The following is a 121786-nucleotide window of genomic DNA, read 5'->3' on the forward strand; positions in this document are numbered from 1 at the left end:
ACTGATCTTTTCATTTATGCCTCAGCCTGCAAAATACAGCACACAGTCCTCCACTGTCACATTATATGAAAGCCCACCTGACATATATATAAGCCTCATTTCAACCCCCTAACAGACAGTTTTGTTTATAAAATTCCTAACAAAACTGTCTTCTAGTGCCAACTAAAATTTGTATCGGATGTGCCATGCCAGTTGCAAACTGGACTCAAGAGTGCCACAAAATGCATGACAAGCTGACATCGTCAGGAGCCAGAACTAGCAGCCGGTTTATGACAAGCCTGACTCATCCAAGTCGGCAAGGGGATTAACCAAGCCGAACAAACATGCCTGCATGACCTTTTGGCAGCATATCTAACTCGAGATCGGAGGCTCTGCGAAAGTAGATTCTGATCTCGCCTTGAATGCTGTTAATCATACCGTGCTGTTAGTGATACCAAAAACAGCAACAAGCTGTGTAAATGTGTTTCTGCTACAGTGTAAATAACACAGATTGTACAGGGCCATCCATCCCCGATGCAAACGCTTGAGCAGGTGGTCGCCCTCCTCAAAGTTTCATTGCATCTGACATGGCCGCACATCAAAGCAATGTGGCGCAAGTACAGAGGGACAGAGTCGGTACATAGCATGGCATGCCACTTCACTTCATTCTGTGGCCAAGTTGGATACAATGGTGCTTTGGAGAGGTCAACTACCTGCTCATGCAGTCTCTCTAGGAGTGGATAACCTGTACACTGAGGACAGTATTCATCATCATCATCATCAGCCTGACTATACCCACTGCAGGGTAAAGGCCTCCCTATATTTCTCCAATTAACCCGGTTCTGTGCAAGCTGCATCCACTTGACCCCTGCAAACTTCTTAACCTCATCTGACCACCTCAATTTCTGCCGCCCCCTGCTACGCTTTCTGGAATCCAGTTTGTTACCCTAAGCGACCATCGGTTATCCTCTCTTCGCACTACATGTCCTGCCCATGCCCATTTCTTCTTCTTGATTTCCATTAGAATGTCAGTAACTTGAGTTATTTCTCTGATCCAATCTGCACGCTTCCTATCTCTTAATGTTACCGCTACCATTTTTCGTTCCATAGCCCTCTGCGTTGTCCTCAACTTTAGTAGAACCCTCTTGGTTAGCTTCCACATTTCAGCCCCATAGGTGATTACAGGCAAGATGCAACTGTTGTATACTTTCCTCTTGAGTGATACCGGTAAGCTGCTAGTCATAATCTGCGAGTGCTTGCCAAATGCGCTCCATCTCAATCTTATTCTTTTTGTTATTTCTTTTTCATGGTCCGGATCTGCGGTTACTACCTGTCCTAAGTAGACATAATCGCCTACTACTTCCAGTGCTTCGCTACCTAACATAAACTGCTGTTCCTTCCCGAGGCTGTTGAACATTACCTTAGTCTTCTGTATATTGATTTTCAAGCCCACCTTTCTACTTTTCCTGTCTAGGTCATCAGTCATTATTTGCAGTTCATCCCCCGAGTTACTTAGCAAGGCAATGTCATCAGTAAATCGCAGATTACTGAGGTATTCTCCATCTACCCTTATCCCTAACTGCTCCCATTCCAAGTCTCTGAATACTTCCTCTAAGTAAGCTGTGAATAGTACTGGGGAGATCATGTCTCCTGCCAAACACCTTTCTTTATGGGAATTTTGTCACTTTCTTTATGCAGAACTATGGTTGCTGTGCAGCCACTATATATATCTTCCAGCATTTTCATGTACGGCTCGTCAACCCCCTGATTTCGCAATGCCTGCATCACCACCGAGGTTTCTACTGAGTCAAATGCTTTTTCGTAATCAATAAATGCTATGTAGAAGGGCTGGTTATATTCAGAGCATTTTTCTATCACCTGGTTGATGGTATGGATATGATGATAGTAGAGTACCATTTCCGAAACCCTGATTGATCCTTTGCTTGATTGTAGTCTAAGGTTGTCCTGATTCTATTAGCGATTACCTTAGTAAATACCTTATACGTAACAGACAGTAAGCTGATTGGTCTGTAGTTATCTGATCCTCTCCAGCTGATTTCCCCCTTTTCATAGTTTCTAATGCTTTCTTGATTCCGTCCTTCGTCACTGGTGGAACGTCTGACTGTTTCTCCCTACCGCCAATCTCATCGCGGTCCTTACTACTTTGGCTACTATAGAGATCTGTATAGAACTCCTCGGCTACTTTGACTATCTTGTTCATATTCGTGATGATGTTGCCCGCCTTGTCCCTTAGCGCATACATCTGGTTTTTGCCTATGCCCAATTCTTTACCGCTTGAAGGCTTCCCCGGTTCTTTACAGCATGCTAAATTTTCTCCATGTTATACTTCCTTATATCGGCCACCTTGCGCTTATTATCTTTGATATCTCGGGCAATTCTATCTGGTCTATTGGATTGAAAGCTTTCATACACTGGTGTTTCTTAATCAAATCTTTCGTCTCCTTAGGCAGCTTACCGGTATCCTCTTTCCTACCACCTACTTCTACAGCGCACTCAGTAATGATATCTCTGAAATTATTGTTCATTGCTTTTAGGGTAATGTCACCATCCTCGGTTAGAGCTGAATATCTATTCTGTAGCGAGATTCTAACTCCGAGGACAGTATTGCTTGCTGCAAATTTTTGGTAGACGTCTTTCGCAGCATTGTATTTAAAGTGAATCAGGAAACAACACTATCTTGAACAACATCCTTGAGAAGGTGTTCTGTTTACTACAATGAGATAGCATCACTTATAAGTTAGCAAACAAAATGTGCAAATCTGCAGAAAAATATAAAACTGCAAAACCATCTTTGCATACAAGAACTCTGTTGAATAGAGGTAAAACTCACAACAGGTGCCCACTAGAAGTTTGGTCTTGAATGGGAGTGTGCCAGTATGAAATTTTTAGTTGTGAAGCGAATACAAATTTGAGCTGGAATAACTTGCATAGCTTAAATGCTGGTACTACAAAGGACTCTTTGCGAGTTGCAAGTTTGCATGCAAAAATTTTACTCACCATTGTTGGAGCTAAGCAATCTCAAGTACACATTATCAGAAGAGCCCAAGAGGTCCCCACCAAAATACGACTGCCATCTAGCCAGCTAAGGACCCCCTAACACGTTAAGCCGAAAATAAAAGTTTTCCAGTCAAATCCAAAAATCATTGCATCATGCAGGTGCGGTTTGATGATATAATTGTTCTTGGTAAAAGGTATATATATATGTATATATAACAGTGTGAATGTGCTTGCAGAGTAGGGAAGCTTGTCAACAGTCATCTGAAATTCTGTGCCTAAGCCTTGCAGGATGTGGCAGCCATGTTTGAAGGTGTTGGAAGTGTGTTTTAAAAAAAATGGGGCAACTTCTTTTGGCAGCTGCCCTCTACACCTCGCGCCTAGCCGAGTGTCCTTTAGGACCCCTACTGTGGGAAATAAAGTTTTACCAAACCAATTTGGCATAATTCCCCAGAATTTTCCAAATGGCACTGTGTATACTTCAGGGCAAAGTGAATTTAGTTGTGGCGATTGAAGCAGTGGTGGAAAACTTGCATAACCAAAAATATGAAAGTGTGCGTTAGATGGTGCATCGTTCAACTCGGTGGCATGAAGTACTGTGCTGACCTGTATTTGCTTACCTGTAAGCATGCGGTCACAGGGCTGTAGCAGCTTACTGTCTGCATTTGCCTCAGCCTCTAAGACAAGGAGTGGGATGTGGGCCAATCCCGGTGAAGACAGCCAAATGTACCATAAGTGTTTAATTTTAGTTACACCTAAAACGAGCAATAGCAACACGATATATATTTGGATTCTAGTCGTGTAAACCTTTTCAACAGTAGACTTGATGTAGCATAAAAGTTGACTAATTAACGAATTAGTTAAAACACATAATTAGCAAAGCAGTCAGTCGTGTGATCGTGCACCAGTTCACCATAGCACACTACACTAAGTGAGACTTGCTGCTAAACAGGACAAGTCAGTTTGACCTTGACTGAGGTTGAGGTCATCTGGAGATACTGAAGCGTCCCAGAGTTTGCATCTGGAATAGAGAGCTAGCACTCTAGAAATGCATCCTTCTGCCGGAACAGGATTTGGCCACCCTCGCGTAGTAATACTTGAGCACTGCCTCCTATATGAACCCAGTAATGAACCCTCAAGCAGACCTAACTAGGTCAATAGGTGATGTCTATGCCCTATGTTTGATGGCCGATGTGTTAAATGCATGCTGCTGTATGGAGGTGCTGGGCCTGTCACTACCATGCATGCACATTTTGACACCTTTTGAAGCATCCTGCTAATAGACTTGATAAGGGACGAGCAGGGTTGAACAATGTGCAGAAACAATAGTTCACAGTGGATTGAAGTAAAATTGGACAGTTTTCAAATATTTGCAAGACTCAAAGTGCGCTGTAGATCAAAGTAGAGAATGCTCTTTGCAGGCTACCGAGAATCACAAATGTGTTGGCGCACTCCTAGATTTGGCAGATGCATTAACTTTTAACAGCAAGGGGTCTTATTGTATGGCTTCTATGTCTTCTCAAAATGGTGCTAAGATTTTGCTTTGAGCACCCTGTTGCACTGTGTTTAGAATGTTTGAATGCGAGATTAGTTGCTAGCAGAAACATACTATACTGGAATGTGTGCATAATCTTCCTAGTGAAACAGACGCACAATTCCGCTCTCCAAACCCTTCAAACGGTACAGCTTGTAGCACCAACTGGTTGCAAATACAAGAAAATTTACAGAAATGGGCACAATTAAGATTGGGTTCTGTGGTGAAATCGATCTGCATGTAGAGCAAAGATAGTTGGTGAAAGGTCTCGCTATCCGCCTTTTTCACAAGATGTGGTACTCTCCGGCGAGTGGTTGAAAATTCATCTGCTACTGGTTAAAAACGCCCTTGGGAGACTCGGCCGCCTGCGAAATAAGAGTGTCACAAATATTAAGCCCCAAGATCAACTCCAGCTGCCCCTGATGGCCCTGTATATACGCTGCTGGGGCTGGTGGTTCATTTTCAACCAGGGGAGGGGTGCACATGCGCAAAGTGGCCTTGTGAAAAAGGCGGAGGGCCATTTTCCTACCGCAATGTCCACACTCTAAATGTGCCTCAATGCAACTGCAACAGCAACAGCTACTATGCTAGCTGTGACTGATAGTAGTGTAGTTAAGATAGGTGAGGTAGCCTACATAAATTCTGCACTTTCTCTCAAACCTGTGCAGAGCAGCATTTGAGATGTACTGTGGCGGAACACTTCACTCACAACTGTTTGTTTTACATAGCATGTTAAAGACTGGCCCAACAGAACAGCCTGGGAAACAGCACCCAGGAATGGAACAATGGGGGTTATTGAAAAAAGTTCGGCAAGTTTGTATATTCCGTGAACCACAGTGCAGTGGAATGCTGACAGAAGGGAAGAAACAGAGGACCAGCACCAATTTCAGCTGAGCGTTATTACAGGAAAGGCAAAATTTAGGAATGCCTATCTCAGTTTACAGAGAAAGAGAAGCGTTCAAGGGCACATTCTTCCACACACACACCGCCTTGTTGGTGAGACGCCTTCAGTGACCAGTAATGTATGTGCCTTTCCCATAATAAAGCTCGGCTGAAGTTTGCACTTGTCCTATCTCAGGTGTGAATTTCCAAATTCAATTTATTTAATTCAGTATTCATACACTGGAATATAATTGACAACAAGGACAAGAACTCGTCAGAAATAAATTTTAATTTCCAGACAAGAAGGCTATGTACACATGCACATCTGCATGTTTTTTTAGTGAGAGCTATGCACGAGCTCCCTTTGAGGCCAGGCCTACTCTTCTGCGGCCATTGTCTCCAGTATGGTGTCAAATGCAAATGGCACAAACATGTGCCCCTCTCCCTTGTAGAACTTGCTCTGGAACTCCACCCTGCACGGAAGAGTCAGCAAGGCGAGAAAGCAAGTTGGCTACTTCATAGGGAAATTGGTCTACAGGAAGTACACGTGGAATTCTGCGCATACTCTAAAGATTTGCTTGTAGTTAGTTACTATACTATGTTCATGCATAAGCACATAGCAAGGAACTTGTTACTGTATTTTGGGAGTTTTTGTGAGAGTGCATTATGTTATAGCAATGTTCTCTCAAAAGGAACAGAACAAGGCCAAGAAGGGCTACCACAAACAGAAATAAAGTGCGACACTGTGAGTGTTTGTATCTCACTTTCTGTTACTCAAAATCAGTGCATAATTTTTTTGAATGTCACAATGAGAGGTAAACTGCAAACACCCTGTGATTACACGAACAGTAGTGTTATACTACATGTCCCACATTTATGGGTTCTTGAACATCACAATATAACTAATAACATTGAACAGTTTTCTAGGTGTCTTTTCTATAATGCAAAGCAGTAAAGTGAAAGGTGCCACTTCACCAAATTAGGGAAAGGATGCGTATTTAGATTTATTACCTTAGAACACTCAAAAATTTCTGCAGCTTTGGAACGATGGTAAAAAATTAGGTGGACACTTGACTTTCGGGATTGTTCCATAGGCTCTTGTTCAAACTATAGTTCTTGACACATTGCTGACCTCAACTTTCCATGTTGAAATATCTAGTCTCAGCTAGGCATATAGTATAACTGTAGTTTGTTCTGCGTGGTTCACTTTTTTTTCAGCAAGCAGCGATGAAGAAATATCTATACGGATTGGGGTGATCTCAATTTTCAACAAAAATGTCATCAAGCTCATGACGCACTAAGAATTCGGCATCATTTACACAATTCTGCTGCCTCTACTGTGAATTTTTTTGTTTGTTTTTTTTAAGCAGTGGCAAAGAGTCCAAAAGCGAATTCACAAGCTCCGACCTCATCATGAATGACGGATTGGCCATATACAGCCTGGAACTTCATCTAGTGGTCCGAGAAAAGCATACCTTTAATTTCAGTTCGCTCTTGAGCAGTTACATGTCGTTATTCTAAGTCCCTGCTGTTCTATTTCCACTCGCTACCATGTCAACAACACGGAAAGCTCTGGCACGCGAGGTGGCTGTTTCAACAAATGCAAAGCTCTTTTAGGAACAGCTCCTAGAGCAGATTTTCAATTTGTGATGGCAAACTAGATCAAATTCCGCCATCCTCTGCAAAACGTGCAATCCATATAGTATTAAAAAAGTTCAAAAGCGACCTGAAGAGCTACAGTTTAGTATATTTTAGTAGTATTAGAAATAGTAGTATAGTAGTATTATAAATTGGCCTCTATAGGTGACATTAACCATCTCTTTCTCTTTGCACTCTGCTGTGCCATATGTTCAGTGTACTGAGATAAGCATGGAGGCTAACTCTAAAGCTATAAGATTAAAGCTGCCTTGCGAGCTTTAGTGTTTCGTCAAGATTCAAATACAGCAGTATTGTGCATACCAGTGGAGTCTCATGGCATGCAGGAAGGCGGACAGCCCCTCCATGACGAGCAGGACAGCCACGGTGAGGACAGCCCAGGCGGCGAATGTCAAATACATGACGAAGCCGCCAATTGCACTCAGGGGCATCAGGCCAGTCTTCAGCACCATGTTCCACAGCACCTCCGAGAGCTCTGCACAATAAGCACACACATCGCCCACAGCGTGTAGCAACAAGTTACACAACTGAGATACTATATGAAACACTGTGGGACAGCTGTGCAAATTGTGCCATTTTGATATATGCCAAGCTGCGCAAAAGAGGGCAGGCGAGCTTTACTTCTTTCTCAGTTTATTACGGCTTTCTCCTCTCTGAACCGCTTTGGGATTTTTCAAAATTTTGAATAGTTCACAACAGAGCTTGCTAATTCGATTCGCTCTGCATTTCAACTATTCTCAGTACACTAGTCTTTCCATTTCAATCTTTGGAAATCTTTGGAAGTTGCTCCCAGTACGCACATTTTTCTGGTTCAAGAGCTGGTACCAAAATCTGCCTTAACTTTCTCACAGTTGCTATAGGTGTTGCTGTAGGAAGAAAATAAGCAAGACTTCCCCATTGTGCATGTTCACTGCTCGTCACTGCTTCTTAAGATGCAGTATGCCCAAAAGCGACCATCAGCGCTGGCCAAATTTTGGAAAATGGTTTGCTACGATTCCTGACAAGTGAAAAGTCGCTTGATGGGCGCCCTTATATAAGGGTGATGTCACTGTAAGGCTCTCCTGGAGAGTTTCAGCATACCGGAGACATATTAGTGTAGATGCACACCAGACTAGCATATGCCCGCTGCACATATATATAGCTGCAGGATGCGGCGCTATACTCGGTTTCATACATCAAGTGCAACGCAGCGAAAGCTACGCAAGTAGCCCACAAGAAAGAAAAAAAAGACATATCACTATGCACTCATTCTGTGGCCGAGTGGTTTCAGCGGGAACGGCTCTATTCCGAGCATACACGTTTGCAATAACTTGCTTCGCGTGTCTAAACATATTCGCAGTGCGGATCTTATAGCACAGATCTGCTCCGAAGAGGCAGCAGAGGTCACTGTGGGGCAGCGAAAACGTGACACGAAACAAAACGACAAACAAAACATACAAATTCACCGAACCCAATCCTTTCTCCCTAAAAGCTTATGCTTTTCATGAAGTTGATGGTAAATGTAAGATGTATTAAGTTTCCAGACACAGCAACTATTATTTCCTCTCATCAAGAGCAGGCACTATTTTTTATCACGGATGCAGGGAGCGCGAACAAGAGCTCTAGCTTTGACAGTGTTGCACTTGATGTATGAAACGAAGTACAGGTGAAGCGTTCACTTGGCTCGGAGAGTGTACACGAGCAGCCTGCGATTGCGTGTGTCTACAGTAATACATCTGTGTCCTAAGCCTATGATATCCATCTATAAGCTAGATAACCAAAAGTTTAGATGCTGAGGGGTTGAAGTCCTGTGGCAGCTCGTGGAATCCACAAAAGCCCTGGGTTCTGCAGAACCTAGTTTAAGAACCCTTGGTTTATGGAATAACTATCTGAGTGCAGAGGCTTGTGGAGCACTTGATCAATACAATACAGGCTGGTTTGGTTTGGATTATGGGGGTCTGGCATCACAAAGCGACTCAGGCTATGAGTGGAGAACTCTGAAATTTCGACCACCTGGGGTTCCTTACACTCTACGCACAATGAGAAATGTACATCATAAGATATAATTCCACTGAAGTTTAGCACATGATTGAGGAAATCTGCTGAAAATTTTAGCTGCTAACAATAAGCAACACAATTTCTGGCAACCATTTAAGATGTACAAGGTGCCTGTGGGCAATGACTTAGAACACAGTTTCTATGCAAAATTGCTGAAGACCCGATTCAGCACAAAATTCGGTATTAGTGTTGCCATTGTGAGCATGCCTCTGGCAGCTGGTGGTTGGCAGGTAACATGGCTTGGCACTGATTGATTGGCAGGTTGTACAACGTCTCGAGACCACATGACATGCCCGAGTTCACAGCTAGAAACTGCCAACTCGGGCAACTCCTTTGCGATGGGAGGGCAAGGTGAAAATTAGGCTTGGCACCCTTGGATCCCAAGTCGCACAGTGACGCATGCTACCCCTATGCCCTTCACTAAGCTTATCAGTGCCTTATGACCACGACAGTTATTTTTGCACTGTGGTGTGGTGCATTGCACACCTCCTGAATTTTCAGATTTCCTTTATATACAGGGTATTCTAAAATGATCCTTATAACTTTGAGTATGGATACTCCAGAAATGGGGAGAGGTAGACTGGTGCAGCTTGCTGTATAACGTTCACACACTCCTAAAATTTTGGTAGTAGTTTAACAAAGTTCAATATGTGCTCAGTCCCTGCCATGTCCGGCGTAGTATGTCCTCTTTAATTTGTGCAATTGCTGCTCTCATATGCAAATGCAGGTCTCACGACAGGGTCTAATAGACTGTATCCTTCACAAATTATCAAAGAAAAAAAACAATCACATGATCAGTTGACGACATCACTAATTATCACTGCCTATCTAATTAACTATCTTATTGCCGCAAACCATTCAAGCCTTTTTTTTTCAACAGCTGCCAGCATGCGGCCTTATCATTGTGATTGTAGCGCATGGATCAATTCTATACTCTTTGTTTGTTCATGCTCGTTGTCACAAGATGCGGCTTTATCATTTTCTTTGCCGCGCTAGATGCGCCGAGATGTATCTGGGATTCCAGCCACTCGCGTGTGTTTCGACAATGTTCCAGATCATGCTAGTCAACGTTTGCGGCTATATCTAGATGTTTCTTAGCCACCTTTAAATTGAGCATTGACAGGTGCGACGGGCATTCATAGTTCGACGTCCACCAAGCACTCTTGTTATCACCGCTGCCAAATTGCTTAGTTCTTTAGCGGGCGCAAGTCAGCCCAATAAAGAGCTTATTCTAGTAAAACTTGTCTCGACTGTGCCTTGTCATGACATTATCAATCATTATATCAGTAATTATCACTATCTTATCTGATGACATCGTAGGATTACCATTTATTTTGACCTAACTTCCCACTGAATTACATTATCTTCTCATTATCGTCTCTCATTATCACCACATCATTATGATTACTATCACTAGCTATCATCAGTAAATATATCTAATATGATGATGTCATATGATTACCATTAATGTTGACCTAATTCCCACTAAGTTATGTTATCGGTCTTATCTACCTCATCTGATCACTATCCTGGCTAACTAGTACTGTACACACTGCTATGACTTATCTCAATCATTATTTTTTTTTGTTAATTGCCTAGTTATTGTAAGTTATTGTACACATCTCGTGGTCAGACATTTTGTTCATGTCACCCATGAGCCAAGAAATGATGTCGCATTAATATGGCACAGATATAAATCTGCACTTGAACCTAATGGCACAAATGTTTCTGCATTTTGTATAAAGGGCTAAAAGTGAATTTGAGTTAGAAATTGCAAACTTATAATGGGGACATTCACCGCCACTAGTTTTAACAATCAAATCTTCACCACACACTTCCACCACATAGTATTTCAAGCAACCTCTAGCAGACCAAGTTGCACTCACGTGCGTGTGCCAGGCTAAGCGCCCAGAGTCGGAGGTAGGAGGCTGTGTGGGACACGGAGCCGAGGCAATACTCGATGGTGTGGATGGTCTGGTTGATGAAGGTGTCGCCAAAGTTGAACTCGCCAGAATCATCACCATGGCCTCCACCGCCACTGGCAGCCTTCGATGACTTGGCCAGCGCACTGTCTTCGGCTTCCCTCTCAGGCCGAGCCGAGGCACGAGAAGCAGCCTGTGCATGGATGTGTGGAACTTTCAAACATCCGTCTGGGGTGATCTCGATGTTTGGCAGCACACCTGACAAAAGCTAAGGCATCATCTAAATGAAACTAACAGTGACTGAATGCAAGAAAGCGAGCGATAAGAAGCATAGTTTAGACTTACTTTTAAGAATTAATTTTTTCACTGCAGAGTTCTTAACGTACAACCAGCGTACTCTTTCATGACGAGAAACATTTTTTTCTATATTAGGACATAAGCAACAAGCGGGTGTTGACCAAGTTGAGAACCGTGGTATTATTGTCGAAACTTCTGCAAGTATTCAGAGTGTTGCATTACCTTGGCTGCCCTCTTGTGTTTGAAGTAAAGGTAGAAGGGCTTGGAGAGCAGAATCCATGGAATGCATACCATTGCCAAGATGACAAGGAAGCTTTGCAGCCCTTTCTGCACAGAATAAAGAGAGAAGGATGCTGCAGAATTTTTTTTGGACCTAACAGAGATTGTTCAAATAGCACACAAAAAATTAAATACAACTTTAAAAAATTGGGCTCTCGCCTGCGGCTTTCCTTGCAGGCCCTCATTCATGTACAGTCTAGTGCAACTTGAATGTTATCACTTTCATTCGAGTGAGATGGCCAAAAATTTTTTTCCTGGAGTCGTGGCCATGTCGCAGCTATGGCGAGGATAGGACCAGCTCCGGCAGCATTAAGGTTCATACTAACAATTTTATTTGCGCCGTTCGCATTGCCGTGCCCAGTGCCAACTTCTTCCTTGTCCGGCACCGTGCCGTGGCTTGCGACAGAGCACGGCACGAAGGGCATTACAGGGCTGCCCTCCATAGAATGAGCCACACATAGCAGTGGTAAGCATGCATCGTCACAAAAGTGTCCAAGACAACGCCATGGTCAGTGATCCTGTGGTGTGGCTGCCAGTGGGAGGGTCAGTATTCTGGCGGCCTGCCAATGTTGAAGTTAGGTTAAGATTAGGTTAGGTTAGATTGAGGCACCTGGCAGTACGAAGAAGAAGCCAGAAGACAGGTGCCCAAGCAGTCGTAAAAGGAATGACTGTAACGATGAGCGAATGCTCCTCTTTGGGCGCTAGACTGAAGAGTGCAGGGTGATGTCGAAAGGAAGTGCAGTGCATGGTTCATGGCACGTGGCAACGTGTGATCATGTGTCGATCTTGACACGTGTGCTGTGAATGGTGGTGTAATCATCATCATCAGCCAGACTATACCCATTGCAGGGCAGAGACCTCTTCCATACTCCTCCAATTAACCAGTTCTGTGCTAGCTGCATCCACTTTACCCCTGCGAACTTCTTAACCTCATCCACCCACCTAACTTCTGCCACCCCCTGCTCCGCTTTTCTTCCCTTGGAATCCATTTGTTACCCTAAGCGACCATCGGCTGTCCTATCTACGCTCTAAATGCCCTGCCCATGCCCATTTCTTACTCCTGATTTCCCCTAGATTGTCATTAACTCGAGTTATTTCTCTGACCCCCTTTGCATGCTTCCTATCTTTTATGTTACACCTACCATTTTTCGTTCCATAGCCCTCTGTGTTGTACTCAACTTAAGTAGAACCCTTTTCATTAGCCTAGACGTTTGAGCACCATAGGTGAGTACAGGTAAGATGCAACTGTTGTATATTTTCTTCTTGAGCGATACCGATAAGCTGCTAGTCAATCTGTGAATACTTGCCAAATTATTCACAGATTGACTAGCAGCTTATCGGTATCGCTCAAGAAGAAAGTATACAGCAGTTGCATCTTACCTGTACTGGCAAGTATTTTTTGGCTCTACATTGCCCACACCACCGAGAGCTGTTGGCATCCATTGCTGCCACAGGCCTGTATCAATATATTTAAACCCTTATGCCGAAGGGCGAACTTGCGCAATAAAAAAAAAAAATAAAAAAAAAAAAAAAACAACTTGCCAAATGCACTCCATTCAATCTTATTCTCCTAGTTGTTTCCCTTTCATGGTCTGGATCTGCGGTTACTACCTGTCCAAAGTAGACATATTCGTCTACCCCTTCCAGTGCTTCGCTACCTATTGCGAACTGCTGTTCCTTCCAGAGGCTGCTGAACATCACCTTAGTCTTCTGCATATTGATTTTAAAGCCTACCTTTCTGCTATTCCTGTCTAGGTCATCAATAATTTTTTTGCAGTTCATCCCCTGAGTTAATTAGCAAGGCAATGTCATCAAAGAATGGCAGATTACTGAGGTATTCTCCATTGACCCCCACCCCTAACTGCTCCCATTCCAAGTCTCTGAATGCTTCCTCTAAGCAAGCTGTGAATAGCACTGGGGAGATTGTGTCTCCTTGCCTAACATCTTTCTTTATGGGAATTTTTTTACTTTCTTTATGCAGAATTATGGTTGCTGTGCAGCTACTATAGATATCTTCCAGTACTTTCACATACAGCTCATCTGCTCTCCGATTTCGCAATGTCTGTATGACTGCCGAGGTTTCTACTGAGCCAAACGCTTTTTCATAATCAATGAATGCTATGTATAAAGGCTGGTTATACTTCAAGCATTTTTCTATCACCTGGTTGATGGTATGGATATGATCAATAGTAGAGTACCCTTTCCGAAAATCTGCTTGATCTCTTGCTTGGTTGAAGTCTAAGATTGCCCTGATTCTGTTAGCGATTGCCCTAGTAAACACCATTGGATGTACATAGTAATAGGTGCTGATGAAAACATGCCATCTTAATGAAGCTGATGTAAAGCTGATGTCGCACGCCGTTGGGCGCCTGAAGTGGAACCGCTGTTCTGTTGAGAAGGTTGCGAGAATCAAGGCTGACGTGTCTACAATTGGAAGGAGCAGTACAGGCTTCTCAGCTTTTTGTGTCCGGTGTCGGGAAAGCTTGCTGCGCATGCTGAACAGCATGCGCAGTGGGCTCGAAATGCCAGGAGCCTTAGGTGATGTGGGGTGAAGACATGCAGAGGCAGCAAGGCAGGTGGCCCTGTGTGAACCTACAGCATAGGCACAGCCTTACAACTGAATGACGGCAGCAGTACCGCAGCAGCTTGCTGTTGTGATGACATGGCTAGATGCGGCGAAGCAGAGCACCGTGGGTCTACTTGGGAAGGTTCAAGAAGCAGTGAGAAGCGAGGTGCTTGCAATGGCCAGTCTTGCTGCAGGGGCTGCAAGGACGGAAGTTGGCCAGCCTGTTAAAAGACATCTCTAATAGGAGTCTTGTTTGAAGTATGAAGGACCGTATGTTGAGGAAGTGGCAGGGGAAGCAAACAAGGAAGGGTGGTGTTGTGTGGTCAATGCAGAGTCACCAAATCTGTCGCAGCTACTGCTTCGAACTGACTTGCTTTATTTGCGCCACTCGCGCTGCTGTGCCTTGGGCCAACTTCTTTCTTGTCCAGCACCATGCCATGGCTTGCGACCGAGCGTGGCGCTACAGTCACTTAGCAACGAACAAGATGTTGCAAGATAGAGCAACTGCATCTGAAGATTGTAATGCTAGTAGGTTCATTCTAAAGTGATCACCTTCGAATTATGTTAGGCTGTACATGCACCTTGATACTGGCTTAATCACAATCATCCCTTAATTTGTGCCTCTAATATTTTGGACATACCTATTAGCACACAGTCATAAGTTATGTAAAAGATCACCCGACAGACAAAGCTCTGCTTTAACAAAGCAGTAGAACGTGGCTGCATGGCCTAGGGCTAGAGTGTCAGCTGGGATCCAAGGTTCCTGGAGGGTTCGATACTCATCTCAAAGGAACTAGCCAAGTCATCAGCTTCTCTTAACTTGGCTATGTCATGCAATCTCGCGACGCCACACAAAACAAACATCCAATCAGTGCCTGGCCGCCGCGGCACTGATTGGAGCACACCGCGGTCACAACGTTCGAACAAACCTTCTGTCCTAGCAACTCGTTGTTTTTGGCTTCTACCAACTACCCAGTTATTTGTCTTCTTTTACTCTTTTTCTTTTTTTTCCTTCTTCGGGCAGGCACGTGCTCTTCGGACAGGCACGGCGAAATTGCGAGACTGTGGCCAATGCACAAAAATACTTAGGTACTTTAGTTTATTGTAGTGTAGGGCTTTGGAAATTTCGCCCACCTGTATTTTTTAACACCACAGGCATGCCTGTGTGTTTTTGCTCGCAATGCCAACACCGAATTTTGTGAAGAAAGGAGCCTTTATGCATAGCGCTAAACGTAACCGTCCAAGACAGGCATTTGTCCAGCACTCTGCTCACCTTACGGCTAATGAAACATTAAACCTACCCGCCGTGGTGGCTCATTGGTTACGAGCCACTCTGCTTCCGAGCCGGAGGACCACAGCTTAAGCCTGGCCATAGCAGCCGTGTTTCAAGGAAGGCTAAACGTAAAAGATTCTGGTGTACTGTGCAATATCAGTGCATGTAAAGAGCCCCTCTACGATGATGTAGCTTAGAGCCCATGCGTCGCTATGAGATGTCATACCGCATGTTTTTTAACAACAAATCTGACATTGTTTCACTTTGCAGCCCTCTGTATGCATGCCTACATGCACCTTCCAAACTTAAAAAAGCAGAGTTTCTCCTCACCTGCCCATTGTAAAACTGCGCCTGGTAACAGGGCTCAGACGGGTACGAGAAGAGGAACATATTGATGAGCATGATGAGCAAGCTGGGGGCGCAGTAGGTATCCTTGCCAAAGTTGATGGTCCACTTGGCAAGGATGGTGATCGCCAGGTAGCCAAAGATGGAACACAGAAACAGCAGCTGGGGCACAAACTCACACCACACGTTGGCCATGTGGCCAAAGAACCTGAGAAACGAGATCAGAGATCAACATTGCTGCCAAACAACCATTTCGCACTTTGTCAATGCACATCAGTGGAGCAGTACAACGACATTTACCGAATAGGATCAAGAACCTGTGCACACAGCCTCTTATTCGTTATCCGTATTGCAGCCCTTCAATGATGGCAATTGCAGTCGATTTTAGTGTAAAGAATTAGGTTCAAGGCCCATCAGAGCTGAAGGCAATCACTGGAAGCAACAAGCTTTATTTCCTCTGAACAAATACCAAGGTAACTAATCTGCCAAGAGCTTTTAAAGATGGCGCAACAGTTTAGGTTTAGACACCAGTACGATTCCAGCAGTGACACATTTTAAGCGGGCAAGAAAAAGAATAGTACAACTGCCCCCTGCGACAGGTGGCATGTGCAATTTGTTAGGTCTGCATGAAATCTGGGGGAAAGTCTATAAGGGCAACTGATGCAAATGCTTTGAAAGCACCGTTTAATCTTCTTCAGGCTATGCTAGGTTACTCAAGTCAAGAGACGAAAGCCTGGCCTGATGGCCACACCTTAAGGAAATGAATTCATGGCTCTGACCATGGACGGGGACATCAGTTTGCACCATGAGAAGTTGGATTCAGAGGTCTTTTTTCTTTGGTATGAATCTTGTAGTGCATTGGCAGTTCAAGCTATCATGAACCATCTCACTGTATAGACCAAGCTACGCATGCTTCTGACTCGTGGTGGTGCAGTGGTTACGGCACTCTACTACAACCAAGGATGGGGGATCTAATCCCGGCCGTGGCAGCAGCTTTTCGATAGAAGCAATAAGTAAGTCGCCAGTGTGCTGTGCGATTTCAGTGCATGTTAAAGAACCCCAGGTGGTCGAAATTTCCCAAGCCCTCTACTACGGCGTCTCTCATAGCCTGAGTCACTTTGGATGGTTAAACCCCATAAACCAAATCAATTAAACCATGCTTCTGAGGCTATGTTTGAAATTCTGAATAGCATGGTTATATATTCTCCAAATTCATTTTCAGTTCAAAATCTGGTGAGAACTGGCTCATAACAAAATATGAAGCAATCAGACAGGAAGGAAAAACGAACGTGCACTACTCACCTGTGGTTCCAGAGGCCAAGGAACACCCCAAAGAGCATCTGAGAGACGCCGAGTATGATTGACATCTTCATCTTGTACGAATTTGTGAAGGGAATCTTGTTGGCCGCCAGCTGCCATGCCTGCGTGGTGTCCGGCAAATCATGTGCTTTGACAGCAACATGCCGTTTAAGCCAGCACGTAGAAATTACACAGCAGTGGCACTTACAGGATCTACACCAAAGGGGTACGGCGATCCCATGAAGTTGTCCACCGGGTCTAGCTGCTCGTGCTCGTGGTAATTGGCCCTGAAGGTGGAGTACAAAAATCTTGTGCTCAGTCCACCATGCTTTGTTCTGCCATGAAAGAAAACTTCACTTCCAGATTGCAATGAAGCAAACATGAGACTAACAGCCATAAAATAATGAAGGCTGTATATGCATCTTTCAAATTCATTCGTCACTGTGAAAATCACCATTTCCTGCACTGTCAACTTGACAGTGATCTCTCCTTGCTGATCTAGTAAGCACATTTCCAAGTTACATTGCGTTAAACAACTGTGCTGTTATTTGCTATGCCTTGTTTAGAATTCACCCTACTACCTCGTCCAAGTGAAAGTAAGTTATTTCTCTGCATTTACATACCCTGCTACTGCCTCTATCCTCCTTCCAATTTAAAATAGGATGTCATTAACCTTTATCTGTTCCCAAATCCACCCAGTTCTCTTCCTGCCTCTTGACGTTATAATTTACATTTTACACACCTCACTGTGCTATCCGGAACTTTTTTCAAGCCTTTTCATTGCTTTCCAGGTTTCAGCCCTATGTGAGCACTAGCAAGATACAGCTACAATTGATGCTCATTGCATTGAATCCAGATAATATGAACAGCCAGATATAACCTACAATATGACCAATTTTGTTGGTTTATCATGCATTTTAAATCCAAGAAGTTTCAGTCTACTGCAGCCAGTTAAAACAGACCACTGCTTACAGTGGACTGAATTTGTGGTGAAATTTGGTCCACAATGTCTTTTGCATCGGGAATTGTGTTTCAAGGCATGACCAAGCAAAGCTTAGCAGTAATGGCCCCCTCTCTGTTCAGCGTGGAGCCTCAATAATCAACACCATCAGTATTGTGGATGCCACTGTCAAAGCACATCAGGCTACGACCTTGAATAGTAGCAAGATGGCGAGTATTCTATCCCTCCCACACACTGCTTTGACACCTGCACATTAACCAAGCATGGCTGGCAGACAGAGGCCAGCCAAAATGAACATTTGCCATCTCCTACAACATTAAAAATAAATGTTGATTCCCGGCAGTCATTTTTGCAAGGTTGTCTGGAGCAATTACGGCCTGCATCATCAACTTCCAACAAAACTAATAAAAAGCAGATCAGTTCAAAGCTAGCATTCACATTTCAGCAAAGAAAATATAGAATCAAAGGAGAGAACTAAAAAGGAGATTAAAGAAAACAAGCGTGACGTGACAAGCGTCTGTGACTCGAGATCCATGGTTCCTAGTGGGTGGGTTTAATTCCCATCTGAAATGTGCGGCTCATGACATCACACAAACTGCTGGCCTGCCCCACCATGTCATTTGCCAACCACCACCTATCAAAAGGATGCTTGAAATTTTCACGTCATGAATGCCGCCATAGACTTCTGTGCTAATAGGACATAAATTTCATTTCATTTGTTTTTCCCTTAAAGGTCCGAGGGAATTACATAACTGGGGAGCAAACTCAGTATACAATGCGAACAAGAAGAGGAATATTTTTGCATTAATGCATGTGTCGTCATTATTAGATAATTTCTCATGTAAAGTGTGGTGTGTCAGTATAGTTCTTTAAGTGCAGATCCCAAGCAGATCCTGTGTGGACCTCAGGTGGCTCTCATGCAGACTTCAGGCAGATCCTGTGCAGGCCCATTTACCTCCAAATGATGAACATGGGGTCCTTTGCAGTGTAGAAGTCATCAATTGAATATTTAGCTGCAGTTTTCTCAGCAAAAAATGGCGTCGTTTACTGCCAGACAACCATCAACTACATAGCTGCAAATAACCGCACAATTTTTACCAAAAACAGCGAATGGCTGAAGCTCTCCTCTGTGTCCATTTAAAGACACATTTGCTAGCTTTGCAGTGTTTGTGTAACACTGTGCCATACTGACTGATCAATGCACAATGATGTGTATGACATCACCAGAGAATGTCATGCAGGGTGGTCTGAATACGATTTCACGAGCCACAGCATACTGATACTATATCATACGCGCCGCACTGGAGAAGAAAAATGTTGAATTAACTACTGCAGCACACAAAACAGCGGTTACTGAATCTCATGCTATACACTGGCGATGACAATGCATGGTTTTTAGTCCTACCATTCTGCTTTGCATGTTTGATTCCCGTAGAGTGTGCTAGAGCTCCTCCCCCAATTACCCGGAAAGGCAATGTTTTATCTCATGCCTTCCAGGGAGCGAACAAGCACTTCAAGGTGGTGCCGTAAACAGGACAGAAGCGTGTACTCATGTTACTTGAAATATTTTAACAACTGCACCAAACGTATGCTGTTTCCCTGCTCCAAGTAGATTGAGTAAATTATGCTAAGAAATATAGAGCGCAGTACTTCAAACGCTTTAAAAATGTAGAGCGCACAAAAAGAGAAGAGCAGCCTTAAAATGAGCTGCCTATTAGGAACACTTTGCAATGCAACATTGTCTATCTACAAAGTACCACATATACTCTCAACTAGGCAAACAGGAAAACAGTTAAATGAACTGCTTCCAGCCACATCTAGTCAGCAAATTCTCCACAGAGTGGGTCAGTGACAAGAAATTGGGACACACTTTTTTGTGACGAACCAAGAAGACCCAAAGATGTTGAAGGACTTCGAGAAGGTGTCGTTGTAAATGAGGCCTGTGTAGATGCTGAAGATGCCCATCAGCAGGATGATGTAGCGGCCGCCAAAAAATGTGTTCCAAATCTGTTTCATGCATCGCAGAAAAAAAACTGGTTATTACTGCTACTACTGTCAATGCGGTGCTACCAAAAGACTTGTACGCTGCTTGTATGCCAAGTTTTTATTTGCTAATTTATAAATCACATCAAAGAGCCCTGCATTAAGAGTTGTACATGAAAAAAACAAAACAAGAAACAGGCTAAAATTTAAAGACAGCAATTCTGTTCAATAAAAGCTAACGTGGTCTAATTGCAAGCATCTCTGCTAATGTAACCATTAAAAAGTTGTTCACTTATTAAAGGCCCAATGTCCACCCTCCGGTCGAAAATATTTTCTTCTTCGGTGACTGTGAGACTTCGCCCCTAGAACGCAAGTCCGCAAAATGTTTTTGAAAAGAGTAACTAATAACACAGTTACAGCCACCGCAATCACCCGATTCTGCCATGCCTCTCTCCTTCCGTTCCCTCGCAAAGGTTTTTCACTCTCGGGCCCGAGGTCGTCTAGCCTCCGCAATACAAATTCCCCTTCCTCCTCCGCGTTTGGCGGGAGGTGGGGCGTGGCTCTCCGCGAGCGCGAAAAAAAAAAAAAAAAAACGGTCGAGGGAGCGCGCGCCACTGGGTTCAGTCTGGCCGTGGCGAGGGAAAAGCGCGCTGCGAGCGGTAGACACCCATCCTTCTCCCGTCAGTCAGCGAGACGGATCAATGGACATCGTTCGCGGTACATACGTCATTGCTGTGGCCCGTCTGGCCAGCGCAGGAAACGGGGAAGCTGGCTTCCCAGAGGAAAGCATGAGAGAGCTTTGAATTGTATTTTCGATGCTTTGCGGCGCGCGTGTCACTGTAGCATTTTGCACAGACTATCTCTGATACCTGATCGAAACACTGGGCTCCTTTGCTTAAAAGGGCCTTCAGTGGACAGTGGCCCTTTAAGGGGGGACATGGGTCTTGAGCAAAATTTTCTTAATATTTGTCCTGTCAGTATGAAATTTGCAGGGTTTATGTAAATTCTTGTGCTGGTTTCAAATATGTTGTTAGTTTTCTTCTACATAAATTTGCTGAGTAGTTACAGCAACTTTGCTGTTCCAGACTTGCGGGAAGCTTGTAAAAATATCTACTGAAGGGAAATTGCTAAAATGCACATGGATCTGTTCCTGAATGTCTAAGGAACACAATAAAACAAGTTTTGTGCTCCTGCCTTACTACAAGCCAAAGTTGTGGAAGTTTTAAGTTTCAGCTTCACAAGTGCAACCACCCCCTTTCTACATCTTCGTATGTTTAAAAATTTTTCATGCAGTTGAGACCTTGTATAATAGCTTTATTGTGTTCCTTTAACACTCACGAGCCAGTAAAAATAAAAATCATTACAATCGAACGAGTAGGAGAGTCACAATGCCACCCGCAAAATAGAAGGGTAGGCAAAATTTTCATTTTGAGAAAAATGGAAAAAACGAATTGCAATGTCAAACACTAATTTAATCAAACAAAAACTGTAGAAATGCAGGCCACTGTGGCCTAGAAGGCTCCTGGACAGTAATCTGCATTGGGTTTGCCCTTCTGCTTTTGTTTTGCTGCAGTCTGAAAAGCTGCAGAGGAAGCACGCTTCCTGTCTGCTCTCAGACATTCAGTGGTGCAATGCACAAGTTTACAATTTAAAATGGCTATAAACCTCCAGGAATGTAGTCTCTTTGCTTTCCAACGTCCAAGTGTTGCCTCTTTCATTTTGATTTGCAGTTGCAGCACATTCAGTTGTCACTTTTTCGGGTTTTTTTTTTTTCTTTTTTTTTTTTTTTTTTTACGTACGTCGTTTTGCTACGTCCTCGCATCAAGACCGCGGTGAGGAACGTTTATTGCGGAAAAGAAATGTAATTTGGAGCTGTTTGCTGCTTCCCAGTGCTCTGCATTGCACTGGAAGCAAGTGAATTCCCTAAGGACTATGAACGAGGTCCGATCGGCGCAAACGCGCGGCGAGCTCTACGAAGACGACGTGTCCCGCAGTTTACGCATTGGAGAATAAGTTTGACGGCGATTCCTTATCCCCGTTCACTTTTTTAAATGCCAATATCGCCGCCGTATGTTTTACGCTTCGCCAATCTCGGCAAACTGTTTAGATCTGACGATCGTGAACTCCGCATCGCCAAGCGGACTGTCCGCCGCGCTGCCGTCATCGTTACGAACACAATCCGTCTACCGCTTCGTTGCTGGAGTTGGCGCGAGTTCAAGCTTTTCCTGTTTTGACCTTATCTTTCTGCTCATCTGCGGCCAGCGTTATCACTGTCGCGGCGGGTGCGACCGCTGGCAGTAGCAGTCCCCCGTGCTGGGGAACACGCTAGGCCTACTTCAGGCTCGTACACACGATCGTTCGGCGCACGATTTCCGTCGGCCTGAGCGCGCACAGCCGGGGCAGGGCATCACTTGAGATGATTATTCAACTATTTTTTTTCACTTTTTTCACAAATTCTTGCCATGAACGCACCTCGCGGTTCGGAACCAAGCGCGGCCGGCGTCACGTCTCCGCCGTCTCCCCGCGGCTCGGGCGCGCCGAGCAGACGCCGTCAGCCAGCTCCACCAATGCGGGGACGCCTTATCGTCACGTGCACCCCGAAAGCCAATGGGATTGCAAATGCCACGTTTTCTTTTTTAGCTATTTTTTATGCGACCAATGGGCGAATGTAAACAGCAGAGGCGGCGATTTGAAGACGAAAGGCGGCTCTTTCGAATGAGACCAAGATGGCTACGGTGCCGCGCACAAAATGGGAGCTACGCCTCGCGGAAAATGGTTGTTTCGGGGGTCGTTTTCGGCCCAAATTTGGGCGACATCGATTATATAAATTGGCATTGTGACTAAAATACCGACCCTAGAGATGAAAAACTTAGCAGATAGGTAGATAAAGAGCTACTGATTTCGCAAATCACATTTTCTAAAAAGTGATTTTTTCGCGATTTTTTGGTCCGCAAGACCCGTGTCCCCCCTTAAATCCAGCAAACACCCTACTCAGAAAGCTTTATGGAAAAAAGAAAAATTTCATCTAAGTTGTTCCGCTTGGAAGCTAGCACAGTTGGCCTAATACAGAGAGACCCTGTTTACCCTCTCTCTTTCAAGAAAGAACATAAACCAAACGTTCTCAGGAATAAAATACCCAATTGAAGTACAGTTTGTGTCACTGAAGTAAAAAATAGAGGTTAAAACAGCATTAAACACAATGTAAAATACAATATACAGCAGTAAATGCAGAAATCTCCCCTTACTTATCGTGTAGCAAAGGAAAATATCCCAAGATTCATATATTAGCATACATGAACCACACTATAGTATTTATCTAGGATCGCTAAACAACTCACTGAATTACTTCATGGGGTTTTGGTTTTGTTGACCAAACTATCACTGTGAGATGTAGTTTGTTTCGGCCATGCAAGGCATGAAAAAAAGCTGCATTGTATTTGCTAATATGCAGGTTCAATGCATGTCATCACTTGAGCTGGCCTGCTTCAGGAGCTGAAATGGCAACAAACGGCATATTAGCAGTTAACATTACGGTCGTTTTCCTACCTCATGCAACCAAAACAGTAACTACATAAGATTATAAATTACTTAGAAGAGCAGCCATAACCAAATAGCCTTGAATGATCCATGCATACTAACGTCTAACACATATCATTTGAATGAAGAAAACACGCAAGCAAAAATTTGATGCCTATAGCTGGTTTGGTTTGGCTTATAAGGTTATACCTTAACCCTTAACCCTAATAATAATAATAATAGGGTATAACCCTAGTTGGGTTATATTCTAACCACTGATTCACCGTGCCAAATTGGTCTCAAATTCTTTAAGACATTGGCTTCAGAAAAAAAGTGTCAATTCTGAAGATCCACTTCTGCGCACCAGGGTATGTTCTTTGTAAATGTAATTGGCTCATCTCCAGAGTACTGTTCCAGAGGCAACTTTGCGTATGTAGTGGCCACAAGATATGCGCTAGAAGCTGCTACCCTGCAGGTAGGCTTTATTTTTAAGTTAATAAATATATCTAGACAAAAGTTACCTTGTTGTAGTGTCTTTCAACTGTTCAAGACGACCTACAAGTTCCAACTACATACTACGAAGAAAATGCTGGAAAAGGGATCACACAACTCTCAACAGCACTCAGTGGGTGTCAGTCTGAAATGCTCCAGTCTTTAACTGACGTGGTTACATTTAGCTGGAGCGTCTGGTATAATCAGACATGAGAATACGAAGCGAGGCGTGCCCAATACTTACCTCATTGTTCGACCTGTTGGCCAGCAGAGCTTTTTCCTTGACCACCATCCACAAGGCAAAGAGGAACATGAGGGCACCATGGCCAGCATCCCCAAACATCACCGCAAATAGAAACGGAAAGGTGATGATGGTGAACGGAGCTGCGGTAAAAAAAAAAAAGATAAGGAAGCTTGATGTCACTGTCCCATGGCTAACAAGGGACACAGCACACACGTAGACCTAGTTGGTGCCATTTCATAGTTGGGCTAGTACTGCACCATTTTTGTGACACGTTTTCCCGCCACAAGAAAGAAGCATATCAATGTGTCATTCACACTTTATCATTTAAATATTTACATATACTGCAGTACCCTCCTGGGCCCATGCAGAAGTAGCCGAAATGACGATAAGAGGCACAGAGGAAGATGTTTAACCCACTCTCCTGATTGCTCAAGCAAGATTCTAGCTTCCACATAGCTGCAAGTAACTTATAAAATGGTGCATAAAAGAAACTGAGATCAGCTGGAACTGTTGCAACTATGCCGTATTAAAGTCAATGCAGCACAAAAGCTTGATTTTGGTATAAAAATCTCAATACATTCCAACTAATTCTAATTAAAATAAATTTTAATTAAGGCCTTCCACTGCCCTGCATTAAGCAGCTGACTCACCTGGGTTCACCTCCCGATAGCTTGGCACGGCATATGCATCCACGATGCTCTGGAACCCCACCGTGAAGCGATTGGTGCGGTTGTAGGTAGGCGGCGTCTCCTTGGTCTCCATGCGGTTCAGGATAGATGGCACTGTGCTGCCACTACGGTCCTGGAGGGGGGAAAAAGGCCTAGGAACGTGCTCTGCACTTGCAACAGTTGTGTTTTCTTCTTCTATAGTGAGAAAATTAATCGGAAAAACTCAAGTACAAAAAGTTAGTTGTGGTTTAGCTTGTGGTTAAACCTGGAGTTACACGACAGCAATCTGCATGGCTACGCTTAGGTTTGGCTTGAAAGTAAAGACATGGCTTTCAAGCATAGTAGTTTACTCTATGGTTTCAGCTTTATTGATGCCATAGGGAAATCACTTCACGTATGAGCGCCCCTACCTCTCGTCATTGACCATTCTTATATGCAGGTGTAGAACAGTTCTAGTGGTATGACATAGTCTCCAACTCCGAGGCACAATGCCGTCACAACGTTCGAACAAGCCTTCTGTCCTAGCAACTCGCTGTTGTCATTTGTCTTTGCCAACTACAGTTTTCTTCTTCTTCTTCTCACGGACAGGCATGGCGAAATGGCGAGACTGTGGTCAATGTAGTTCTCGCTACAAAAATATTGTCAGGGAAACCGGCAATGATAGCAACAGCATTGTTGCTGTTACAGTATGTTTCAGTGTTGCTGCCCAAACATGTTCCACTGAAACCACAAAAATATACATAAATCTTTAGCAATTAATTTCATTCATTTGAAATTCATATGTTAAAAACAATTTATTTGCTCACTTTATAGCTGTGCACAAAAGTTCAACAGTTTTCTGGCTAAAATAAAGTGCCAGGTATCAACACTGGTAACAAGAAAGGAAAAATAAATAAGGGTAGCTGGTTTTCAGATAGCCAAGTACTAATATAGGAACTCTGACAAAACAAACATTTTCTCAATTTTTACTACTCCTTAGTTATGCTCTGACAAGTGAAAATGTAAAAAAGTGTTTCCTTCTCAACAGAATCCATGAATAACTGATTACCTATTGAGGCTTTGGGTATGAGCAAAAATCTATATTAAAAGCTGAAAAGTAACCCTTTAACACTAAACTATGTAATTGCTATTGAATATTCAGCAACTCTGTCTAATACACAACTGAAAAGGACAAAATTATACTGTTACAAAATAAATATATATTCAGATGTAGTAACAACATGAAGAAAAGGTAAGAAACGGTCAACACTTTTTTTAACTGGAATCCTAATTATAACAGCATTACTGGCATTTGAAAGAGTGCTAAGCGAGAGTGCTTTGTTGAGAAAGTCAGTCTGGCATTTTAATGGGTGCTGCACACAGAGACAAGGACGAGAAGGTAACAGCAAGTGCTGCACAGCACCTATTATATGTATTGTGCTTCATGAGAGCCCCCAGAGGTAGCCAATGCTTTCAGTCTTCTCTATCGATAATGGCACCGCGTGTCAGTAATTTTTAATCTTCGCTTGTCAACTAGACTCGCTCTTATTTGCCACCATAAAGAGTGCCTGACGTCATATGTACCTTAAAGATAACGAGCACAGGACTAGACAATATTGAAGCGAAAGCTTCACTAGGCTAACTGCAGCGTGTTTTGCGTACACCGGAGTTTGACCTTCAGCCGACCTACAGCTGTGTGCCCAGCGGCGCATGTCCTGCTCGCCGCCCTCTTCTTCGTACGTGTGGTGCACACAGTGGGCAGTGCTCCATTCTTGCTCTGCTTCGCTTCTTCTACATCGCACACCTGCTTCTTCTTCACTCGCCTGGCAAACTTCATTCATACCAATACATATTGCCGGTCATTGCGGAGCATCGTGCATGGCGTGATCACTTAGCTATGTGCCTCATTACGCATGCGCGATGCTCTTCAGCTGCTGCGCCACAGTGGGGCATAAAACCGTGAAGCAGCCACTCGTTTGCGAAGGCATATATATGCGCTTAGAATTGCGGCCAGTATGTAGTGCTATGCCATGGATGAGGCAACAACGCTTAGTGCAAGCGCCCGCTACACTCGCCTACGAGCCTAATCTTCTCGTCCTGTAGACATGCCTCATTGTGAAGCGGCATGTAGGAAAAATGAAGCTGAGGGAGCTAAACAAGCAACGTAAACTCCCAAAGAGCGAGAAGAAACTTGCAAAGCAACAACGCAAGGCGGCAGAGAAGAAGATGCGGCAAGGACAACAGGGAAATGATTCTGTCGCATCCACAACTGCTGCTTTCGCTTTGTATATCCTGGATTAGCAGAGTTAAACCACTGCCAACTTTTTATCCCTGATGTTTTCTATGCTACTGTTAAAGGGCAAGGGCACAAAAGATACATATTTACCAAGTCTAAGAAATGTGCATGAACAATCGTTATTTCATCCCTGGTCTCTGCAACACAATAATTTTCAAGCTACCTTTACTAACATCAAAGATGGCAATGACTGAATATAATGGTTCTCCTCCTGAACAGGGATGTCCACTCTAGAGGGAGAATTATGAGGAGGTTCCACAGCGCTTTATAGTGGGCCAATTTAAGTTTTTAATTTATATCAATGACCAGTCCTACTCACACAGCTCTTCGAGTTGTTTGTTATATGCTCATAACAAAACAATTGACAATTAAAAAAAATGTATTATTTCGATCGTGTTCAAGTTGAATATCAATATTGTTACCTTTGGTGTCAGCAAAATATGCTAAAGAGAAAGCCTTTCAAAGCAAAATCGGTTGTATTCTGCTCCCCCAGGTGAATACTGGTCCCTCCATACCTATCAACAATCATATACTGGAAGGTGACCACTCTGTTTTTGGACCCACAAAATCACCATCTTAAATTTCACCACCACATTTCACGTATTAAAAACTAGCTTACGGCATCAAAACCTCCGCGATAGCTTTCTTTCGTCATTCTATATTGATCATTTTTATCTCACTCCTTTATTAACTCTCACATCAACTATCGTACAATATTTTTGGGTCATACTAAAAAATTAAGTAATTAGATCTGAACATTCAGACCATGCAATGCTAGCATTAAATGCTTATTTAAAGCCAAAAATATACTAATGGATCAACAAACAGATATATCTTAGTGTGCTTATTAACCTACTAAAAACTGATTCCGATTCTGACAAAAACACACTGGAATCACCAGGATGAAGAACCAATTTTTCCGCCTGGCAAAGCTAACACTGAGTTGCTAATATTTGCTACCATAGCCAAATCTTAATAACAAGGAACAACACTGCAAATATGTTCTAACTACCATCTGCAATTAAAACCAAAGAAGTCCGATCCGAATAAATGGTTGATATACTGTGTTGAGCAATGCAAGAGCATTGGAGACGTGCAAGAGCGTGCCAGGCCTTTTGAAGTGATAGCTTTACTACACAAGGTAAAGCCAAGGTCATCATGTGCTTCTGATGACCTTCAAACAGCTTCGAGGTCAAGTTGGAACTTCGGCCACAACCACTTTGGGTAGCTATGTTCCCAAAAGGTTAAGGTCAACTGGTGTGGGAAATAGCTTAACGCGCGAGCAGCTGCGTGGCGAGATATGACCGCTGACGTCAATCTCGAGTATATGTAGAGGCACGCTGCGTGCCTCGGCCGGAGCCGCACCATGGACTCGAGGAAGAACAACTGAGCAGCCATGCTAGTTGCGATCATGGGTTGGCTGCATCGGACGATCTGGAGGACACTAGTGTTGCGAGCTGAAAGTTTGCAGAGAAGAGAAGGGGCTAAAGCCAAAAGAGTGGCAAAAACACCGAAACAACATCAGCAGTGTCTTGCGAAATGCCGCCACGATGCTGCAAGGCGTGAGCGACAGAACGGCACAGTAACAGAGAAGAAACTGCCACGAAGGACCCCCCAGCGTGCCATGGTCAGATTCAGACAACTACATGGGCAGCAAAAATACAGCTGGCAGTAAGCAGCATGCAGTGATAACAAGTGCTAGCAAACTTCATAGCAAGCCACTCGTGCATACGGCATCGATGAAACCACAGCAAACATTAATGCAATGGTTCTGCCAGCTAATCATGAGTTCTGCATTCGAGAGCAGGACCCTGTTTGACATAACTGTCAAATGCACTCATGCATTTGAGATGGAGGCCTTCACTGAAAATGCAGCCGGTTTTGACAAGGCCAAAGCATCAGTTTGGATAGACACAAAGTCCCGGTGCATAAAAACCCAATCTGAAGTCAAAACAGGAGTACAAGTTAACAGGATTTGAGAACATGAATACAAATTGCAAACTACCGGGTTTAACGTCCCAAAGTGGCAAACCGGCTATGAGGGACGGCACAGTGAAAGGTTCCAGATGAACTTGGACCACCTGTGGTTCTTTAAAGTGCACTGACATTGCACAGCACACAGGCTTTTTAAGGCGAAAGCCTTTCTAGGATCATGAAATGAAATTCCGTGTGCAAGAGTTGTGCGCGAGATCTGTGATACTGTGAGAGGTTCCGCAAGATGTGTTCTTGTCTAGCGTTCTTGCCTTCTGAAATGCCCCACTTGAACGCGCGCCAAGGAACGCCGCACGACAGGAGCGATGGTGTGCCGTCCAAACTCACACTTGCCGGAGAAAGTGTGACAGATACCGCTCCTTTCCTTTCCTGTAAACCAATCATAATTACACGTAGCACTGCAACGAACGCCGATAAGAGGCAAATGATGAGAGGCAAATGATAGGAGAGAAAGGGGAAGCTTTCACCATCCTCCTCTTTGAGAGGCATCTAAGAGACCATCTAATTTTTTTCTGCATTTCGTCTCCACTGAAATATGTTCACAGGGGCTGGGATTGAACCCATAACCTTGGTATCAACAGCTGCATGATAAAAACCACTGAGCAACTGTGGCGGGTAGGAATACTATAAGCTGAAGCCACTTCAGACTAAATGAAATATGGATGAGTGCACCTTACCTAACTACCTATCATACTTTCCAAAAATAATTAGTATTTTTTTGGCAATGAGAGCGAAAGCTTGAAGACGCAATTTCCACACGAGGTGATGTGGCATGCTTCTACCATCTCTCTGGTGCACTGTGCAATGTGAGACTGGTGTTGTTTACAAAATACCTTTCTCATGCGTACTTTCATACATAGGCTAAACTTGTTGGTGACAGAATGGTCAGCTTTAAAAGTATCTAGATGACAAGTCTTCTGATGTGATGGAACGCTGCCATGAATGCAGGAATTGCTGTCATATCTTCGATAAGCACTGGTCCTGTTTAGGAGAGGTTATGGAAGCATTCCGCATTGCCTTGTGTGGATATGGCGTCTGCAGTCGTTTGTTCTCATTGTCAAAGGGAGAAATAGGCTATCTTCGGAGAGTATGATAGCGTTTTCTATTTCATCCTGTTTGATAGCCGATAGTTTCTGTTGTCTTTTCTGACACATGATATTTATCACCTATTTTCATTTGCAATTAACCAGTTGTGAGAATAGCACGTGTCCTGGCTCTTTTTTCCCTGTTTTTGGTAAATTTGCACTCACTAAGTGATCATGAATGGCATCAGCTCCTGGCACACATGAGTGCAAACCCCCAACGCAAATTGCTGGTGGCAATCCAGACTGACCGTGCCTCGGTGCAGTGCCATCTGGATCTTCTCAAGGTCGGAGACAGCGCACCAGCACTCAGCAATGAGGCACTTCTGTGTCACGTCCAGGTTGAACAGGTTCAGGGCATGGTAGATGGCCTTGATCTTGCGCACCTTGATGAACCAGTTTCTGATGTTCTTAGCAGCAGCAACCAGCACCCGATGCCGGTGGTCTTTTGTCTGGCCCAGCACCTTCAGGGGTGCAAAGAAGCCAAAAGATGCCCGTTTCCCATGAACACTGCTCAGCTTCAGTACAGGAAATGGGCAAAGGACAGAATGCTTGCATACATAATGTTCGCACATATTAGTGCGCCATCAGACAATGACTAAAAAATGCAGCTATTACTATGGCTGCCCATGCGGGTAGGTTTCATATCAGCCCAACCATCGTACACAGACGCATGGTAGTACACGAAAAACAGAAGGCTCAGCTAACCTGACATCAGAGAACTGCATGGTAGTTTTCATGCACCTGAGACAAGAAAGTATGTATGCATTGCCTGCACATAGCAAGAGGCTAGTGGAAAACTGAAAATTCTGTAATGATGAAAAACGGCGAGCTGTTCTTAGCAGATAAAGTCCACTATTGTGAAAAGGATTAATCTTCATTCATAGAGATGCATGGACAAAGAATGCATGAACCATTCCTAGGGTGTTTGTTCAGGCCTGCGTGCACACTGCAACAGGGCTCACACACCGTGTTCAAGTCTTCAATGCGGGTCATCACACCAATGGACATCTCCCTGCGATCGGCTGGGGTCTCGGGGCAGGGGTAGAGGGTGGCACGAAACCTGTGCAGCAATTTCAAATTAAATGCACTGTGGCACAAAATTAAGAAAGGGGTAAAAAAAGAAAATGAGCAAAGGAATATGGAAGAATAAGAGAGCAAGAGAGCTTGCTTTACAACTGCGATACTCTACTACAGCTGCAATGCTCCACATCTAACAATTATATCGTGCGTTCTGTCTATCTGTTCAGAGTTTTGGTTTCCGTTCTGTGAACTGTGCGGGTACTTCTCTCTTGTCTTTACTTGGATATTAGCTTTCCCAGTCGTATGGACCAAGTATATTTATAGACTGCCTCGCACATTAAACTGGGTTTTCAGACAATATAGTTTGGTTTGTGGGGTTTAACATCCCAAAGTGACTCAGGCTATGAGAGACGCCGTAGTGGAAGGCTCCGGAAATTTTGACCACCTGGGATTCTTCCATGTGCACTGACATCGCACATCACAAGGGCGCCTCACTTTTCGCCTCCATTAAAAAGCGGTCGCCAAGGCCGGGATTCAATCCCGCATCCTTGGGCACAGTATGACAATATACAGTAGGCCCTTTCACCATCAAAAATGAGGCCCATCATTGCACGATTCCTCACACGTAAAGCTCCAAATGTTTTACACGCAGAGACCTGCATGCACTGCTGTTGTGTTGTGTAAGGTATTGTGATGCAAAAGTGGCTAATGTTGGCATGTATAAAGATCAGAGTAAATGCATCTGCTGTCACAAAGAAACTGAGTATAAAGCCAATCACAGTTTGTTTAAAGCACTGTTTTGAAGAAACATGAAGAGATTAGTTAATTACCTATGACTGCATTTTCTCTGAGATGAGATCTAGAGAAGAAATAAATGTGTTCTTCCTAAATCACATGAGGCACCTTTGTACTGCAAATAAAAATGTGGTTTACACTCATGAAGTTGTAGCGACCTACATGCGCTCGCTGCGCCGGTGGTTTCCCTTTCCCCGTGAGAGAAGAAAAGCGCACGAGGAAAGGATGCACCTAGCGGCCAACAGGAAATATAATAATCTAGGTTTGGGATTCACGGCATTTGGTCACTCATTCCTAACCTGCGCTAGCGTTTCAACAAAGTCTTTACCCAATGCCATGATCCACACAATTTGCTTTTGCTTTGCGGGCCTGAAGCTGTGCATGCATGACTTCATTTCTCCCAAAAAGATATTCACAAGGTGCAGCTTGCTTACTCTGTTGCCGATGTACCTGGCATTCGTATTTCAATTCACTATGCATTAACTTCACACAGCCTGAATGAGACACCTTTGCTTTCCAGAATTCAATGCTGCAAGCTTGCGCAGTGTGCACACATGAGCTCTCAGCTCATCTCTCCACTTATGGAATCCTGGTCATTGTATTTTGGAGCACACTACAGCAATGAAATTAGACGCCGCTTTACATACACCCTGGCTCATGTCTCTGGCATGCTCATGTGTGAACCCAAGATTCTATCACGTCTTTTGCACAAAATACATGAGAAAAATTTTGAATGCCCAGACGTGCTGAGTAATGTTTTGCCTACACCTGCATATGCACGGCACTTGGCATCTGAACCGCTTCCTTTAAAACAACCTCATTACTTCAGGTGTAGAAACCAGCCAGTCTCAAAGTGTAATATGGCCATCGCGGCTGGGATCAAACTTGTTTTAGTTGTGGTTGTTAACATTAAGGTGACATAATTCACAAGTATGAACTACAGATACGAGAAAAGCATGGTCACTCGTATGAGATGTAAGTAGAGTAAAGGATGCCAATGTTCTTAAAAATTAACAAGGAGCACTCATCACAGGTTAAAGATTTGATGTCAAACGGTGAGATTCAGGGATGAAGAAAATCTCAGAATTACATCTAGGCACTCAAAATGCTTTTCAAAATGACCCAAAAGCTGATAATATCACTTCATATTATAAGTATAGGACTGTTGCAACAGGGTCTACGCAATTTTGAAAAGTTTTCCATCACGTGCCCTTGCCAGAAAGTAAGGTGGACACCAGTACAACCAGTTTTGAAACCAGAACCAAGCATTTGTAGTGTTGCTTACAAAATTTGAACTTTAGACAGCTAGGAATGTGCTGTTACACACAAGACAAAAATAAGGCCCATCCTCACCCTTCGCATATCTTCTTGACTCTAACCTTCAACTGCTCTCCTTGGAAGAAGATGATGAATACAATCTTGTAGACTTGATCCCCCTGCGTCCAAAACAATATGATATGCTTAAGAATTCTGCAACATTAACACGTAGTTTTCACATTGCGACACAAAATAGTAAAATTACCTTTGCAGCATACACAAAATATTTGTGCAGCCAAATTTTCCTTTTACTCAAATTTCTATACATCATTCAAAGCTAAAATTACATATAAAAAAGTCAAGACGTTTCCTGCTATGAGGGGTATGGTATAAATGCATCAGCAAAGTCCTTTAGAAAAACAGCAGAGAGGTAACCAACCTATGAGCATACTGTGATAAGCAATGCACCAGCACTGTCAAACAGTGCTGGTCAAACAGTGCTGTCTCATATATATATATATATAGGAAGATAGGCGTGAGGTATGAGAAACAGCCCCTTGATTCCATCATGATATCGAATTGCAGAAGATGACTGCCTAAATCACAGTGCTTGAAAGTGTGTACAGCGCTACCTTTGTGTAGCAAAGTTAGCCAAGGAAGGGAAGCAAAATGCAGGTCAGTGAACCATTTTAACTCCCGAGAAAAACTATGGTAGTGGTATGTAGAATTTAACATCGTGCAACACATGGGCTATGAAAACATTGAACAGAGTTCCTGATTTCAAATACACAAGGTGCTTTAATGTGTGCCGACTCTGTACAGTACATCATCCTGCAACCAAAATTCTAATCTGAGAACTCTGCATCCATAGCCAAATGCAAAGCCTTGAATCACTGCGCTGGGCTACAGAAATGACAGCATGCTAGAACAGTGCTTGCTGCTTATTAGAGGGACTGGACAGCTGGGTGGATGGCACCGCCTCTTGGCACTTTGCTTGTCGCGCCAGCCGGCACACTGTCAGCGCATTGGAGCGCGTTGTTTTTCGGTGGTTTTGGTGGAAATTGGAAATCCTAATGTTTAGATGATGTTGTGCATGAATATGTCCTCAGAAGAGAAGAAAGTTGGGCTAGTTGTGTGAATATGTCCAGTCAAACGAAGCCTAGCCAAGCAAGTCTGGTGAAACGTAGTGTGTTGCTGGTTGCACTGGCAGCTACGCGAACTCATCAGACGCATCTAAGTCTATTCATTTCTATGGGTTTCCACACAAGCATGAGTTGTGGGTGACCTGAGCACGGTTGTTTGAAAGACAAGGGCACGCATTTACGTATTTGGTTACTATGCTGCCATGGAAAAATAAGTGCCAAATTTTTTAAAATTCCAGTTTCAACCGGACGCTTTGTGCCTTCTGTTCCCCAGGAGTGACGGCAAGAGAGTATTGGAGCCGAAGCCGCACTCCTTCATGTGCAGTCATTCTATTTGCAATTGGAAATCCGAAGAACCCAACAGCTTAAGTTACAATGATTGATTGATTTGATTCTAGCATTTTTCACCTGTGTACAAGAAAAGCCCAGCACGGAAAAGGAAGCCATCATTGTCATTCATGCTGCATTACGCTCTTCAGTGATGGGCAGAAACAATGTTTGCGTAGCTACTTTCGCTGACCTAGATAGAGAATTTACTTTTTTTCTCTAACAGAAAGAGCAGATAGGAGACATGAACAATTGGTATTCCCATGAACTTCTTGTCCTTTTCCTCTCTCCATTTTTCAACCTATGAAAATGTGCTGAGAACTCTATGTTGATACTCTGAAAATTTGTTAACATTTGTTTTGTGGCATGCACTTCTCAACTAATAAAATCACTCATTGCAGAGCTCATCAATACCACATGGTCACGAAAGCTACTATCAGCTTCACATAAATGCGAACAAGAAAAAAAAGATATTTTATTGATGGAAACGAGCATGAACGCAGTTTGTTTTTAATTTCAAAGACACGCAGATTGCCAAATTGCCAGATTGCCAGATTGCTGTTTGAAGTGTTAATAGGTACCGCACACGTTTTTTCTCGAGTAGCAAATACTACTGTTTATTTCACATTCACATTGCACTTGACACCGGTTTACATATTTACTCAGCAGCGCTCATTTCCTGACCTGCCTAGGTAAGTACAGTTTCTCATTGGAGTTTTAGTGAATGCGAGATTTCCTGATTACGACGAAGTAAGACAAGGCTGTTTTACCTCTGAGAAATTGCTTGTATGACTAATGCTATAAACAGATTGAACTGCATTCCAGCAAGTAGCAGTGACAAGATATGGCTTTCAGTTATCCGGAATTCTTGAAGTCCAAATGGAAAACTGCCTATATATTCGTATCCCCTCGCATTCATTGATATGCACCTACAGCGGTCAGGTATCGGCCCCTCAAGTTCATGGTATGCTGAGAAAGTAGAACACCTTAGCAAACGAGCCATCAGAGGGATTCCTTTAGCAATAAAATGCCCTATTAGTTGTCTGGTGGCTTGTCTTACAACATATCACACTATGTTTTTATTCAATTGTATTTGACAGTTTTGGCAGTATCGAACTAGTGCCTCCAAATGTTCAAGGCAGATACGATCAATTGCATTGAACTTCATGCACTGGGAGAACGCTCAGACGAGCAGAAGGCAAATATTCATAAGATCCCTCTGTCATAGGTGTCCGAAAAAATAGGGTCGGTCAGAGCAGCAAAATTAACTTTTCTTTTCACAGCTTCCGCAACATGTAGAGAGAAACTTATTCATATTATAGCATTTCCTAAGTCAATTATTTGTAGCAACTCCGATGTGTTCGACCAGAGTATTGTATATGTAAAATTGATGCTGAGGTGGTGTAACCGATTTCACTTGTATTATGACAAGTTTGATAGTCTCAAGGCCGGGTTCAGTGAGCCATTGTAGCATAATTGTGCAGAAAGTCCTGGAAATATGTTTGTTGGCTTTTCTTACTTAAAAGATAACCCTAATTTTGCCTTTTGTTTATTTTTCTCTTTTTTCAGCTCTTGTTGCAAGGTTGAAGCTGGAATGTCATTTGCTTTATTCTATTCTAAATTGTTTCAGTCTATTATCAAAAAACAGATGCGCCATCTTTTTCATTTTACATGAACGCTGACCATTACAACTACCACTACTACGGCACTATAGCTAGCTACACTGCTCGGCGGTATTTGATCTTCAGGCAGGTTTCGACAAGAACAAAAATAAGATGAATGTGCAGTGCAAGCACATTTTCCGTTGCCGAAGTTGTCTTCACAAGCACCTGAAGAAGGCATTCCTAGCGCATGGTGAAATAGCGCGCGGCAATTTTGAGTATACAACAGAAATAGCACGTGCCAGGCGGTTTAAAGAATGCACTCCCTGCAGATGATGGCTCTTTCCTTTTTCAAGATTTCCTGGTCGAAAAATACTCCTTACAATTACTTAGGCTCTCAAAGCCACACCGCAGAATGACAGGTAGGGACATCATCGAGTACGCCTCGCAGAACGGAACCGACTTCACCGCTCAGCTACCTCGGCGCTCCGCTGGCGAGCGCTTTGCCGCAAGTGGCGCTGCTCCACCGAGGCGACGGTGGCACCATACAACGGGCATCAGTCCCTATTACTTAGAGCAACGAGTGGAAAAAAGCCAGCAACTCACGGTGACTGGGTCCTCCAGTGGCGTTTCGATGGCTGTTTGACGAAGGAACACATTGCCACGACACACTCGCCACAACATGCGCTCGAATGATGGAAGTCGATCCCGCAGGACTACTCCGGCCACAAACCTGGTCGACGCAAGCACCCCAACAGCAGAAAAAGAACATCAGCATACAAGGAAAAACTGTCAGACTTTATTATAGAGGGCACTCTGGAAAAGTACTCATACAGGCACAAGTGTTACACCTTACAAAAGGAAAGAAGCCTGCCTGCTGCAATGTGAAACATTAGAAGACTGCCTTCAAACTAGAGGGAAGTAGTACTGGGCCCTTGGAATAAAGAACAGAGAAATTTTAAGTGAATAAATCAAGACACCTAACCCCAATGCAACTTCTGTTCATAAGGCTAAGAATATGAATAGAATATGAATGCAAAAACTGAAACATAAACAATAAAAGGGCAGTGCAAATGTAAGCAATTCACTATTTCGTGTCGGGTCCCTTATGACAGGAATCCCACATTTCCATCACGGCAATAGACTCAAGCTCAAAGTCATTTTGAGATTACCCGCTTTTGTTCATTCGCATCACAAGAATCTTGGTTCTATGTCAAGAGCATCCTGAAACGGCAGAAAAGCAGCGTTAACTCTGAAAGATACACATTTGTAGAAAATGCTCTTCTCAGATAGATTAGTGCTTGAAAAATGTTTTTCACCACGAATGCAAAAACTATAGAGCTGCCAAAGCATCAACTTGCACCCACCATTATACTAGCCACACATTTGGTATCACATTTGCATGGTATATCAGTGGAAATCATTAATACAGCATGATAAGTCGATGACAAAAAGAATTCAGCAGACACACTTAGGACCACCCATATGTAGGAAGACAAAAGCTTGCTCGTGTGAAGCCTGCTTCGGTCACTTCCTCCCATGGCACGCACTACCACATGACCGTCAGTGCAGGTCCGCCAGAGGCAACCACAAGGAGAGGAGCCCTCCCACATGATATCTATTGTGCATGTCATTGTCCCAATTGCTGCTTCATTGGCCGTTGCGATGCCATCTTTACCGGTGCTGTCGACTGTTGACGACAGATTTCCCACAATGAGGCTAGTAAGGTTTTCGTCTTAAAAACATTAGAGACGACCGATGGGATTCATGCAACGAGCATCACGTTTATGCTTTTTTCATGACCAGTTTATACTTGAAGTCGATGTTCCATGCTAAACTAATATTTCAGACACTTCTGTTAAACCTTTAATGTACAGTGTTAGTAGCTGAAATATTTTCTTGCTAACTGACGGGCCTCTGAATAAAATTTCCAAGACTATACTGTTTTCACTTTCCTTTGTTAAAAAACACTCTGAATTTAGGCCAATGATCAACCCACCGCACACTGAAACATATGTGAACATTGCACTACAGCTAGCTTGACTGCAGGTAATAAGTACACAGCTACAAATAGGTTTAGTTTACTTGGTCATTAGGGTTTAACGTCCCAAAGTGACCCTGACTATGACGGGTATCTCAGTGAGAGCTCCGGATAATTTCAGCCATATAGACTTTTTTAACTGACACTGCATGGTATACCTGAAGATTTACAAGGTTGCATTAGGTTCATTTGAAGCAGACCTACTGTACACAGCTAGGCAACATGGGCAACAAAAGTCCCAGAATAACATTTACACATGGACAACTGTTTTATGTCATACAGTGTGATGCCCAGAATGCTTCAATTCACATGTCAACATGTATAACCTAGGAGCCAGAAAAACACAGTGCTGCACCGCAGCCAAGAAGCTACACCATGGTGCAAAAGCCATCACAGTCCACTTACCCGAGCCTGAGGGCCTGTCCACCAGCCCTGAGGCCCTCGTCTCCCAGTAGCATGACGTGCTCTTCCTGGGCACTCGGGTCGTGCATCTGTGCATGGTGATGAAAGAGCGATCAGTGTGAACAATAAATCCACATCAAACATGCAAGTATGTTTTTTCACCTTTGTAAATAATTAACGGTACACTCTGGACAGCTCCTCTAAGTTACTGCTGCAGCAGAAACTGATCCGCTAACTATTTCTGGATATGTCAACATTTGCTCGACAACAGAACATACATATTACCGAGAAAACGGTAAAAGTTTTCCCACCCCTAGATTCAAACTTGTGATGTCGCTACCGAAACAGACATGTTGCCACTAATTTAAGTGATGGTTTAACGTAGCCTTTGGAACCAGTGCCCAAAAGCTCAATGTAAACGTACACATTTACTTGCAAAATCAATGGTGATAGCAAAATTTGTATCATATTTCATGGCTTCATGGTCTTTTTTAGTTTATGAATGACACTCTTTTTGGTCTCTCCTAGATTAGAATGCTGTGCCCTTTCAGAGCACAGGAACTTATTTATACATCAGTACTTATATTTGTTCTCAGTGTTACTCTAAAGAAAAGAAACAGAAGGGTGCGTAGAGCTTCTGACTGCTCAAAAAATCAACCTGTGTGGGAAAAAAGCTTAACGGAAAGTCAGGACTTTCGAATTAAAAAAAAAATGAAAGAGGTCAGGCCTCTCTGCATCTCGCTCTTCAGAGTAGCTGACAGTTGCCAAAACTACTTGACAAAGAAAATAGGTAATATAGTACTTCCTATCAGTATGCAGCCGAGCACATGCTACAGGCAAACTTGGAAGCTAGTCAATCTTATAAAACCTGCCAACACTTACTGTACTAATATGGCAGATTCCCTACAAAACACCTGAATGAAATACCTAAATGCCCATTAAATTTCAGGAGTTTCAGGCTACATTCACCATTACTAAGAACATGCAATCTGAAAAACCATATTGCGAAAATGGCAAGTGTAATCAATCCACTTCAGGAGAGCATCATATTGGCCTGTATGCAAGACCAGGTTGCATGTTCTACATTAATGCCAATCTGAGGCTTCTACACAGAAGGCACAAATTGCTGTTATCGAAGTCGTGCACTCCAAAAAAACAAATTTTAAGGCTACAGGAATTAGCACTGGGCAGTGTAAGTGCTAAAACCTTGACAACATACTCATTCTTTCGAAGCATTTCATTGGAATTAATAATGACAACATCTGAGATAATAAATTAGACCCCAGAAATATAAAATCAACTCCAAGGCTTCCTAGTCAGATATGCTCAGAAAGTATTTACAAGAATGACTGCAGATAAGGACTAAACAAGTAAACAAGAGGTAATAAGGCATTAGAGAATGGCCTACACACCAGTTTTAAAACACAGGCAAGCAAGACAAAAGGTGCAAGCATGCAGCACTCAATGGGCTTGAATGCATACTGGGTGGACCAATTAGCAAAATGAAGGCTAATCAGAAAATGAGGCCACTTAGACTCCTTAAAAGGAAATGCAATAGCAGTCAGATTCGCATCTGTAGTCCCTTTCTGTGTTTGTCAGTTTCATTTTTTCATTTGGCAGCACATCACCAGACACCCATTGATTGTTGCGGTAGGAGCCCAAATTTTTTAGGAGAGTTCTGAGTACTCCTGTAGATGGCATCCTGTAACTGGTCCTTCATGGTCATGTGACCTTTATGATGTCGCTGTCTGAACCAATCAAGATATTTCACCTCTCAGGGTAGCGGCATATTGGTGTAGAGAGAACGTTTAAGCTACGGCATTAAAAAAACATCTTAAAAAAAGCCTGTTTGTTTCTTCTTTTGAGAGTTATCGCAGACAAAAACCACAGGCTTCACCATCAGACCTGGGTGCACCATTTTTTTTTCTGCCCTGCAGCCATTTTAATTACCACTGCATCAGTACACATCGGTTGTCCATTGTATGTCAAGTGCAGCTAACTAAGGCACTTATAAGCCTGAGTTAGTTTTCCAGACATTCATACATATTGTACCTTCCACAATCAAAGAATGGAGCATAATATGGGACAGCATGCAGAATAGCAGAATAAGTTGGGACAGCACAAGCAAAGGTGGTATGGAAGCCTTAGTCTGAGCCCAGACCCGTTCTGTCAAAACTTAGGACAGTGGAAAGGGGCTTCCCTCATGCAGCTCGAAAGAAGTCAATCATATAAGTTAACAAAATTTTTTGCCTGTATTTGTTAAATGCACACCATATGGATGGCCCTATGATCTGTTTTCAACCCCAACATCCAATGATTGTAGTGCGATCAATGATCTCATTTATGGGGAAAAAAAAATAATAGGCCAGTGCCCCTACAACACGAACAGTATGCAAAAATCACACCCATCCATCCTCATTAAAGCACAGCACTCAACAATATAAGCAAGTGATACGAAAACAGTTATGGAGACATTACACACAATCTGAATTACACAACAGGCCTTCATGCATTATGCTGACATGCGACAGGTGCAGACACAAACACTGCAAGTCACTAGAGAATGAGAGGCAATACCGCTATCCTTGGCTACACTGCACTGCCCCATTACTGCACCTTCTGCGCACTCGATGAGTGCAGACTGCCTCACTGGTTCTACTGCAACTTGCAATATAGGAACATTCCCTCTCACAAAGGAGAGGAAAGAGCCCCAGTCACAAGACTGGTTTTGCACACAGGTGCATGTGGGCAAGGCAAGAGAGAAAATGAGGCATCATCAAAATGCAAAGGGAGACTCTCGAGACAAGAATCTGCTTGCCATAGTACCAGTCCAATTACAGCCTAGTGTGACAGTGATCCAAATGTCATTCTTAAAGCAGTATTTTTTTCCTCACCCTCCTGAGCACAGTACAAGACTCTGGGAAGAGGAGCACATGGACCCTTTCACTCATAGCAGAGAACTTAAAGAGGACAAGCAGGAAGTGCCTTCCTTTCATGACAAACAGCTATTGAAAGCTTAAAGCCTATGAAGCCTTGCAGACACAGTGCATTATATGTTAGCAGACAAAGCAAAGCACGCAATATTTTCCGCATGAATTTATCAAGTCAACACACTTCCTATGAATACACCACAAGTACCTTCCAATTTCTGGTTGAATGAGGATATAGGCACATTTGAAAAGTGACAGCTGTAAAAGCCAATGAAAACTGTGGGTGCACTTAATACAGTCAAATGCTGGCTTTGGAAGCATCTCCTTCCTGCTGCAACCTTTGTTTTTATTATAAGTCCAAGGACGATACAGTGCCTAAAGATATCAGACAACTGCTTCAACCGGACCAAGCACTCTCTTGCGTTGCAAGCATGCTCCTGCAGGCAGTAACATTTTTACAAAAAAAGGAAGCCCCACAGGTTAAGAATACATTTACTCTACCTCTTGTCTTGCTTTCTACTGACCTTGTTATGAACAGTTAAGTAGACAAACAGAACTTCCAAAGAGCTCTTTACCATACGCTGCTGCTTAAAGCTTGCTCATCACATTTAAGTGTGTTCAATCACTGCGCTCGGGCAAAAGGAAAGCATTTCAAGAGAAAGTTTTAAAGAAAAGAAGAAAAGGGGGAAATGGCATCCATCATATTGCGAACGGCCGGCCGAGGTGGGAAAAGCAAGGCCTGGGCTTATATCGGGGCATCTGCTGTTTCGCCCATGGAAGCATGCTTGCGGCAACAAGATGGCACCAGGACAGGACTGTATTCAAGAGTATTTCCAGCTACCTGTACTGAAGATATCTTCAAAAAAAAGAAGGAGAGAAAAAATAAAAACACAGTCAGCCTCGCTGAAATGCTTAGGGCCTACATTTATTCAAGTACAAGAAGCAAGCTTGACAGAAACATCAAAGGCACAAAAACGATGGTGCAACATATGTTGTAGACAACAGCCGAAAAGTATTAAAGAAAGTATGTATGCATGAGTGTTACCTGCAGTTACATAACATCTGCAAAGCCCAAATATGTTGCTGCAGAGTAGCTAGAAGTGAACTAAGTGCCAAAATAACGAAAATGTATTACTGGATTTGGCAATACGTATTAGAGCATGCAATCCATTTGTAGCAGACATCTGTTGCAGGATTCCTTCTCAAGCCACAAAGAGCAGTGACTTAAGTAGTGAGAGTGAGCATAGATAATCGATGCAGTGGTTAAAACATCCAAAACCAAACAAATGCAAGCCTTATCTGCACAATGTTGGAAGGTAATGTGGCAACATTCTATACCAGCCATTTGTAGTATTGAAGCCCTTGTTCTGCTAGAAACTCTCATCTAATTTGAAGAACAGCAATACATTACACTAGTATTTTGTTTAGCTCCATGGAAATAAATCGGAAATCAACATGCATAAATCACCTGTAGGCACATGGTATTTCATTCTTTGGCAATGGAGTTTTACGGGCAAAACAGAAGCTGCAATTTATGTTGTCTTCTAAAGGCCATAGGTGAAGTCTTCATTAAAATCCGATAAGATAGAACAGATAATAAAATTTACAGTATTATAGGACCAGGACAAGTTACACAACAAAAGCACAAGTAGTATTTATTTGGCAGTTAATAAATCTGCAAGTATAAAGCATATAGAATAAATAAGATTAGTGGCAGTTAGAAAGAAGTGTGCAACAGGGGCACCTCATACATTATTGTTAGGGCCAATTAAAGCCTTAGTGCCACAGCCATGTACTCTCTAAAAAGCAGGACCTATGTCCTAAAGCATGCCAGGAAAGCCACTTACCTCGTCAAAGAAGGCCTGTGTTTTGCGAAGGATGTGCTTCAACTCCGTAAGCTCGAGGAAGGTTTTCTTCAGACCTTCTGCATTGGTGTTCACCTCCTTCATTTCATTCTCAAGCTTCTCAAAAGTGGCCTGCACAGCAACCAGATTTTCAAACCATTGCGTGAAAACTGGTTGGTTTTCGCTTTGTGGGGTTTAACGTCCCAAAGCGACTCAGGCTATGAGAGACGCCGTAGTAGAGGGCTCCGTAAATTTCGACAACCTGGGGTTCTGTAACATGCACTGACATCGCACAGCACATGGACGCCTTACTTTTTGCCTCCATCGAAATGCAGCCGGCGGTGGTCAGGATCCATCAGCATGCCAATCAATGTATCATTACATGGGACCATCTGTGCAGCAGTCTATCAGAATTGCTTAGCTGATTCAGTAAAAGATAAATATTTTAAAAGCCAAGTCTACAGAGCAGCAGCTCATGAAAAATTCTGTAGCTGAAGGCTTGGGGTTGATTTCTAAATCAAATGGGGCTTCCTATATTGAACTATATTATTTCCACACAAACATTTTTGTACCCTGTACCTAGTTAAATGTGGTAATGACACCCAGCGTGTAATGAACTTGTGCTTAGCAGCCAACTGCTGTAGTCACAAGATGCCATAGTTTTGAGAACATAGGCTTGGGATTCAAATTTGCAACTCAAAGCAGTATTGCGCATTGCGAGCTTTAAAGAAATAGTGCAAGAGTGCAGTTTAAACTCATGTGCCCAAAAAACTGCCATAAGGAAAGTGCTTTTGCCACGACTTTATTGTTGAAAATATACAGTTGTGCTAGCAGTGTGCTGGTGTTCTGTCATGTCACTTATGTACCTTGATAATGAATGACAACCAAGAATGGATGCACTGACTCATGCTTCGAGATGTGCAAGTTTCTCAGAGTTTACAATGGCTACAATTCAAGAGGTGTAATGTATATGCTACTGCGTCATGATGGAACTGCTAAAATATGCAGATTAGATAAGGCACCTCTTGAGGTTTGCAGGTGTTAAGTCTTCAAAGGATTGTTCACGTGAGAAGCTAAGCTCATCAGTCCCACCTATACATCACACAAAAAAGAAATACCTATTTTCTAGCAGCTGGTCTAAAAAATATGGGGGAAAGAAAAGCCGAAAAGATGTGGGGAAAGTGGGGGGATTGCGCTCAAAACATTTCGGGGGGTGTTCTGACACTGAAGCACCCCCTGGCTATAACCCTGGCATACACCATGGTGGTGCCACTAAAATCTCTTTTGTGACCGGCACTGAAAACAGTGGTGGGGTACGTTTTTCATTTCATTTATTTTCCCCTTAAAGGCCAGAGGGCATTCCATAAAGTGGGAGCAAATTTTCAAGATTTTGTGCCAAGAACAAGAACATTATAGAACAGAGAAAAACTACTCGAACAAAAAAATACAGCAAGGAGGAACAACAATGTACAGCAAGTCTGCCTGCCCTTTGCAGTTTATAGCAGATTAGGAAGCGAGAGGGCAAAGTTCAAATCAAAGCCTATTCTCAAAACTGCAAATATTGAATAAGCATGCCGATGAAGCGCACAATCACACAGGCACAGGATAGAAAACGGTGCTGTCTACCAATTAATAATGAAGGCCAATCCTCACACGAAACTGTTGTATACTAATATTCAAAGAAGGCACCGGGTAGCTGGAAAGATGCCAGGTGGGAAGTATTCAGCCTGGACTCCACTAGGAAAAGCGCTGTCAAGGGTATGTCATGCCCCGCAACAGGACAGTATAGGTACTCTTGTGCCCACCCAGCACAATATCATTGAGATACTGAATGATGAAGGATTAAGACACTGATATTGAGACATTGGACCACAGCCACTGTTTATTTTTCTTCTTGATGCTAAGTGGGCAAGTTATATTGATGGGCATAAATTGTCATTGGCTCCAGCTTCACGACCTCCAGAGTTTCTTTTTGTACACAAACCAGCGGTTCTATCGGTTCTATCATGTGCACTAAAAGCAGCTGTAAGTTTCAATGTTTGAGCAACCAATATTTCTAACAAGATCTAGGTACTCACCTCCAAGTCAATCATTTCTCTAGGCTGTGGCGCCTCTGGGTTGTCTCCAGTGTCTGGCATGAGGATACCATCTCTCTTGATTTCTTTCTCCAGGAAGCCTGGAATTTCATGGAAATAACCAAAGAAGCAGCTGGAGAATAAACAACCAGTACATGCTGACAACGGCAAAAGCCGCTATATTCCTAAATGTTTGTGTGTATAAACCTGTTACCTGAATTTGTCATGAATTTCATTCCTATAAATACATAAATGGCTTTCCAATTTTCATCACAATGCAAATAACGGAATCTTAGAGAACTATAGACACCTCATTTTTGGGTTTGTGTTTTATCACTTGTAATGATGCATAAGACATTGCTGTACATGGACTACGTCACATTCGCCTGCGACTGCTGAATAATTTATAATCGAATTTCTTTTCTCACCTCTTTTAGTTTCGGTCTCAACAACTGAGCGATGGCTGTGACGTCACAGTCAAGTTTAGGTCATGCGAGGGATGACAATACAGCGATATAATCATTGCTGTGTCATTTGAATTCACAATAATAATAAAGCCAGCCTCACTCAAGAACAGGAATCACTAAATGTGAACAATGAGCAATTATATCGCTTTTTCTCATGCCGTGCATCAAGACATAATTGTGACGCTACAGCTATCTCTCAGATATCGAGACCGAAATTGGTGAGAAAAGAAAATTTAATTATAAATTATTTAGCGGTCGGAGGTGAAAACTGAGTACAGATCGATATACAGGAATGGCTTACGCATAATTAGCAAGAAGAAAAATGCCACCAAAGCTTTGTGTCTATAGTCCTTTAATGTGGTAGTGATTTATCAGATGAGATGAATATGTGTGCCTGCCATTAACAAAGGAAAATTACAAGCACAATGAAGTTTATCCTAAGGCAAAAGCAAAATTTTAGATTAAAGGCACAGGACTTTTAAAACCTGCAAGAGCGACATAAGGCTAGAAGAGAGCACTTAGGAGTTCTGTAACTGTTGAAAAAACAAAGGTTGTCTCAAAACGCCGACAAAACACCAGCAGCAAAAACTGAAGGGTAAAATAGGCAGTAAGCACATACCAGTAAGGCTATAACTGTGACCATACAGTAGATCGTGGTTATAATAGACATTCTTCGTTGTTCGGTTATGACTGGTCAATAATTTGATGCAAGCACACTGCTTACATTTCGTGCCAGCTCTTGCAACTCTGTATGAGGAATGGCACCTTGGCACGCAGTGTGCCCATAGGCTCATTTAATGCACTTGAACGTCAGGGTGCCAGTTACCGCCCTCATAAAAATGAAGCCAATAATTCCAATCAGATTTTCATTACTGCAGCCGCAATATAAATGGCACCTTAAAGTACAGCAGCCAGTGCTTGAAGCCTAGCTCCATATGTGGGGAGTCTTTAGTGATTCCAGTACAGGTGGAAAGGGAAATAAAGAAAGGAAGAGAAGGCAGCTGGCAGCCTGCTTCGCAGATCGTTTTTGTACAAAGGAAAGAAATTGTTTTTCTCAGTCTAGGGTTTTAGAAAACATATCAATGATTCTTATTAAAACTCAGTGCGAAATTGCGGAAGCAATTGAAAAATGTCCTGAAGATCACTGACAAAAATACCGCTTAAAACATTGCGCCGATGGGCCAGTGATTCGCTCCGCCATTGGACAACCATAAGTCCGCCTCATGCAGCTGAAGCCCATTATGTGGCCCTACAGTTATCACGAAAGTAACAGCGGGTGACAATATCACATACACATCAGTGTGCAGCTCGAGGCAATGTCTTCTAGATAATACGGTACAGAGCTTGGAAGCATGGTCTCCACTTCTTCGATTACCTTGGCAACCGAAACTTTTCAACAATGTTTTCTTTCTTTTCCCCTTGTCCTCCGTACGTCACTCGCAAGCAACCAAGACGCTTCCTCAGCATATCACTCAAGCTCAAGAGTAAAATAGAACACAGACAAGGACAACTCTTGCTTCTCGTGGTCGACCGATAGCTCACAGTGCCATCGACAACAGAAGAAGGAAGCTCGGAAATGCATTAGGAAGGTGACAACCCCTGAAAGAACAGGCCACCCACCAGAGACTCTACTGAATGCTTGAAATCTCGTGACAGCATGCCACCACAAACACTGCACATGTGCCTTGCTCGTGCACACACGAAACGGAGCCTGCTTCTTGTTCATGAAGTCCTTATATATACGTGAGAGCACAGGGGTCTCGGACCCTTCTTAATCACTGGAGGATTCTCGGTCACCTCGAGACTCCCCTGGCTAAGCCCTTGTGCCAGTTAATTCGAAGCGAAAATTTCGCAGCTGGCGCTATAGCTGTGTGTGGAAATTTGCCAGATGGGAATTCCTTTGCCAACTAGAAGAAGATGACATTCCATATAATGCAGATGACGTTTATGGAGACATTTTCATCTTGAGAATAGCCTAATTAAGGCATACATACACACGCTATCGTGGGCATGAACAGCGATAAGAAATGCGCAACACAGGGTGCTGTTCGAGCACTAGGCGTATGTTATATAGGACAGCGGGGCGTAAGTGATGGAGCCAACTAGCGAACAAAATAATGCAAATTACAAACATGACTAACAAAGGAGGTAAAGCACTCCTGTGCTAAAACAAGACACTGTAGACAACCGCGCATGCATATCACTCACGTAGCTTCCGTTCCATTTCGTCGCAACGGCGAACCTCGTTGACAAACTTTCGCTGGAATGCGTTGACATGTGGGTTGAGCTGCATTAAGAGAGCAAGGAAACAGAAAACAAGAAAATAATGTGCCGTAAATTCAGAACTACGATATATGAACGGTCTTAAGATGAGAGCTAGGCGCGAAGTGAAGGTGGACAGAAGCGCAGGCTTACGTCTCGGAACTGGGCCAAACCAAGCTCGCCTAGTTCCGACACACAGCTGTACGCTGCTTCGGACTGAAGAAATAATTGGCACAGCGTCATTTCCTCACTGCGAAAAAGGCCTCCCATCTTGCAATAGATTAATTTTACGAACTCTCACTCTTAGATACGCTCAAGAACGCCTAGAACGTCGGCGGATGCGCGTAGAGCGAGGCCGTAGGCCACAAACACGTGCACGGGCAAGCGGCACGAGCTAACCATCCATGCGTGCACGGTGTTCACTGGTATCAGAAACGGTTACGTTTGAGCCGTGAACAGGGCTGTGAAAATTCTTGTCAGACTAGAAAAAAAGTAGCAGTTGAAAGGAAACTTACTGGCTGCTGCGATGTGCACAGCTACCAACTTGGTAGAACGCAATAGAAACATCAAATGTAGCTAAAGAGGCTCGAAAACGTGCAGACATCATGCAAAATAGTTTCGCACAGCTTATTTGCACTGATAAAAGAAAGGAAGTGTTTGCAGCAGCGCCGGGCAATCACCGCTCAGCGTGACGCACATTAACAATTTCAAACGTAAATGCGATGGCGGCATTGTACCCACGTGATCAGCAAGCGAAGGGTGCGCTCTCGTCGTTTTTCATCGATCGTCGTTCGCCAATCGTCATCACATGATCGTTGCTCGCCGCAATCCGCAGTGCTGATGCTACGGACGGATCAGGGCGTAACGGATTGTGTGTATTAAGTTGGACACTTGTAAAGTTCGTACTGGGAGAAGTAGTTTCTTCAGGCAATTGTGAAGATGGGGGGCCTTTTCCGCAGCGAAGAAATGACCCTCTGCCAGCTATTTCTTCAGTCCGAAGCAGCTTACGGCTGTGTGTCGGAGCTAGGCGAGCTTGGTTTGGTCCAGTTCCGAGATGTAAGCTTCGGTCTTTTTTCACTTTGCTTTCCTTTAACGCCGCTTAACAAATACTCTGCAAGTCTGTCTCTCGGTTTAACACCCAAATTTCTATTCAGACGGTATTCCTTGCTTTCTGACCACTCCCACTCTCATGCCTCATTCCAGCTCAATCCAGATGTCAATGCATTTCAACGAAAGTTCGTGAACGAAGTTCGCCGGTGTGATGAAATGGAGCGGAAGCTGCGTAAGTGTCGCACATTCTTTGTAGCGTTTTACTCGCCCACGTTCTGTCTGTTGCCTTTTGTTGTGTTCATGCTTTTTACATTGTGGTGTATCCACCAGCCGTCTTTTGCAGAACTCATGAAGACCTCCCTGCATTGATTGTTCCTATGCGTGGTTTCCCAGATTCGGACATGATTCATTGTTACTAAACTAGGATATTAACGTAGGCAGCGCTTGATGTTCGCCGCAGCTAAAGTTTCACTACTAATTTGTGGCTGACGAGTTTTCATGCATTTAACCTTACCTGTTGGGCACTGTGTAGTTGGCCTCGCGTCATTGCCTTCCCATGCATTTCAAACATGTTCTACGTGCTACCAATATAAATGTTTGATTGGTCCCTATATTGGGGTCTGATGCCTTTGGTCATCGCGCTCTTCTATCACGAAATGCAGGCTTCCTGGAAAAAGAGATCAAAAAGGATGGGATTCCAATGCTGGACATTGGTGACAACCCAGAGGCACCACAGCCCCGAGAAATGATTGACTTGGAGGTGAGCGCCTATCTTCTCCTGACTGCTGCTTTGCTTTTGGAGACAAGTGTGAATAGTTTCTCAGCCGTACACACTGTCTAGTTTGCCCTAACATTTCCTGGCGATGGTATTTGGTGATAAGTATAAAAATTCATTCGTTTAGAGTACTTACTATAGATTTGTGGCACACTCATGGTGACGACACGCTGTTGATCGCAAAGTGCTATTCCAGCTATGAAAACCTGAGCTTTTGCTGTGCTGACAGACTGAGGCATGTCTAATAAAGGGCCAAGATAGACAGCACACACACGTGTGCTGGCCAGGTAATGCGCCAGCGCTGCTCCTAACCACTACTGGAGTAAACCTACGCTGCCATCGTGCAAGAATTTCGATCTGCTGCATAGGGGAGCTGACTTATACCTCTGTCACATGGGCAATCTCAATGTCAATTGAGTCGACAGCCATCGAAATTTTCGAGGGTCATCGAGTTGCACCGCTGTTACACGACAAATTTCAATTATCATTAAGTAGTAAGCAATCGGACAGATGGCACCACGGGTAAGAACATCTAGTAAAAATATGTAGTGAAGCAGGATAAAACGAGGTGGATATTGCTCAGAGTGCTGTTTTCGTTCGCAGAATATTCACAGTTCGTTCGCAGAATATTCAAATACCTCACAGTTCGGCATAACCCAGAGGTACCACAGGCAAGGAACGGCGGAACGACGATGGGCTAATGCAATCGCCACATTCATTTTGCGCCGGCGGTACTGCAACAGCTCAGCAATCATCTTTGCCATGTTCATAGTTGCTATCATTAGGACATTGCACCATAATGACTGTTTGGATGCAGTGATGGGCATGCAGTCGGTTGCAATTACTGTTCAACTGTCACCTGCAGTGATTACAGGAAGTGCACTTCTGTCTTAATTACATCCCTCTCTGACAAACTGAAATCTGTTATGTAACTGATATAGTATCACATTATTTTGCAATTTTCATTGATTTGTTTGTATTTATTGTGAAACCCTGGAGTTTAAGCTGGCACATGGCGTTCAGCTATTTATTTGCCTGTGCATGCACTAATTTTACAGATGTGAGCAACACTAACCACGGCCTTCTGGTCGAACAGCGCTACTCTTGTTGTTTAACTGTTTCGCTACCGTGCCCATTCAAATCGATTAATCTGATCGACGGTTCAAATTTTCGCGCTCTCACGCGCTCGCGCGGTTTACGGGCACCTAGTGCCATCTAGGTTATAAAGTGGGAAACAAACAACGTGCTCCGCCTTGTTTTGTTGGTGTTTCGCTTTGCGGCGCTTCTCCACGTGCCGCGAAAGTTTCGGGTTGCCGAGCCCGCGCTTCGATCATGGCGTCGTCATCGCGCGCGGGCGCTCCTAGAAGACGTCTTGTTTCTCGCCAATTGAGCGCTTCGGGAGCTGATTTTACGGATTCAGTCAGCAGTAGTGAGCCAGAAGATGTGGACACGTCTGATTTCAGCACCGATGAGGAGGATGTGTCAAGCCAAGCTGGAACATCCAGCGGGTGAGTATCGGCTCTATGCGCGGCGCATATTTCGGTTAATAATAAATAGTTATGAGCGGCGGAGCATGTGCTCACAGCTGTGGTATTTATTTTCAGGGTCTCAACGTCATACAGACGTGATTCCTTGCCAGCAGCTGTGAAGCGCGTGCAGTTTTTACCGAAGTGAAACCCGGGAGTCGAAGTTGGCGGCGCAGTCCGGAGTGAGGCACGGCGCTTCGCGCGGGCCCTTGATGTCTTCAAACTATTCTTCACCGCTGAGCTGATCAACACGATCTGCGACAACACAAACAAATATGCATCGACGCATATTTCAGAGAGGCAGTCGTACGCAGAAAAGGATGGCTCATGGAAAAATTTTGGTCCCGACGAAGTGATGCAGTGCATAGGAATCCTGATCTACATGGGAATTGTGGAACTTCCTCGCCTCCATCTATACTGGAATACCTAAGTTATTTTCGGGCCTCATTCCTTCTAAGATTATGCCCAGGAGCCGATTTTTTGCGTTCCTTGCCTTTCTCAGTGTCATGGACCCAGAGAAGACCGACCCCGTCCGCGATGGCAAGCTGCACAGGATCGCACATCTACTGCAGCATATGAATGATGTCACGTCAGCATTTTCAGCCATACTGAAATTTGTGCGTGGACGAACGAATGGTTAAATCAAAAGGACGATCGGGAATTCGGCAGTATATGCGTGACAAGGGGGTCAAATGGGGGTACAAGCTGTGGGTCCTTGCAGACTCAAGCACAGGCTACACTGTGCAATTCAGTGTTTACAGCGGGAAGCGAGAAACACCCAGCTCAAATGGTCTAGCTTATGACGTTGTAACCCGCCTGTGTGATGCATATTTAGATCAAGGCTACATTGTCTACCTTGACAACTTTTACACGTCCACCTCCCTCTTTGAACATCTCCTTGAGAGGAAAACTCTCTTGTGGAACAACACGCAAAGATCGTTGGGGATTTCCCTCCCAGTTGAAAGACACCACTTGGGAGAAAAGAGCAACTCGAGGGGACATTCGCTGGCTGCGGTGCCATGATGTGCTGTATTTGCAGTGGAAAGACAAGCGCGCTGCAAACATGATGAGCACAGCACACACTGCCAATAGTCACGTCACTGCAATGCGAAAAGTAAAGCAAGGAGACCGATGGACAAAGATCCCCATCAGGAAGCCGCTCTTGATAGAGGACTACAATAATGGCATGCTTGGTGTTGATAAGTCTGATCAGCTTATTGCTTCTTATAATGTGTTGATGAAGTGTGTCAGGTGGTGGAAGACACTGTTTTTTCACTGTATAGACATTGCTGTCGTCAACAGCTTTATCATATTCCCAGGACATAGGCAACATCACCCTGAGATAGAGGAGCTCACCAGAAAGAGTGGCTTTGACCAGCTTGCATTCCGAGTTGAGCTGGTCAACCAGATTTTTTGGAATGGATGACAGATATGTTTACCCTCCCCCTCCTCCAAAGAAGTCGGAGCACAAGCCCCAGGTGCATGAAAAGCGCCGTAACTGCAAGCTTTGCTATGAAAGAAGCAAAGTTGAAAGGAAAACTGGAGTTTTCTGTCAGCCCTGTGGTGTGTATTTGTGTTTCATCCCTACGAGGGACTGCTTTGCACAATGGCACGCAACACACCCTGCTAACTTTTTTTTTTTGCCGAAAGAGCACTTTTGCGCAATACCCTCCGACAATTGTACCATCTTTTTGTCACATAATTAGCTACAAAATGTATATCTTCAAAACATTTTACTCTTGATATTTTTTGTTTTGCTGTTTTTTCAAGAAGAATGATACCCTCACTGTATAAAATTTTGAATTATAAACATTTTTTCACTAATTTGTGTAAAAAATATATATGCAACGCTTATGTTATTGAGTAGAAGATTCTCTTAGCTACATTTTGATACTAAACAATGTAAATAAGGCATTAGTGTCTAGTCGGCAAAAAATATTTCTTTGCACCCAGTAAAAACTGCCCTTTTTCCCGTGGTAGCGAAGGAGTTAAGCACCTTTTTTTTTTTTTTACTTTTTCAGGCCACATTTGAGAAGCTTGAGAATGAGCTGAAAGAGGTGAACACTAATGCTGAAGCTCTGAAGAAGACCTTCCTCGAACTTACTGAGCTGAAGCACATTCTGCGTAAAACGCAGACTTTCTTTGATGAGGTATGTCTTCTTTGGTATGCTGTAGTGGCATAAGTTACTTCACGTTGCTTCATTCAGTCTCTGAATTTTACTGCTACATTCTAGATCCTTTTATTGCATGAAAACTTGGGTGTGCACAGAGTCTGTCACATTGTCTAGAGCTCTCGGGTAGCGTGCTTCTATGGCAGTGAAACAGATTCTTATCACAGCTACTTTGTTTTACGTAAGGCACTTGTGCCTATGTGGTTCTAATTTATAGTGTTCGGCTGTGTTCGAGCGCAGGAATCATCGGTGCAAGTCAGTACCTGCTTTAAGCTGCCACTTTATTCATGCCACACAGCCTCGAGCACTTGACACAAGTGTGACAAACTCTGTACTTATTGTGGACCCAATCATTGCAAGTATGTGTAGCAACAGTTGAGAGTTGTGGAGCGTTAACTTAGTGGCAGGCTTTGGTTCTGTGACTTTCAAGCTTCGCATAATTTATGGCATAGTAGTTCCAGAGACTCTCATAATAATGTGCCTACCTTAAACGGAAAAACCTGTGGACAACCTCTCAGTTGCTGGTCCCAATCGTATCTCAAGGCATTAATGATTTCTTCTTGTAGTCATCACTAAATGTTGGTGCATTATGCCCTTTTACTTTCTGTGTGGAGATAGGACAGTTTTATGGCTTTGCTGCACAGCATGCAGGACCTAGGCTCATGCTTTGACTATTGCTTCTGAATGCTCTCTGCATAAATGAAACTTGAATGAAACTTCCGAAGAGACTGTGCTATTAAGCATGCAACTTTGCCTGCCTTGCTGTGCTTGCCACAGCAATATTCTGTAGATAACCTGGAGCTCTTTCCATTCACTTCAGTCAAATTGAAATAGAACAAGAACTCTTATTTCTGTCGATGTTCAAAGTGACCACAATCCTGCAAAACTATGTAGGATTAAACGTCCCAGAGTTGTACGTCGGCTGAGGGGGCACCATTTGGAGGGCTGTGGATTGATTTTACTGCGCAGGGTTCTTTAGAGTGAACTGGTTTTGTGCAGCACATGAGTATTTTGCACTGGGGTCCCTCCAAGTTAGGGGGGATTCAATCCTACAATCATTTGGCTTAGCAACTGGACACCATAGTTGCAGAGGGACCAAAGTGAGGACATTTCTACGATGGCGAAATGAGAAACGGCTTACAGACTGCTGACCACTTTGGTCGAATTCCTTCAGATCATCTATAGCTATGAAGGATAAGAATGTATAGCTTGAATGCCTTCCTTTGTCTCGTATGCATATAGTACTAACCAATGTGACATTGAAGGCTTTTCACATGTTTGAGGTCCAGCCAATCCATAATAAAGATTGAAAAACTGGGTTTTGATCAGTTATTTTGCCAATTGTTTTAAGCTTCCCGCAGGTTGTGATGTGTGCTTCGTGCAGACATGTTGAAAAGTAATACAGTACCACCAACCCATTGTTCAGCTCTGTCATAGTATCAGCACTAAGCTTTTTTGGAAAAAAAAAAAAAAAAAGTTTTATTTTTTGCTATTGCTGTGGAAATTGGGGAAAATTTGGGCAAAATTTTTTTGTCTTCGAGTTTCGTTTATGCAGAGTTGATTATTTTCTCAGAATTCCTTGTTTGGGACTTAATGTTAAAGAGCACAATTGCACATAAGCATTTTATTGCCTTCCTGCATTGAAAGTGTTCATTTAAAAAGGGCAGCATTGTCATTTTACTTAGTCTCTTGTGTGGGAGCGGTGGTCCTTTGCTCTGGGTTCGCAGTCAAATTCTTCTTTGTTCTGCTGACCATTTGAGGCACTAAGCCAGGTTGATGTGGCCTAACAGTGCGTAAAGAATGCATGCTTGCTCCCTGCCTGAGAGCCATATAGATAGTCCCAGAGCAGGGTGCTGCTATTAAGATTAGATTGCAGGTGTCTTTGAACAGAGCAGAGGTCAAATGAAACTCGGAAAAGCTTTTTGTTTTTGTTTCAGTGTGTCTTGCAGTAGGCACTCTAAAAGGCCTCACTATATCAGATCTTGCAAGAAACAGAACCCGAGTAGAGTTGGCCTTAATGCCTATTCAGCACAAGTCATTAACAAGGCACTTAAAATTGCATCTTATGGGGACATTTGTAAAAGTCAAGTTGATGCATGCAGGGAATACTTCCTATGCAGCAGAAGGACTTGGTGTAGTTAAGTTTGTGTGGACTGCTGCTTGCAGCTTTTCACTGTTCTTTGGGGCCTAGTGAAAGTATGGCTACTGTTGAAAAGTAATCTCAGTAGAGAGCATAGTTATTGCCTATGTAGCCAGAACTTGATGAAACTAACAGAGTGCATATTACATCTACGTTTGCAACTCTTCATTGTGTGTTGGTAGGCAAGCAGCAGCTTTATATCAGTGTGACAAGCTTGTTACTTTGGTGGCATTGGGATGTTAAGGGCTAAACCTTTGGGCAGATGTTAATTGCCCACTCATTACTGAGCGAGTGCTGTGACTGACTGAGCCTTATTTTTCCCCTTTTTCGGGGCTTTGGGAACACAAAGAACCTCGTAGGAGTTTGTCACTGGTTATCATGAAAGCTGCTGTTTGCTCACAACTTGGTGTTGACTGTTAGGACTTGTGCCATGGAGAAAGTGTTCTCCCACCCTAGTGATCTCTTTTTCTCTTCACGCAGTGCTGTGTACTGTTGCCCTGTCTTCATCTTCTCTTGCCTTGCCCATTTACCCGTGTGCAACTAACCTGCTTTTCTGTCTCTGGCTCTGTCCTCTGCCTTGTTGAAATGGGAGTGACATGTTTCTTCACTGTAAGGGGAGGTGTAAAGCCTGCACCTGTTGCTGGGCTGGAAGAATTGCCACATAGGAACTAAACAGAGTGGGCTATGGGGGAGGGTTGGAGGGGTGGCATGCTGCACTTGGGAGAGAATTATTTTGCCCTTGTCTTTGATTGTGCCATTCCTTGCATGTAGGCGCACATTACTGTTGAAGCCAACCTGCGCGTTGGGATACTTTATATGCAGGTCTGTGATGTTTGTCGCATTCATTATGTGCAGGGTTTTCATCACTGGCCGTTGGGTGTCTTTTTCTTGCATGTAATATTGACTGCTCTAAAAAGCTCCCTGCCGGCCGCTCTCAGTGGGGGCACTGGCATTTTCGTTTACAGTGGTTTAGTTAGTTCCCATGTGCACTTAAGCGCACTTCTCGGGCACATTAGGCATAGTGGCCTAGTAGGAAGTAACACTGACAAGTAAAGCTCGTGCTTCCATTTAGACTTCCCCTTAGTCATAAAGTGACGTTATATGCATATGCAGTCTCTGGGTATAGGCTGTAGTGTTGCGGGCCATTTTGTCGAGTGTTTCTCATACCGTTGCATGGGCCACCTGCGAAACCAAAGGTGAAACTCTGCACATAACATATTGACGTGACATTGTTGTGGTTGGTTTGATGCGAGTCTTGTTGGAGCCAGCCAGTTCGGCTTTTTGTTTTTAAGCCAGTGTAGTGCATGTGTACGCAGTGTGCTCGCATTTTTGTGTCTGTCTCCATGGTGCAAAGCAGGATTGCCTCTCAGTGTGCACTGCAGTGGCAGCTCTTCAGGAGAGCCCGGCAGCTCTCCAGCTGTGGATATCCATTTCAGCAGCAGCGTTGGCGTGGGTGCACGTGTCTGCCTTGTGCTTCTGGGAGTTGCCTCGTAGTATTGTGATCATCTTGAGCAATTTTCATGCCAAGTCTGGGGCTGCAGAATCAAACCGAGGTGCAAGCCTCAGCCTTTACAGGGTTGGCAAGACCTCAGCAAGGGCTGCTTGGTTGATGCATTTTCTTTTTGCAGCTCTGGCATTATGAGACCTAGGTTTGCACCTCCGTAGATCGCTCTGCTGCACTTCCTCAGAGTAGGTGACCAGACTGCTTCGCATGTGTGTCACAAGCTGTCTGATAGGTGACGAATGTAGGGATGCGTATGGGCCCTGTCCTTTTCCTTTTCCTGTAGAACCTGCTCCCTCCTTAGTTTTCTTGTCATTGTGTCATAACTGAAAGCTTCCCTGGCCTGAGGTGAAAAGGCTTTTGTGCTTTGTCTTCTAGGTTCTAACTGCCTCTTCACATTCATTTAGTTCTCCCTTGCTTCATTGCACCCTTCCAATGCTGCACATGCAGTTTAACCTTTGCGTCAGTACTCTAGTTGGTTAGGCCATCCCACCCACAGTGTCTGTGCTTAACGTTTAACATTGTAGTGAAGACTGGTGCAAGTAATCACATTCATATCACTGTAAAATGCTAGGATCTGGCAAATGTCCTCATTTTTTGCCTCCCCTGGAGCCCTGTGCTCACTTCATTTGTGCTTTGAGGCACTTTCTCCCTGCCACTTTACATTCCGTTCCTCGGTTGCTTCACCCTCGCTTTGGTTAAAGCAGCTGTTTTGCGATCTTCATTACTTATTTCTAACATGCAGGTTGCAGTTGCAATTTTTTTTTTACTTGCCAAGAATCAAACATATGACAAAATTGCTTAGACTTATAATGGCTAAGGAGTCGCAATTTTCTGCATGGCATGTTCTACTTTATGGCAGTGCCCTCAATAGTGATGTGTGAGATAGCAGCATGGCAACTGCTTTTGCGAGCCAGGCATTCAAACGTCCCGCTATGTCTTGCACATTGCCAACGTAGTCATGTAATGTGTAAAGTCAAGATGCTACACAGGGCACTTCACAGTGGGAACTGCGATACACATAGTGTGCAGAAGCTCTGGGCTACAAAGAGGAAAATGGCAAGAAAGAAAAACACCTTCAAATCCAACAAGCACATTATCAGAGTTGGAATTTTGGGGTAGCCTATGTGATGCTCAAATGCTGAAAACTAGTTCTAAAGCAGGCTACGTATTATTGTTCATACTATGAGTGTTCACACACAGCTAGAGGAGAAGAATCATGTACGGTGCAACACCATGGCATCAGAAAAGGTGACCATCTTTGTCAACACCATGCCATTTGGCTGAACCTCCAGCCGTGTTTTGTCTAGTTTATTGTAGACTGGCTCTATGCCTCCAAAATAACTTACAGTTGCTTTGCTGTTTATAAAGAATCTCAGAGCATAGTTGTATCAGGGAAGACATGTTGCAGAAAAGGAAAGCAGATTCTTTTTCCCATTTCTTACTGTCTTCACCAGCTGCACTTTCATTTTTCACCATATTCGCACCCATTTTTCTTCCTCTGCTGATTTTCTTCCTTTTCAAGCCTGTGTAAGGGAAGATGAGGACACTGCCTGGAGCTTTGAGAGGATGCCCACGTAAGCCGTTTACAGTAAAGTATCTGAGCGTTTAGTTTATCTAACTAGTTCACTGAAGACATCCTAAATGTGACTCCTTTCTTATAATTGTGTGTCTATTTGCTGAGAGGGAAGGTCTGAATATATAGACCAAGTTAACTGCATTTGTATGCTTAGGCGCTTTCTTCTTTTTTCATTTTTTACTTTAAAATATGGAAACCTGCCTTCAGTTACACTGCTGTTGCTGTTACACAAGTATAGTTAGTGTAGCAAGGGCATTCTTAGTCTCATTCGAACCATGTACACTACTTTTGGTCTGCTAATTAATTGATTTATAGTTTGCATGACTGCTCTAGGAGCCTGTGCTTTCAATTCATGAAGGTTCTCATATTTAGGCTTCCTAGTCCTGCAATGTATCTCGTTTTTCTTTTTTTCTAAAAAGGGGACCTTCCTTCTTGGTCGGTTTACCTATGTAGCTTTTTGCTTAGCATTTATGACTGGACTTTTCCGAGACAGTTCTGAGCTTGAAGCCTGACTATCGTTGATGACTGTGACCAGTTTATATGGGAGTTCCTGCATTAATTTTGAGCTGGGTACAAAAGGCTAAGGATGCAAGCTTCTGTGGGCGTTGTGGAATCGTTCAGAAAAGGAAGCTCGAGACCATTCAGCAGTAAATGCTTGTTACGTGCTCTGCTTTGTGCACATGCTGCATGCCTACACTGCTTTCTTTTTCTGTATTGTTTTGTCGGGCATGATGGGTTATTCTTGCATGGCTTGCACACTTTTTCTTTCTTTTCCTCCTTTTTTATTACTTAGGCTTGCCCATTCTCCTTTCCTAGTTGTAGTGAGGCAACCTTTAGAGCGAGCCCGCAAGGATGATATTTTATTGATCTACGTAATATAGACGAGAGACCCACAGAAATGAGACTATTTCTTAGAATAATGGACCGCCCTGTAAACTGTCTGCGGACAGCAGCAAAGTACATTTGGTACTTTGAATTAGGCATTGAATTACGTCATCGAGCATGATCTGGGAGACCTCTAAAGTGAGTGGCCTTAAGTTGCTAGCAAAATCCTGGTGCCACATGTATGAGGTGCTTTCATATTGGCAGTATACTTGCTTCAATGCTAAAATGGATAGTTTGTCTTTTGTGATGCACTTACACTTCTCCTGAGGCAATTTTTGCCACTGCACTGGAATAGTGCTTGTGTACTCTCCGTGAAGCTTATAGGTGGGAGCTTTGAGTTGGAACTGCAGCAGTAGCACTAGTTGTTGAGTTAGTTTACACTCTCCAGTGCATTTTTTTTTATAAGTTCTGCTTTGCGTAGATCAAACTTTCATTAGCTTTGAAATCTAACATTCAGACATGTATTACATTTGAAAGCTGGTTGCCACTGCAAAGGCTTCTTGGAACTGACTCAGCATTTTCTCGTGCCCCTATGTTGTGGGCAATAAATGACATTGCAGGGAAGGGACTATGGGCAAGCCTCGATTTGTGCAGTTTCTTCTTTTCCCATTAGTTCTCCCATCCCCTCCCACCTCCCTTCCCCCAGACGGGCCGTGGGGACAGAAGAGCAGGCTTGTGCGTACAATGTGGGTGCGTTTGTCACACCAGGCGGAATTTCATCACCGTGCACAGATGCACGACCCGAGTGCCCAGGAAGAGCACGTCATGCTGCTGGGAGACGAGGGCCTCAGGGCTGGCGGACAGGCCCTCAGGCTCGGGTGAGCTGAACTATGTCGGGGCGCATGCCTTACGAGAAAAACCTGTGCAGCGCACAGGAGCAGTACTTGGGTGTGTTTATTGCATGTGATCTAGGTGCTGCAGTAAGCTAAAGGTGTTTGGAGCGCTCGCCATGACGACAATCGAGTGCATCTGCCACTGGAGCTTGTTGGTGCACTCTGTTGGTCTGAGGCTCACTTTACTGGTGCGTTTGCGGGGTTTCTTGTTATGTGCTGTACACATTAGTACAATGCGCCTCATATCTACAGAATGAACAGCCAACTAGCAGCCATGTTGGCAGTTTTACTTGCTGGTGTATTCTTGGGCTTGGGGTTTAGGTACATCTGGATAGGCTTTATACACCTACAGACGTAGTGTTTATTGGTGACAACTGCTGTGTAGGGATTGGTCATGAAGCAGTGGCTCGAATGTGCTTCAAGGTGCAATTTGCAAATGCTGAGCATATGCAAATTAAGCTGGTGTGTTGTCTACCCTTGCATTAGTTTCATGTGAGCCCTGCTACACTCAAGTTCACAGGATTGCTCCAACCATTGTGTGCCAGTTACGGCACTCCAGTATGACAATCTTTGCAACTCAAGCAGGGTATAACCGAATTGATCTTGCACTCGAGTAGCAGGAATCTCGCGTGAATGAGCCAAGGGGCAGCCTGCGAAGCAGTTACTCAGTGCGTTGCTTTGGTGCAGCTTCTGTTGTAAAGGTGACAGGTGGTCAAGTTTAGTGCTTCTTTCATCAGGGGGACTTTCCTCTGTAAGGTCACTAGTCAGCACTTTTCTACATGGAAGAGAAAAATGCCATTTGGAATTGATGTTACTGACTGCTGATAAACCTAATAAACTCTCGGCATTGCTCTCGGAATGCTCCAAAAGCATTTCAGTGCCCGTTTGCTGACCATGTATTGCAACAAAAGACAAGTATGAAGCATATTTAATAGTACTCTGTCAAGGACAATAGTTCAGTGTTTTTCCCTGTTGTGGCTTGGAAAGCCACTTTTTTAGTCACAAAATGTAGTGTATTTTGTAACACAACTAGTACCTTCTTGTGGAGGCACTTTCACTGTAATTCCTGAAGCAGTTTCTTTGATGCTGCCCAATTAGGCAACATGGAGTGGTTTTGAGCTTGAAGCAAGTTTGTTTCGAGAGAGAAGGTTAATGAAAGCGTGCCACAGGGCATCACATGAAACTAATCAGAGGGAAGCATCGCTCGTTGAAAGCTGCATTATATTTGCCCTTCCTTGTTTCGGGTACTGATGCCTTTCCTGGTTATCCTCCTGTGCCATTCTTTTTGAGTTTCCAGGCCATAGGACGTGGTGGCTTGTATAGCATTTGCAGTGCTCAGAATTTTTAGCATAAGAACATTTGGCCTCACATTGTCAGAGCTGTGAGGTACTGCGGAGGCTACTAGACATGCGCTGTACAGCCTTGCAGTAGACCCGATATGCTGGAAACTTCTCTAAAGGATGGTACATGGTAGTATTAAAGTCCTGTACAAGTCAATGGTCCATTGCCTTGTTTAACTAGAAAGATAAAAGTTTTGATTCAGTACATGGATTCAGCTTGACTCCAGGAAGCTTTTGAGCTAGTTTGCATGTTGGAACTAATATGTAATTTTTATTTTTTGCTTCAGTTTCCGTTAGCATGCCAGAGGTAAGGATTTGTCAGAAAAGGTAGATTTTGTTGAGCAAATATTTAAGCTTATTATTCGAGCTTTCTGCTTATGCTGCTGCCCTTTCTATAGTAACATATAGATCTATATATAGATATTACTATATCTGCTATAGTAATATAGTGGATATAGTAAAATCTAGGAAGATGCAAAGTCTCTTTTTGAGATAGTCTTCTCCATAACCTAGGTTGAGAGAAAAAGCTACTGGCACTGTCAGTTTCACTTTGCAGGGAGTGATAATGACTTGGAGCCAATTGGAGGGCCATCTCAATTGGATGAGCTCATGGTTGCTTTGAAGTTGGAATTAGGGACCCACCTTAACATTAAAGGATATATCTGCACCCATGGTCAGAGTTGGAATTAAGCATGGTTAACACAAGTTTAAATTTGTTCACGCAGTTTCCAGCACTGTAATCATGTCAAGCTGGAATTTTCATTGCGCTGTTCGTGTCCTGCAGTCTCAAGTTACATAATTGTCAGTAAATTGCTTTTAGGCCCGAATGAAGCGAGCAAGCAATCATAATTCTTATGCCAAGGCTTCTTAGTAAGCTGTTTGTTAGCTTGCTAGTCTGCATGGCATACGTGCAGGAATGCCTCTTGATGTGCCGATAACTACCCAACCTCACCAATTTTGTGCCTGCATATGGTAAGCTGCCCTAACAATAAAACTAATCTAATCTTTTTATTATAGTTGTGATGTGCATGCAGGGTGCAGGGAGTACAGCACCTATGCAGAGCTTAGCAGCTGTATTCATCAAAGTTGAGACTAACTAAATGGTAATTCGAGGTTTCCTGGCGATTCTGCTCTGTGTCCGACATTATGAGGTCACAGAAGGCAGCACGTTTCGGATAAATTACCAACTTACCATTCCCTCTGAAGCTGGCAGCGAAATTTGCTTACTTTTCATTTTTGATGGCCATAAACGTAGATCAGTTGGTAATTAGTGCCATATTGTTAAGTAGAGCACCTACTTTGAAATCGTAAAGTGCATTTTTTGCCAAACTTAACATTGCATGCTCTAACAATGCTGCATTTTGTGCTCAGCTTTTTGCAGCATGGTTTCTAACAGCCACCTTTCTTTTACTGGTCAGGCTGTTGCTGGCATTAAGAGAAGCTGAACTCATGTTACCACTTGATATTTTTGCATGTGTGCAATATTGCCATTGGCCAGTTCTTTCGTGCTTTACTTCAGTAGATAGCTACAAGACCGTGAAGTATGTGAAGTCTGTTTAAATTTGGCCAGCTGTTAATTGGTAGATATACTTTCTGTATATTTTTCTTCAAAAAAATGTTTACATGCTTCATCTAGATGTCATTCTTCAGCTTCTTTCTGTGTGAAACGGTCTGTGTAGAGCGTATGGTTCTGGGGTCATGCATTGCACTTTGCGTTAGGCTAAATGATTGCATATCTTAGTTTCGTGCACCTTGTCATGTATGTTGTTTATAGGAAAAATAATCCACCACTCTTCCAGCTAGTGTTTGCCGCGCTGTATCAGTGTTGGAGCTTGCAGTAGGTGACTTTATTTGTGAGTTGGCTTGGCTCTTGACTGCTTTGTGCCCCGAGTGTCTGAGCAGTGTTGTGAGGAAGGCACGCTCCAGGGTTGGATGTGGCAACTCAGTGTGGACGTCCTCGAGAATGATCTTGCTGTCCAGCACTGAAAGCACATTTGTGGCGAAGCCTCCCATGTTTCTTTTTCTTCTCACTAACACCTCTGCCGCATAGACTCTGACCTGCTGTAAGGGCCTTGTTCCTAGCTCCCAGCACTTTTCTCCCCTTCCATGCTGTTGGTAGCTCTCCTTTGCCACCCTGAATCCTTTTTACCGTGTCATTGTGGCATGCATCTGTTGGTGCGCGTGCTCTGCTGTCTCCAGCCTTGCCTCTCCTTCCTTCTGTGGGGATTGTCATGCCAAGAACAGTGCGTCTTACATCTGTCTGCCGGACGGCATTAATGCAGCAATCGCATGCTCGGACCATGGACTTAGAGCACATGAATCTCCAATTGGTGCCTAGCGAAATGACTGCATCTTCGTCCATGCAACTTGGGTAGGTCACCCTGCCATTCTGTCTCGCACATAGTTTTCGCAGCTGCAGACTGCCTCTCAGCTTGGTGCAGGTGAAGTGCTCGAGTGAATGGGTTTGTGCATGAGGGCAAGCCCTAGCTTTTGGTGCAGGTCAAGCCCGGCGTGGTGGTGCCCTTATGAGCTGCATAGTCTGTTATCGCTGGCCCTTACAGTCACTGGAATTTCTCACTGAACCAGGCGCTTCATTTGCATCCTGTTGCTAGCACAGTGCACACATTGTTTCTCTGCCAGACTTTAGGGGCTTTTAAAGTCTTGAACTTAAACAGTATGACGAGCTGCCCAAAAGGGAAAGGGTTTCTATTCCATTTATTTTACATGAGCCAAATCTATTTTGAACAGAAATGAAGTAAATTTCCAGATATCTTTCATTGCTGTTCTTTGCCAATTTTGCTTAATTGTAGCAGTCTTTTGGCCAACGGTTTTTGTCCTGTGCTTAAATATACTATTTCCTTGCCATGGTGCATAATTAAATGGCTGAGATATAGTTCTGCTATGGGGGGCATCGTTCGGTGGTGCGGGTGCACTTCAACAGGGGTTGTGGCACGGCCACCTATGTGTGCTACTCGGCAGCTGACTGGCTAGTACTCTATTGTAAACAGTCACATGACAATAAGGCAGGCTTCTAGCTCCAAACAACAGCATTAAAGGCACACCGACGGCAAGCAGCAGTTGGTCTGTATGTATAAAGTAGCATATTTTAAATCTCCAGTGACCACGTTAAGCAGAAATGGAGCTCCCATAAACTATGAGAGGCAAAAAACAACTTGCACACAAAATACCAGATTGTTATACCCCAACATTCAAAACTGTGGCAAACTATCCTTTCGTTCATAAATGTCAAGAGTTTGAATAATCTGGTCAGAGGGATTTAAAATAAAATGTCTCGATGGTATGTGCCAGAAAGTCATTTATTGAGGGCAGTGGTAGGATGGAACTGTCCTCAGTGTTCCTTTAATGCTGAGAGCATCGCTAGGTTGTGAAAACCACGCTGATGAATTTATTGCTGCGAAATTTCACTATATTTTAACCTGCTAAAAAGTTTATTTATGATCAATGATGTTTGAAGGTGTGTCAGGTAGTGGACATTGCACTAGCCATATTATGTCTATACTTGCGCATGCTTATCATTGCTCTATCCAGGCCACTGTGGCGTTGCACGCACTGGTCCAGCTTGATGGATGTTGTATGCATGCTCTTTAATTGTTGCACACTGCAACCACTGACGGAGCTTGCCAGTGCATGCCCTGCACTGTATGTTGTACAGCATTGCACCTTGCAGACTGGTTTCGTTTGTTTGTTTGAAGCAGACCTCTATGCACTGGAGTCATGGAAGTCGTTCTCGGATGTCGTCAGCTGCTGTAGAGGCCTTGGCAAGTTAGGCATTGCTGGAACACCACAGACATGCTTAAATTATATTGCAAATGTGCAGCCAGCTTAACAAAGCTGAACTTGTGCATACACGAAGCTGCTATCTCGGTACTACACGCAAAGAATCTTTAGTATTCGTTTGGCCACTTTGTCATGCTGCAGTTAAAATCTTTAAAGGTAATAAAGAAAATAAGAAAAAGATGTTCCAGTGTTGCTATGTAGTCTTCTGAACTTTGATGAAGCTTTCATACCTGTGGCTGGATTTCTTTATAAAAGTTTTTTAACCGTAGCTAAGCATTAGTTTTACATGCAAAGAGTAGAAAAGTGTTAGCAATAAAAAAAAGTCTTAGCTAGGTCTGTTCGGTTCCACTAAGCCTAAACAAGTTTAATTAGGCTTGGGATACTTTCAGGGTATTATCAGGGACTACATGGCACACTTCGACAGCCCGGGATTGAGTCTTTGGTTATGGAGAAAGTGTGGATAAGTTGCATAATCCAGAATAATGAACGGTTCAGCCATCAGTACTGCTACCATTAATGTTTAGTGATCCTGTACGTGCAGCATTGTTTCCTCCAAGTTGAGGCGAGTTTTAATTGCTGTGTATGTTAGGTTGCATTTGGAAAGCAACTCAATAATCATTTTTTAGGAGCAGGCAATGGTTACCGCTTTAACTGTCAAATTTCCGAAAAACATGCCAGAATTGTCCAAAATTTTTTAATTCATTTTTTCATATTACTTTGCTGGTTCCTGGTTAGGAATAATACAAAAATTTAAAAAGGAAAAGTTGCTCTTGAGGGCTGCTTTCCCTCAGTGTGCATGCTATAAGGTTACAATGTACTGAAATTCACCGTTATTTATTTTTTCCAACATGCTGTGCCACAATGCAAAGTGCATAGTTGTTTCTTCTTCCTAATGGTATCTTGAAACTGGGTGTTGCACAAAGCCTGAAATAGTTATTGTCAGGATTCAGATGTACACTAAACGAGGTTTTGAAACGAAGTTTTGCTTTAATCGTTTCTTGTCTGATGAGGGGCATCACCAGAGTGTGTCCACACTGTCAGTCATTATGAGAAAACTGACTTTAGAGAGAGAAGGTAGAGGGTTCAAATCCCAAAGCATAGTCAAAGCTTTGAATAGGTTGTAGGTTTGAGTACAAGAAAATTAGAGTTCAAGTTCGAAAAAAAGGTCATAGGTTCAAGTACGGTCAAGGGTTTGAATTCTAGGAAATGTCAAAGGTTAGTCCTAGAGAAGGCTGTGGACTCGATTCTGAACAAAAATGTTATGGGTTCAAGTGTGGTGAAGGGTTCAAGTTAAAAAAAAAAAAAAGGCTTTGCATTGTATGGTCAAGGGCTCGCACTCCAATGAAGGTCGTCGTCTAAGTCCCTCGCTTGGTAGCATTAAGAGAAATGCTTTCACAGTACTGCATATAAGCAGGCTTAAGTACAATCCTGGAATTTTTTTTTCTCTGACAACTACTGCTCAATCAACGAAAATTGCAATCAACATAACTGACTACCATAACTTCTCTTAGGTGGAGGGAGCATCGTGACGTCAGGCCAGATGAGTGTGACTCATTGTTGCCGATATTGGTACAATCTCCCATGACGAGTACAGGTCGGCGTTGGCAGTTAAAGGGGACTACTACACCAATGCAGTCTTTGCCTGTGCAACTTGTCTTAGCAGTGCTTTCTCGGAACTTTTTCTCTTGTATGTGCGTGTGCTGACAGTGTTGTGAATGTGCACGTGTGCACGGCTATTGTGGTGCTTGCACTGGCCAGGTTTGTGGCCGGAGTGGTTCTGCGGGAGCGGCTTCCATCCTTCGAGCGCATGCTGTGGCGAGTGTGCCGTGGCAACGTGTTCCTTCGCCAAGCAGCCATTGAGACACCACTGGAGGACCCAGTCACTGTGAGTCTGGCTTTCTTTCATTTTTCTTCCTTTTCACATATTTCTCTCAGCGATCTAAAAAATGTGCACCCCATTTACAAATAAGTACTTAGTAGTGTGTACAGGTGCGGACATAAGTAAACAGAGCACGCTTTTTTGTTCAAATTACAATCACGCCTTCTGTATAGACCTTTTCACGACCATGGGAGAAGCCGGTTTGACTGGGCTGTGAAGCAGGCGCGGGGGGAGAATCCGCAGCTTTTGGCTGTGCTATGAGCACAGCCCAGTCTCCAATATGGCAGCGCCCTTTGGCCAAATTTGAAAAGGTGTATTGGAGGCAAGAAAAAATTATTTGTCGAGGTGAATACACACTTTCATCTACTACCAGTCTGCACATACCATGACTCCCAGTTTCAATTATCGAAGGCGTGAAAAATTTTAGAAAGAAATAGCGTGCTTCATTTACTTTTGTCCGCACCGGTACATATGGTTCAGGCAACTATTTCTCAGTGCGTCTGTTCAGTTCAATTTTATTTGGCTGTACTAGGGTATGCTTTGCATATAGGATCATTCCATGCGAAACGTCCCAGGCCGCAAAAGCGGCCATCACTGTTTCTCTTAAAAAAATAGGTGCAAAACATGTTTTTGAAGTTCACAATTAGTGTCACTGTTCGACACTGCCGAACTATGCTTTCACTGCATAAGACCTATGCACCACAGCTTAATTTCAGAGTGCCAATAAACTCTCAATCCAATATATGTGGGCGAATGATATTTTCTGTGCGCAAAAATGGCAGTAAAATCACTATCCACTCTATTGCTGTGTTCCTTACACTGTAATAGCAGTTTTACATTCGTGTGAAGAAAGCAAACTGTGAACGATTTGAGGCCTTCGTCTAGACAGGAGAATAATCAGACGTAAAGAGCAGTTCTTCATGGCGCTGATTCATTGTTTCGTACATAAAACAGCTGAGTTTGTTGCGGGTCACGCAAGAGCCTGATTTTTGCCACTAAGCACCAACTGTAGCATATCCTTTTTAAAGCGAATTATGCTCACGTTATGCTCCATTAATGCTCAGCTTCAGCATTATTCTGTCACGCACATCCTCAGTCTAACCGTGCTTGCCAGCTTGAAGCAGTTTTCGCAAGTTATCACTCGACAGAGAGAAAGGGCAGCTGGTGAGGCGTCGTTGGCAGCGCTTTAAATCATTTTCAACCTGGAAAGCTCACAAGCAAAGTCGCAGAAAACAGACAGAGTATAGAAGACAGGAGCGTGTCTCGGTACTGTGAAAATGGAAGGTGAGAGGCAAGTTGCAGTACCAGGTCCTCCTGCATCGCCTACTCTTAGTATGAAGGCAGGAGAAAAGTTGATAGCGATAAATTTTCAATTTTCAAATTGTGAGTTCAATCCACTGCGCAGTTCAACTCAAACCCCAGAACTGATTTCCTTCCTCACAATTGAAATCTTACCACGTGGTCTGAAAACTGCATGCTGAATTAGTCAAAATATTTGTGTACAGATAGAGATCACTGCAGGATCTGTTTGCCTGAGCAAATGTAAACATAATTAGTAATCTGGGTGCCCAATGCAGAAATAGAAGAAAAAAGAATAGAACTGGCTTTCAGATTCGCCTCGACAATCACGGTGAAAGGAATGCGACAGATTCACTACTTCAGGCCAGCAACGTCTTCAACACTTCATGTTGTCATCTCATCAAGCTCAAACGTCTAAAAAATTCAAGCAAAGAAACAGCCGTGAACATACAGGTTGTCTTAATCTGAGACGAAAAATTCAAATGTTGAACAGATGAGGGGATAGGAAAACAAAAAGCAGAGAAGACGAATGTAAAGAAATTTCCTGTTTGTAGGTTTACTCTCCTATACGTGTCCATGGGCAACTTCGAGCCATTATTTCGCTCTGCTGTGAGACAGGAGAAAAAGAATGTACACGTGATTTTTCTGCCTCTGCAAAGTTGACTAATTGTCACACAATGGGTGTCACGTCGACGCATTTTTCGCATTCCTGACCACGCCAAGGCCACAAATGAGTATCAAACAAAAGCTACGGAAAGTGCATTGATCTGAATTTTTGTTGGCATCAACTGATTGAGAAAGTTTTGGCTTGGGAAGGAGCCCTAAAGTAAGCATGCGTCCCAAGAAAAGGTGGCCGCTGCACAAGTGTTATGCAGTGAAAGCACAGTTCGGAAGTGCCGACCAGTGACACTGGTTGTGAACTTCAAAAATATATTTCTTACGTCAGACAAAATTTACTCTGGCAAAGAGGTCTGGATTGTAAGCTGAGAAGTTTGTGTGTTTAATGAGCTATGTCATGTATTTTTATCTCCAAAGGCTTTGAGGCTTAATTTACCTCTCAACTTGACAAAAAATATCTTTTTTTTACAATTTTGAGACTGATTCTCTCGAAAAGTACTTCTTTAAGAAGGTTTAAATTATTTTTGTCATTAACTCTACCAAAAGGTGAACTGTGCAAAAATTTATTGTGACTAAAGCATGAACGAAATTCATGATAAAGAATACTGAAAACTCACAATTTTTTGCTTCCTTATTGAACTAAAGAGCAGAAAAGCCTCGTATGGTGGCAGTTATAAAGTTACATTAAAGAACAATACATATGTGAAATTATAAAATAAAATAATGTTGTATCTGCTTTCGCACATGATTTAAAAATATTCAACTGCAAGTGGCATTTGCTTGTTCGCGGAAACTTCAAAAGTGGCTTACATGAAAAAAGCTTTTTTCTTCGCCTAATTACTTTACCAAAACAGTATTCACACGATCGACAGTTGCGCGGTTTTTTTTTTTTTTTTTTTTTTTCCAAGAGAATTAGTGGTCGCTTTTGAGGCCTGAGATGTTTCACGTGGAACGGCCCTATATCTTTTCTATCACTCTGTTTCAAGCTGTTCTTGCAAAATAGCTTTCTAGATGCCTATTATTCATCCTGTATCATGCTGCATGACTTCATAACTTGGTTTGGATAGTTGCTAGGCATCTGGCTCTTGTGTAGAAAGGTGTTGCAGACATCGAATGAAGTCATTGGTCTGTTTAATAGCATAATTTCAGTAATAGCTTGTATTGGTTGAGGGTCTATAAAGATGTGTGTACAAAAGGTTACAAACTTACTTTGTGCTGGCTGTCTTGCATGAACTGAGTGCATATTTTAGCTTTAAAAACAAAGCACGGCTAGCAAAAATGTCCCAATTCGAATGGTCTAAAATAAGAAATGTGTGGTAAGAGTGAGGCTGTGAAGGCTTGTTGACCGCAGTGGAATTGAAGACATTGATCACAGAATGCCAAGCTTCACTGTTTACTTTCTAAAAATATGCATATCTTTATCAACGCAGGGTGATCAAGTGTACAAGACAGTCTTCATTATTTTCTTCCAAGGAGAGCAACTGAAGACAAGAGTGAAAAAGATCTGTGAAGGGTAGGAGATTGGATGCTACTTCCTGCTATCACTTGTATGGCTGCTTGCTTCATAACCATATTTGAACTGCTCTAAAAATGTGGCATATAAAGCGTTGAATTGGGTTGACATAGGTACCGCGAGCAATCCAAATTACTCTGGGGAAAGCCAGGGCAGGCTGCTTTTGCTGCCCTCAGAGTTCCTTAATGGCCTAGAGTGCAATAACAGCATCTTTTCTAACTCAAATGAGGCTTGAAGACAAATCCTATCATACACCCAAACAAAACTGAATTTACTCTAAGAAGTGAACAAAAATTATTAGTTATAACTTTTGACAAAAACTCAATTTCCTGCCTCAGGTTAATGCGCTTAAAAAAATGCAGCAGTGGCTTAGCTCAGCTACACCAGGACATACGTAGCAAAAGTTCAGCTCGGCATCTTTGTCGCTGCGTGTTTTGACGCCACTGCTTGGCGAGACTCTCCCCACTCTTCAGGCTTCTCAGATGCACGCTTAGCCTTTCATGTTCAATTTGTGTGCTGTTGGGCATCCTCACGCCAAGCAGTGATTTCCAGGTAGTCCGACGAAGCTTCTCACAGTCTGCATAGATGCCGCACACTGTACCCGTGCTAAATGTCCGCTTCTTCATCCGTGGCACATTTTACTAGCAAACGCACTTGAGAAGAACCATGCTTACATGCTTACACAGTTTTAACTTGATTTAGCAAAGTTGAGGGAAGCTGCAAATTTCTTTGAATTGGGAACTTTGTTGCATTGAGTGAGGCATTTCTCAATCACTAAATATTCTATACACTCTATTATGATGCAGCAGCATCCAAAATGCTACCGCAGCATATTTGCAGACCATAAATGTGGCGAAAATGAAATGCATGCCACGGAAACGATTGACACTGCTGCAGCGCATATAAGAAGCAACAAAAGTTGTTACTTCAATAAGGGCATCACAGGACTACAGATTTATTTCTCAGCAAAGAAGTTGGTGGCTGCATTTATGCCAGAGCTCACACAGTCAGGGAAACTTATCTTTGTGAGCACTTTATCCACCGAGTGAATGTGTACTCCCAGGCATCTTTGAGTTGGTGCAAGGGTGCTTGCACGATTCTGTGCTGCTTTGGCAGTTTCATAGCCAACTGTCCTAATACAATCAACAATTATAGAATGCCTCATTGCTCCCCAAGTTATCGCTGTCTCAACCAACATGAAAATGCTGGTCTTCTTCTTCCACTTCAGCTCCAGGTTGTGGGGATTCACAATCCCCTTCCTCCATTATAACGCCCGCGCGTAATTAACACGCGTGATTACGCGCGCTGGCAGAGAGGTTGGCGGAGGAGAGGGCACGCTGGCCACCCCCCGCCGCCTCCCGGGACTGCAGCAACGCTGCCGCGGACTTCCCTCTTTCCTGCCGGCGTAACCGGGAGACCTCCTCTCCGGTTCCGTGTCGAGGAGCGCGACTGTAGCAACTCGCTGGGGTTCTTCGGCGAATGGGCGCGCACGCGCGCGGTTCATGATTTCTGCCGAGGAGACCACCGCCGTCACCGAGAATCGCACACTGACCGTAGGCACCGCAACGGGATGTGAGCGAGAAGCTGTGTCAGGTGAGCAGACACTTCCTCTCACCTACTTGACGCGCTTCCCTATTAGGTGGTTGTTATTTCACCCCCGTACGCGGCGTTCGCTCGCTACACGGTGGTTGTTCTTAATTGCTGTTCTCTTGCCGTGTACTCGAGCAGTGCAATAAACTCTTGTTCGAGTACGCAACTCGGTGTTTGTCCCCTCTGGCCCGAACCCGCCGCAGTGGCGATTTCTCGCACCGCGGGTTGGGGGTCACAGCTCTGTCTGCTAGGGCTGGCACGTCGGGGCTAGAAGGCGACTGTAGCGTCTAGCCCCCCCGTGGCGCACTCTCTTACGAGAAATAACCCCCATATTATGGCGCCCAACGTGGGGCGCCAAGATATGGGGGTGTTACTCCCGCAAGAATGCGCCACGAGGGGACTAGACGCTACAGTCGCCTTCTAGCCCCGACGTGCAGCCCTAGCAGACAGAGCTGTGACCCCCAACCCGCGGTGCGAGAAGTCGCTACTGCGGCAGGTTCGAGCCAGAGGGGACAGACACAGAGTTCGTACTCGAACAGTTTATTGTGCTCGAGTACACGGCAAAGGAAAACACACTAAAGAACAACCGCCGTGTAGCGAGCGAAAGCCGCGTACGGGGGTGAAATAGAACCACCTAAGGGAGAAGCACGCACGAGGAGGGAGAGGTACTGCTCACCTGCGTGCGGCTTCGTGCTCACGGCCCGCGGCAGTCAGTGCGCGCTGGACCGGGAGCAGAGGGTGAAGGCGGCGGTCTCCCGACGGTAATGCTCATCCGTGCGCGTGCACGCCCAACCGTCAAAAGACGCCGAGGGAGTTGCGACAGACGCGCATCTCACCTCGGCTCGGGGAGAGGAGGTTTCCCGGTATGTCGGTAGGAAAGAAGGAAACCCGTGCGGTGTCGCCGCGGGAGCCCGGGAGGATGGGAGGGTGGCCAGAGTGCCCTCTCCTCGCGGTCCTCCCCAAGAGCGCACGTAATCACGCGTGGTAACCACGCGCGGCCCTTTATAATGGGGGCAGGAGATTATGAATCCCCACAAGGTTCAGAAGCACTCTGATCAATGACTCAACGCTTCTATGTGCACATAATGCCATTAATAGCTCCCTTTGGCTCAGAGGCCGAACCGTGGACGTGTTTTGGGAGTGCTACCAGACAAACTAATAGAATTTGAACATCTTTTAAGGGTGTCTTAAAAAGAAAAAAAAAATGTACCCTGTGGTTGGCTAATGATAGTCACCTAGTTGTTTATGCACCATGAAACACACCTATCTCTAGCCAAAATCATCTCTCATTCACATTGTCATGTCCTCGTTGAGGTAAGACTCTTTCAACTCAACCATCCAAATGCACGCTACACTGCTTATCGTAAAATAGGAGTAGTTGCACAGAAGTGTAACTACTTTTCAGTTTCTATGCAACTCTACTACAATTTTATTTGCAAATACTGTGTGAATTCTGAAAGAAACAAGACGAACGATGTTTCCCATCTCTTAATTTTACAATTTTTTTTCACTGTTCAGACAGCTGATATTAGGTTTCTTTTTTTTTTTTTGATATTCTTATTACATTCATATTCGAAACGCTTAATATTCACAAAGTCTAAAGACAGCCTTCATTTTCACTTCAAGGGCTTGTGGGCTACATACACCATGCTTTAATGGCCAGCTTCAAACGGTTGAGTGAGGAATCTGATCAGAGAGGCTATGATTGGAGCAGCTGTGACTTTGCAGCATTTTACATCGTGTGCCACTCTTGTATTATGCTATATTGCAGGTCACGGTCTAAATCTCCGCATGCTTGAATGGTGCCGAGTTGCTTGCCTACTAGTATTTCAGACACTCTGCTGCGCAAGTAGCTGTTCAGGTTGAGCTTGGCAGCTTTCTTACCTACTAGGTCTTCAAGAACCCAAATAATTGTGCATTCTTCAAGTGCACCGGACTTGGTTGTTTTATTTTTCAGCAGCTCTGGCTGTGAAATATACATAACCAATGATTTAAGGTTCCGAAAGAGTGCTCTCTGTGTGTGCTTTCCAGTATTTGGAACCACCGTGCATATTTTCTGCTCTGTTCTACATATTAGTATGCTTTGCTGAAATATGATTTGTGAAGCTTGTTATTAGTGGCTCTGGATTCAGATTTTGATGCCTTTTGCTAGCTTGATGCTACTATCTGGTGCTACTAGTGTGTGCAGTATGAAAGAGCACTGAACAAGGGTTTATGGAGAGCATCAGTTTGCAAGCCAAGTCAACCTTTGCTCATCTGGGCTTGTCTTCATCTGTGCAGTGCGATTTTAATGATCATTGTGGATTGAGGACTCAATTGCACCTTCTAGCGCTATTTATGGGCTTCTCCTTTTGGCCCTCTCCTTTATTGAGAGGTTTTAATTGAGAGTATTGTGCAGGTTTCGTGCGACCCTCTACCCCTGCCCAGAGACACCAGCCGATCGCAGGGAGATGTCCATTGGCGTGATGACCCGCATTGAAGACCTGAACACGGTGAGTGAGTTCTAGTAGCGGACTGTGGTGGCAGACTTGTGAAGTACAGTGACATCTCCATGAGCAAGCTTGAACAAGCACTTAAGGAGGAGCTAAGACGTCATTCGTGCGGCTGTGGGGGATGACATGGGGATCGAAGTGAAATTTTTTAAATTTTTGTAGTAGATCAATGAAACTTGGCATGCTTATTGGAAAGTGTGCTGAATGGCTAATTACAAAGTTTCATTAAGATATTTCTAGTAGTTTTGACATTAGAAATTTATATTTGCATCATTGTTTACCAAACTTGCAGAAAGCCTGGCCTGACAAAAATACATGGTAGAAGCCCATAGTTAGTCTTATTTTAGCCATATGATTGGTTCATGCAGTGACATTCTCCAAATATTTTTATCAGCCTGATTTCTTATTACACGTTACATTCATGCTTGCATAACGCACTCATTTTTCATCACTTGAAAATAGCTAAAAAGTAAAAAAAAAAATGATAGCATATTTTAAAAATATGAGAATGTCGCTGCATAAAGATTTCACCAAGCAATATAATGCAACCAACCTCATGAAAATCCATCAAGCCATTGCCGTGCTACGCTTTCTGCAAGCAGGCCAGTCGGGTCAAAAAGCATTTTTGAGGAAACTGACATTAAGGGGAGACGCGGGTCTTAAAACGGTCGAAAATGGTCAAAAAGTCGATTTTGGGAAAAACTCATTTTCGGAAGGTTTATCCTTTCGAGCATCTACAGTAAAATTATTAACGCTGAATTCGGTCGGGAAATGCGATAAAATCGGCTTTCAAAACACCACGGCAGCGACGAAATGGCCCCGAAAAGAGAGACTTTGTTCGAACTTCCCGCGCGCGCCGCCGGCGTTGCAGCCGGCCGATCGCCGCCATCTTGGGCTTGTTTTGAAGCTGGTTTCTTTGTGCGCAATTTGAGAAGAAGTGGAGGTTTCCGAACGTCTGAAGCTAGCGCTCTTCCACTTTTCTGGATTTTATATCGCTGTGAGCTATTTGTGATCTCGACATCCTTCGGGATGGCGGGCGCACGACCCCTGCGCCCACTCGCCACCATCGAACAGGCTACAGCGTACCCGACGGGTCACCTTGACGTCGCGGACGTGGAGCTTCCAGACTCGGCAGATGACTCCACCGTGACAGAGATGGATTCCGACAACAGCTACACGCCTGTCCAGTCGCGCCGCCTGAAAAGAAAGCTGCGCCGAACATCAGTAATGAGTGAGACACCAAAGAAGAACGCTGAAAAGCAAGGGATCTTCTCCGTGGCCTTCGTACCAACAACGGCAACGGCGAATCTGAATGTGATAAACAGACAGCACCTGACGCAGTTTTTCGACCAGCTGGTTCCCGGTGAAGTTGACGAAGTCAGAATTAATCCCTGGAAGAATGTTCTAACCGTGGATGTCAAATCCCAGGCTACAGTGGACAAGCTGAAAGGAATTGGTGCGCTAGGCAACATGCCGGTCCGTTCCTTCCTTGCACATGGGAAAAAGACTACTGCAGGTGTAATCAGCGACGTTGACCCCGAGATAAATGAAAGCGATCTCTGCACGCTGATCAAATCTACGGCGCGCATTGTGGATGTTCATCGATTCGGCCGCTCAAAGTGCGTTAAATTAGTCTTTGAAACTGAATCCCTCCCATCCCACGTTAAAGTGGGCTATGTGAGGCACCCAGTTCGGATGTATGTTCCAAGACCTGTTCAGTGCCACAAATGCCACAAGATCGGACATGTGAGCGCCGTTTGTCGAAACGAGGTATCCTGCCGTCGATGCGGCGGTACGCATCCTCATGACGCATGCGAGGCGGAGACTGTCAGGTGTTCTAACTGCTCGGGTGCCCATGAATCGACGGCTAAGGACTGTCCTAAAATTCGGGATGAAAACCGTATACTAAAAAAGATGGTGAGAGATAACTCGACTCATCAAGAAGCGGCCGCGTCTATTCGTCGTCACAAGCACCGTTCCCGACGCCGACACAAGGAATCGGAAGGCAAGCCTAGCCTGGATAAGTCAACTTCAGAGTTAACGTCAGCTCAGGTGCCACAACAGATTGAGTCTAATCCCGCTAAGAGTACTCTTGCTGTAATGTCGCAGACAGTGTCACATGCCAAGGATCAGACAGAGGCTGTTGTATTACCTACCGCCTCTGATGCTGAGTGGCCAGATCTACCATCAAAGGCCGACGCCAGGCCTAATCCCAGTTTGGTTGCCACACGTACTGAAAATTCCGACAACCCCGACAGCCAGCAGGTAAAAGAAATGCTGAAACAGCTGGTTCGTTCAATGCGGGTGCTGCTCTCCAGCATCAACACGCAAACAGCAAAGTTTGCTGTTCAGTTTTTGGACGCATTTGAGCCGCTCTTGGCGGCATTGCAATAATTCACAATGGCGCAACAAACTAACCCCACCTCTGTGACGATGCACTTGCGCCGCAGTGTTGTGATGCAATGGAATGCCCGAGGCCTGCGTGGTCGGCTGAGTGACTTCCGACAGCGGGTACAGAAGTACCGCTTTCCTGTGATTGTGATCTGTGAGCCCAACATGCCGGCTGCTTTCCGCCTTTCTGGATATGTTCTGCTATGGTCTAGAGAAGCAAACGAAACAAGCAAAGTGCTGGTATGTGTACGCCAAGACATTGCGCACGTCCGCCATGCTCTGCAGCCCCACAACACGAACCACTACATTTGTTTGACGTTAACCCTGAAAGGACGAGTATGTTCTGTAATTGGCGCTTATATTCCACCGAGGGATGGCTTGGACAAATCATATCTATTTTCAACAATCCAGTGTTGTGCAGCTCCTCGTATTATTGTGGGGGACTTTAATGCTCACCACCCTCAGTGGGGTAGTGCAATAATGAGCAATAGAGGAAGAGACCTGGCAGACTTTATGCATACGCAAGATCTCGTCAATATAAACGACGGCTCACCGACGTTTCTACGCGGAACAACCTACAGCAGCTGCTTGGATGTGGCGTTTGTTTCCAGAAACCTCCATCCCTCCGTTTCTTGGTGTAGTGATGTGGAAACACATGGGAGTGGTCATATACCAACGTACATATGCATCAAGTGGTTTGCACCTGCCACTTCACCTCGTGTGCAATACACAGACTGGCCCGCCTTTAGGGCAGCGGTGGAGACTTCCAGCGTGGACCTCCAGTCACCATCTCAAATAGAGGGCCTCATTACTTCCTCTCTCAGTGAGAACACTCGCTATGTTAGTGTGCCGGTGTCAGTGTCCAGCATCGACGTGGAATTCGAGCGGCTTCGCGCGATCCGTCGGCGGGCTGAAAGGAAGTACAGAAGAACGAAATCCGCGCAAGATCTCGCACTTTCTCGCCGAGCTAAACGTCAAGTTTTGCGTCACCTGGAGAGGTTAGGACGACAACGTTGGAGACAGTTCTGCTCATCACTGGATCCCCGTAAGCCCCTGTCGCGTATCTGGCATGTTGCGAGAAGCTTGCGCACACCTCCGCGAGAAAGGCACCCTTTTCGTGCCCTGGCCCTTTACCAACGCCGCAATGAAGTTGACGTAGCTGAAGATTTTTGTAAAATGGTTGTGGGCACAAACCAGGCACAGTTACCAATTTCAGAGGTTTTTGCACCACCTTCGCCGAATGATCAATACGACGTGCCCTTTACAATAGCTGAATTAGACGCCGCTCTTGCTTCTTGTCGGCATTCATCTGCACCTGGTCCTGACGGGATTACTTATTCAACCTTATCGAACCTAGGCAAGGATGGTAGAACTGCACTACTTAATTATTTCAATGATATATGGGCTTCTAGTACTGTTCCTGAACACTGGAAAATTAGCCGCCTGGTTGCTCTTTTGAAGCCTGGAAAGCCTCCTCTCGAACTTACCTCATACCGGCCAGTTGCCCTAGCAAGCTGTGTTGGAAAAGTTATGGAGCGCATGGTGCTGGCAAGACTTGAGTGGTATCTAGAGAGTAATGATCTTTATCCTAATATGATGACTGGATTTCGCCGCGGACGCTCTTCCATTGACAGCGTCATCGACCTTGTGGCGACAGTAGAACACGAAAAGCGTCACCGTCGACTAGTAGCTGCTGCATTTTTAGATATAAAGGGAGCTTACGACAACGTCCTCCATGAAGCTATTTTTGATGGACTTGACGACGTGGGAGTTGGTGGCCGGCTGTACTTGTGGATTGTAAGCTATCTCAGCGGCCGTTCTGTTTACATGACTACGCCTGAAGGAGATACTACCCACTTTCAGGTCGGTCGTGGAGTTCCACAGGGAGGAGTTCTCAGCCCAACTTTATTTAACGTTGCGCTAATTGGCCTGGTGAGTGAACTGCCAACTAACATCCACATAAGTGCATATGCTGACGACATCTGCATCTGGGCCTCTGGTTCGACGCGCCCACAACTACGTGCGAGACTGCAACGAGCTGTGTCATTAACATCGATGTACTTACGGCGTCAAGGTTTATTTTTAGCGGCAGAAAAGTGTGCAGTGATCGCGTTTACGGGAAAATGTGTCAGCCGCTACCCGATTACCCTTCATGGAGTCGTAATACCATACGTCTCCAGGCACAGATTCTTGGGAGTAATTATTGACCACCGACTATCTTGGTCGAAACATATTGCTATGGTGAAGAAGAGGCTAATTAATTTTTGCCATGTACTTCGTTACATAGCTGGCATCAAATGGGGTCCAACTGAGCGCTCCTTAATACGCCTTTACGAGGCTCTGTTTGTTGGCTACATCCGGTACAGTCTCCCAGTACTCTCTAGTATGAGCATTTCCTGCTTGCGGACTTTAGAGAGCGTGCAAGCGCAGGCACTGAAAATATGCCTTGGACTGCCCAGATGCACCTCTAACAAAGGCACAATTGAAGAGGCACACGCTCGCCCAATGTCCATATACTTGTCACACGAACCACTTCGTGTATATTTACGAGCACTTACAAGACACCGTTTTCACCCACTCAGCAAGATTCTGAATGAGAGGCCGGACTGCAGTTTTACAACTGCACTCCGCTGCCATCAGTCGCAAGTACCGACAGGATATGCCCTCCCATATCATCTCACCCAACCACCATGGACGATGGATAAACCTTTCGTGCACCTTCGTGTTCCCGGAATACTAAAGAAATCAATGGTACCAATTAGTGGACTCGAACAACTTACTCTGGCACACATCTGGTCAGAATATCCCAGTTATATTCACATATACACTGATGGATCTGTGTCAGCACAGGCATCCGCTGCAGCTGTGGTCATACCAGCTCGGAAAACGACTCTGCATTTCCTTTTGGGACATACCTCTACATCAACCGCTGCCGAACTTGTAGCCATTCGAGAATCTATTCGCTATATATGTGGGGAACCACCTCAAAAATGGTGTATATTCACGGACTCGAAGACTGCATTACAAATTTTGGAAAACTTCTTACGCCACACTGCCTATCAGTCCCTGGCACTAAACATTGTGGATCTCATCACATCTGCCCAGCTGCAAGGCCACACGATAATGTTTCAATGGATTCCTGCCCACTGCGGCCTCCATGGGAATGAGCAGGCCGATGTTGAAGCGAAAAGCGCACTCATCAATGGCTTCCAAACAACTGTGCCTTTTTCAAGAGCGGATACGACGTGTCTTCTAAAGAGTTATATGAATATTGCTACAGCAGCCTACTGGGCTCAACCAGACGCCCGACACATCCGTCTAAAAAGGCTTGATCGAACATTTAAATTTTATGTTCCGCGTGATATTCCGCGTCATCAGACATGCTTGATACATCGACTTCGTTTAAACGTGGCTTTCACGCGCAAATACTTACATTTAATTGGACAGCTGGACTCACCGGAATGTTTAACTTGTGGCATCCCAGAGACTGTGGACCATGTATTATTGGTGTGCCCAGAGTATGCGAACGAAAGAAATGTGCTAGCTGCTTCCTTGAAGCGTTTAGACAAGAGGCCTCTGTCGGAGGAACTGCTGCTGGGCGCTTGGCAGGACAAGGGGAAGGGCGTCCAGGCAGTGCGCGCTCTTTGCCGTTATTTGAGCGCCAGCGGACTTGATTCACGTTTGTAAAGCAAGCTGCTGTGTCTGTATATATATTTCATATGCCTTCTCCCACATCGTCACCCATTATGACCTTCTTTCTTCTCTCCTTCCCCTTCCCCAGTGCAGAGTAGCAGGCCAGATTTGAATTATTCGGGCCAACCTCTCTGCCTTTTCCTTTCAATAAATCCATCTATCTATTGAGCTATCTCAAAATGGCGTCGCTCAAGCCGAGCGGCGGTTCGGGCCGGTTTCCCGAAGGCCGTTTTCGGGTCGCTGATTGGCTCGCACGCGGCGCGCGAAGCGCGCGCGCCGTTCTGCGCCTCCCATTGGCTGGTGTGACCGTCTACGTCATTTTTTTTTCTTTCTCTTGCGTTCGCCGCTGTGGCTGTCGCTTCGTGCGCGTCTGTTTTTGCGCTCGTGTTTCTCTACACGCCGTGTTTCCGCCTTGTGCCGGGAGTTTCTCTTTGCTATCGAGATGCCGGGAGACAGTCGATTGAAACCGAGCACGCAACGAGCTTTTGGAAGCCGGAAGAAACGTCCGTGGAACAAAAAACAGCAGGCAGCGGCCACCAGTGCGTCGCCGGGGCCTGCAGTGCCGGACTCGTTGGATCCGCCGGGTACATCAAGCACGCTGCCCGATGACGACACCGCGGGACCAAGTTGCAGCACGAATCGTATCTCGGATCATGGTACACTTCGTGTTGATGCTGTGTACTATTCGTCGACCGAGCAGGCGCAGCGTGTTGAGCGATCGGCGCAAGCAAAGTCCGTTCTGTCGGAAAAGTCAGCAACCCAGCGCAAGTTTGACCTTCTTGGCGTCAGTGCGGATTACCAGACAGCTGATGCCGGTACCCAGTTCGTGATTGTGGACTTGAAGGTTTTGAACAATTTTTTCGCGCAAGCGAAGTGCGGAACCTGCGGCGCAGGAAGTCTGCGTTTGAGCAAGGCAACAGATAAGAAGTACGGCCTTGCTGTAAAGCTTCTGCTTGTCTGCGAAAACTGCGATTTCGAACAGAAGCAGTTCTCTTCCCCAAGAATAAGCGAAGCAGTTCTCTTCCCCAACTGTTTGCCCGGTGGAGCTCTCGTCTCCTTGGCTCCGGTCCTCACTTTCACCTCAAAAAAAAACAAAACAAAACAAAAAAAAAAGTCAACCCCTAACTTCTCGAAAGTAACCTCTATAATTTCATCACACTTACACATTCGACATTTTTTTTTTTAAATGTTTCCTTGGATGGAATAAGACACTTTTTGTTTTGTTTTGTAGGGAAACTGATAGGGAACATCTGAGTAACATCCGTTGTCGAAGATTCTTCCCAATATTTTCTGCACTCAGTGTCAAAACTTCAAACGAGTTTTTCTCAGCTTCATGTTTTTTGGTGACATGACTAGCCTTACGGAACTTTTCATTGGGTTTTTGTGGTGCAATTTTGATAAATCTTATACCGTTGAATTCAGAAAGGTTTGAACTGTGGAGCTATGCTATTTTTATATTGCTAAGTTGAACATATCAAATTTATTGAACAATAATGTCAGCTAATTATATTTTCGAATTGTGGGGCATCTACATAATTGAATATTTTTATACTGTGATGTACATCAATGATAATATAAATAGCATAGCTCCACATGGCAGGTCTTTGGCTACAACTACATTTTAATCGGAACGAAAAAATATTGAGGGAAACTGTCCTAACGACCCGTAAGAAATTACCAAATTAGGCTTTGGTTATTTCCCAATAACATTAGAACTAATTGAGATAGAGTAAAACTAATTACATTTTTGAAAACAGGAGGAAGAAATACATATACACACCCAATTTCGTTATTATATCTCTAAAAATAAAAATTTTCATTTTAAGACCAGTGTCTCCCCTTAAAGTGGCTGTCAAAATGCCTCTGGATTGAAATACTGTGTCGCTACGCTGCACACGTCCTTCTGGGTAGTTTCCGAAGCCACAGAATGCGGTTCCAGGCACCTGAATGGTGCGAATCGGGTTAGGCACACATTTGCCATAAACCTGGCAGCGCATCCTTATCGGAACTGCATCGCAATGTCGTGGCTAGTTGATGGATTGATGGAAAAGCATTGTTGGCTTCGTGTACTGAAAGCAGCACATCGTTTGTGTCTGTTGGGTGATTTGTTTTTCATTTTATGCTGGCCTCCTGCTTGATACAGGCTGTGCATGCGTTACTAAAGTTCTTGCTTTTAGGGCACCCAGTCCCATGCACTATGAGGATTCTGTGTGATTTTTGGGTTGATATGACATCTATATGCATGCATGAACACTTGAGTTCTTGTTTGATGGAGCTTTCTGCATTGTCTGTGGCTTGTTCCTTCCCATAAGAAGGTGCTACTGAGCAGGATATGCAGAAAATGAACTGCTTCACTTTCTCTACGCTTCTAGGTGTTGGGCCAGACACAGGACCACCGGCACCGGGTGCTGGTTGCCGCCGCCAAGAACATCAAGAACTGGTTCGTGAAGGTGCGCAAGATCAAAGCCATTTACCACGCCCTGAACCTGTTCAACCTGGACGTGACTCAGAAGTGCCTCATTGCCGAGTGCTGGTGTGCTGTCTCCGACCTCGAGAAGATCCAGATGGCACTGCACCGAGGCACGGTCAGTCTGGATTGTGCCACTGGAAGCCTGTGCATGGCTGTACAGGCTCACTTTTCTGTTACCGTGGGGGCGTGATTAGTCCAGATGTTGTGATGTTGGGCTCATTGCATCCCTTCGTGCCGCAACATAAGGGTTGCATATGGATGATTTATTTCTAAAGATTTGACGTCATGAAGCGACTCAGGCTGAAGCACACTATAGTGGACTCAAGACGTTTCAGCTATCAGGGATTATTTAACAATTTAATATGCACCGACATCGCATAGTACACGGGGGCCTTGCTCTTTCTCCTGCATCGAAACGTGGCAGCAACAGTTGGTATTGAACCCACTTCTCTGGGTCACCACTTTAGCATCCTAACCACTGAGCCACTGCAGTGAGCATTTGTTGAACACGCCTGTTAACAACTTGTTCTGCCAATATCTGAGTGGGTTGCATATTAGCTGCTTCATGAAATCGTGTCTTGGGCTTGAAAGAGCGTTGGCAGGTAGCATTCTTTTTGACGCCACAAAGTTGCTTTCTTATGCAGGATTGCCTCAGGGCAATGACATCAGTGTAAAGCTTAAGGGGGGACGCGACCTTTGAAAACCGAAAAATCGCGAAAAAGTCGATTTTTTGAAGATTATATATTCCGGTAGTATGTCTTATAAACTACCCTTTCTGTAATTATCAATGCCCAACTCGCCGTAGAAATACTCGAAATTAATTATTTAACAAGCGGCGGCAGCCGCGGAGCAGCGAGCAAGCGCCGAAAATTCCCAAACTTCGCGCGCGCACCATTCCTCCCCCGCCGAACTGAGCGCCACCATCTTGGTCTTGTTTTGTTCGTGAATTCTTGCGCTTTCTTCTGCCACCCTCGGCGGCGGCGACGGCGGCGCGGTCGAGGCGTGGCTTGCTACCGATTGAGAGCCTCGTGGCGGCTTTCAAGTTTCCCGCGCTCGAATTCAAGGCTGCGATTGGGCAAAGCGCGCGCTCCGCGAGAACGCGGGGGATCGGGCGACTACTATTGGCTGCTGCGGCCGCTGATGCGTCGGTCTCCGCCTCCCCGCGTCGTCTGCTACGGCTCTTTGCTGTCGTTGGCTGCCTCGAGGTGCGACACGCATTCAGTGCAGACTTGGCTAGCTTTTATTATTATTTTTTTTTTTTTTCGTTTCGGCGCTTATGCCGCGGAAGATAACCCGAGAAGTCGCTTGTCGCGTTTGGGCCGCTCCTTGTTCCTCCGGCGAGATGCCGCGATAGATAAACCGGGAAACCGCTTTCTGCATCTGCGCCGCCTAATATGCTAGGGCGAAATGCCGCGGGGGAATCGGGAATGCCGATTGTCGCGGCTTGCAGAGCTCAGGATCGACGGATCTCAGCATGTGGAAAGTGGTCCGCGGCACCAAGGCGTTCGCTGTAGCTGATCGGCTAGTCGCACAGATGTTCGCTGTAGCCGAGATCGACGGAGCGCCATAGCCCTAATGTATATTTTGACGGCCGCACCGGACTTGTTCGTGATAATTGCGAGTGTTCGTCTTAAGTGGGGCCGTTATAAGTGGGCTCGACTGTACCTGAATAAATTTTTGAGGGCAAGGCAAGCCCATGTATTCAAAATATTATGTCTGGAATTTGTCATAATTAATTTGGTTAATCAACATAGGTCTAATTGATAACAAAAAATCCAATTCTATGCTATTTTTCAGCAAGAAAATTTTGAAAAAGGGCTTTGTCTTGCCCTGAGGAACCTATCTAGGAATCAGCATGACAAATTGCACAATGCCAGTGCCTTTCACAATTTCTCCAGGCTTGGTATAAAGGACCTATTCGAACCAGTTTGATATGCTTCTGTAACTTGAGAATTAGCGTGCACAATTCTATGAAACTTGGTGGTTTTTCATTTGTTAATGTCATGAGCCTGTCTTGAAAATTTCATCATGATAACTTGAGAAACAAAAAAGTTATTGTTCTCTCAACCTTTGAGAGCCGTTTTCTCAGAATCAATTTTTTGCACGGTGTGGCTGCTAGGGAAAGTCATAGCTCAAGAACCGCTTATTGGATTTTCATGAGGTTTTTTTTGTTATATACCTAAGTAAAATTCTGAGGGCAAGACAATTCGTTTTTTTCAAAATATTTCATGTGTAATTAGGGGCAGTCAATTAAAATATCGTTAAGTCAGGTATAAATTTGAACACTAACTTTGGGGCTGTACTAAAATTTTTCAGAGAGGAAATTTGGAAAAAGGGAATTGTCTTGCCCTGGGGAAACTATCCAGGAATGACCATAACAAATTTCACACTGCTAGCACATTTTGCAAATTCTCCAGGCCCGCCCCTAGGGACCTATGTAAACTATCTTGATATACTCCTCTAACTTGAGAACCGATGAGCCCAGCTCCATGAAACTTGGTAGTTCTTCAAATGTGTGTATTATGAGCATACCCTGAAAATTTCATTCAAATACCTCAAGAAATAAAAAAGTTGGTGTTCAAGGGTAGCCTCCCCCCTTAATGCTGCATATTCACCTAGCTTTGCCGTGGCCGAACTTTGCCGTGGCCGAAGTTTGTCGTAATCGGGGTGAATCCTACTCGGATGCATCGTACATCAGGTGTACGCAGGGTGCATCGTACATTGGGTGTGTCGTAAGCGGGGTGTATTTTATGTAGTGTGTGTCTTAAGCAAGACATATCCTATGTGAGGTGCATCGTAAATCGGGTGTGTCCTAAGCGGGATGTATCCTACGCAGGGTGAGTCGTAAATCGGGTGTGTCATAAACAGTGCTGGTAAACTTGGGCACAACTATATTTTAATTCAGTATGCATGTGTTATGTCAGAAGTTACAGTAAAAGCTTGGTGATACGAATCCAGTTGATACGAATTTTGAGACGATACGAATTCGCGAAATTCCCCTGCCAGAGTGCATTGTGTACAATGTGTAAATTTTCGGATGGTCCGAACACTCTCCCGTGCCACAGCGGATGATTCGAACTGCGGCCGCAACCTTGAGCACTACGCACCGCCCGTACATCGCTGACTCCGCAATTGCCAGCCGCGCTGCATGTAAGCACTGGAGATGGCGACATGCGGGCCGCACGGCGCCGCAAAGGCGCATGGCCGACAAACCGCAGACATAGCAACCGCTGTAGCTGGCGGCGGCAGGTGCTCACGGATCGTACTTCGCTGGCTCCGCAATTGCGATCAGTGAGCAGTTCGCGGCGCCGTGCAGCCCGCATGTCGCCATCTCCAGTGACGCTGTACGCGCCGCGAGAAGTACGCGGAGGCGGGCGGATCAGACATCGTCGGCATCGCGATCATTTTCCACGCCGCGAAAGGTTTGCAGCGGCGCACGGTTCTAAGTAGTAGTCGGCAGCGCACGCGGCGGCAGGCGCGCACGGGCCGCACATGATAGGCTTCACGACTGCTAGTTGCTCTGTAAGCATCGCGAGCAGTCTGCGGCGCCGCGCGGCTGGCACGTCGCCATCTCTTGTCGTGCTCTATGCGCCGCGAGAAATCCTCGGAAGTACGAGTCTCTGACGTCGCAATCGCCTGTCGCACTGTATTCACCGCGAGTGGAGAGCTGTGACCGCGCGACCGTAATGAACCTTCGCGGATGTAAACAGACCGACGCGACTGCCTCTCCCATGCTTCTGCATACTTATTTTTGTTCGTTTTTATGATACAAATTTTCGTATGATACAAATTTTTCCGCGACCTCGTGAGATTCGTATCACTGAGGCCTCTTGTTATTGTTGTGGCAAGTGCTTGGATCTGTTCTGTGCATAGCACAACCATACTTATAGATCGCGCAGTGACATTTTGTTCTCCCCTCTAGGATCGTGGTGGCAACACTGTCCCATCTATCCTGAACCGCATGGAGACCAAGGAGACTCCACCAACCTACAACCGCACCAACCGGTTCACGGTGGGGTTCCAGAACATTGTGGACGCATATGCGGTGCCAAGCTACCGAGAAGTTAATCCGGGTGAGATGCTCACGCATTGCTTGGCTGCCTGTGGCCAGGCTTCAGTACGGCACTGTTATAAGGTGGCTTGGCATATGAAATGTGCAGTGCAGTTATAACCAAAATTCAGTAGAATCTGTTTCATATGTTGGTTAAAAGAGTATGGGGCGAGAAATATACACGAAATGTTGCCGATATGATCCCACCTAATAAGTTTTTGTGGCAAAGCTGCATTTTTCGTTCTCTGCAACGCATTATTGGAGTTATACATTTTCTTCTGGCTTTTACGGTCATATATTCACATGGGTTTAAATTGCGAGATTGCAAAAATGTATGGAAAACTTGTATGGTTTTGAATTTCATTTAAAAGAGGCAGCCAAAAAGTCCTAGCGCAAAGCGATAGTCGCTGCTGTAATGGTAACTCTTCTGGCATCCTCCATAGATATCTTATTTGTTTCGCAACATACCCACTCATAGTGTTCCCACCCCCTCGCTTGTGTCTTTAAGGATTTACTTTTGTTTTGTTGCACATCCCAGTCTATTTTGTGCCATTGTTGTCGCATTTCACAGCACCGACTTTTAAAGCAGGACAAGATGCTGACGCCAATCTCCTGCAGGCGTGACGCTATTCGCTATATAAGCAGCCCTTGCTGTCTTTTATCGTTGCTGTCACAGAGTGCTGGCATGCTGTGTAGAGGAGTGCTCTAGTTCGGACCCCAGGATTATCAGCAGAAATAAGGAAACAATTAAAATGTGCTGCAAATGCATGCTGTGTTTTTGACATAATGTGTTACAAATTTCAGCTGTATCGAACCAGTTTAGATTGTTTTACCTGTTCTGATATGAAAGGTTGATTGTGTTTGCGCAGGCTACTTCTCATAATGATTGTGGCAAAACTTCGAAGTTCTTAAATGATATGAATAACAAAGTTCTCGTACTGAGGAGTAGTAACGGTTTTATTGGCCTCGAAGGTACAACACTGCTTCCAATGCACTGTAAGCGGACATATGACTCTCTGCCTCTCTTCATGTGTGTTTGGTGCAGCTCCGTTCACCATCATCACCTTTCCGTTCCTGTTTGCGGTGATGTTTGGGGATGCTGGCCATGGCACTCTCATGTTCCTCTTTGCCTTGTGGATGGTGCTCAAGGAGAAGGCTCTGCTGGCTGAGAAGTCTGACAATGAGGTGGGCATGCAGGGTTTTGCTCTTGGAGTACAGAGCTGAGAGTAACCTGCATGGGCTGGGAAGACATCTATTACGTCCAGTGATGCAGTTCTGTACTTTAATGGTTCATGTGGATTTGGTGCAATTAAATGTGCTTTTATCCGGCAAAAGTGTCACATAACTTATCGGCAGATTTGATTGAGACACCAGTACCAAATTTTGCCAGTGAAATTTTATTTGCTGTGCGAGACTCTCGAATTGTTTGACTGAACAGGATGGTTTGGTTTCCTTCACAATGCATTCCAATGCTCTTTGGACAGATATGGAACACTTTCTTTGGTGGCCGCTACATCATCCTTCTCATGGGAATCTTCAGCATGTACACGGGCCTCATTTACAACGACACCTTCTCGAAGTCCTTCAACATCTTTGGCTCGTCCTGGTTTGTCATCAAAAAGTAGGTCCCTTTTGTTTTCATTTGTAGTAACTAATGCTTGCATGGTTGCTGGACATGCCTGTATGCAAAGGGCATTGTCTGTACTATTCCTTTGGTGGTGGCGGTTAGAAATTCGCGGCAAGGCATTCTGGCATTTTTGCTCTTTCATTACTTCAAATTTTGTTTCCTTATTTAGGTGATGCCTTTATGTATGATTGGGATGAGAGCACCTCAGCAGCATGACTTTTCTTATGGGAAGTGGTGTTCTGACCCACTTATTTCTCATGTTGGTGTAATGGTTAGAGCTCTTGACAGCTGATATGAGTGACGAGGGTTCTATCCCAGGATGCCTGCATACTATGCCATGTCTGTACAGCTTAAAGGACCTTAAGGCGAGATTTTTCTATGACTTTCAATATTGTGTTCTTTGTAGCCTGCATTACTTTGGGACTTAAATCCTGTAAGGCTAACTAGATGTTTTTGAGGCGAGATTTGGCTTCTTGAATTTTGCTGTTCTTAAATTAGTTGGCACCTTAGATTTTATACTGTCCGATCTTTATTTTAAATTCAGTGAAGTAGATTTGGACGAAACAACAATATATGGTTAATCCTGGGTGTAATGAACCTTCATGTAATGAATTCCTTTGAATTCCTTAGTATTACAAAGTTTAATTCCCCAATACCTTTCCCATTGAAGTAAGTTTGAGAACTCCATGTATGAAGGTGTTTGCAGCGGTTTACTTTAGTATAAAGGACTTGCTTTGCTGGTGATCGGTTTGCTAATGTTGCTAATGTCGAGTTGCTGAAAATTTGGTAGAATCGCACAAAAGTTTCACAAGACATGAACTGGCATGTGAATGTGTACGATTTGACAAGGGACCACCACAGGATAGAAAATACGTTAGTTTCTCTACGAGGGTCTTGTGCTAGTAGCGGAAGAGTTCCATCTTCCGTCTTCTCACAGGGTCGGTGCCCCTATTCCAGGGCTCCGCTGAGCTTCGCTGCTCGCTGGGCGTGCTGGATTAAACCTAGTTGGCAATCCAAATCGCCGCTGGAGAGCCGACTCTCCCACTGTTCCGCACTCGGGTCTTTACGAAAGCTGTCGTTATTTTTACATTGCCACGTGATGTGGTATAGCGAAGGTTTGCTACCACACCATGGGCAGGTGTCTCGATATTGTGACGGGTAAATTTTGCTCAGGGTATGCAGGTTAGGGAATGTTCCTGTCTGCAGTCTTCGCCAGTACACGGCCTCTTGTTGTTTTAGATCCCGATGAGGCGGCGGATAGCGGATCCGTACCCCCTTATAGTAGTTAAGAATGTCGGAGTACGTAGGGCCGACTCGCTCGGGTAGATCGTCCGATTGGGAGGAAGCTCGGCTCGTGTACCCTCGAGCTACCTGATCGGCGCGTTCGTTCCCCGCTATGCCGGTGTGTCCTGGCACCCAGTAGATGTTGTGCTTGACTTTTGATGGGGTCGTGCTATGGAGGAGCCTGAGGGCGGCGCGACCTATGCGGCCGTTCATGTAGTTACGGCACGCTTCTCTAGAATCTGTAAGAATGGTAAGGGACGTGTTGCATCGGTACCCGGCTACCACCGCAAGAGCAACGGCCAGCTCCTCCCCTTCGGTTACCGTGCATTCCCTGACTGAGGCGCTAGATAGTTCCTTTAGGTTGGAATCAATAGCTACCGCCACGGCGCTATTATGTGAGCTTCCTGTATACGAAGCCGCGTCCGTGTATACCGTGGTGGATCTTGTAGCTAAATTTAGTTGTACATACTTCGCCCGGGCTGCTCTACGGGCCAAATGCAAGTTGGGGTCCATGTTCCGGGGAAGGGAGCTAACATTTAGCGTCTGGCGAATTGCGTCCGGTATGCTCGCAGTATGGTTCTCGATTTCCGCAGTTGCACCTAGCCCCAGTCGCCTAAGAAGCGAGCGCCCCGTAGGAGTCTGCTGGAGCCTGGCTATCTGCGTGACCAGTTGGGCTTCTTTGATCTCTTCGAAGGTGTTGTGAACGCCAAGAGCTAGCAGTTTTGCGTTAGAGGTGTTCATTGGTAGGTGCAGGGCTGTCTTGTAAGCTTTGCGGATGATGATATCTGCACTTTCCACTTCTCCTTTGTTGAGGTTGAAATACGGGAGGGCGTAGCCTACGCGACTGAGTACCAGGCTCTGAACCAGGCGCAGGGTATCCCCCTCTCGCATACCGCTCCGCTTCTGCGACACACGCGTGATCATCCTGGCGACCTGAGTGGTCGATTGCTTGAGAAGGCCGAGCGTATGGCTGCATCGCTGATTGTTCTGAAGCCACATTCCTAAGACTCGTATCTTGTCTCGTTCGGGAAGTAGCTTTCCTTCGAGGGAGACATTGAGGGTCCCTTCTTTGTGTTTCCCTTTGTGAACTCGCAAGAGTTCGGATTTTTCTGTGGAGCAGGCGAGACCTCGTGCATGGACATATTCTTCTACGCAGGTAGCCGCTGCTTGCAGCCGTTCTTCTTTCTGGCCGAGCGATCCGGAGGTAACCCAAACCGTGAAGTCGTCAGCGTACATGGCGTGCTGTATGCCTTCGATCTTCTTAAGTTGTCTAGCGAGTCCGATCATAGCCACATTAAAAAGTAGTGGCGAGATGACGGACCCTTAAGGTGTGCCTTTGTTGGGGGTCGAGAATTTATCGCTGCGAAGGTCTCCGAGCCCAACCGTTGCAGTTCGGTTGGAAAGAAAGGCCTTCACGTAGCTGTGAATCTTCTCGCCACAGTGGAGGTTGTCGAGTCCTTCCATTACAGCCGCATGGCTAACGTTGTCAAAGGCCCCTTTAATATCAAGGGCCATGACCGCGTTCTCGCCAGCGCTGGGGACATTGGTGAGGACTTCCTCTTTGAGTTGTATGAGGACGTCCTGCGTGGAGAGGTGAGCTCGGAAGCCGAACATGCTGTGGGGGTACAGGTCTTCATCCTCCATGTAATTTTGGAGCCTCCGAGTAACGACACGCTCGTAGAGCTTGCCTAGGCAGGAGGTGAGTGAGATAGGTCGGAGGTTTTCGATCTGGAGTTTCTTACCCGGTTTTGGGATCATTACGACCTCTGCATGCTTCCACTCTTCAGGAACCGTTCCTGCGGCCCAGTGCCCGTTGAGGAAGGTTGTCAATTGGTCGACTGCCCCGTCGCTGAGGTTGCGTATGAGTGCATTATGGATCTTGTCTGCACCCGCCACCGTGTTGCGCGTGCATACCTTTATGGCAGCGAACACTTCTTCCCTGGTGATCGGTCTGTCCAGGTGGGTGTTCGGTCTTCCCAAGTATGGTTTCGGGTATGCTGCAGGCAAGGTCGTGCCGTAGCATTTCTCTTTTACTTTATCTAACAGTTCCTTCTCCGTACCCTCGAAGGTGTGGATGAGTCTGCGGATAGCTTTCCCGCTTTCGGCCCTGGTTTGGATAGGGTCGAGAAGGGTCTTGAGTATACGCCACGTTTTGGCCGTGCTGAGGGTGCCGTCCAGCGAGCTACTGAACTGCTGCCAGCTCTGCCTGGCCAGTTGAGCTGCGTACTCCTCCGCTATCTTGGTGACTTCTGCAATCTTCAGCTTGAGTTTCCTGTTAAAGCGCTGCTTCTTCCAGCGCTTGGTGAGCCCTCGGCGTGCCTCCCATAGCCTGAGGAGCCGAGGGTCCACCTCTGGTGTTTGCTCGGTGCGATCCACTTCTTGAGTGTACTGCTTCTGGATGTTTTTGAGTTGTTGACACCAATCATCTATGGAAGTAATCCTCCCTTCCAGGTCCGCGCATGTCTTGCGGAAGGCCGGCCAGTTGGTGATCTTGGCCGTGCCGAGCTTGCGCTTGATGTTGGTGGCTGTTATTGTGATCTTCAAGATATGATGGTCACTGCCTAGATTCTCCAGCAGATTCTCCCACGTTGCATGTTTCGCCCCCCTGGCAAAAGTTAAGTCCGGACACGTATCCTGGCAGACAGAATTGCCAAGGCGCGTGGGTTGAGTTTCGTCCGTTAAGAGGGTACATTGGATCGCTTCCGCCGCATCCTCGACCTCTATACCTTTCTGATTATTTGTGGGGTATCCCCACTGCTGTCCGCGAGCGTTAAAGTCACCTACAATTAGCAGCGTGTTGCTTTTAGCAAGTTTGCTGGCCCCTAGAAAGAGTTTATGAAAATTCGCGTCCCGCTGGCGAGGCGGGCTATAGAGGTTTACGAGAAAGACACTCTTTTCCTTGTGCTTCTTTTTGGGAATAATTTCCGTCACTAAGTGATACAACACACGGTGCTCCAGTGCCATCAGCACATCTGCATGGAAAATGAGGCAGTCTCTGCTGCTTTTACCTTTTGAAAATTGCACCATGTGGTAGTTCATGCTCAAAAGTAGCAAGAAATAATGACATAGAAAAAAAATACACTGGGCAAACTGTGCATGCCCATCGCCACTCTGCGTTGACTCACAAGATTTCGCTGTAGATAGCGTTTGAACATACTGAGTGGGGATGACTAAGAGCACTGCCGACGCAAGGCAAAGAGTTTATTTCCTGGAGCAGTGGTAGCGAGCACACCGAGAGAACTTTATTTTATGGTCAACGCATTCCACTTCATCCTGCACTGCTTTTAGAAGAGCATGCACTCGTGCATTCTTCGCATGTTGTAAAATTTCTCAAAAAAGCTAATTTTTATGTCAACTATACATGTATGGACATCTAACTCTGTTTCATGCATGATAGCCATAGGGGCTTAGGCACCATAAAACCTCATATAACTAACATATTGCACAGCTTCTCGGCTTTATGAACTTTATTAGAAATGAATATGCTTTTCTATTGGAGCTCTAACAAATTTGAGCTTTTGACAATATGAACATTACCATGACTGGTGACAGGTCTTTTGAAGGCTGGCGTTATTGTTGGTTGCATGCAATCTTTTTAGGGCAACCTACCAAGAGCACGAACAGCTGGATCCGGTGGACAACTACATGGGAACGCCGTATCCATTTGGTGTGGATCCGGTAAGTTTTGTTACATTTTGCTTGCATTGCTCTTTGATTCATGCATTTTTAAAATGTGGGGCATCTTGCTGCAGGTGTGGCAGCTGGCTACCAACAAGATTCCCTTCACGAATTCTTACAAGATGAAAACTTCGGTTGTACTGGGCGTCTCTCAGATGCTGTTTGGAGTTTTTCTCAGCCTCTGGAACCACAGGCAAGTGACACAACTTCTTATTTACACAAGATGTTCTTTAGGCCTCATCCCATCACTTTATCAGTGAAGAGTGGTGGGCTTCTTAGTCTGGCGTCACTACAAAGAACAGTACAAAAAAGCAGACATAGAAGGAAAAGCTAGTACATGCTCTTCTGCATGGGAATCTGTTGCAAAGATTGTGGGGTACTGGTCTCATTTTGACCACTGCAAAGTGACAGTCAAGGCTACGAGCAAGCTAACGCAGAAAATCTTCATTGTGCCAAAAAGAGCAGTATGTTAGTATGCCATTCATTGTCATCATGAAATGAACTTTTGTTTGTGGCCCCCTGTTGCCAGATAATGGAGGGCTCATTTTGGTTCCCCATATGATACAGTGGTATTTTTTTAGTGTGCATTTGCTGTTTGTTCACAGTAAAACCTCATCTACACTATCTTTTTTTAATACGGGGAAGAAATGTAATATCCGGGAAAACTTGTGACCAGAACTGCCTGATTTTTAAAAATTTAACCGTAGAATGAGTACAAAGTCATTTAGAAGTGACATTTTCTCTGCGTAAAAGTGCCGATTAGCATTTCTTGGCATCAAGTATGAACAGCTCCTACTTTAGTTCTCGCTTGCAGAATTCAGTCCGTATTTGCGTAATCCTAAACTCAGAGCAGATTTAATAACAAGTCCGATTCGTAGACGGCAGCAACGGCTGGTATTGTTTCCTTGGGTGCTTCTTGATGCTTTGCCCCCTTACACTAGTGACGTGGAGAAGCCATCTGATAGCTTAGTCTCCGCGTTCTTGCTTACGCTGCGTTCCCGAGGCTCAGTCCGCTCGTATGTAAGTGTGCAATTTTAGTTATCAAATGGTTCACCCCTATGCCCATAAAACTAAGCAAAGAATTCACCGTATTTCTCCTCATGAAGTTGTTTCCGCGGGGAATGGATGCCTCGTATACTGCCTTGTTGGTGTTCTTTGATGATTCACCCTTTTGCAACGAAGTACACCAGAAAAGCAACCATAGTGGGTGTTCACTTTTTCGAGAGTCCGCATGTTCAGCCCCTTCGCATGTTAATGTTAGCACATGTCCAAACGTATTATACAACGACAGTTTGTCAAAAGTTTGAGCGTAGTAAACAGGGAATCGTGTTATCAGAGATCGTTAACAGAGAAAAATAGTGGAACTCTATGGGAAATTTTTACCACAATTTTGAGCATATGAAATGGGAAATCATACGAGTCAGAAACATATCAAGGTTCTACAGTATTTGTGCCGCATATTTTCAAGCAATAAACTGAGTTGGTAGTCAGTTTGTGGTGTCTGCTTGTCTCTGTCCTTGTGCTGTCCTTTGTAGTTCTGCTAGTCTTCAAAACTATTATGTAATGTGTCTTGAGATGTAGATTCATTTATTTTGTCCTGCTCTGTTAATTAGCAAGCATTCTCGTTAATGCTTCTTCAGTTGCAAGAACAGATGCCAGTGGGGCTCTTCTCCTCTTGACCAGGTTCTTCAACAACATGGCCAGCGTGTGGTGTGAATTCGTGCCCCAACTGCTGTTCCTGTGTTCCATCTTTGGCTACCTGGTGATCATCATTTTTGCCAAGTGGACCATCAACTTTGGCAAGGACACCTACTGCGCCCCCAGTCTGCTCATCACACTTATCAACATGTTCCTCTTCTCCTATCCATCTGAGCCCTGCTACCAAGCAGAGTTCTACAGTGGGCAGGTAGGGAAAAATTAAGCATGGCTTGAACCTAGTGATAGAGCAAAATCTGACTGTTGCAATGATAACCTCAGTAACACCTTTTCAATCCATGTTTTCTTTTTCATAATTTTTCTTTAAGTTAGCATTTGGGGAAAGAAAGGCGCCTTATACTTTTTGGTAGGCAACACGTAATGGTAGACAAATACACCTAATCAGGTCAAGGTCACGTTTTCATATTTTTTTGTTATACAGTGGAACCTCGATTATACATTCCCCGGTCATGCGACGACCCGCATTTTACGACGAATTTGCGCAGCCCCAGCAAAATCACCATAGAGATAATATATCAAAAACCTCGATTATATGACGTAAATTTAGACTGACCCTGCTTTGTACAACAGCTGGCTGGTACTATCAGTCAAAAAAAAAAAAATCTTCCACAAATGCAGGCTGGCATTCTGGTGCACTGCAGCCAGTTCATAACACGGCACGTTATCACTCCACCTATCAAAATACACGCCTGAACTGCTTTGAACGGCAACCGCAGCCTCAGTGGCCATGTTATTTTGTTTGTTTGTTGTTGGAAATCAGCAATCAGCCCTCTAGCGGCGAAAATGTGCTGCGTTCATGTTAGTACAAAAAAAAATCAAGTTCGGACGTTGAAAATAAAGGACACTTCGAGAGACCTTATAATTAGCATAATGCAACATTTATTAAGAGGCAAGTGGGAAGTAAATTTAGGCCGGCCTAAAGTTTATTTTTGAGATACGAAACTGTCACCGCTCAATCATCCTGGATCATTCTGCTTAGCGCTGCTGATAATCCACACGTGCCGATAACATAATCTGAGTCATCCGAAGCAAAATAGTTAGGAAATTTTTTGCTGAGATAGACCGGCGCAGTTCACCATATTGCAAAGTCGAAAACAGCTAACCCCCCTCAGAGATAAGCTCCGAATTGTCGAAGAAGCCGAAAAGAGAACGGTGCGACAAAGGCCAGCATTGTTCACCCCCTCAACATTCCAGAGTCGCTGCTGAAAACTATCCTGGCCCAAAAGGAAAACAATTACTAAATACAAGTAAATTTGGCATCAAAAGGAAAGCCGCGAAGGTGGGAAAGTTTGCAGTCATGTAGGCGACTCCGTGGAATGGCTGCGACAGGTGCGCAGCTTGGGGATTCCTGTTGACGGCACTTTGCTTGCGGGCGTGACAATGTCGACAATGGCGATCTGCTGGTGTACGTCGCAGCGCTTGAAAGAAAACTAATGCGTCTGAGCTGGACAACGGCGCAGAAGAAAATTACCAATATTTTTAGACGGTAAGTTTTTTTTTTTTTTTTTTTTTTCAGACCAGTTCAAAACAAATGCCTGGTGTTTTCTTTAATTTTATTAGTGTTGGCAGGCTTTCAAGATGCTCATTAGGCGCAAGGTCGCCTGCCACTGCCGACGTTCTCTGATTTTCGATTATACTACACCCAGGTTATACGACGATATCGCATGGTCCCCTGAAAGTCGTATAATTGAGGTTTCACTGTAATTGTATACTGCGTTATGAAAAAAATTTTTGGCTGCGGGCGACTGAACGTTGCATCGAACACAACCATTCAATCCGGTGAACACGTCAAAGTTTACCGGCATTCTAGGCAAAATCCACTTTCATGCCTAATGTGGAAATTACCCTTCTCCTCTCTGCACCAGCGTGCACATCTGCTGGAATGCCGCTACCATCCTCTTCCTCTCTGTAGCGAGCGTAGCGGCTGAACACTGCATCGTGGTTTTCACAGGCCCAAACTAGCTATGGTATTTAGCATTCCAGAGAAATGATTGGTGACATATTGTATCGATGTGCTCTTTTGTAAGAGCTACACCTGGTGTTTAATCTTTTTGTTCTCTGTTAAGACCTGTTAGCTTTTTTTGTGTTAGAACTAAGAGAACTGTAATGTGGTGGAGCTCGGGAGAGATGTTTACTGACAGAACTGAGTGTGATGTTCATGTGTCACTGAGGTGTTCCTTTTTTACCACTTTTGATGCACTATGGGGACTGAGCTTTCACTGGGAGTGCTTCTAACAATGCACTGCAAAGCTCACACTGTGCCTGCTCTTTTCTGTGCAGAGGGGGCTGCAGAGCTTCCTTGTCATCTTGGCCGTGATCTGCATTCCGTGGATCCTGCTTGCCAAGCCCTTGTATCTGCGCCGCAAACACCAGCTAGCATCCAGGATTGCAGCAATTGGCCACTCTAATGCGCAGGTACGCCGGCCATGCTTAAAACAGTGCAAACTTCAAGGTGGATAGAACTGACCTGGATTGGGTGCGGCGCCAAATGTTTGTATAATTCCTCTTCTCAGTGTTGCTTATTCTGCTGATTTGGAAATGCTTGGATTGTCCTTTCTTTCCTCTGTGATCCACTGCTGCATTGTTATGTCTGTGGACATTGTTCAGCGAAGACCAGTTCTTTCGTTCGATTTGGTTTTGTAGGGTTTAGCATCCCAACTGAGGCTGTGGGGGATGTTGTAGTAGAGGGCTCTAAAAATTTCGACCATCCATGGTTTTTTTACTTGTACTTAAATTGCACAGGGTATGAGTGCCTTGCTTTTAGTCTCCTTCGAAAAGTAAACACCAAAGCCAGGATCAAGCCAGTTCATAGAGCCTCCATCAATCTGCGTGCAGGGCGCTGCCACCGGTACAGGACGGCCTGACCATACTGCTCTGAAGGAAGGTGAAGACGGCACAGCGGCCAATGCAGTTGGAGACGCACCCAGGGCTGCTAGTGTGGGCGGTGGAGGCCATGGTCATGGGGATGATTCTGGCGAGTTCAACTTTGGCGACACCTTCATCAACCAGACCATCCACACCATCGAGTATTGCCTCGGCTCCGTGTCCCACACAGCCTCCTACCTCCGACTCTGGGCGCTCAGCCTGGCACACGCACGTGAGTGTTGCGTGACCTCCTACTTATGCTTCACTGTGCGGGCCCTGTTTGAGTACATAATGGGCATTTGGAACAAACCAAGTCTAGATGCAGACATAATTACTCAATGGAAGAAGCAGACATGAAAAGCAGTACTCAAAATTGGGAGGAGCAGATTTTCTGGTGTATGAGCTCCTTTCTTTTTGTCTTTTTAAACTTAAGGTGTTTTTATTAACTGCTTTATACGTAACTACCTTATGCTGCTCTAAGCTTTCTGAAGGGGCTTTGGAGGCTTCTTTTGGAGACGGACGTAAATTCTCGTGAGATAAAATTTCTCCTTGTCTTCAAATCTGTCACTGCCTGGGAAAATGGACTTGTTTTTTGTTTCTTGCATTATGGATTGGCCAGCAGTGGAAACGCATTGAGGTGTGCTAGTTTGGGATATTGTAGCAGGGTTTGTAGCATGACACATTTTCTTACCAACGATATGAGGTATGTACAAGTGCAGTGCTGTCATGATTTAACTCAAATACAAGCTAATATTAGTGCTTGAAAGCAAAACTCGGGCACTGACAAAATTAGTGATTTTGCAAGATGTTCTTTCTCAGCAAAGAAATTTCTCCTAGAGTGCCTTAGAAGCATTTTGCACACCAAGCGTAGGAAACATAAAACACTCGCAATGAATTGCCCATCATCCTCAAGCATAAACTTTTGAGCTAGCTTATGTGGCACCAGGGATATCAACAGTTATGTGCCCCCTTCCCCTTTCTCTCTCAGTTCAGGTACTAAAGGGAACCACAAAAAAAAAAAAAAAATTATGAGGGATACTAAGCTCTGCCTTTAAGGCTGCCAGCCTACACATAGAGCCTCGCTTTAACCAAGCCGTATGAACGTGGCTGCATCGCCTGGGGGCAGTGTGAATGCAAGGGTCCTGGCAGGCTGATTCCGATATCACCTCGCATATATAAAAGGAGAGGCCTGAATTGGCAGCTCCTGCCAAACGTAATGCCAGGCAATCCTGTGTGCAGTCAGTGGGCCATGTCAGCTGTCACTTGCCAGCGCCATCCTCATGATTTTTCACTCAACGCCAACACTGGCGGATGGCCGATGATGCCGGATTTTCGATGAATGGAACCTAAGGCTGGGACTATGCTCCACGCTCTTCACTCCATAGTTTTTTGTCTTTTTGGCCGCTCGCTCGCCCACCATGGCTCAGTAGAGAGGAAACTGCTAAGGATTTAATGTGCCGCTATCTTCAGCCGGTGTTATAGGCGTTTGACCCTTGCGTTCTTTGTCAGCAAACATCCTTAAAGTTTGGCAAGTCAGTGATGGCTCCCCACGAGCAGTGTCACGTATATAGGCTGAATGTAATTGACTTACAGGATACACAAAGGAGACTGGCACCAGATATCACTATGTAGGACAGGAATGGGAATTTGTAATCTGCTAGCACTAAATGTGCTGCTTGTGGCAAGGCAGCTACCGTATTTACTCGAATCTAACGCGCCCTCGATTGTAACGCGCACCCGTTTTTCGTGACCCCCACCCCCGAAAAAAAAAGAAGCTCAGATTGTAACGCGCACCCGTTCTCTGCGAAAAAGAGTACCGCGCACCTAACACTTTCATACAGCAATACAACTTCGTCTCGTTTGGAAAAGCAAAGATTTAATCTCGGTGCACTAAAAAACACACACACAAAAGGAAACGGCTTATCTTGCCAAGATTGTCACTATGCTGACACAAGGTTCACTCGTCGTCGCTGTCAGACAACTCCTTGTCACTGCTGACGAACCAAAGCATCTCATCCTCGGTGCCGTCCATGGCATTCGATATGCCACATTTTTTAAAGGCCTTGATGACCATGGCAGACGGTATCGTGCACCACGCATCTTTCGCCCATCCAGTGAACTCTTGCAGCGAGGCACGCTTCATTCTGTTGCTGGGAGTGAATTCATGGCAGCCACTCACAAGCCATTCGGTGTAGAGCGCCCGAATCCTATCTTTCACTGGCTTGTTCAAGCAAACATCGAGCGGGTGGAGCTGCGATGTCATGCCACCTGGTATCACGACAAGGTCGGTGTTGCACGCAGCGAGCTTGTCCTTGATGCGTTGGTCGAGATGGCACTTGAAAGCATCGAGCACAAGCATCGCACGCAGGCCCAAACTGCCGCCGGGTCTCTTGCGCCAGATGTTATCGATCCAGTCGGCGACCAAGTCCGTTGTCATCCAACCTTTTTCATTGGCGCGCACAATCACGCCACTCGGAAACACGATTCCTTTCGGGAGCGTCTTGCGCCTGAATATGAGATACGGGGGCAGCTTGTGTCCATCCGCGGTGCAACAAAGCATTGCGGTGACGCGTGTTTTTTCGTGGCCGGAAGACAACACGCGCACTTGCTTCGCCCCCTTCTTTTCAACGGTTGTGGTGGCAGGCATGTCAAAGTACAGCGGTGTCTGATCGGCATTTCCAATCTGGCCGAGGTGGTAGCCGTACTTGCGGCGCAAACTTAGAACGAACCGCTGAAAACTGTGCAGCTTTTCTTCGTACTCTTCAGGTAACTTCTGGCATATCCCTGTCCGCCTTCGAAGAGAAAAGCCTTTTCTCTTCATAAAATTAGACAGCCAGCACCTGCTCGCTTTAAAGTCGCTCCGCGTTAGCCCTGTTTGTAGGGCTAGCTGCATCGCCCGGACTTTGAGCAGGTCCATCGTCACTGGCCGCTGCGCCGCTCGCTGCTCTAGAACATATTCTGCGAGCCGCTCTTCTATTTCGGTGAACCGGCCCTGCTTCGGTCCACTGAAACCTTTTCGTGTAGCCTTGCTGCCGAAAATCTTTTCCTTCTGCTTGCGCCAGTCCCGCACGCATGTCTCCGGAACTCCGAATGCGCGTGATGCGGCCCGATTTCCGTCCGTCTCTGCACACACGATGACTTTCCTTTTAAATGCGGCATCATGATGAACTCGACGAATCTTCGGCACGTCCATACTGGTCGGTCAATCGCAGAAAACGGGTAGGCTAACCAAAGCACATGTACCAAAGCACACGAAGGACGCTACTGCAGCTAGGCATAGACAGCTAGACCAGCTAGTAGGCTCGAAGTGCATACCAGGCGACCATTTTGAAATGCCGATGGCGATATGATGTCGGAGATTTAGGGTCGTACTCGATTCTAACGCGCACCCAATTTTTGGACACGATATATCGGAAAAAAGGTGCGCGTTAGATTCGAGTAAATACGGTATGTCTGGATGAATTCTCTGGCAGGTTATAGGTGGCTGGGAATTACTGGAAGGAGCATTGAATCTCGAGTCGAATGCGTTACCTCTCAGCCATGCAGGCACATTTGTACGGCTTGGCTAGAGCAGGGCTTTGTATTTATGTTGGGCAGGTTTTTTCCCAATATATGATAGCCAATCACTGTATGCTAATCTGTCACCTTGTAACTGGACCCATCAGATGCGCAGGGAATAGTTCTCTGAAGCATGTACAAGGAGAGAATCTTGTCTCTGTAGTTGCAGAAACAGTGTTGTGTGGGAGAATAGGGGGACAGATTAAGGGACTGGTTTGTCATGCTTGGCAAGCTGAATGGCAACGTGAAAAATAATACACAAGTTAAATGGCTTGAACAAAAGCGAAACCAAGGTGAACAAAACTAAACCAAAATGAGTGAAGCTAAACAAGGACAAAATATGCTAGCGTGCCCAAGTTTCATTTAGCTCGGCTAGGTAAATCGGGAATTCTTTTTTTTTTTATTTCAGCTTGTAAACTGTTGGCTTGCTTTCGAGAAGTTGTATGTGATGTGTATGCTAGTTGGCATTTACTGTATGTAATGTACGCATTTTATTGCCACTTTCAAGATTGCTTCATGGGCCCTTAAATTCAGATTTTTCAGCTTTTTGTTATCTGGACCTTTTGAGTACCGTCAGGGTGCATACTTCGAGTTTGCGTCGTTTTCAAAAGTAGCGTTATCTTGTTGACCTCAGAGTCGCCGGATTAGTGGAAACACTGGAACTGGATGTCACTACCATGTCCCCTTCTGCCGTTTCCACTAGTCAGATGACTTGATGTCAGGGGGATAACGCCGCTTCTGAAAATGACTCAGACTCAAAATATGGACCCAAGTCTCAAAGATCAGTAAGCAGCATATTGTAACATAATACTTTATCTCAAGAATCTCAACATGTCAGTTACTACATTTCTCGCGGGTATGTGGGAGTGTCTGTTGCTTTGTTTCTCTTCAGAAACAAAATGAATTGACATTTGGCGACAGCAGTTTCAGCAGTGCTCCACCTTTTTAGTTGGTCACACTCTTTCTTAAGACCCGTGCTAACGCAGATATGAAGGTGCCTAATTTTGTTTTTATAAAATGGCATGCACTGATGGTTTTTTCAGTGTTAAGGTGTCCAGTGGTTTTACCAGGCAATTGATCCTAAGGTGATTAGTTAGTGCTTGTGCTGTGGTCATGTTGCTTACATGGCTGCAGTAAATGAATGTTTGCGATGTACTGACTGCTGAAGCCTCTCTCTAGAACACGTTAGTCTTTTTCCCCTTACCTCTTGCCTCTACAAATTCCGGGACTGACCACTGACCTAACAAGAGGGCCTGTTTTGTTTTTTTCTTTAGAAATAGTGCAGCCCTAGGGTCGAGCAGAGTGGGTAAAAACGCCGATGCACATGCAGGTGATATAATAATAGTACACAACAAAATGAATATTTCGAACTGACGCATGTATAGAAGGGTGGACAGCTAGCCGCCTCCGACTATCTTTATCCTCAGCTGTTCCCACGGCCGTCAATATGCCAACATGATGCTCAACCTCTACCGTGTGCTCTCCCAGTCGAAAAACCTCTTCTTCTTTCTCGTTTCAATTACAGATTTCTACGCGAACCTGCAACAGCATGGATAGAATACATGAGCACATTTAGGGGAAGAAAAATAGAAGGGAAACAAGTTTTCCCAAAGAAGGAAAAGTACATGATGCAGCCATTCACTATCGGATGTCTTTCCAGTGTTGTAACTCCCAGTGACCATTGGCTGTCAAGTGCTAACATTTTATCTTAACAGACTAACAAGTTATGAGCTGCAGCTGACTCACTGTGGCTTATTTTGGTGCATGCAATGTACAGAACTCTCGGAGGTGTTGTGGACCATGGTGCTGAAGAACGGTCTGATGCCCATCAGCGTGGTTGGCGGCTTTCTGATGTACATGACGTTTGCTGCCTGGGCTTTTCTCACTGTGGCTGTGCTGCTCGTCATGGAGGGGCTGTCCGCCTTCCTGCACGCCCTGCGTCTGCACTGGTATGATGGCATTGTGACATCTCAGCTCTGACATTCGAAACCTCGCAATGCAAAACAGGGTGCCAATTTTTTGCCTACCTGCTGCTTTGGTTAGCTCGCATTTTGGCATTGAATGGCGCTTGGGTTGTTAGTTGAAATGCATGGCTGGAGGTGTAGTTTAACGAGCACTTTGTTAAGTACGCTTGGCACAAGCGTTGCATCCCAAAGACTGTGGCGAAGACGCTGTACTGATTGTGGCATCTGCAACATTGTTGTAGCTGCGTGTGGCAGGTTTGATGCAAATAGCAGCCACCTAGTGAAGGTGTGCCGAAACATTTCGACGAGCAGCAGGAGTCGCATGTAACACTAAAAGCCCGTTTACACTAGGCCGACGCGACGCCGATGCCGATGCGACGCCGACGTCGGTGGTCAGCGGATCGGTCGGCCGATCATGTCGTTGGCCAACAACGATGCCAGCACGACCGACGACAGCCTGTCGTCGTAGTGTGACAAGTTCCCAGACCAGCGACGCCGACGAAAAGCATCGGCCGACGGTCGCCTGATCAGTCCTCAGCAGGTAGTCGAGCGAGCGAAAACGAAAGGCCGACGAACGACGTCCTGTGCATGGCTGCGCTTCCCTGTGTCCTATACGTTCTAAAATATAGGCAAGGAAGGATGGCGGTTCATATTATCACACTGCTTCTGAAAATGACTCTGACTCAAAATATGGACCCAGGTCTTAAAGATCAGTAAGCAGCATATTGTAACATAATACTTGTAACATGAGTCGACGCTGGCCCCGTCGAAGGCGAGTAGGCCTAGCGAGCCCGCAAGAATCGTGTGTGACTTTGACGATCGTGGGGAGCAAATTATCATGTTTTAACGAGTGCAAACGGTCATCGAGGGTCGGTTTGGTTATAGTGACTTAAGGGGGGACATGGGTCTTGAGCAAAATTTTCTTAATATTTGACCTGTCAGTATGAAATTTGCAGGGTTTATGTAAATTCTTGTGCTGGTTTCAAATATGTTGTTAGTTTTCTTCTACATAAATTTGCTGAGTAGTTACAGCAACTTTGCTGTTCCAGACTTGCGGGAAGCTTGTAAAAATATCTACTGAAGGGAAATTGCTAAAATGCACATGGATCTGTTCCTGAATGTCTAAGGAACACAATAAAACAAGTTTTGTGCTCCTGCCTTACTACAAGCCAAAGTTATGGAAGTTTTAAGTTTCAGCTTCACAAGTGCAACCACCCCCTTTCTACATCTTCTTATGTTTAAAAATTTTTCATGCAGTTGAAACCTTGTATAATAGCTTTATTGTGTTCCTTTAACACTCACGAGCCAGTAAAAGGAAAAATCATTACAATCTAACGAGTAGGAGAGCCACAATGCCACCCACAAAATAGAAGGGTAGGCAAAATTTTCATTTTGAGAAAAATGGAAAAAACGAATTACAATGTCAAACACTAATTTAATCAAACAAAAACTGTAGAAATGCAGGCCACTGTGGCCTAGAAGGCTCCTGGACAGTAATCTGCATTGGGTTTGCCCTTCTGCTTTCGTTTTGCTGCAGTCTGAAAAGCTGCAGAGGAAGCACGCTTCCTCTCTGCTCTCAGACATTCACTGGTGCAATGCACACGTTTACAATTTAAAATGGCTATAAACCTCCAGGAATGTAGTCTCTTTGCTTTCCAACGTCCAAGTGTCGCCTCTTTTATTTTGATTTGCAGTTGCAGCACATTCAGTTGTCACTTTTTTTTCTTTTTTTTCTTCTTTTTTTTTTTTTTTACGTACGTCGTTTTACTACGTCCTCGTATCAAGACCGCGGTGAGGAACGTTTATTGCGGAAAAGGAATGTAATTTGGAGCTGTTTGCTGCTTCCCAGTGCTCTGCATTGCACTGGAAGCAAGTGAATTCCCTAAGGACTATGAACGAGGTCCGATCGGCGCAAACGCGCAGCGAGCTCTACGAAGACGACGTGTCCCGCAGTTTACGCATTGGAGAATAAGTTTGACGGCGATTCCTTATCCCCGTTCACTTTTTTAAATGCCAATATCGCCGCCGTATGTTTTACGCTTCGCCAATCTCGGCAAACTGTTTAGATCTGACGATCGTGAACTCCGCATCGCCAAGCGGACTGTCCGCCGCGCTGCCGTCATCGTTACGAACACAATCCGTCTACCGCTTCGTTGCTGGAGTTGGCGCGAGTTCAAGCTTTTCCTGTTTTGAGCTTATCTTTCTGCTCATCTGCGGCCTGCGTTATCACTGTCGCGGCGGGTGCGACCGCTGGCAGTAGCAGTCCTCCGTGCTAGGGAACACGCTAGGCCTACTTCAGGCTCGTACACACGATCGTTCGGCGCACGATTTCCGTCGGCCTGAGCGCGCACAGCCGGGGCAGGGCATCACTTGAGATGATTATTCAACTATTTTTTTTCACTTTTTTCACAAATTCTTGCCATGAACGCACCTCGCGGTTCGGAACCAAGCGCGGCCGGCGTCACGTCTCCGCCGTCTCCCCGCGGCTCGGGCGCGCCGAGCAGACGCCGTCAGCCAGCTCCACCAATGGGGAGACGCCTTATCGTCACGTGCACCTCGAAAGCCAATGGGATTGCAAATTCCACGTTTTCTTTTTTGCTATTTTTTATGCGACCAATGGGCGAATGTAAACAGCAGAGGCGGCAATTTGAAGACGAAAGGCGGCTCTTTCGAATGAGACCAAGATGGCTACGGTGCCGCGCACAAAATGGGAGCTACGCCTCGCGGAAAATGGTTGTTTCGGGGGTCGTTTTCGGCCCAAATTTGGGCGACATCGATTATATAAATTGGCATTGTGACTAAAATACCGACCCTAGAGATGAAAAACTTAGCAGATAGGTAGATAAAGAGCTACTGATTTCGTAAATTACATTTTCTAAAAAGTGATTTTTTCGCGATTTTTTGGTCCGCAAGACCCGTGTCCCCCCTTAAGACCGACGTTTGCTTTTATCACGGGACGCCGGTACAGAAAGCGGTAAGCGCCGGCGTAACCCGGTCTGCCGAGCAATGTTGAGGGCGGCTAGTAGTAGCCGGCGGCACTCGTGGGACACAAATAACATCGTTTTAATTCATGTAAATGATTGCCGAACATACTTCCGGTTAAAAGGAATCAGAATCGAGCACTGATGGCATCGAAGAAAGCAAATACAATTAGCAGGAAGCGCCGCTCTCGTGCGATGTCAACAACCAAATCTCAAACATTTCTCATTCGGTATATCGCCTCATCGGCGGTTCTTGCGGAGTTATCGCATTGCGTAAATGCGTAATGTGCAGCCATAGCGCGGGACGAGAAAATAACCGAGTAAAGTAGAGCCCGGCATGCTGTTGTACAGTCGAACCCGGATATATCGAATTTTGGTTATATCGAACTCACGGAATGTCCCCTTGAAAATCCCATGTAAAAGTATAGGAAAGCCGCGTCATATATCGAACTCAATTTCACCGGTCGTTCGATATATCGAACCCCGCACCACGCACTGGAAAGTGTGCCTTCCCCAAAGACGATCACATCACCCTTGGCCGTTTGCCGCGTGACGTTTTCAAGCCACGCGCGGAAGGAATGAGAGGGGACAGTTCTGGACAGCGCCGCGCCCATTCCCCAAAGGCGCGCGCATCTGCAGTTATCGTTTCCCGCGCGCCAACACATGACGTTTGCAAGCCATGTGCGTGTGTGCCTCTCTGTTCTTCTTGTCCAGTCTTTTTTGCGCAGTTTTGTATTTCCTTATGCGTGGGTGTGCCCATTCTTTTGCCGAGCTATCTCTCTCCTTCAGCACGCGCTACGCATGCACCAAGCCAGCTCAGCCCGTTTTAAGACAGACGTCCGGCACTTTCTCCAGCGTGTGTTGCGAACCCTCTGCACACGGCAGCGGCTGACGTGGCTATGGCGCCTGCGGACGTAAAGAAGCGGCAGCTCTCTGTTTTTCTTTTTTTTCGAGTCATTCTTTCTTACCGTTGTGCTGTACGCTCGACGTAGCGTAAGATATGGCGGCTGCAGACGTTAAAAAGCAACAGGCCCTTCTTCTTCTTCTTCTTCTTCTTCTTCTTTTTTTTTTTTTTTTTTTTTTTTTTTTTTTTTTTTTTTTTTTTTTGCGGGAGCCGTTTATCTTTGCATGTATGAATCAACGGAAGCACGCAGTCTGCTGCTGCGATCATGACGCCCTCCCCAAGCGCGGCGTGATAAATCGAACCAGGCTTGTGCAATCAAGCCATCACCGGAGGAGCTATAAAAAGATGAACGCGCCTTGATGTTATCGCTGCGCAGCATCTTGGCACGCTGCCAAGAAATGAGCTGTGGATGCGATGACCGAAACGGAGTGATGCGCGCCATCGACATGCAAGCGAAAACGCTCGCGATTTCTGCCGCAGCGACACAGAAACCTTGTATTGAGCTGTCGCGGTGGCTCGAGCGGCAAGAGGGACGCAGTTCCAACAAGTTTGAAATTTTTCGCTCTGTCGCTGCCGCTCGTCGCTGAGATCGCTCAATCGCTTGCATGTGAGTGAGCTGGTCTTAACGCATTTTTTTATTTTTCAAATTCTCGGGTGCAAAAGTGGAGGGTGGGTTCATTATGCGACTGGGTTGATTTAGCGACAAATATGGTATCGTTTTTTCGCATCGTAAGTGCCGTCGCAAGCCGATTTTTGTATATCAAATGATCGATATATCAAACTATTTCGCGATCCCCTTCGAGTTCGATATATCCGGGTTCGACTGTATTGCCATGAAAACGAGCAGCGCGCATGTATGCACACAGATGTAAACTGCAGCAGCGATGGCATGCACCCGTCGTCATCGGCGCATTCCCGATAAAATTTCTCGCTCACACGGGAAATGGCAAAGCGTTTACTATTATCATTAAGTATTCATTTAGCGAATGCGTGCATGCGCTATGTGGTGAACAAGTGGTAAAAAGCCAGAAGCAGGTATCGAAATCGGTAGCCCCGGGGTCTGCAGCAGACGAGAGACGCGGCTGTGGGCGGGGCGAGGTGAAGGCAGCGACTGCTATTGGTCGGCGCGGGCAGTGAGGCATCGCGTCGCTGTAGTGTTAACTCTGAAATCGGCCGACCAACATCCTCGTCGGTCGGCCATCGGCGCGCTGTCAGCGTCGGCGCCATGTGACAAGCACGACGACCACGCAAAAAACACGTCTGGCGATGGTCGGCCGACGTAGCTCGGCCTAGTGTAAACAGGCCTTAAATGGTCTGGAAGCTAGTGCAGATAGCATGGAGAATATGACCATACATTGACCGACCATGACCTCCTGTGGTGTTCTCACACTAAAAAAAGTACCTTAGAAGCAGGGTGCAACTGATCGGGATCGAACCCGGGTACTCTGTTCAGTTCAGTTCAGTTCAGTTCAGGCGTTCAGTCGTGTCCGACTCTTCGTGACCCTATGGACCATGTCACGCCACGCTTTCCGGTCTCTCACTATCTTCTTAACATCACATAGCTTCATCTGCAATGCCTCGAGAATGCCATCTAACCATCACGTTCGCTGCCTACCCCTTCTCCGGCGACCCTCAACCTTTCCCAACATCAAATCTTTCTCCAGCGACTCCTCTCTTCTCATCAGATGACCAAAGTAGCTGAGCTTTAACTTTAGAATTTGACCCTCCAATGAGCAGTCAGGGTTTATGGTCGACAATATCGACTGATTTGATCTTCTGGCAGTCCAAGGAACTCTCAAGAGTCTTCGCCAGCACCACAATTCAAACGCGTCAATTCTTCGGCGGTCAGCCTTTTTCACAGTCCAACTCTCGCATCGCATCCATACTCTGTTCAGTACCATATAAACCGGAATATAATAGGTCAAGATTTCTTCTTGAAGAAGCGAGCTGAAGTTGCCCCTCGTCTTATATAACGTTCTTTAGCAGAATTTGAGGCACTGTCTAGCAACATGATGCGTGCCTTCTCGTGATGACAGCCAAAACCATATCGACATCTCGAAGTTGGTGGCATTTTTTTTTTTTTTTTTTTTTTTTTTACTCAGTGCCTGGCATATAAGTCTTCGTATGCGCTGCTTCTTTTATTCTATAATAATATAGAATGCCTCGTTAGCAATGAATAGTGGCATATGGAGGAGCAGCTTACAATGGCTTTCCAGAAAAATTGCCGACGATTATGTTACTTTCTTATGCAAAATTTGAGCGCAGCTCATCAGCTGTTTCACCTTTTCGATAGATTGAGGCAAAGATTTCGAGGAATGTACAATTACAAACAACTGTTTTTAATTTTTCACACATATTCTTTCAAGAAACACTCCACTCACAGTTCTTGACTGTCATGAAAGAAGCTTTGTGGTCGCAGAAATGAAGAGAGCAATTAAGTTATCGTGAGGTTGCGGGAGGCAGCGCATAGGAACATTGCACGACGAACAGATAGCAGCGACCGACTGATGCCGATGATGCCGCTAGCGAGTGAAGAGAATGTGACCCTGCGTTTCGGCTTGGGATGCACGCACCGTGATCCGCCAATAGCGAGCCGGCGTTTCGGTAACCGGAGAGCACCCTCACCGCCACGCAGGAAGAGGGGGGAGCACACGCAGCATTCGGATAGCACGCAGGAAGAGGGGGGCGAGCTGGGAGGCTGAAAGGCGGGCGGAGCTGGTTACGAGGTTGACGCCAATGCGAAACCCAGGAACGGGTGCCAAAGAACTGTGCTTTAAAAAGTTGGTGTTCACCGAAGCAAACTGCAACATGGCCACTCGCTCTGTGACAGTTTGGCATTTCAGCAATGAGTGTATAGTGGCAAGGGCAAGATCAGCTGTTTGTGTGCAACCTTTCATAAAATGCTGCCTAAGCAAGACACTTGATGGAGCTAGCGGATGCACTGTGGCATGTGGCGAGCGGCAAAGTGTCATCTTTTGACAATGGTGCTGAAAGTTTGGAGTGAGACCGTAGCTTCAGTGATGCAGGGACACAGCCGTTATCGTAAATATATGCGCTTCTCCACTTTTTTTTTTTCTTTCACTTCAAGGTAAGAAGGGTCTGCCTGTATTGTCACTCGACCTATAGAGGTTTGGTTGGTTTGGTTTGTGGGGTTTAACGTCCCAAAGCGACTCAGGCTATGAGAGACGCCGTAGTGGAGGACTCTGGAAATTTCGACCACCTGGGGTTCTTTAACGTGCACTGACATCGCACAGCACACGGGCGCCTGGCTTTTCGCCTCCATCGAAAAGCGGCTGCCGAGGCCGGGATTCGATCCCGCGTCTTTGGGAACAGTAGTCGAGCGCCCTAACCACTGCGCCACCCCGGCGGGGCCGACCTATAAAGGTTCATATGATTGTTCAGTGTTTTAACCTTTTAGCCACCACAGTATGAGTTCTCGCTCGTTATAACAAGGTTTAAGGACCCACCATTTGATGGCACGACCTCCCAGATGGCACCACAAGTTGGGTTGAAGTCATGGCCTCCAAGATCAAGCTCGCTGTTCCACCAGAGCTGGCAAAGGCCACAGTTAAACATCCGCCATTTGGCACATAGGCTCCCAGATGGCACCACATGTACATATACAGCTGAACTGCACTTTCCCATGCTTTCGCACTATATTCAGTATAACAGAAATAACTGCTGCCACACCTTGGCCTTGTGACAATATCAGTTTCAAAGCCACCGCGCAGTTTGCCATTGCTCTTGTCAGGCTGGAAGACTGTCTACATACAAATATCTGCTTACTTGTTCCTTGACCTCTTTATGTAGCTTTCTTGGACACATAGTGCAATCTGCTTATTGGTGGCAACCCAAGTCCATGCTGGACTATGTGCTTCTGTAGAAGCTGTGCAGATTCTCTGTTTACCAAGGCTGTTGTCTTGCACGCAGGGTGGAGTTCCAGAGCAAGTTCTACAGGGGAGAAGGGCACATGTTTGTGCCGTTTTCATTTGACACCATACTGGAAACATCCGGCACGGAGGACTAAGCACACGACCAGAAGTGAACGATTCTGATGTCAGATCTGTCACCGTTAGTCAAGAACCTATAGTTGCGTAGCTACTTGTACTTGTCTGCTGTTTTTGGCCAAGCCCCCTCTGGCTTTTCTCCTGCATGGACGTCTGCAATATTGTGTTCAAATTCAGCACCTTTAATGTCGTCTGATCAGTCCTTCAGTGTCATTGGCTCTTGTTGAATGGATGACATTAATAAATTATAGCTTGCAAACTTAAGCCAACTTGTGAATGCTTCGTACTTGTGTTGATACAAGTATTGGCCTGTTTATTATCATTTCCTTATTGTTTCCCATCCATAACTGTTGGAATCTGAAGTGAAGTCATGAGTCATTTTTACATTACTCACTTGGACCATTAGAGAAAACTAGGTAAGTAGAACCTCATTGATACATTCCCAGTTGATATGATTTCGCCATTAAATGGGAACATCACAAACAATATTATTTGCACATACTCCCTAAGTGTTATCACAGACCTTTACCATAAAAATGCAGTTGCACCAGTACTTGGGGACGTGATACACAATTTATCAACAGCCCCTGCTGAAGGATATAGTATTCTGTTGGGGCAGCATCAACATTAAAAGCAACGAGGGAGCAGATGTTTGCGCTACCCAAGCCCATGAAAAACAAATCAAGAACATAAATATGCCGTACAGAGACTGTGTGGCACTAGTGCACCGCAAACTAGAGGCATGGCAGTCTTCATGAACTAGTGAAGTTGGGGGAATGGAAATCGTGTCGGTCATCAGGAACATTTCATGGAAGCGATACTATGCCATCTTCGCATTGGCCACACACAATGTATAATTTTTTGTCGACGAAAGAAAACAAACCCCTTCATGAAGTATACAGAGAGGAATTCGGCGTCAACCACATTTTATTTTTGTGCACACGACTTTAAGCACAAAGAACATATTTTACTTGATTTTACAGGGAACAGTTTCCTTTCCATCCAGCATTGATTTTAGGTGAAAGAAATTCTTGATTATGTTTTTATCTTTCTGAAGGAAGCAAATGTTTTAAAGTAACTGTAGAATAAATATAGTATGCTCCATTAAATACAAGATAACCTTGTGTTTGGCACTTGATAGCCTCAGCTGTTTATGCCATTAAACCCAACACAATGCATATTTTTAGCCTTCAACATTTTTGCTGTGCTAATGATTGAAACCAAACAATGCAGCTTAGGACGCTGCTGTAGCAATGCCAAAGAATCCATTAATTAATGGAGCTGTCTTGCAGAGACTTGTTATACCAGAGCAAATTGCTGTGCTTCTTTTAAGGCAAAGGCCTAATTTCATACAGCGTCCGGCTTCGTCTCATTATAGCTGTCAGTCAATCGACTTTATCAACCGAAACGCATAGTATCATAATTCTCTTTGCCTACTGTGAGGAAGGTAGTTAAATATACGTATTACTGTCTCCACCTGGAATCGAACCTCCATCCCTTGGAGCCCCATCCAATAAACTGTGCCAGGCCTGGGACCCCGGAAGGGATCCCGAACGTGGCGCAGTTGGTTAAAACATAATGCTTGTCTACTGTGAGGATGAGGATGATAGTATTGATGACAATGAAGCTGCAGTTAGTGATGACATTACCAATGATAATGACTTAATGATGATGGTATTTAGTTGATAATGAGAGCAAACGTGATGCACAGTGTGCACCAGCAACGTTTAGGCTTTCGCATTTCTGCATCGTAGATTCCACAGTGCCCTCGGAATTTTTTTCAAGAAACCTGATGCATTGCCCTGAAACTTTTTATCCAGCAGCCCGTGCACAACGAACTCTAATGTGTGGGGATTCACAATTCTCTGCCCTCATTCTGGCGGCAGCGCGTAACTATAATGCGAGTTACGCACGCTGTTTAGGAGGTTGGCGGAAAAGAGGGCACACTGGCCGCCTGCAGTCTCCCGCGGCGACGCTGCCACAGGCTTCCCCCTATCCTCCCGGCATAATTCGGAAACCTCTCCCCAGTGCGAGTCGAAGAGCGCGTCTGTCAACTCGCGGGGGGCTCTTCGACGGTTGAGCGCGCACACGCGCGGTTCATGATTTCGGGGAGACTGCTGCCATCACTGAGAACCACCCGGTCCTCGTACGCACCTACCGCAACCGGTCGTGAGCACGAAGCCATGTCAGGTGAGCAGAACACTCCTCTCACCTCCTTGCGTAATTCCATTTTTGGTGGGATTTTATTTCAACCCCGTATGCGAGCGGGGACGTTCGCTCGCTACAGCGGTTGTATTGAGTACTGTTTATTTGCAGTGTATAATTACTCAGGCTTATGTTTGTCCCCTGTGGCCCGAACCCACCGCGGTGGTGACTTCTCGCATCGCGGGTTGGGAATCGCAGCTCTGTTAGAGGGCTGGCACGCTGGAGCCAGAAAGAGACTGTAGCGTCCAGCCCCCCCCCCCCCCCCCCCCCCACACACACACACACACCCACACACGGCACATTCTTGCGAGAATAGTGTAGAAGAAGGAAGGCACACCAGCCGTTGGTAGCCGTCCTTTACTGAGATCCCAACAATAGTGCTCACATTCCTCCAGCCCCCACGCTCTCGCGCTCCTTCTTCCTCTTCGTCTTCTGAAAGCCTCGGGTGCCAATCTTCAATACACTCCCGGCCCCGAGGTCACAACCGCCAATGGATACAGACGTTTAACTGGCCTGACTATAGTTCCGATCCCTGCGGTAATAGAATTCGGCATGTGCGCACTATCCCATCCTTGCACTTTATACATTCTACAATAACACCAGTCTGCCAAAAGCATTTTGGCGCATTGTCCTCATGAACAATTACATCACCAGCATTGAGGTTGCGAGCCTTGTGCACTTGGCGAGAATACAAACTGCGAAGAGCAAGAAGGTACTCATGGTGCCACCGTTTCCAGTGATAAATCATGACCAGCTGCTTGTGAACCCACACATTTAGAAGATCCGTTTGTTGTGTTCAGCTGCTACTATCAAATATCCTTTTCCAAGCGTTTTACGCAAACACCTCTTTACGATTGTTGTCAGCCTTTCCCAAAAGCCCCTCCCCACCAGGCAGCTCTCTGCAATAAATTTCCACGTTATGCTATGACTAGAGCAGCAGTCTGACATATGTTGCTGTCTAATAGAAATGTGAAGTTTTTCCAGATCCCTAGCTGCCCTTTTGAACGTCGCCGCATTATCGGAATAGATGACCTGTGTGGTTCCCCGTCTAGCACAAAATCTTCTAAAAGCCATGAGGAAGGACTCTGCGGTAAGGTCCAGGACAAGCTCATGGTATATTATTGCCCTCACCATGGCACAATTAAACAATGTGATGTACACTTTCCCCGTGTGTCTGTCTTTAACAAAAATTTATCCGACAAAGTCAACACCTGTCACTTCGAAAGGTTGAGTGTTCTGTAGCCTTTCACATGGAAGAGGTGCAGTCGGAGCAATAGCTGCTTTAGCCGAAAGCGAGCGCACACCACACATTTTGCCACAACATTTTTGACACACTGACGGGCTCGTGTCACCCAGAACCTTCCTCGCAGCTTGGTCAGAGTGTCGCTTACACCGCCATGGAGAACATTGTGCACGAAACGCCACAAGGTGTGTTGACGGGTTGTCACCAGGGAGCAACGCAGGTGCTTTTTCGCTGGACGTCGCTGCGGAATTCTGGAGCCGGGTTCTGATTCTGAGCCAGTGGCGTCGCGAAGGGGGTGCGGTCCACACCTGGTGCAACACTCAGGTGGGGGTGCAGCAATTGGATGGGGGAAGGGGTGAGGGGCGAAATAAATTTTGTGTAAAGACACGAAAAGGCGCGCATTGGTGGAGACACTGAATGACAAGCGTGATCTCCTCGTAAAACGAATTATTCTGTTGTGAGGAGCGCTTGAAAACATATTCCTTAGTTTATGCTAGACTCTACGCCACTTTAACGTTGGACCGGGCCTATGTACTGCGTGTACCCTGGAAAGGCCAGCATTAACCCGATGCCAACCCCTGCGCGCGGGAGCGTGTTATTAGACGACACCCGTCGGCGGCTGCGCCGCCGCATCGCCTCTTCTTGTTTATGTGCACCTCACTCTCCTCATCCAAGCTAGGACCGCTGGCAGCATCTCTCCAGCAGTCTTTTGTATTTTGTCTTGTTCATTTATCTCCTGTACCTTTCTCGCTCCTCGGCCCAGTCACACATCCGCCTCACACTTTCAAAACGCCGAAAGGCACGGAATGTCTGCTGCTCACAGGATGGCAAGTCTAATCACTACGCGCTGACTAGAACAAAAAAAAAAAAAATAGAGAGAAAAAAGGGTACCTGTTATTTGCACCTGTGGTGTTCAGTACTTCACGAAGTCAATGCTGCGCAACTGTATTTGCAGACAAAAGAACTATCCCTTGACAAAGCAGTAGCAAAGTTAGAGGTCCTAAAGCTTTTTCTCGAAAAGGAACGTGGTCGCCTAGTGGAAAATACTGTTGAGCAGGCGCTCATAAAATGCAATTAACTTAGAATTGCAGTTGAGAGGTGTGTCAGGTTAAGGAAGAGGATGGCAGGTGAACAAGCCAGAGATTCAGGACTTCCGTTGCAGGAAAGGAAAAAAATAGGGCGATGCTGGAGTGCATTGATAGATTTTATGCCGAGCTCAGCACAAGATCCAAAAGCGATGCGAGATGTAGCAACTCTGTTTGGACCTGTTGAAGCAAACCTTCTTTATTCAACTGAGGAAGAGCTCAAAGTTTTTATTTGATACTTACCGAATTCTATGACGGACTGTCTGACACCGCTCTGCTGATCGAAATTCCTATGATGCGGAGACACCTCAAAGCAGCCAGAATCGCCCTCGAAGTCGCCAAAAGTTGGGCAGCATTGGAATTCTTGGCATTCACTACGGAGTGGGATTTTGTAGACTCCCTTCCCAACCTGCCATTAGGGCTATAGCTATTTCTCACGGTATGTGTGTCTGTGGCATATCGTGTGAGAGGAGGTTTTCTAAGCTGAAACTAATAAAAAGCCACTTGAGATCTACAATTGAGTCAGTTTAGGCTATCAGATCTGGCATTATTATCGATTGAAAGTGACCTGGAAAAAAGCACCGATTTTGATCAGTGATCAGCAGCTTCTCAGTCCTGGAATCCATGCAGGAAAGCAAAATTTTGATTTGAGTTTCGATTTTTCTTTACACTCTGTGAATATCTGCTTTTAATATAGCTGATTTTTTTTTGTGTGTGTGTTACAACTTCCATGAATAACAATGGTTTTTAAGTGCTCAAACATTTCGTAACAGTAGAACCTTGGTTATACGAATCCCACGGGGTCGCGAAAGAATTCCTATCAGCCGAACATTGGTATCATCAAAACGAAAGAGAATAAGTTTGCACAATCATGGGAAAGACAGTTGCGCAGAGATGTTTACGTCTGAGAAGGGTTATTACGGTCGCGCGGTCACAGCGGGATAGGCAATCGCGACGTCGGCGTCGTGCAGAGAAGCGCGCTCTTCTCGAGACCTGCCGTATGCATACATACAGCGCGGCTGGCGATCGCGTATAGTGCTCAAGGTTGCGGTCACAGTTCGCGCGTTCGAGTTCGTAGTGGCGAGGGAGAGTGCCAGAACATCCGAAATTTTGCATATTGTATACAATGCATTCTGGCCGAAGAATTTCGGGAATTCGTATCATCCCAAAATTCGTATCAACCGGATTTGTATCACCAAAATTTTACTTATATAGGTCAGTTCTTGATTGTACTTTCGCCTTGCACTCTCTGCGTGAATGTCCTCTTTCAAAATAACCGTGATAATTCTGTTATAATTTACATGAAGAAAACCGGCAAGTGTTCAAATTTTTTGTATATCGGTTGGTTCTTGATTGTTTAACGAATGCTTTCGAGGGATACGTGTAAGCCTTTTAAATTTTGTATATGCGGCAGACATAGTTATTTGCTCCTTGCGACTTTTGCAAGTGTCGTGCTTTCTGGCATGTCCGTTAAAGGTCCTGATTAACGGCTTATCTGTTTCATATGACTTTAGTTATTTTCTGTATGTTCCAGATGTATTTGAGCTATAATTTGCCTCTCTAGTTCTCACTTGTCGTTCCTATGCATATTCCTGCGCGCGTGATAATTAACGTGTATAGTCTGGCATTGTTTGTATTCACCATTCCTTTCCTCTGAGCCATTATTACCGGCATAAGTGCAGTTGTTTATTGCATGTTGGAAACTTATTAATTGCGCCGATTTCCTGTAACCAGTGTAATAAGCTCTAACCCAATGGAGGACACAGGAAGGGGCTTCTATATGGGTTATCACGTTTTCTTCGCTAGATGTTATAGTCGCCTTCTAGCCCCTGCGTGCAGCCCTAACAGACAGAGCTGTGACCCCCAACCCGCGGTGCAAGAAGTCGCTACTGCGGTGGTTCGGGCCAGAGGGGGCAAACACGAGTTACGTACTCGAACAGAGTTTATTGTGCTCGAGTACACGGAAAAAGAAAAGCAATAAAAAATTACAAGGGTTCAACGCTGCTGAACCAAATAATGAGCGGAAGCATTAGCTGCGGGTGACCGAGCGTTCTCTTTTTCTTCTGCCTCAGCCCACATATAAAGCCCCGCTTTAACGAAGCTATGCCAGGGCCCTATAGCAGGCTGATTCTGACATAACCGTCCCATGTGAATCGAGAGACCCAAGTTGGCAGCTCCTGCCAACCGCTTGAGTTGGTAGCCCAGCTCTCACCCGTGTCACGTGGTGTATGACGTCACAGCGTCACGTGGGTAAGAAGTGGCTACCGGCTGCGCTACGCTGAAGGCTCGAAACCTAGAATAGTATTGCTTTCGCAATAAAAGCCGCCGTAGCGAGCGGACATCCCGCTCGCGTACGGGGATGAAATAAAAAAAAAAAAAAAAGCACACGCAAAGAGGTGAGAGGAGTGTTCTGCTCACCTGGCGCGGCTTCGCGCTCGCGGCCCGCAGCGTTAAGTGCGTGCGACACCGGGCGAAGAGGGTGAAGGCGGTGGTCTCCCCGATGAAAAAATAGAACCGTGCGCGTGCACGCTCAATCAACGCTCAACCGTCGAACGCTGCTCCTCAGCTCGGACCGGGGAGAGGAGGCTAATTCTACCATGGAGGAGGTACGCCAACCGGCTAGGCACTGGCACGGCTCCATCGAGCGGCCGTGGCACTGGTAGTCCTTTTAGCACTGGGTTAGGCCGGAAGGAGAGGGAAACCCGCTGCAGCGTCAGCAGCGTCGCCACTGGAGACAGAGGGAGGGCAGTGTGACATCTCCTCAGCCACGGCCGGTCTCGAAGGAGAGCGCGTTTCAGCGCGCGCTCTCTCCCTCGAGACCGGCCGTGCCTCAGCAAACCTCTCTCAGCGCGTAACTATAACTCGCGTTGTTGCGCGCTGGCGTTATATGGGGGCAGGGGATTGTGAAGCCTCACAAATGCATTTAACCTACGATGTGTGCGATGCTTGGATAGCGAAGATAATTACGACTTTCACGGGAAAAACATGAAGTATAGCACCCATTATGTGACGTACGGTCAACGAAAACATGTTACGGGAAATATTCACAGTACGGCAGTTGTCCACACCACTGAGGATGGTCACAGCACAGCACTTGCACAGCACAGCACTCGTCTGCGTCCTCTCCTTCTGGGAGTCTGTCGCACTTCTTTTTCGTCAGCACGGCCAGCGAATACCGCTCAGTAACACTACCCCCCCCCCCCCCCTCCCTCGGGAAAAGCACAGTCCCGGTGCGTTCTACGTTTGTGAAACAGAACGCGTGCATAATAGGTCTTCAGGCGGGACACATGCACTATTTCAGAGGATGGCGCTCTGGACGAGTATTTCGGAGGCACAGATTCAACTTCGTATGTGACGTCTGTCACGGGGCGCAAAACTCGGTAAGGGCCTGTGTAACGGGGCAAAAGTTTTTCACGCAAGCCCACGCGACGGCACGGGATCCACAGCAAGACGAGTGACCCAGGAGTGTAGTGGACATCACGGTGGCGACTGTCGTACCGGAACTTTTGAGTCTTGGGATGCAGAGAGCCTGGCATCCCTAGCAAAAAAGACCAATAGGCAGCGTTATTGGTTCTATAAGAATCGGTGTTGGTTCTGTAGGTATTCTATGTGTTGTATCTGCATTTCTATGGGACTTATGCAGAAACACATAAATCTTATAGACTGGTACATATTTGTCCTAAAGACAATAGTATTGGTTTCATAGGTTTATCTGTGGGTTGTATAAGAAAAGTATCAGACCAGTGCAGAAGCCCATATGCATCAATTATAGACTGATACATGCTTGTCTCATAGACCACTACGTTCATGTGTCTGATACATCAGTATGCCTTTGTTTATGGGTCTTACATGCAGGATCAGTCAGTTGGAGATTTTAGGTCTTTTTCATTGTTTCCTTTTCCATCTCGGACACATCCCCAAAACTCACGCATTCATCCCGTTTATTGAGTGTTGCCGTAATGTACAATATTAGCCGCAATAATAATTGAGAACGCCGCGACACAAAATATTCTCACTTAATTCTGCGCGAGGTCTGAGCTATCCGGCGGGCATCATGAGCGCGGGCTACGGCATCACTGGCGTAAGTACTGGTGGCGTCTGCCGCGGGTAGTGAGGTGTCGAAGGGCATGCAGTAACGGGTGTCGGCCAAATAACAGATAAAATGGGGAGTATCCAGCGGTAGAATGGACTGATGAATTGTAGGCGAATGTCACAAAGGGTAGATGAACGTCCCAATCCCGGTGGTCGTCAGACATGGACAGCATGTCTGTGAGGGTACGGTTTAGGCGTTCCGTGAGGGGGTGATAGGCTGTGGTGAATTTGTGACGGACGGAGCACGAACGGAGAATTTCGTCAACCCTCGCGACAGAAAGCAGCGGCCACGGTCAGTTAGTAGTTCACGAGGGGCACCATGATGTAGAATCACGTTTTCTAGGAGGAAGTCAGCGACGTCTGTGGCGCAGCTGGTCGGGATGGCACATGGTAATAGCATACCGCGTAGCATAATCGGTGGCGACGGCGATCCATTTGTTCCCTGAGGCGGAAACTGGAAAGGGTCCAAGAAGGTCAATACCTACACGGGAAAACGGGTCAGTGGATATGGGGATCGACT

At 45.1% G+C, this 121786-nt stretch overlaps 2 protein-coding genes across 11 annotated transcripts; one reads left to right on the forward strand and one right to left on the reverse strand.

Moving 5' to 3' along the window:
• Nucleotides 1–5687: 5687 nt before the first annotated feature.
• On the reverse strand, nt 5688–49317 carry LOC146186812 (V-type proton ATPase 116 kDa subunit a 1-like). Of its 8 annotated transcripts, none has more exons than XM_084607439.1 (21): nt 49205–49317; nt 48410–48488; nt 45738–45835; nt 43663–43791; nt 42657–42671; nt 38889–38974; nt 37049–37175; nt 33469–33551; nt 31267–31360; nt 30549–30761; nt 24931–25081; nt 24281–24420; nt 19916–20052; nt 17293–17371; nt 17088–17206; nt 15771–15993; nt 14239–14364; nt 11545–11649; nt 10990–11218; nt 7370–7541; nt 5688–5883 (listed from the first exon to the last, which is right to left on the reverse strand). In XM_084607439.1, exons 2-21 carry the CDS (start codon nt 48423–48425, stop codon nt 5787–5789), a joined length of 2439 nt encoding a protein of 812 aa, XP_084463565.1. In that variant the 5' UTR covers nt 48426–48488; nt 49205–49317; the 3' UTR covers nt 5688–5786. The 8 variants fall into 8 exon arrangements, with proteins under 8 accessions (XP_084463565.1, XP_084463564.1, XP_084463560.1 ...); XM_084607438.1 differs by lacking the exon at nt 49205–49317 and adding an exon at nt 48979–49192; XM_084607434.1 differs by lacking the exon at nt 49205–49317 and adding an exon at nt 48617–48954.
• A 51-nt stretch (nt 49318–49368) lies between these two features.
• On the forward strand, nt 49369–112905 carry LOC146186813 (V-type proton ATPase 116 kDa subunit a 1-like). Of its 3 annotated transcripts, none has more exons than XM_084607442.1 (19): nt 49369–49519; nt 49667–49745; nt 50176–50273; nt 53836–53964; nt 60799–60908; nt 67820–67946; nt 71288–71370; nt 75359–75452; nt 83909–84121; nt 87929–88079; nt 89103–89242; nt 89542–89678; nt 94568–94646; nt 94721–94839; nt 96330–96552; nt 98643–98777; nt 99198–99459; nt 104563–104734; nt 112565–112905. In XM_084607442.1, the coding sequence occupies exons 1-19, from the start codon at nt 49403–49405 to the stop codon at nt 112659–112661; spliced, it is 2565 nt and encodes an 854-aa protein (XP_084463568.1). In that variant the 5' UTR covers nt 49369–49402; the 3' UTR covers nt 112662–112905. The 3 variants fall into 3 exon arrangements, with proteins under 3 accessions (XP_084463568.1, XP_084463570.1, XP_084463569.1); XM_084607444.1 differs by having other exon boundaries at nt 60823–60908; XM_084607443.1 differs by lacking the exon at nt 60799–60908 and adding an exon at nt 64546–64634.
• The last annotated feature ends 8881 nt before the right edge of the window (nt 112906–121786 follow it).

Source organism: Amblyomma maculatum, chromosome 6 (assembly GCF_055883805.1).
Source record: "Amblyomma maculatum isolate TAMU_Amacu chromosome 6, ASM5588380v1, whole genome shotgun sequence".
Classification (NCBI taxonomy): domain Eukaryota; kingdom Metazoa; phylum Arthropoda; class Arachnida; order Ixodida; family Ixodidae; genus Amblyomma; species Amblyomma maculatum.

What these genes read in the sequence shown, in the direction of transcription:
- LOC146186812 (XM_084607434.1), bottom strand. Translation starts at nt 48,733, where the DNA reads ATGGGAGGCCTTTTTCGCAGTGAGGAAATGACGCTGTGCCAATTATTT. An exon ending in CACTGGAGGACCCAGTCACC is followed by an intron (nt 33,552 to 37,048) that starts GTGAGTTGCTGG and finishes TTTTGGACGCAG; the next exon opens with GGGGATCAAGTCTACAAGAT. An exon ending in CATGCCATGAGACTCCACTG is followed by an intron (nt 5,884 to 7,369) that starts GTATGCACAATA and finishes TCTTCCGTGCAG; the next exon opens with GGTGGAGTTCCAGAGCAAGT.
- LOC146186813 (XM_084607442.1), top strand. Translation starts at nt 49,403, where the DNA reads ATGGGGGGCCTTTTCCGCAGCGAAGAAATGACCCTCTGCCAGCTATTT. An exon ending in GTGAAAAAGATCTGTGAAGG is followed by an intron (nt 71,371 to 75,358) that starts GTAGGAGATTGG and finishes AGTATTGTGCAG; the next exon opens with GTTTCGTGCGACCCTCTACC. An exon ending in GCTCAGCCTGGCACACGCAC is followed by an intron (nt 99,460 to 104,562) that starts GTGAGTGTTGCG and finishes TGCAATGTACAG; the next exon opens with AACTCTCGGAGGTGTTGTGG.